At 45.6% G+C, this 144179-nt stretch overlaps 2 protein-coding genes and 2 pseudogenes across 2 annotated transcripts; 2 read left to right on the forward strand and 2 right to left on the reverse strand.

Moving 5' to 3' along the window:
* The first annotated feature begins 24796 nt into the window (after positions 1-24796).
* On the forward strand, positions 24797-35786 carry LOC132583357 (vomeronasal type-2 receptor 26-like). Its single transcript, XM_060255016.1, has 6 exons — positions 24797-24928; positions 26683-26867; positions 28749-29040; positions 32538-32765; positions 33814-33940; positions 34891-35786. The coding sequence occupies exons 1-6, from the start codon at positions 24797-24799 to the stop codon at positions 35784-35786; spliced, it is 1860 nt and encodes a 619-aa protein (XP_060110999.1).
* Positions 35787-59500: 23714 nt separating this feature from the next.
* Positions 59501-103213, reverse strand: LOC132583358 (vomeronasal type-2 receptor 26-like; annotated as a pseudogene).
* On the reverse strand, positions 61327-61614 carry LOC132583966 (small ribosomal subunit protein eS21-like; annotated as a pseudogene).
* Positions 103214-103320: 107 nt separating the features above from the next.
* On the forward strand, positions 103321-103914 carry LOC132583359 (protein Tob2-like). The gene has a single exon (XM_060255017.1). The coding sequence runs from the start codon at positions 103321-103323 to the stop codon at positions 103912-103914; it is 594 nt and encodes a 197-aa protein (XP_060111000.1).
* Positions 103915-144179: the final 40265 nt, after the last annotated feature.

Here is a 144179-nt window from a genome sequence, read left to right on the forward strand (position 1 = left end):
CTCCACCCCAGTTGGCCAGCCGCGGTCAACGGGCATCCTTACTTGCGGTCAAAAAATAACAACAAAGAAAAGGCATGCACCTGCCTCACAAAGTGTGCAAAGACTAAAGCTTGCATGTTGGAACATCAGAACCATGCTTGACACAGTAGACAGTGGTCGCCCTGAACGACGCTCTGCTCTAGTTGCCCACGAACTTCTCAGGTTGAATATCGACATAGCAGCTTTCAGTGAGGTCCGTTTCCCTGAGGAAGGTAGTCTTCAAGAACATGGTGCTGGCTATACCCTCTACTGGTTGGGTAAGTCAAAGGCTGAGAGCCGCCTTTCTGGCGTTGGCTTCATGGTCAGGAACTCCATTGCCTCCAAACTCGAAAACCTGCCAACAGGTCACTCAGATCGCATCATGTCCATGCGCCTCCCACTTCAAAACAAGCAGCATGCAACACTCTTCAGTGTGTATGCCCCAACCCTTCAAGCAGATCCTGCAGAAAAGAACAAGTTCTATGCTGATCTACGCAACCTCGTACGGAAGACCCCTACAGAGGACAAGGTGATCATCCTTGGCGACTTCAATGCCAGAGTAGGTAAAGACTCGGAAGCCTGGAAAGGAGTACTTGGCAAACATGGCATTGGCAACTGCAATGACAACGGGCGCCCCCTGCTAGAATTCTGCATGGAGCACCAGCTCACCATCACCAACACTATCTTCCAGCAGAAGAACAGTCTGAAGACAACCTGGATGCACCCACGGTCCAAGCACTGGCACCTTATCGACTACATTCTGGTGCGCCAGAGAGACCTTCGAGATGTCTTACACACCCGAGTAATGCCCAGTGCAGAATGTCATACGGATCATCGTCTTGTACGCTGCAATCTCCGTCTTCACTTTAAACCCACACCCAGGAGAGGAGATATCCCTCGGAGGAAGTTTCAGGTTGGCAGTCTCCAGTCAGCCGAAGTTAAAGCTGCCTTCCAGGCAAAACTCCAGTAAAGAATTGAGGACCCCAGTTGCCCCACAGACCCTTCTCCAGAAGCACTCTGGGAACACCTAAAAACTACTGTCCTGCAGATCTCTGAAGAAGTCCTCAGGTTCTCCACAAGGAAGAACAAGGACTGGTTTGATGAGAACAATCAAGAGATCCAAGATTTACTGGCGAAAAAGAGATCTGCCTACCAAGCACATCTTGCTCAGCCCTCCTGTCCTGGGAAAAAAGCAACCTTTCGCGCTGTATGTAGCAACCTCCAGGGCAAGCTTCGAGACATTAAGAACGAGTGGTGGACCAAGCTTGCTGAGAGAACCCAGCTGTGTGCAGACACTGGTGATTTAAGAGGGTTCTACGAAGCCCTGAGGGCAGTATATGGTCCATCATATCAGACTCAGAGTCCCTTGTGTAGTGCAGACGGCCAAGTGCTCCTCACAGACAAGGCATCCATATTGAACCGGTGGTCGGAGTATTTTCAGGTTCTCTTCAGTGCCAACCGCGTAGTTCAAGATTCAGCAATTCACCTCACCCCACTTCAACCAGTGAAAACAGAGTTGGATGAGATCCCCACTCTAGAAGAGACTGTTAAAGCCATCAAGCAACTGAAAAGTGGCAAGGCAGCAGGAGTTGATGGAATTCTACCAGAGATCTGGAAGCATGGGGGCACAGTATTACATAGCTCACTTCACAAAGTACTTGTCACCTGCTGGGAACAAGGCAAATTACCACAGGACTTTCGCGATGCAATCATCATCACCCTATACAAGAACAAAGGGGAAAAGTCAGACTGCTCCAACTACCGGGGGATAACCCTGCTCTCCATCGCAGGCAAAATCCTTGCCAGAATACTCCTGAACAGACTGGTGCCCACCATTGCAGAAGAACTCCTCCCAGAGAGCCAGTGCGGCTTCAGAGCTAACAGGAGCACCACTGACATGGTATTTGTTCTCAGGCAGCTCCAAGAGAAATGCAGGGAACAGAACAAGGCTCTGTATGTGACTTTTGTCGACCTTACCAAAGCTTTCGATACCGTTAGCAGGAAAGGCCTGTGGCAAATCTTGGAACGTTTAGGATGTCCCCCAAGGTTCCTCAGCATGATCATCCAGCTACACGAAGACCAACGAGGCCAAGTCAGACACTGCAACGACCTCTCGGAGCCCTTCCCAATAGGCACAGGTGTAAAGCAAGGCTGCGTTCTCGCGCCAACTCTCTTTACGATCTTCTTTAGCATGATGCTTCAAAGAGCCGCTGTAGATCTAGATGATGATGATGGTGTCTACATCCGCTATCGCACCGATGGCAGCCTGTTCAACCTGAGGCGACTAAAGGCCCACTCCAAGACAATGGAAAAACTCATCCGAGAGCTACTGTTTGCTGATGATGCTGCACTCGTCTCCCACTCGGTATCAGCTCTGCAGCATATGACGTCCTGCTTTGCAGAGGCTGCCAAGCTATTCGGTCTAGAAGTTAGTCTGAAGAAGACAGAAGTTCTCCACCAGCCTGCACCCCAGGAAGATTATCACCCTCCCTGCATCACCGTGGGTGAATCAGTTCTGAAGACAGTCCAGCAGTTCAGCTACCTGGGGTGCATCATCTCCTCAGATGCTAAGATCGACAAGGAGATCGACAACAGGCTGGCAAAGGCAAACCGTGCATTTGGCCGACTGCACAAAAGAGTGTGGAGCAACAAGCATCTGAAAAAAGCACAAAGATCAATGTTTACAAAGCGGTTGTGATGACAACCCTCATCTACGGCTCTGAATCGTGGGTTTTATACAGTCATCACCTGCGACTCCTTGAGCGCTTTCATCAGCGCTGCCTTCGCACCATCCTCAACATCCACTGGAGTGACTTTGTGACCAACACTGAAGTTCTCAAGCGGGCGGAGGCTACCAGCATCGAAGCACTGCTGTTGAAGACGCAGCTGCGCTGGGCAGGGCATATTTCTAGGATGGAAAACCACCGCCTTCCCAAGATGGCCCTGTACGGCGAACTCTCTACCGGCCATCGAAATAGAGGGGCACCAAAGAAGAGGTACAAGGACTCCTTGAAGAAATCCCTTGGCACCTGTCGCATCAACCATCACCAGTGGTCTGACCTAGCCTCAGATCGCAAAGCATGGAGGCACACCATCCACCAGGCTGTCTCTTCTTTTGAGAACGCACGCATAGCTGGTCTTGAGGACAAAAGGAGATTGAGGAAGAATCGCACTGCTGCAGCACCAACCCTAAATCAGACTTTTCCCTGCAGCCGCTGTGGCCGGACCTGCCTGTCCCGTATTGGTCTTGTCAGCCACCAGCGAGCCTGCAGCGGACGTGGACTATTGCACCCTTCTTGAATCTTCGTTCGCGAAGCCAAGCCGAGAGAGAGGCAAATTGCCTGAAGGTTTTGTTTAAGTGTTCCTTTGTGCACAGTTTGTTTGTTTTATTAGTTTTTATCATCCCATTTTGTGTCTCCCTTTCTCTCTCATCTTCTGAATAAAATTTACATATGTTTCTATAAGTTTTGTCTTTTACTTTGTAGACCTGGGACCTGGTAACACCCTGACCAAAAAGAACCTACGTTAACATTTTATTAAGTTTATTATTATAAGTTAGCAGCTGGGCATTTAGTAACAATAACAACAGCTGCTGTTAGAGGGTTCCACCCCCCTCTGAAAATCTTTTGATAACATGTTTGTAAATTCACAATACAATTTTTATTTTAAATTTCCTATATATATTTGTTGTTTTTACTCATATTGTGCATCTCCCCAAGCCTTCCAGTTATAGGGATGCATGATTCATAAATATAATAATTAATAAAAATGAACTTGGTCTTGACCCAAGAGGAAAGGAAGAGTGAAATACTTTAATGATAAAATTTAACTAAGATATACAATTACGAGGGACAGTTTAGTAAAGTGAACCGACCATGGACAATCCTGAATTAAGGAAAATTGAGAAAAGGGCCTGATAAAATATACCTTGTCAGAGTCAGTCCAGCACTAGGGAAGGCTAAGAGATTGCCTAGAAAGCCAGAGTAAGTGCCAGCATGTAGAGCACCAAAAATCTGTTGAGGGGAGGGATCCAAGTTATAACTTGCTTTGGGCACCAAAAAAAGTGGATCAAGCCCATACCTCCATCCCATATGGAAAAAAAGACCCCTTTTGAATAACCTTCTCCCAAGGTGACACTCTTTTTCATAGGAGCATGTGTGTTTGTTTTCTTTGCCCTGTGAATTTAGAGCAGCGGTCCTTAACCTTTTTGGCACCAATTTTGTGGAAGAAAATTTTTCCATAGACTGGGGATGGCCATGGTTTCAGGATGATAGAAATGTGCACTTTATTTCCATTAGATTGGTGTAGTGGTTAAGAATGCAGACTGTTATCTGTGAGAACCAGGTTTGATTCCCCATTCCTCCACAAGCAGCTGCTGGAATGGCCTTGGGTCAGCCATGGCTCTCGCAGAGTTGTCCTTGAAAGGGCAGCTGCTGTAAGAGCTGTCTCAGCCCCACCCACCTCACAGGGTGTTTGTTGTGGGGGAGGAAGATATAGGAGATTGTAAGCCGCTCTGAGACACTGAGATTTGGAGTGGAAAGCAGGATATAAATCCAGTGTCGTTATCTTATTATTATCATTACATTCTAATATAAAATGAAATAATTATACAACTCATGGCCCAGTTGCTAACAGGCCATGGCCCAGGACCAGTCCACGGCCCAGGGGTTGGGGACCCCTGATTTAGAGAACATATTGAATTGTTCAGCACACTAAAACTCAAAGAACAGTTGGGTCCAAATTACTTTCTTTCTTCAATAGGTTTGCAGTTGGTTCCAAGAAGATCCCAATATCATGGGAAAAGTTAATTACATGCAATCCCCTTCTCATTAATACAACCTGAAATTACCCTTCATTTCAGAGTTACCTGAGGATCACCAGAAGTTGATCATTTCAGAATAACTTACATGGGCTATAAACATGGTCTCCCCTGCACATGACCCTCCCTGTAAAATTCAGACCTGGACATAAGAAGACATGGCTCATTCATAACAGTTTCTAGTTCTCTCCTCTCTACATGGTTTTGGAGGGTTGAGGGCAAGATCTTCTTTGGATCTTTGTGTCAGTGTGATGAACAGCCATTCCTGATGGATTCCTGTGGCTAAAATATTTATAATGGCATGGCTTTTCATTCCAACTTTGAGAACCGCATCCAGAGGAGAAATAGAATCACAATGGTGGTGTTGCACGCTTTGCTCTTGTTGCTGCAGATACCTTGGGCTGAGTTTCAAGCACAGGCCAATAAGGCCTCATCAGGGACACAGGGACACAGGCCTGAGTTTCAAGCACAGGCCTCATCAAGGACCCTCTTGAAGGTTTTTGGAAATCATACAAGAGAGGAGACTTCATGATTGGTGCAAGTATGTCTCAAGTGATACTACTTTTGAATTATAAGCATTCCTTCCATGAATATCCTACTCTAGGTTCTGGATCTCCCATGTAAGGAATGACTTTATTGTTTTTTCACTGCTTTGGTATAGGACTATCAATTTCTGCAAGGCTTTTATTTACTTCAAAATTAAAATGGTAGTTTAAAGTGCACCTCACAATCCATTTTCCATTCATACTGGTTGAATCCAACTATCTTTTCTTCTGGTCAAAATGGGAAGATCATCGTTTTGTTTGGCCCAACAAGGAGCCTACAGGAACCTGTCTGGGCAAAAGACATGAAATATGGAGTATAGTGATCAGAAGAATGGTGTGGCATTGAGTGATAAGGTGCCTGGATCCTACCCTGTGGCTTTATTTATCACCCTCTGTTTTTCTGTCTTTTCTATGTCCCCAACCACTCATCTTCATCTAACACTGGTCTCTTTTTCAACTCACTCATTCTCTCTCTCACACACACACAAATTAAATTTTAATTGTCCTTTCTATTATGGTCATGACCTTATTTTTAATATTTCTCAATCACCACATCATTTTGTACTGCATTATATTAGTAATAATGTTTCTCTTCTTCTTCTTCTTCTTCTTCTTCTTCTTCTTCTTCTTCTTCTTCTTCTTCTTCAGTGGGGTGCAGAGGGGGAATCTTGTATTGTGTGTAAAGCAGAAGGCTTTGAATTGCCACAGTTGCCCATCCCTCTTTCTCGTATGGCATAGGCATTACTACTCAACTTATGTCCTTCCATTTTCTCCTCACAATATGAGTAACAAATAGGGTTGCTCTTTGTGTATGTGGTCCACATTATCTCCCACTGATCCATTTTTCTATAGCCCAGTCAGAAGTTTCTGGTCTATGTAGTTTGAATAATCAGGAAGCCTGGATAAAAACAATCTGAGTTCATTAAAAGTAAAATATTTGTATGTACTAAAACTACACCAAAGCACTACAGGCTGCTATAGCACTACAGGCTGCTATAGAAAACACACACACCATATTAGGCTACGTGATACAGTCACTGGTGTTACCTTGGCATTCTCTTCTTTGTTATGGAAACCCACTGGAACATTAGATACAGAAGCTGGTCAAGACACACCACACTCCATTCATCCCTGTGATCTTTAGTTCTGGTTTGCATACTTCTGACAGAGTGTCCAGATCTTTTACCCCTTCCTATCCCAGCTGAGAGGGTTTCAGTGTTCGGCAGTTTCTCTCCAATCAAATTAAGGTGCACATCCCATGGCACAGCTCAGGCTACTGAAACAACCATCTATGTAGTCTAGTCCTGACAACTGGGCAAATATTCATTTGCATCTGCATGTGACCTGAGCAGGGCTTTTCTTGTAGCAGGAACTCCTTTACATTTTAGGTCACACACTCCTGATGTAGCCAATCCTCCTGGGGCTTAGAGTAGGCCCTGTACTAACAGCCCTGTAAGCTTTTGGAGGATTGGCTACATCAGGAGTGTGTAGTCTAATATGCAAAGGAGTTCGTGCTACAAAAAAAGACCTTGATCTGAGCTATTTTGGATATTATTTTCAGATAAGTAATATGTTCTCTTACATTAAAGCTTCTCTGAGTCTTAATCAAAGTATTCTGCATTCTCCTATCACAACAATAGAAATCAAAGATGATAATATTTCTGTTATTTATCTTCAAACTTTTCTATTTTTAGTAGGTTAATCTTCAAAATATACTCTATATATCATTGCATTTGAAGAGTGTTTCATCCTGCAACTTTCTTTGTTCCATCTCGATATGCCATTGCGTTTAATCATAAAATTGAATATTGTCAAAACTAATAAGTTCACATTTCTTAGGCTGTCTTCATTGTCTTATGTACTTTCTGCTGGTTTTGAAGAACCTGCATCAAAAGGATTGCTTAATAGTATGTATATTATGTATAATGAATGATGTAATAATACCGTCACTAAACCATGACAAAAAAACTTTTTGGAGGATGACTTTTGAAGTTTATATTTTGATAGAGCATATTAAGGAAACAAAACAAAACAGGAATCATTGCAAGCCCACGAATGCTGGTATCATTTTGCACCATCCCCTTCTCGTAGTTTTCACATTCTATTCATGGTCTTCTAATTTCATACAGAAGTTAAAATGTATAGCCCTGATACTCTAATGTAACAGTTCTTTCAGAATGATAAAAAGGGGAAAGAACATTATCAAATATTGCCTAATCTTGTGAAATACCATTTGATTCCCCCCTCCCTTTCATTTCAGGATAGTGACAATGAATTAACAGCATATCCTGGCCTTGGCATTTGCTGTTAAAGAGATCAATGAAAATCCAAAGATCTTACCTAACATTTCCTTAGGGTTCTATATCTTGGAGAGGTATTTCAGTGCAAGAAGGATCTATTACACTGTAATAAAACTTCTCTCTGTAGTTCATAATTTTGTGCCCAACTATGAATGTGGAAGTTGTACCAATCTGATGGCAGTCATTGGAGGCTTAGGTGGTGAAGCATCTTTCCATTTGGCAACCCTGTTGGACATCTACAAAGTGCCACAGGTAAAATGTGAATGTAGAAGATGGAGATTCCAGGACTATCAAGGATATGTATTTACAGAAATAATTCAGGTATAGTATTCAGGATCCATGTGATTGGCAACATCTCTTTAATTTCAGTTTGCTTCTATCTGTTCTTTCCGTCTTTTAGTTTACCTATAGAGCTTTTGCCCCCGTGATGAATGATCAGACCAGTTCCCTTGTTTCATATCGGATAGTTTCAAATGAAGTCCATCAATACAATGGGATTGTCCACTTACTGCTACATTTCAGCTGGACATGGATAGGTTTAGTGACCATGAAAGGTGACAATGGAGAAGTTTTTCTGAAGAATCTGTTACCAGTACTTTTGCAGAGAGGTATATGTTCTGCCTTCATAGAAAGAGTTTCCACTTTTGGTTTGTTTACAGAATATTTCAATGTGCAAAACAGCTGGCAGGAAACATATATAGCTATCATTAGAAGCAAGGTCAGTGCTATTGTTGCCCATGGAGGAACCCAGGCCATTATGTGTTTGAGAGGGCTGTTGTACCAAGGTAAATCTTCTGAGAAGGCATTATATAATAAAGTGTGGATTATGACAGCTCAGATGGATTTATCAGCAGTGGACATACATAAGGGTTGGTCTCTTCAAAACTTCCATGGAGCTCTGGCTTTCACATTTCACTCCCAGGAGGTACCCGGATTTCGAAAATTTCTTCAGAACTTAAAGCCTCTTGATGTCAAGGGAGATGGCTTCATTCAAACATTCTGGGAGCAAGCCTTTGGTTGTTCATTTCCAAATGACAATAATGTGGAAGGAAACTGTACTGGAGAAGAGCGGCTTGAGAGCCTTCCTGGACCTTTCTTTGAAATGAGCATGACTGGTCATAGTTACAGCATCTACAATGCTGTCCATGCTATTGCAAATACTTTATATGCCATGCAGTCATCTAAAATTAAATTACACAGAGGGAGACTGGAACATCAGAATATACAGACATGGCAGGTATAAGCATGGAACATGGCAGGTAAGGAGCATGGAACAATATGGAAGCATGAGATCTTGCTGTATCTAGAATACATTTATTGATATATCTAGAATACATTTATTGATCATTTATTCTTTGAGGTCAACACTTGTTGTAGAATTAGCATGGGTAAATCGCCAAAAAGTAGAACTTCTCTTATGCCAAGAATAGCCACCTATCCTTCCTATGGAAGTAGAACATGCAGCAGGGTGTGATTTGTCTTCTGTCCATCCAAAAACACTTTTTAAAAAAGAATTCAAACAGTGTTGTTCTCAAATAACTGACTTTTTTAAAAAGCAATCATACTTCATTTAATATAGTTGTTCTTCAGTCATGGAATCATAGAATCATAGAGTTGGTAAGGACCTCCAGAGTCACCTGGTCCAACCCCCTGCACAATGCAGGAAATTTACAAATGTCTCCCCCTAAGTTTACAGAATAAGCATTGCTGTCAGATGGCCATCTAGCCTCTCTTTTAAAATCTCAAAAGGAGAGTTTACAGTCACCATGGAGTTGTTTCATTAGTATTTTCCTCTGTCCACATAGCTTCATACCTTTCTGAGAAACATGGGATTTAACAACAGTGCTGGTAAAACAGTTTTTGTAAATAAGAATGGAGAATTTTCAGTGGAGTTTGATATTACAAACATAGTGACATTCCCAAATATCTCCTTTGTGAGAATGAGGGTAGGGAAGATGAATCCTTGGGCTCTTCCAGGCAAGGAATTTGACATGGATGAGGATATCATTAAATGGCCTACTCATTTTAATCAGGTAGGCCATCACTACAGCCATTTGAGAAAAATAATTCTTCTAGTTTTTAATTCAGTGTTTTTTATAGATGTCTTTTGAGCTGTGCTTCTTTACATACATTTTTTCAAAATGTTGTTCTTATAAACCATTTATAATCTGTAACCTTAATGGTGAAAGTATGCAGCTTGATGTCTATATCTATGTTAGCAACAGAGATTCTGCCTCACCCCCCCATCTACAGAGAGACCAATAGATCTAGGGTCTTGGAATTCAGGAATCTCCAACATTTTTTGGTCCTCAGCTTCTAATGCCTTGTTGATGACGATGATTAATAACAATAATTTATTTATTAAACTTGATGAATGGCCCCATCTCAGCTAGTGCCAGGCTCTGGGCCATGTACAACATTAAAATAAAATACATATATTAATATCAATAAAAATCAGTTACAATAAAAAGAGTTTACAACCCCTGATGGCATCTCATTTAAAGTGCTATTAAAGTGCTATTAGGAAGAAGCATGGCACTACCTGCTAGATACAACTGAGAAGTAACTAAATCAGGTTGAGTTTCAGTAGAATAATGAATTGGATGTGAGGTCTTGCTATGCAAAGAATTTCCCACTTCAGCATAGTAAGATATAAGTCAAGTAGCCCTTTAGAGATGAACAAGGTTTTCAAGACACAAGGCTTTAACGTGCTGCTAGACTGGAATCTAGCTCTCCTCCTTCAGACCAACACAGCTACCCTTTGGAACCATTTCAGGATAACTCCTTTTGGTTTGGTTTCCTCCAAAACATACTCTGGTATCTGATAGAACAAACCCACTGGACCCAACACTGTGTGTTTTATTTATTACAGTTGTGTGTTCATGTAACATGCCAATGAGAATTTTAACCTAGCTGTGTAATGAAATTAGGTTGGCACCCAGTTTATATTCTTTGTTTGTATTTTAAAATCTTCTAAAACAAAATACTCAATAAATCTGTGTCCCAGATAAAAATGTCTGATGGTTTTGCTTGTTAATCTGTGAGTTTGTTTGCTCTATGTTTATGTATTCATCTCTCACTTGCTCAGTGCCCTCTGATTTGCCTCCCATTACAGATCCTGGCCATGCTAAATGCCCCAGAACCTGGTGGGTTCTGGGATTTGTCCTGGGGTTAAAGGCCATACTGCTCAAGCACAAAAAGCTCCTACGCTAATTTTGTATGTTGCTTCAGTTATCATGCTTTATGCAATACACTTAGTTTCAGTTAAAGGAAATATTCTTAATCAATATTTCCTATTTATAGGTGACACCTCTTTCTCTCAGCAATGACCACTGTTATCCATGTCATCAAAAGAAAAAGAAGGAAGGGGAGGCATTTTGCTGCTATGATTGTGTTCTATGCCCAGCAGGTAGAATATGTAATGGATTAGAGTAGCAGTCTATGAAGTGGAACAATATGCTGTGTCACATAGTCTCTCCTACCATGTCATGATCCCTTACAAATTTCTCTCTCTCTCCCACGCCCCTTCCTTTTGGAAATATCTGTGTAGACAGCAGGCCTTTTATTTGTAGCAAGGACTCCTTTGGACATTAGGCCACACATCCCTGATGTAGTCAATGCTCTAAGAGCTTACAGGGCTCTTAGTACAGGGCCTACTGTAAGCTCTTGGAGGATTGGCTACATTAGGGGGTTGTGGCCTAATATGCAAAGGTGTTCCTGCTACAAAAAAAAAGCCCTAATAATGAGATTATCATGTTTCAGCTTTCATTTGCATGCATGCCAAGAACTTGTCTCAGATCTCCTAACTTTGCTATCCCCCAAATCAAATCCTGAGTTCGGTTAAATATTTTGCTTCCCGATTCCCTAAATAATTGAATGTTTATAGTCTAGTATGATATATTTAGTTGATGCTCCTCCCCTCCCCCCACACATACACTGTTAACCATTGTATTTATTCTGACTATGGATCCATATTATTTGGATAAGCCATCCTAGTCAAGGTGTTTATAACACTGCGATAGGGAATGCATTTATCCTGTGTCAAATGTCATTCTTCAGATCCATATAAAAAGGAAAGCATAGCAGATTTGTGTGTGTGTGTGTTTATTGAGAACACAGATTCTAATCGGGGAAAACAGGTTTGATTCCCCACTCCTCCACTTGCAGCTGCTGCATGACTGTTGGTAAGCTGCAGTTTGCTCTGTCCTCTCAAGAGCAGTTCTTGAAGAACTTTCTCGGTCGCATCTACCTCATAGCTGTCTGTTATACAGAGAGGAAGGGAAGGAGATAATAGACTCCAAGTGAAGGATGGGGCCTAAATCCAATCTCCTCGTCTTCTTCTAAAAAAAATGAGATAGCTGTTAAGTGAAATAGAAAATAACTCATTCAGTGGTAAAAAGGGGCACTTGATTCAGTTCTAAAAGTGCACTTCTTCTTTTCTCAGACATGGATTCCTGTTCTTCGTGCCACCAAGATGGGTATCCAAACACAAAGCAAAATCAGTGTACTTCCAAGACAGTCACCTTTTTGTCTTATACAGAACCTTTGGGGATCAGCTCTATTGTTTTTGCTTTTTTCTTCTCTTTGATCACAGTTTGGGTGCTAGGGATCTTTGTCAAGCACCACAACACTCCCATCATCATTGCAAATAACCGGAACCTGAGCTAGGTGCTCCTCATCTCCCTCCTGCTCTGCTTCTTTTGTACTTTGATCTTCATTGGCCAACCTGAAAAAACGATGTGTCTCCTCAGACAAATGGCTTTTGGCAATGTCTTCTCAATGGCTATGTCTTGTGTGTTGGCAAAAACCATCACTGTAGTTCTTGCGTTTATGGCTACCAAACCTGGAAGCAGGATAAGGAAATGGGTCAAGAAAAGAGCGACCAACTCTATTGTTCTTGTGTGCTCCCTTATTCAAGTATGCATGTGTAGTGTGTGGCTGGCAACCTTTCCTCCATTTCCTGATGTTAATATGGTCTCCCAGATGAAAGAAATTGTCCTGGAATGTAACGAGGGGTCCGTGACTATGTTTTACTGTGTCTTGGGTTACATGGGCTTCCTGGCCCTTGTCAGCTTTACTGTGGCTTTCCTAGCTAGGAAATTATCTGGCAGTTTTAATGAAGCCAAATTCATCACTTTCAGCATGTTGGTGTTCTGCAGTGTTTGGTTATGCTTTGTTCCAACCTATCTGTGCACAAAGGGGAAATACACCATTGTCATAGAATTTTTTTCTATCCTAGCTTCTAGTGCAGGACTACTGGGTTGCATCTTCTTCCCTAAATGTTACATTATTATTCTGAAGCCTGAAGTTAACAAAAGAGATCTAATCATAAGAAGATAGGGAAACCTTAAATTTGAAAAGGCATTCCTAGGGCTCTTAAATTCTCATTTCGGTGTGAATTTTTTAGATAATGGAAGGGATTAAACATTAAATTAAGGGAATCCATTTCTTCTCCACTGTGGCTGAAATTACATAAGGGCAGTCAGGTGTCCAAGGTCTTCAGAAAAAGAGGTGTTCTTTGTGTTCCTTGCCTGGTCAGGGGTTTGACTTTATTTGAAAAGAACCTCTCTCTGAGTAGAGTAAACTAAAAATACATTACAGCAGGGCTTATTTTCTGGAAAAAGAGGTGCTGGGACTGTTAAGAGGGAAATGAAGGTGGAACATGCAGGATTCTTTGAAACAATGTTATTTTCATGTGCTATGTTCTGCTTTAAAGCCATTCCCAAACTTTGAATACGCTTCCTCAGTTCTTTTTCAGCTCTTGTTTTTAGTGCTTAGTGCTTGAAGCCACCATGCTTTAACATATTTTGTTGGATCAAAGACTGTCATGTTCTCCCACTTACCCTCATGAACTTTTAGACATTTTTCTCTTTTTTGAGAATCTTTCATTAAGAGGCCCCAGAACTACAGAAAAAAAGCTCTACATATGAGGATTCACATTGAAAAGGTTTGTTGAAACTAACTTCATATAACACAGAGATGGTGCTAGTGGGTAAGACAGGTTCTAGATGGAAATCTGCTGTCTCCTTTTGGTGGAGTGAGGTCCTCTTTCTCGGACTTGGAAAAGAGCTTAGGAGTTCTGCTGGTTTCTCCTATATGAACAAGTGAATATAGTAGTCAAAAGTGTGCCCCCCCCTTTACATGTGGAATACTAATTCTTTCCACTTTTGGACTCCTCTTACCAGACCAGTTTCATCCATATTTAATTTATTTATTTATTACATTAAGCTTATATTCCGCCCTCCGCAAGCGGACTCAGGGTGGCTCACAACATTACATTACTACCATTAAAACATATAAAACATAATTACATATTTAAATTATTTAAAACCATTTCATGGTGCTGTGTTAATACAGTACAATATAGGCGGTTCTGAAAATTCGGTGGTGACCATCAGTACTCTACTTGGTGCTCTATATGATGTCCAGTGGCAGCTCTCTCTCAGTTAGATATTGAAGGCCTGTCGAAACAATTCGGTCTTACAGGCCCTGCGGAATGTAGGCAGATCCCGCAGGGCCCTTATGGCCTCCGGGAGAGCGTTCTAGAGTTCTGGCACTGCCACCAAGAAAGCCCTGGTTCATGTCATACGCAACCTGGCTTCTTTTGGTCCTGGGATGGACAGTAGATTTTTCGTCCCTGAACGCAGTGCTCTCCGGGGAATATATGGAGAAAGGTGGTCCCGCAGATAGACAGGTCCCTGACCATAAAGGGCTTTAAAGGTCAGTACCAACACCTTGAAACGAATTTAAAACACAACAGGAAGCCAGTGCAGCTCTTTCAGCACCAGCTGAATGTGCTCCCATCGAGGGAGTCTCATTAACAGCTGTGCCGCAGCGTTCTGCACTGGCTGTAGTCTCCTGGTTAGCATCAAGGGTAGCCCCATGTAGAGAGCATTACAGTGATCTATTCTTGAGGTGACCGTGGCATGGATCACCATTGCTAAGTCGTTGTGCTCCAGGAATGGGGCCAGCTGCCGCACCTGCCGAAGGTGAAAAAAGGCAGATCTAACAGTGGCTGCTACTTGGGCCTCCATTGTGAGGGAGGACTCAAGGAGCATGACCAAGCTCTTGACCTTAGGGGCCAGTATTAATGGCACCTCGTCAAGAGCCGGCAGACAAACCTCCCTCCCCGGGTCATCCCGACTCAGATAGAGAACCTCCGTCTTCATCGGATTCAGCTTCAGCCGGCTCAGCCTGAGCCAGGAAGCCACGGCTTGAAGAGCCAGGTCTAGATTTTCCGGGGTACAGTCGGACTGGCCGCCCATCAATAGATAGAGCTAAGTGTCATCTGCATATTGATGACAACCCAGTCCATAGCTCCTGACAATCTGGGCAAGTGGGCACATATAGATGTTAAATAGCATCGGGGATAGGACCGCTCCCTGTGGCACCCCATAGCTGAGAGAGTGCCTTTGGGATACTTCCTCCCCTATCACCATTCTTTGTCCCCGATCTTGGAGAAAGGAGGTCAACCATTGTAAGGCGGACCCCTGAATCCCCACATCGGCAAGGTGGCTAGTCAGTAGCTGATGGTCAACCGTATCAAAAGCAGCTGACAGATCTAATAACAACAGCACCGCTGAGCCACCCCGGTCCAGATGTCACATGAGGTCATCTATGAGGGCGACCAGAACCGTCTCCGTCCCGTGACCTGGTCGAAAGCCAGACTGGAATGGATCCAGTGTGGAAGTGTCCTCCAGGAATCCCTGTAGCTGAGTTGCCACTGCCCGCTCTATAACCTTACCCAAAAAGGGAAGGTTTGATACCGGTCGATAGTTTGCCAATACGGCCGGATCTGCAGATGGTTTTTTTAAGAAGGGACGGACCACTGCCTCTTTAAGAGGTGTGGGAAAGATCCCTTCTACCAGGGATCTGTTGACAATACCTTGTAGTGGTTCATGTAGCCATGTCTGGCTAGCTTTTAAAAGCCAGGACAGGCACAGATCCAACCTACAAGTCGTGGGGCATACAGCCAAAAGGACCCTGTCGACTTCCTCCAGGCTGAGTGGACTGAAGGAATCCAGAATTGGGTCAGAAGACGCGCTCGGTGCCCCAAGTTCTTTCACTGTATCAACTATGACGGGAAGGTCGCGTCGGAGCGACGAGACCTTATCTGCGAAAAACTCACAAAAACCTCACAGCCTATTTCCAGTTCTCTAATATTTTGTTTACCCTGTGATAGAGTTGTTAGTGGCCAAATTATACTAAACAATTGTGCTGGGCGCGAGGTCGCAGATGCAATTCTTGATGCAAAATAAGTCTTTTTTGTAGCCTGAACTGCCATCTCATAGGTCCGCATAAATGACCGATAGGATGTTCTCATAGCTTCGTCGCAAGTATGTCGCCATCGTCTCTCTAGTTGTCTTAATCGCTGTTTCATTGATCACAACTCCATGGTATACCATGGAGCGGATCGTAAACGAGGATGAAGAGGATGTCGGGGAGTGATCTCGTAGATGGCCATGGAGAGTTGGCTATTCCAGATCTCCACTAGCTCATCCAGCGAGTCGCCAGAGGGCCAGGGATCCCATATGGCCATTTGAAGCTGCAGAGGGTCCATTTGGCTATGTGGGCGAGCTAAAACTTGCTCACCACCTAAACGGGAAAGGGGTGGCATGTCCACACGAGCCTTCAAGGCCTGGTGGTCAGACCATGGGCACTGCCTCAGCAGAAATCTGATCCACTACAATTCCCGCCGCAAAGATCAGGTCTAGTGTGTGCCCGGCCCGATGCGTGGGCGCTGTTATATATTGGGAGAGTCCTAGTGCTGTCATGGAAAGCACTAGGTCCGTTGCCCGAGTGGAAGCTGTGTCCTCGGCATGGACATTGAAGTCAATTTAATAACTTCAGGACAGTTACTCTAAGATGCTTTACACAGTGCTATCCTTGAAGATAACACAGAAACTTCAATTGGTCTAAGCTGCTGTAACTGCCTGATTATCAACCAGGGTCAAACACTTTGCATGTTTTATATCTGTTCTGAAGTTTTTACATTGGCTATTCTGAAGTTTTTTCATATACTTGAAAGATTGTCTCTTCTTATGACGGCAAGATCATTTTTAAATTCTCATCTGGAGATCTGTTAAAACTGCTACCAGTGGTCTTTGGATTTCACTTTTGTGTGAGAAGCAGTCTCCAAGAATCAATTAGAAAGACCCTTTTGGGGCTAAACTTGTTCAGGAGAACTTTTGAAGACATTGTTCTTTTTGTAAAATAAATTTCTGTTCTGTTTCTCCTTCTCAAGGAAATTATGCTTATTTGGCCTGTACACTGGGTCTTGTAAGAAAAGAACTCACAAACTCATGGAGCACAATTTGTCTGCTCCCTGGGGCAAGTTCAAATCAGGAAAACTAAGATGGCCAGGAGTCTCTATTTGGTCTTATGAAGAAAATTCAGTGTGAACCAAAGCCACACATGGGGCAGGTTCAGAGACAATGGGTAAATTATTTCTGGTAACATCAGAAAATATGAAGTGCTAGCTCATCACAACAACTGATAGATAGGTACTACCTTTTCTTCAAGTTTGTGTATTCATTGGTCTTGACCCAAGAAGAAAGGCAGGATAGAAATACTTTAATGACAAAAATTTACTATATACAATTAGATGGAAGAATTCAGGAAAGTGCACTGACCATTGGCAACCTGAATTAAGTTTCACCTCCCTGTCTGCCAGTTTCTTTGGCCACCCTTATTTTTGTGTTGCTAAGAGACTGCAGCTGGCTGTAGCTGCTTGCCTAGGGGCTCAGCAGGAGTGGCACTCATTCGTCTGATTAGATATGTATAGGCCAAGTAATCATTTGGAGAATGGAATACAAGGACAATTGCTTTTTTGCTTCCCAGACCATGCCTGTGGTCTGGCAGGGACTGAAAGAACATGCATGAAAGCAGATGGGGGAAAGAGCAGGAGAAGCAATTGGTTCTTTCCAGGGCTTTTTTTGTAGCAGGAACTTCTTTGCATATTAGGCTACACCCCCTGATGTAGCCAATCCTTCAAGACCTTTCAGTAGGCCCTGGAATAAAAGCCCTGTAAGCTCTTGGAGGGTTGGCTAAATCAGGGGGTGTAGCCTATTGCCCCCCCCCCCCCAGTCAGAATAATGAGGCAAACACAGATGTTGGGATATAAATCAGGGCCACTTTATTAATGTATTTAATGCAGTGGGGCAACCAACTACAGGACGGGCACAGGGAACCCCAGTTCCCTGCCTCGTCCTGCATTGGGCGAGCCACCCTGCCCCAGGCATGAGCCAATACTATGGCTACTGCCTGGCGGCTGGGTCTGGTTGCGCCCCCCAGACTAGGCCTCCCTTCTGAAGGGAGCCCATCCAGGTGAGTGGCCAGCCATTATGACAGAGAGTCATACAGCCCAGGCTGCTCAAACCCACCAGCTATGCCCCAACATGGGGAGGACCCAGGGTGCTCACCAACTCTGTAGTGTATGCCCCACCTAAACTCCTGCCAGTGACCAACTCAAAACTTTCAACCCCCTATTAAATTCCTTAACCTCAAGCATACAGTGCAAGGTAGGCAAAAAACACCTCAACCCAGGCCAATCAGTTGGGGTGAAAAAATTCCTACCCGGTCCTGTCAACTGGCCAAAACCTGCACTATTGCTGGGCGGGAGGGTGGGCCAAGAAAAGAAAGAGCACTGTGTGCTCTTGGGCGGGGCTGGGGCTTATAAAGCCCCCAGCGTCCCACCCTCTTCCAGTCCCTGGATGGGCGGGAAGGCTTGTTAGCCTCCCATCCATTCGGGGAGGCAAACACGGCCCCCCCACCCTCAGCCGCTATGCAATGCGGCCGGAAAGGGGCCGGAATATGCAAAGGATTTCCTGCTACAAAAAAAGCCCTGGTTCTTTCCTCTCTTTCTATACACCCTAGAATTACTGGAGTTACAAGCAGGTCTCAGATTCAGCGGGAGCTCACAGGAGTACAGCTCCAGAACCTTTATGAGAGTTCCACCTCCTCCTTCCCTCTTTGTCCATTGAATAGTAGGTGCAGCTGCATAACAACCCCTGGATGAGCTCCACCACCTATTTTTCTACAAAATGATCTCTGGTTACAAGTCAGAGTTGTAGATACATCTGGGGCTCCATCAATGTGTAGGTGTTCTTTCACTCCTTCCTTGCATAAGATCGGTGCAATGGGGAACCTTTGATTTTTGCATTGTTCATTTTGAATGCCTAGTGAATAAAAGTTCATTGTAGGTTTGTCACATTGCTCTCTGTTGGGGGAAGAGCTGCAAGTCATAGCTTTCTTTGGGCCCCAAATAAAGTGGGATAAACCCTGTACCTACCTCTCATAGAAAAATGTTACTTTTGAATAACATGTTTCCAAGGTGTCACTCTTTTTCATAGGTACATGCTTGTTTGGTTTCTTTGCCTTGTGAATCATTTTGAAAACATGTTGAGTTGTTCTGCACACTAAAACTCAGAGAATAGTTGGGGCCAAGTTATTTTCTAATTTCTAATTCCAATTTCCAATTTATTATGGTCAATTGACCAGCAATAACAATATACAAAATCTCATAGTCACAGAACACAATTTCTGACTAAATAAAAGCATTCTCATTCATATTCCTCTAATGTTAAGCCTTAAAAATGGCATTGTTAACCAACTCTACTTTTTTAAAAAACTTCCTTATTTATGGCTAAAAACAATATTTTTCTACTGCCTGAGTTACAGACTTTTTAGTATCTTCCAATAAGTATTTCAGTAGCACAACATCTGCAAATTTCAGATAATTATTCAGAGGTTTAAATTTAGAGAGTAATGGAAATATTAACTGATGTCTCTCTTTGGAATAGAGCTCACAATGTAAAAGAATGTGAGTGACAGTTTCAACCATGCCTCAGATTCAGCAGGAGCTCATAGTAGTGCAGCTCCTGAACGTTTCTGAGGGTTCCTTCTCTTCTTCCCCACCTACCTTGTCCATTGAATAGTAGGTGCAGCTGCATAACAATCCCTGGATTAGAAAAGTGGACAGCCAACCAGCCATCATGCCTCAAGCAGTCCTCATTAGCCCCTGGAGAAGCCTCTTTGCCCCCCCTCCCAGTTGGAATGAAGAGACTGACACAGTGTTGGATGAAAACCGGGCCGCTTTATTAAACATAACTTGAACGAGCTGGAATAGCAAGAGGTCTAGGTCTAATAGGACAAGCCCTGGGGTCAAACGCAGGACCCCGCCTTGTCCTGGAAGGGCGAGCCACCCTGCCCTCAGCACAAGCCGAATATCATCTGGCTGGTGCTGAGCAGCCAGGCCCAACTCCACCTCCACTTAGGCCGGCATTCAACCCACTGGAAGGATCCGCCCCAGTGAGGCTTTGTCGTGATCTGCACTCCCCGCATTGAGCCGTAAAGCCCATCTGCAGTTCGTACAGACCACTAGCACAGAGCCATAGGTGCTCCCCTAAAATACTGTAGCCAATACCTCATCCTGCCAAGTGACCAAACTAACAACTCCTCCCCAAAATTCTACACTAACCGGCAGTGCAAGGTAGGCAAAAAACAAATTTACTTATGCCAATCCAGTGAAAATGAAAAAAATTCCTACCTGGCCCCTAATAAGGCAACTGGTAAAAACCTGTACTGCATAGGGTGGGTGGGCCGAGAGCCAGAAAGAACTGCGCTGCTCGGGGCGGGGCCGGGGCCGGGGCATTGAGCCGTAAAGCCCATCTGCAGTTCGTACAGACCACCAGCACCAACTGGTGCAGAGCCATAGGTGCGCCCCTAAAATACTGTAGCCAATACCTCACCCTGCCACCGCCAATGCCAAGCCTCTACTTAGGCATTCGTGCCCACCAGGCTGCCCAGAGCCAACCGCAACCCCCTCCTTAGCTCGTCCAAAAAGGCCCGGTTTCCCAGTTCAGATAAATGAACCCCATCCGGCCTATACAGGTCAGCATTCTCGACCCGTATTGCCGGATGGGGAAGGAATATGCCCAAGCCCCCTTCCATGGCCTTTTGCAAGGCCTCGTTGACCTTGCGTCTGGCACGCTCAATTCCCCCAGGATACAGGGCAGACCGCCAGACCCTATGTGGCAATATTGCCGACCAAACCAAAAGGACCCCCGGCCACCTCCGCTTGATGGCCTGCAGATCCTCCTGCACCTGCAAGGAAAGGGCCTTCCCCTTCATAAAGCCAAGGTCGTCACCACCCAGGTGAATGACCAGGATGTCCGGAGGAGGAGCCATCCTCCCACAGAAAAGCGGCGGCATGATGCCCGGCCAACACAGGCCAAGGCGACCAAGCCACTCCACTGTCACCCACTCGAGACCCAGCTGTGTACCGACTGGGGATCTCCTAGCCTGGTGGGCTGCCCAAAATACCATACTGTGCCCGCAGATGACGATGCAACGCCTTGCACTACGAGCCACAGCACCTGCAAAACAGAAAAAAGGTCATATCCTGGAAATAACATGCCAATGGGCAATAACTGCTAATAAGTCCCCAAAACTTATTTAAACCAACGGGCACACATATGACTTATAGGCTGATGACCGCCACCGGCCCATCCGCTGTATAGCAGGGGGGGTGTAACCCATTGCCACCGCTGTAGATGCGGACCCGATTCGGAACGAATGGGTCCCAAATTTAACACCCCCCAAACCCAGCTCAGCCAAGGCTATCCCGGTCATCGCCCAAAATTGATACTTTGTGAGGGGAGGGCCCTCCAGATGCCGAAACAAAGGGCCATCACCCTCACCCCTGAGCGCAATATATTGCTCCAATGCTTTGACTGAGCATAGCTCCGCTGCAGCACATTGGCCGATCATAATGACCGTCCCTTTCTGATGCTGGTCGGTTTTCGACCGCCGTACTGTCAGCTGAACTTGCCTCCCTACAAACTTTACATCACCAGCATGCAGAGCCTGGCCTGTATGATCTGCCTTTGACTGCACCACCAACTTGCTGATCCGTAGCACCCCAAAAAAGGCAACTAAGGAGGTCGCATGGAAAAGAGAGGCCTCAAACGAAGAGGAACACATCTCCGGCCAAACCCTGTGAAGCCCCTGCAACACTGAAGGAGATATTGGCTGCCTTGCGTCCGCCCTGGGCCCTCACTCTCTTGACCAGCCCTCCAGCATCTTCCTAACCCTAAAATCACTGGTGCCCTCAGGAAAGCCCTGTGCTTTACTAACAAAAGCCCCTTGTTGGATTTCAGCCCTAGCCCTCTCTCCTGGTGGACACAAAATTGAATAATGTGAGCCACCGGTACCGGCCAGCTGTCTGGAAGCCCAGCAGCCCTCCTGAAAGTCCAGAACTGTAATTCTGCCCTCGCATAGGCTTTTCGGGTACTAGGTGCTAGCGCTAGTTGAATTGCCCTACCGGCTTCCGCCTCCCAAGCTCCGGTGGCATTCGTGCTGGTCGCTGGTCCGCTTCTGGAGCAAGCAGGCAGAAACGCTCCATCTGTTGGCGAGATAGAGCGTTCGCCACCCCATTACAAACTCACGGAACATGCCGGGCAAGAAATAGGATATTCAGCCGGAGGCAACACAAGATCGCACCAAATTCATTACCACAACTGATTTTGATGACAAGGAATTGATAACATGTATGACAGCACAGGACACTGAACAGCCCAGGACACTGAACAAAAGCAGCACAGGACACTGAACAGCTCATGGGCAGGGCCCTATCCATGTAGTACTTCCCCTCAAATGCATGTTATCACAGCAGAAATGCACTGTATGGTTGGCCAACTGCTCTTCCCAAAGCCAGACGGCTACCATGATGGGAAAAAACTCCAAAAAAGTTAAGTCCTGACATAACCCACTGTCCAACCACGCCGCGGGCCATTGCACCTCGCACCAATGCCCCCTGAAATATACTCCAAAACCAGTGGCCCTGGCCGCATCCGAGGATATTTGGAGCTCTGCACGCCAAAATGAAATTCCATTGAAGGAACTCAAAAATTCCTCCCATACTTCCAAGTCCATTCGCATACCGGTGGTCATTCACACTCTGTGGTGAGGGAGCCTCAAGGACCCCATTGCGTCACATAGGCGTAGCAAAAACGCCCTTCCCGGGGCTACAACTTTGCACGCAAAGTTGAGATGCCCCACCAGCAGCTGAAGCTCCAACAGTGTCACCTTGCGCCGCTGTTTAAGAGAAGCATCCTGACCCTAAGGTCACTTTGTCAGCCGGCAGCCTTGAGGTTTGCTGCATGGTGTCCAACTCAATGCCTAAAAAGGTAAGAACTGAACTGGGGCCCTCTGTCTTCTCATGTGCCAATGGCACCCCAAGTTCCTGGGCAAGGTCCTCGAATGAATGCAATAATCTGGCACATTGTCCAAACCCTGCGGGACGCACAAAAAGGTAGTCATCCAGGTAATGAATGGTGTCGTTCAACCCCGACCTTGCCCGCAATGCCCATTCCATAATGGAACTAAACCTTTCAAAAGCAGCACAGGACACTGAACAGCCCATGGGCAGGGCCCTATCCATGTAGTACTTTTCCTCAAATGCAAAACCCAACAAATCAAAGTCCTTTGGGTGTACTGGCAGAAGATGAAATGCAGACTTAATGTCGCATTTTGCCATTTCAGCCCCCACACCGCAACCCCAAACCACTTTGATCGCTTGATCAAAGGAGGTGTACCTGACGGAACAAAGAACTTCTGGGATGGCATCGTTCACTGATCCACCCCTGGGGTAAGACAAAAGATGTATCAGGCGGTATTCCCCCGGGGCTTTCTTAGGCACCACTCCTAAGGGGGATACCCATAATGTGGGTATTGGTGGGGTCTCAAATGGGCCAATGACCCTCCCCTCCAAATATTCCTTCGTTATTTTGGCCCTGACCATGTGTTCCATCCCTATCACCGAGTGCAGATTAGGGGCCGAACCAGGGACCCTAGGTCCCTGGTACGGAATCCTAAATCCATGAGTAAAACCATCCATCAGATGATTCTTATCAGCCGCCAAGGAGTAACTAGCCAACAGCCTTCTAAGTACCCTCAGAAGAATGGGACTGGGTCCCTTTTCCAGGCAGCTGTTGGCTACTGCTCCCCCCACCCCCGGGGCGCTTGGTGCCAGCCTTCGCTTTTGATTTACTGCAGGCTGAAAAGGCGTGAGGCCCCCAGCACATTGGGCACTCATATTTGAATTTGCAGGCCTTCCTGGAACACACGCCCTTGGATGTAAATTCCCAGCAGAGAAGTCGGGGTTGAACCGACTGGCCCGCCACACTGCGGGCCCCTGCGCTGTTTTGTTGTCTATGTACCAGGTGCCCGCTATCAGCCCTGTCCCCTGTATTAGGCTTCGCCGAGGACATCAACTGGAGCCAAAGCTGCTGGTTGATTTGATCCCAAGGGAGCCCCAGATTGACTGTAGCCCTCATCCTAAAGGCTTCATCGTATTGTAACCACACTGCACCAATGAAATCCGTATACACATGGTGCACTATGTCACAATACTGAAACAATGCCACAGCCCATAAAGGCTGCGCTCTTGCTATGACCTCCGTGTAAATCAGGAAACCCGGCAACCAGTTGGACCAGGTCCTGTCCACCTTACGACGTTTCAGCTTCTCTTTCTCTTTATCATCGAGTTCCTCCTTGTCTTTCTTTTCGAGCTCTCTAAAGAGAAGACTGAACACATCCACCTATTTGCCCCTCAAGATCTTATCCCAAGTTGCAACTGTCAAATGATCCCCCAATGGCAGAGCAGTGTCGCTGTATGGCAGGACATGGAAGGGGATGGACCCATACGGATTGGGCGGATAATGCCAGGTACCCCACTGATAACCCGGCAACCCACCTTGCTGAGACAACTGGTGCTGTCCCCCCCACAGCAGTACCCCCGGCGTCACCACAGAAACGGCAAAGCCTTGTGACGAAGTTGTAGCCATCCCTTGCCCAGAGGGTTGTAAAACAGGCCCAACAAAACCCTGGTATTGAGGCACTGGACAAGGCGGGCCCCAAGCCCAGGAGGGTCCGGCCTGCGCCTGTTACCCAAAAGGCCCCGACTGTCCTGATGATGCCACTACCGGACCTGCCAAGCCCTGTGGGGTGCTAGGCAGGACCGGGCCCCATGGCCAGCTTGGCAACTGGGTTTGTGCTGGGGACTTACCCATTATCCCCGAAGGGCAAACCGCCACTGCCACAACCAGAGCTCGATGTGCTACTTCCCCTTCCGTTCCATGGGTGCCATGCTCCCTGCTGCCTACCACCTCCATATCAGCCTTGTCCTCTCGGTCAGGCTCCTGCTGCACGTCCACACCAACCGTTGTGCCCTGCAAAGCAGAAAGGTGAGCCAGGACCTTTTTTTCAAAAGTCAATTTGGAAGACCGCCTGGATGCCCGGCGATGCCCCTCCCATGTAGGGGCCCCGGCTGCGCCCCTCTGCTGCTCCAGTGCATCCAGATGCCCAATAATGGCCTGCCTAAGTTGGGCCTCCTCGCCCAAGTCACAGGGGGAAGTAGGCTGCTGGGTTCACTTCTTTGCGGGCTGCTTCACCTTGGACGGGCCCTGACCCTTCTTGGGTGCCATATCACCACTACTTAGCCCGTCCTTGAAACACACACCCCCACCAGATGATTCCCTGGCACCTGGTCCCCCAGATAGGAGTGCACCTGCAGGTGTGGAGATGGGGGGGTGCACCTTGCCCCAATTGTATTCTTTGGATAGCCCCCAACAAAGGGGGAGGGGAGGGGATGGGCAGGCGAGGGGGGTGGGAAGGTGGGACAGAGAACAAAAAGGAGGGGGAGAAAACCCAATACCCCCAGGTTGCCTCTCACCACCCCTAATAATACAAGGGAGGGGGGCAAGGCCCAACTCCCTCACCCAAAGCCTCCCTGCCCTCATCCAGCTACCCCCCTGGAGAAAACTTCCTGCTGGCCTGAACACGGAGCTATACGCTCCGACGAGCCCTCGCGCTGCGCTGCTGCTCGCTCCACACTGCTCTAAATAGCTTTGGCCCCGCTCGCGCCACGCTACGGCCTGCACTCGCTCCCTCTCTCCGGCTTCGCTCGGCTCACAAGCAACGCAGCTCTCCTGAGCCGAGAGCCAGAAAGAACTGCATTGCTTGGGGCAGGGCCCGGGCTTTATAGCCCCGATGCCATGCCCCCCTCAGCTTCCCGCGCTGTCGGGGAGCCGACACCAGCCTTCCCTCCTTCCAGAAGGACAAACCCAGCCCCCAGCATGAAAGCGGCGCTGCCATTCAGCTGGGAGGGGGCCGACTTCTCCGCATGTTATGTGATTTTGCGTGGCAGGTGACTTGCTGGCCTATTGACTGGGTGGTGCAGCCAAGGTTAGCCCAAACAGGCCTTACTTGCCTGGGACTCTCCTTTCTTGCATTGGGTTGATTTTGGTGGTGGGGGGCAGCATATGCTAATGAGCTCTGCCACCTATTTTTCTACAAAATGACGCCTGGTTTCAACTTTTTTTTCTGAGCATATATAGAAACTTTGGTGGATAGGCCAGCGAAGAAACCTTTCCTGCAATACATTAGAAGGGAGGGCATCAAAACATGCCCTGGAAAAGGCCCATCTATACTTTTCATACATGATGTTAGATAAACATGAGGCTGCAGCAAATTATTTTCTTCAGTAAGTTTGCTAGATATGGTTCCTGGAAGGTCGCAATATCTTAGGGATGGTTAATTATATGCAATGTCCTTCGCACTGATATACCCTGAAATTACCTTTCACTCCAGGGTTCCCTGTGGATCACCAGAAGCTGATAGTTTCAAAATGACTTACATGAGCCATAATCATGGACTCCCTTGCGTATGCCCCTCCCTTTAAAATACAGGGATGAACTGAAGAAGAAAAGGCTCTGACATATACCTTTCTATTTCTTTCCCTTCTTCATGGTTTTGGAGGGTAAAGGACAAGGTCTTCTTTGGATCATTGTGTCAGTGTGCTCAACAGCCATTCCAGACTAATTCCTGCGGCTGAAACAATTATAATGGCATGGCTTTTCATGCCAATTTTGGGAACAGTATTCATAGGAGAAATAGGATCACAATGGCGGTATTGCTGGCTTTATTTTTGTTGTTGCAGATACCTTGGGTTGAGTTTCAAGCACAGGCCAGTAAGTGCCCCATCAGGGAACCTCTTCATACTTCTCAGAAGTATTACAGGAGAGGGGACTTCATGATTGGTGCAAGTATGTCTCAAGTGATACTACTTTTGAATAATGAATATTCCTTCCAGGAATATCCTACTCCAGATTCTGGATCTCCCATGTAAGGATTTCTTTTATTGTTCTTCATCCCTTTGGTATAGGACCACCAGTTTCTGCAAAGCTTTCATTTTCTTCAAAATGGTAGTTGAAAATGCACCTCAAAAGTCTTTTCCATTCTTATGTGTTGGATCCAACTGCCTTTTCTGCTGGTAGAAATTGGAAGATATGGTCCTGTTTGACCATACAAAAAGTCTGTAATAGGGTCCTGTCTTGGCAAAAGATATAGACTGTAGCGAGGAGGAGAATGGTGTGACATTGAATGGTGCCTGGATCCTACCCTGTAGCTGAATTAATTACCTCTCTATGCCATTTGCTTTTCGTTTTTTTCCAAAACCACTCACATTCCAAAACACACTCCTCTTCATCTCATACTGGTCACTTTCTCACCTCATTTTTTAAAAATCACTGTTGTTTCTGTTATGATTAATAATTTTGATACTTCTCAATCACCACATCATCTTGTACTGCATTGTATCAGTAATAATGTTTCCCTTTTTTTCTTATTTCCTCATTTTCTTTGCCTGGGATGCAGAGGGGAAATCTTGTGATGTTTGTGAAAGAGAACGCTTTGAATTGTCCCACTTGTCTCTGCCTCCTTATTGTAATAGATAATACAATATCTATTCCTCCTTCTAGTAATAGATACTATTCCTCTTTTTAGTAATGGGTACTATTACTCAACCTCATTTTGTACTCACAGCTTGAGTCACAAATAGGTGGTCTCTGTGTATATCTGTTGAACACTCTCTTCCACTGAGATAATTTTCTATAGCCCAGTCTGGAGTTTCTGGTCCTTGTAGATTGAATGGTCAGGAAACCTGGATAAAATATTTTACTACATTAGAAGTAAAATATTTACTAAAACTTAATCGATGGATTGCTCCCATTTAATTATATCTGTGTGGCTTAAATACATTTTGGACTTTTAAAATTAGCAAGTTTTTTTTTAATATATACACAATTTTCCATTTAAAAGAATCTCAGTTCTAGTTAGAACTACTGGTATCATTTACATTTTTAGGAGACAGTTTAAAAGCTGGATGGCTATTCTCTTTTTAATTTTGTAGGGGAAATTGCCTTTATATTGGAAAATTAGTAATGTAAACCTAGATGACTGCAAGATGAGATTACTGTGTACAACAATGCTATAATACTCTAAATAAAACACAATCACATTTTGCTCCAGTATAAATGCATCAGAAAACTATAACAAAATATTACAATTTGTTAGCAAATTAAGAACCCCCCCCCCCATTACATTAGGCTAAATGATATAGTAACTGGTGTTGTCTTGGCATTCTCTTCTCTGGAATGGAAGTCCACTGGAACACTGGATACAGAAGCTAGTAAAGAAGACAGACTTTACTCCATTTAACCCTGTGAACCTTAGTCCTGGCTTGCATACTTCTGACAGAGTGTCCAAACCTACTAACCCTTCCTTTCCCATCTGAGAGTGTTTCACAATTTGGCAATTTTCTCTCCAGTCAAATTAAGGTGTACATCTCATGGTCCAACTCAGACTACCCAAACAGCCATTTATCTGGTCTCTTCCTGGAATTGGGCAAATATTCATATGCATCTGACATAATTGTTTCAGCAAGCAATCTGAGCTATTTTTGGTCTTAGACTCAGAGAAGGAATGTGTTTTCTTAGATTAAAGTCTCTCTGAGTCTTAATCAAAGTATTCAGCATTCTTCTGTCACAGCAATACAAACCAAAGATGCTATCCCTTATGATAATATTTCTGTTATCTTCAAACTTTTGTGATTTTTAGATCTGATGAAGCAGATCTTTCAGAATGATAAAACAGGGGAAAGAACATCATAAAATATTTCCTAACCTTGTGAAACATCATTTGATTTTTTTCCCCTTTTAATTTCAGCATAGTGACAAAGAATTACCAGCATATCCTGGCCTTGGCATTTGCTGTTAATGAAATCAATGAAAATCCAAAGATCTTACCTAATGTTTCCTTAGGCTTGCATATCTTAGAGAGCTATTTCACTGCAAAAAGGACCTATTACAATGCAATACAGCTTCTCTCCACATTTCATCATTTTGTCCCCAACTATGAATGTGGAAGTTATAGCCATCTGATAGCAGTCATTGGGGGATTAGGTGCTGAAGCATCCTTCCATTTGACAGCCCTGCTGGACATCTACAAACTTCCACAGGTAACATGTGAACATAGAAAATAGAGATTCTAGTACCTTAAGGGTTATGTACTTACAGAAATAGTTCAGGCATAGTCTTCAGTATTCATGTAACGGCAACATATATATCTGCTTAATTTCAGTTCACTTTTCTGTTCTTTCTGTCTTTTAGTTTAGCTATGGTGATTTTGCCCCCATGACGAGTCATCAGAGCAGTTCTCTTGTTTCATATCAGATGGTTCCAGATGAAGTCCGTCAATACAATGGGATTGTCCACTTACTGCTACATTTCAGATGGACATGGATAGGTTTAGTAGCCAGGAAAGATGACAACGGAGAAGTTTTTCTGAAGAATCTGTTACCAATACTTTTGCAGAGAGGTATATGTTCTGCCTTCATAGAAATAATTTCAGATTTTGGATCTTTAACAGAATACTTTAGTTCACAAATCAGCTGGGAGGAAACATATATAGCTATTATAAAAAGCAAAGCCATTGCTATTGTTGCCCATGGAGGAACCCAGGCCATTATGTGTTTGAGAGGCCTATTGTACCAAGGTGAATCTTCTGAGAAGGCATCATACAGTAAAGTGTGGATTATGACAGCTCAAATGGATTTATCAGCAGTGGAGACACATAAAGGTTGGTCTCTACAAAACTTTCATGGAGCTCTGACCTTCACATTTCACTCCCAGGAGTTACCTGAATTTCGAAAATTTCTTCAGAACTTAAAGCCTCTTGATGTCAAGGGAGATGGCTTCATCCAAACATTCTGGGAGCAAGCCTTTGGTTGTTCATTTTTAAATGATGAGGATGTGGAAGGAATCTGTACTGGAGAAGAGCGGCTTGAGAGCCTTCCTGGACCTTTCTTTGAAATGAGCATGACTGGTCATAGTTACAGCATCTACAATGCTGTCCATGCTATTGGAAATACTTTACATGCCATACAGTCATCTAAAGTTAAGTTACACAGAGGGAGACTGGAACATCACAATATACAGGCTTGGCAGGTACCTAAGATCAGGCCTCAGATTCAGTGGGAGCTCACAGGAGTGCAGCTCCTGAACTTTTCTGAGAGTTCCACCTCCTCTTTTTGAGAGTTCCACCTACTTGTCCATTGAATAGTATGTGCAGCTGCATAACAATCCCTGGATGAGCTCCGCCACGTATTTTTCTACAAAATGACCCCTGCCTAAGACTAATTGTGAGGAGCACAGAACAATCTTGATGTAGGGTTTGTAGAATCTTTCGGGCTCAAGTGCCGTGTTCTACTGGAGAAAGTTTTCCTTCCAGACATTTCGTTCTCAGCTGCGGAGAACATCCTCAGTGGCGTTGCAGCCGGAGCAGGCGCTCTGACCTTCTTGGCTGCTGTGCATTGAGTGAGAAGACGGTCAGAGTGCCTGCTCCGGCTGCAACACCACTGAGGATGTTCTCTGCAGCTGAGAACGAAACGTCTGGAAGGAAAACTTCCTTCATTAGAACACGGCACTTGAGCCCGAAAGATTCTACAAACCCTAATGATGTTACCAGCCATGAAAACCTGAAATCTTTGATAATCTCGATGTAGCTAGAATGAATTTCTTGATGTAACTAGAATACATTTTTTATCATTTGTTCTAACACTTTGAGATCAACTTTTGTTGTAGAATTTGAATGTGTAGCTTACCATGGGTACTTTGCCAAAAAGTGGAACTTCTCTTATGCCAAATAGCCACCTCTCTTTCATATGGAAGCTAAACATGCATCGGTGTGTGATTCACAATTTCCCTTCTGTCATCCAACATGTCCATCCTTTCCTTTTGTACCCTCAAAAGCCCGCTGATTCACCAATTTTGAGCAGCAGAAGACGCTTATTTCCTTTTTAAAAAAAAACTACAAGGGCTTAAAGGACTGGGACAAACTTCACAATTGCTAGAGTATTATTAGAATCCTTATCACTAAGCCAGAGTTTCCAGCATATCAGGGGGTGAGGGGGATGATTGTTTGATTATAGGCTTAATATAGGCCCTTTTCACACTTACCAGTGAAAAATGGAAGGGAATTGGTATTGTGCCGCCCTGGAGTAATCTGGGACAGGGATGGGAGTTTTCAGACACATTTCCCGCCCCCCCCCCCCCAGTAGGGTTCTGTGACTGAAGCAAGCCATTTCACACTATTCTGCTTTTATCTCGCTTCCGTGAGAACCAGCCGTTTTTGCGCCCTTTTATGCCTGCTGGCGCGTGATCTCCGACTCTTTTTTTTAACATCGGGCTAAGATCGCTATAATGCTATAGTGATGTTTCAAAACAGCAACACCATTGGGATGCTTGGGCTCCATTGAGATGCTTGAGATCACTGCTGCTGACACTTGGTAACAATAGAACAATAGAACTAATAGAACAGTAGCCTTTCACACAAACCACTCACCAACTACAACCCACAGAAATCTGTGGTTTCCCCCCCTGACATTTATACCTGCTGCAGCTTGGCACAAGTCACTTTCCAGCCAATAGCCTGTGGGCATGTATGGGTGCACATCAGGCTGGGTTAGTAACTTCTGTCTCACTAATCACTGTTGGTCTGTTCTCCCGCCAAAACCTGCTGCCCTATGGGCAACTCTTCTCCAGGTGGCAACAGCCGCCCCCCCCCCCCAAAATGTGCCTCAGAGTCACCTACAAACTAATCACATTCCCCTGACTCCAGTGTGGGCATGCAAATGATAGCAATAGGTGACAGACCAATGCCTGGTGCCCTGATCTCCTGCTTGAACTCCAATGGGGCGCTTGTTATCAAGTGTCAGCGGCCGCAATCTCAGGCATCTCAATGGAGCCCAGGCATCCCAATGGTGGTGCTGTTTTGAGACATCACTATAGTGCTATAGCAATCTTAACCTGACATTCCAAAAAAAAAAAGCCAGAGATTGTGCACCTGCTGGCAAAAATGGCACAAAAACAGTGCTCCCGAAATCACTATGGGACATTTCATACAGCGTCCCATAGCGATTTCAACCTGGAAGGCGGGGTTGAAAACTGGAGGAAGCTACTCTTTGTTAATAATGATGCAGGCACTCCTCACTGCCGGGACAGCTGCAGGACTGTGTGAAAAGGTAATAGTATTCTCAGTATTTACTGAGTCAGGTCTGTCTGAAATGACAGCAGAAACCCGTTGCTGTTCAGTGACTGACCAGCTGCCATACTGGAACACTTAGGCTGTGTGAAAAAAATCATAGTAATCTGTCATAACCTCAAAAAATCTCCATTCCAACAGAGCATTCAAGGATATATCAATCCTGTCAAGGCCGCAAAGGCGGATTCTATTAGTATAAGGTCTTTTCAAAAATTTCCTTGCAAACTCATTGCAGGTATAATGTTCAGTCTTGCAAACAAAAAAGGTCTGCAATAATGTTGGGATCCTATGACAATATATATGGGGTAAAGATTTTGGGTAATGTCCATTCACAAACACTTTAAAAAAGAATTCAAATACAATTTACAGCTGCCCTGAAGTTCTTGCTTTATTTTTTTCCCTCTGTCCACATAGATCCATCCCTTTCTGAGAAACATGAGATTTAACAACAGTGCTGGTGAAACAGTGCTTGTAAATAAGAATGGGGAATTTTCAGTGGAGTTCGATATTACCAACATTGTGACATTCCCAAATACCTCCTTTGTGAGAATGAAAGTTGGGAAGATGGATCCTTGGGCTCTTCCAGGCAAAGAATTTTACATTAATGAAGATGCCATTATATGGCCCACTCATTTTAATCAGGTAGACCATCACTACAGCCATTTGATAAAAATAATTCTTGTTCTTAATTCAGTGTTTTTATAGAGTGTTTCTGAACTCTGGCTCCACCTGCTAGATACTACTGAGAAGTAACTAAATCAGCTGTACTTTCAGTAGAATAATGAATTGGATTTGAAGTCTTGCTAAGCAAACAATTTTCCATTTCAGTATATTAGTCATGAAGACCTTTAGAGATGACCAAAAATTTTTTGGGTATAAGCTTTCAAAGCTGCCTTTATCTGAGTGACAGCTCATACCCGAACTTGTTTGACTTTACCCAAATCTTGTTCAACTTTAAGGTGGTATTAAACTGGAATCTAGCTCTTCTCCTACAGACCAACACAGCTACCACAGTAAAAGCAGTTCCTCAGCATAACAGGCTTCCTCAGGAGGTAGTGGGCTCTCTTTCCTTGGACATTTTTAAACAGAGGCTGGATGGCCATCTGACAGCAATGCAGATCCTGTGAATTTAGGGGGAGGTATTTGTGAATTTCCTGCATTGTGCAGGAGGTTGGACTAGATGACCCAGGAGTTCCCTTTGAACTCTATGATTCTACCCTCTGAAATCATTTCAGTGGAACTCCTTCTGGTTTGTTTGTTTTCCTCCAAAACCACAATCAGCAGATATCCTCCATTCATATATTAAAATATTGTAAAACAAAAGTTAGGAATACTCAACAGATCTCTCCATCCAAGATTAAACAAGTTTGAAGTACTTGATAGTTTTGTTTTGCTTGTTAATTTGTGTTTATGTTTACTGTATGTTTATATACTCATCTCTCACTAGCTCAGTGCCCTCTGATTTGCCTCCCATTCTAGAGTCCATTACAGATTTTGGTCACTTGATATCAATGCTAAGTGCCCCAGAACATGGTGGGTTCTTAGATTTGTCCTGGGGATGAAGACCATATTGCTCAAGACAGAAAAGCTCCTACACTAATTTTGTACATTGCTTCAGTTATCATGCTTTATGCAATACATTTAGTTTCAGTTAAAGGAAACATTCTTAAACTATGTTTTCTGTTGCTAGGGGACACCACTTTCTCTCTGCAATGACCACTGTTATTCAGGTTATCAAAAGGAGAAGAAGGAAGGGGAGCCATTTTGCTGCTATGATTGTGTTCCATGCCCAGAAGGGAAAATTTCTAACCAGAGAGGTAGAATATGTAATGGATTAGAACAACAATCTATGGGGTGGACCACTATGCCGTGTCACAGAGTGCCCCCTACTAGGTCATGGTTCCTTGCAAAGTCTTAACTTTCCACCCTTCCTTTTGCATGCATGTCAAGAACAGCAGAACTGTAAAAAAAGTTTTCTTAGAGATTAAGATGACTACACCATGTCTCTAACCCTGAGTTCATGCATTATTATGACGTGTCCTCCTATTTGATTGGGTTTCCTGTCCTTAGCTCTTTTGGTCTACTCTCCATGGTCTTTGACTTGACATTAGTGACTCTGAAGACAAGTTTCTCTCCTGAGGGATGAGTTTGCTGCTCAGATACACTGTAGGATGTTTGTATCCCTCCCACTCTTGCATCAGAATAGCCCTAGTTTTGTAGTCTGAGGCATAGATTGCAACAAAGTACCACTTTCCAAAGTCAGGAGCTTTAAGGATGGGCAGGGAAAACAAAGCCCACTTTAACTGCTCAACATCAGCCTGGAGTCCAAGCTTCCTTGACTGGCAGGGATTTCTTGGTGAGTGAGGAGAGGGGGTCTTTTATCACCCCAAAGTTTGAGACGAACTGTCTTCTAGTAGTTACCCAAGACCAAGCAAAGCCTAACCTGACTTTTGGTTTTGGGGGGGCTCCCAAGTTTGATTGACACCATGTTCACTTTTAAAACTTCCTGGTGAAGCCTTTGCTTGAGACAAACCTCTAAGGGAAAAGAAATGAATTACTTCACATTCCTCCCCCCCCCCCCCGCCACACACTGCTTTCCATTGAATCTTCCTGTGGATCCATACAATATGGCTGAGCCTTTGTTGTCAAGGTTATTATGGCACAATTATAGGATATGTATTCATCCTGTGTCTAAAGATATTTTGCAGATCCATATCAAAAAGGGGCACCTGAATCAGCTGTAAAAATATACTTCTTCTTTCCTCAGACATGGATTCCTGTTCTTCATGCCACCAATATCAGTATCCAAACACAAAGCAAAATCAGTGTACTTCCAAGACAGTCACCTTTTTGTCTTATACAGAACCTTTGGGGATCAGCTCAGTGGTTTTTTCTCTTTTCTTCACTTTGATCACAGTTTGGGTGCTAGGGATCTTTGTCAAGCACCACTGCACTCCCATCATCATTGCAAATAACCGGAACCTGAGCTACGTGCTCCTCATCTCCCTCTTGCTCTGCTTTCTTTGTACTTTGATCTTCATTGGCCAACCTGAGAAAACGATGTGTCTTCTCAGACAAATGATTTTTGGCAATGTTTTCTCACTGGCCATGTCTTGCGTGTTGGCAAAGACCATCACTGTGGTTCTTGCATTCATGGCTACCAAACCAAGAAGCAGGATAAGGAAATGGGTCAGGAAAAGAGTGACCAATAACATTGTTCTGTTGTGTTCCCTTATTCAAGTATGTATATGTAGTGTGTGGCTGGCAACCTCTCCTCCATTTCCTGATGTTGATATGGTCTCCCAGATGAAAGAAATTGTTCTGGAATTTAACGAGGGGTCCGTGACTATGTTTTACTGTGTCTTGGGTTACATGGGCTTCCTGGCCCTCATCAGTTTAACTGTGGCTTTTCTAGCCAGGAATTTACCTGGCAGTTTCAACGAAGCCAAATTCATCACTTTCAGCATGTTGGTGTTCTGCAGTGTTTGGTTATCCTTTGTTCCAACCTATCTGAGTACAAGGGGGAAATACATGGTCCTTGTAGAAATTTTTTCTATCCTTGCTTCTAGCGCAGGACTGCTGGGTTGCATCTTCTTCCCTAAATGTTATATTATTATTCTGAGGCCTGAAGTTAACAAAAGAAATCTGATAATAAGACAATAGAAAAGCTTTAAATTTGAAAAGTCATTCCTAGGGTTCTTAAATTTCTACATGGATTTCTACACGGATTTTATAGATAATGGACTCCCTTAATTTAATGCTGTTATCATTTAATCCATCCATTTCTTCTCCACTGTTGCTGAAATTACATTAGGGCAGTAAGGTCTGTAAGGGCTGCAGTAAAGGAGGTGCTCTCTTTGTTCCTTGCCTGGTCAGGGGTTTGGCTTTATGTGTAAAGAACCTCTATGAGAAGAGTAAATCAATTATTTATATGAGGATTCACACTGAAAAGTTGTGCTGAAGCTAATTACAGATAAGACAGAGGTGGTGCTGTTGAGCAAGGCTGATGTTCTAGAGCAGAGGCGTTAAACTCATTTGTTATGAGGGCCAGATCTGACATAAATGTTAGTTTGTTGAGCCAGGCCATGTGTGCCATAAAATGTGAGATGAGGTACTAGAGATATAAACTTTTAAAGCTGATTTAGCTACAGCTAGTGCAAAATGCTGCTGCAAGGAATCTCCTCGAAGTTCCCATGAGAGAACACATAACACCAACATTGCAACAACTGCACTGGCTACCTATAGCATACTGGGTTCCTTCAAGGTACTAGTTCTTACTTTCAAAGCCCTACATGGCCAGGGGCCAGCATATGTACAGGACTGCCTTTCCCTGTACATTCCCCAGAGAGTACTACAGTCAAGTTCACAACACCGTTTATCTATCCCCAGCCCGAAAGAAGTCAGGCTGGGTTTGACTTTTCAGCTCTGGCTCCTATGCTATGGAATGAACTGTCAGAGTAGACTAGGGCCCTGCAGGACTTATTTCAACTCTGCAGGGCCTGTAAGTCCAAGCTTTTCCAGATGGCCTTCAGCTAATATCTCCATGCCTCTGGCAAGAGTGATCCCTGTGGGATTCCTGTGAGATCTTTGCAATAAGAATACTTTTGTTTAACATAAGATCATATGGCCGTTATCATTATTTTTGACTGTAGGCTACTGTATACGATGCCTGTTTTATAGTATGATATGATTTTATTGATATGTAATTATTTTATTGTATTTATTGTACTGATTTTAATATTGTTGGAAGCCACTCCAAGTTGTTTTCAGAGGAGGGGATAGAAATATTTGTAAATAAATAAATAAATTTCAGATGCTGAATGGCAATAGCAGGTGAATGACAATAGCAAGTTTAATTAGGTGTGATATGCAGGGGTGTAGTAGGCATGGATATACCAGCATTGGTAATGAGGCAGGAAACCTGGGTCTCAATTCCATCCATGAGGATTCAGTCTAGACTGATGAAAAGAATAAAGGGACCTAAGTCTATCATAGAAATCACAACATTCAGTTGCTGATCTAAGAGTAGCAGTGCTCTTACAATGAAATTTCAAAAGGAGATTAGAAAGAAAGACTATTGAACTGCAGCTGCTAATGAAACTCGACAATGCATCCTCCTGGACTGAATCAAGACCTGGTTTTCTTATCTCATTCCCAGTGTATATACTGTTATCATTTGGCATCTAAAATCACAGAGAGCCAGTTTGGTGTAGTGGTTAAGTGTGCGGACTCTTATCTGGGAGAACCGGGTTTGATTCCCCACTCCTCCACTTGCACCTGCTGGAATGGCCTTGGGTCAGCCATAGCTCTGGCAGAAGTTGTCCTTGAAAGGGCAGCTGCTGTGAGAGCCCTCTCCAGCCCCACCCACCTCACAGGGTGTCTGTTGTGGGAGAGGAAGGTAAAGGAGATTGTGAGCCGCTCTGAGACTCTTCGGAGTGGAGGGCGGGATATAAATCCAATATCTTCTTCTATCTTCTTCTTCTTCTTCTACTTTCCAAAATACAAGGATTAATCCAAGAGTTCTAATTCCAAATCAGGATCTTTTTGAAGAAGATAAAATTCAGGTTGGAACAGAAAAATCCAATATTAGAAAAAGCTTTTCAAAATAAACCAAAAATTTCCTCAATGTAAATTGTGCTTATCAGAAGAATCCATCCATCTTTCCTCCCTCCTAAAAAGTATGCTTGTACACAAAAGCTTATACCTGGAATAAAACATTGTTGATCTTTAAGATGCCATGGGACTCCAACTTTGTTTTCTCTCTCCCTCCCCTTCCTCCCCCTCCCTTCCTCTGCATTACTTTTCTGTGTGAGAGACAGAGAATGGGGGGGGGGCTTGTATTTGTATGTGTCCTTTGTATGTGCAGGAAGCAACCATTGAGGGAGGGTGTGTGTTTGAGGGGGGATAGGGAGGCAAGAGCAAGGAAACAGGAAGCAAAGAACCATTCAGGGAGGTAGTGTCAAGCAAGTGATTTCAAAATTAACCAGTCCTTGAAATTATGAAACAAAGTTTGGTTTTATTGATAATCCATGTGGCTCAGCAGAGCTAGGTATTGGAACTGATACATAATAGCAGTGAAATGCATACTTAAAGACAGCACATCAAAGGTTCTATAAACAACTCTACATTCTCAAAACAGTCCTGCATTCATGTGTGAAACTTCACACAGGGACTTCCTTATCTCTCTGGTGGTTAGGGCATCCGGGGCGGCCTTGCTGGTCTGGGAATCTGTCCCTGGAGGTTCTGACTTCAAAGAGCACATTCCTGCATTTGTTAGTAAAAGCGAGGGAAGGGAGGGGGAGTTCTACTACTTTGATGTGCATAGCTTAATTCAGAGTTAATAACATTTCTATATTCTGATAACTATATTAAAAGGAAATAAACAATCAGCAGACAATGAACAATGCTTGACATACTGCCCCCCCCCCCAAGCTCTTGCTCGGGGTTTATCTGGGTGCAGTAGGTAAAATCTTTTGAGAAGTAAAGGAGCCCTGAGGTCTGTTGACTTGACCCATTCATCACAATTAGGGGAAAAGTACTTCCATCGGACCAAGTAGTATAGTACTCCCCTTTTTAATTTGGCATCTAATATTTCCCGCACCTCATGGTGACTCTGACCCTTCATCTGAATAGGTTTGGGCTCTGGAGGGCGGGGGTGCCAGCTCGTAGCCCCCGGATCTCATCGAAGAAGGCTGCAATGGAAAACAGGATGAATTTTACTAAACATTTTAGGCAGTTCCAGTTCCACTGTCACTTTATTTATGACTCTCTTTATTTTGAAAAGCCCCAGGTATTTGTAAGCCAGTTTTCTAGAGGTTTGTGGCAAGGGTAAGTTCTTAGTAGATAGGAACACAGTTTCTCCCACTTTGAATTCCCACTCTGGAGAATGTTTTTTGTCACAGTGAGCCTTATAGTCCCTTTTTGCCATTTCCAAATTGTCTTGGATTACAGCCCACCCCTTCCCCAGAGTTTTCCACCATTGCTGACAGGAAGTGGGAGATTTGTCCTCATTGTCGCCAGGCAGTAGGGGGAACGGTTTCCCTTCATAACCGTTTACAATTTTGAAGGGGATTGTTTTGGTTGAGCTATGGAGGCTGTTGAGCATACTCTGCGAACAGTAGTAGTTCCACCCAATTAAATTGTTGATAGTTCACATAACATCGCAAATACTGCTCAAGAAGGGCGTTCACACGCTCCGTCTGTCCGTCCGTCTGCGGGTGGTAGGCAGAACTGAAACCCTGTTCCATTCTGGTTAGCTTTCAAAACTCCCACCAGAAGTTGGCAATGCTAATGACCTTATCAGGGAATGAGTGGACTTTAACCACATGCTGAAAAAACAAGTAAGCAAGCTTCTTCGTAGTAGGTAATTTCTTGCAAGGAATGAAATAGGCTTGCTTTGAAAACGTGTCCACCACCACTAGTATTACAGTCCTGCCCTGTGAGGCTGGTAGTTCCACTATGAAGTCCATAGAGACCACCGACCAAGGGCACTCCGCTGTCGGAGTAGGTTGGAGGAGACCAGGGGCTTTCCCCCCTTGTTTCTTTGCCATTATACACACTGGGCAGGAGATTACAAATTCTGAGATGTCTTTTTTCATATGCGGCCACCAGAACTGTCTGTTGACCAGATGCAATGTCTTTACATATCCAAAGTGCCCAGACAGCTTATTACAGTGACAGTGTTGCAAATCATCCTGCCTTAATGTTTTTGGAACATACAGCTTCCCATCATGATACCAAAACCCTTCTGTCCCTTTCACCAGACCCTCTGGTCTCTCCTTGCCCTTGCGCTCTATTTCTTCGATCAGCCTATTACCCCCTCAAGGTTCTGGTGCTTTAGGCTTCCTTCCTGATCTGGTTGTCATGGCGCCTACCACAGCGCTAGGAGGAATGATAGAGTCTACCACTTCCTCTCTCTGACTCTCATGATGAGGCAGTCTAGAGAGCGCATCGTCCAAGAAATTTTTTGAACCTGGGATGTACTTGGCAATCTTGAGTCCACGCCAGTTTCGCCCAGGGTTTTTTCACCTCGGGCCCCTTCCCCTTGGTTTTTAGTAAGCCTGTTAGTGGCAGCATCACCTGGGTGAACCCCTGAATGAAGGTTCTGTAGAAATTTGTGAACACGAGGAATGATTGTAGCTGTCTACATGTCCTCGGGGGTTCCCAGTCTAACACTGTCTGAATTTTGGCGGGGTCCATAGCTAGTCCCTTCCCCGATACTCGGAATCCCAAATAGTCAAGTTACGTTTGATGGAATTCACATTTAGACAACTTAGCATACAGTTTGTGTTCATATAAGGTGGTGAGCACCTTTCTTACTAGTTGGACATGGGAGGCCATGTCCTTTGAGTAAATAATGATGTCATCCAGGTACACCCCCCCCCTTGTACAGGTATTCTCTCAGAACTTCATTGATAAAGTTCATAAACACTCCCGGTGCCCCTTGTAATCCAAAGGGCATCACCAGATATTCGAATTGCCCCATCCGAGTGTTAAACGCCGTCTTCCACTCGTCCCCCTCTTTGATCCGTACTCTAAAGTAGGCATCCCTCAGGTCTAACTTTGTGAAAATGGACCCTTCAGACACTGTGCTCAGTAGATCTTTGATCAGGGGGTTGGGGTAGGCATTTGACATTGAAATCCCATTTATCTCGCAAAAGTCAGTGCAAAGCCTAAGACTCCCGTTCTTCTTGTCAAGTAGACGGATTCAATGATGAGTCAGAGGTAATACAAAGACTTCATTTATTGATAGACGGTTACTTTGGCTCAAGCCGATAGCTTGAGAAGAATGAAACCAATACATTGATACAGGAGTTATAAGATACACTTCAGAAGGATTCCTACGGGGAGGGACACAAGGGAGCTTTCACATATAACTACAAAGATACATTCCCAGGGTGGTTATCAAGCCTTTTGGCCTTGTGTCTCAGAGATGGCTCTTCCTCCCTCACACCATTTTCTGGGAAGGCATAGATTACTTTGGTCACAACAGTTACCAGTCATAAAGGAGGAGAGGGGTTACTACAGGGTAATAAACTAGCAGCATTTGGTTCAACATGATTTTAAACAGGCCTGCTCTTGACAGGCTGAACCCATCAGTCTTTGGACAGAATCAGTCTATCTTGACAAAATTCCCCCCTTAAGCTGAACCCCTCGGTCTCTGAGGGTGTTTTCTGTGAAACTTGTTAATTAAATCAGAAGCTAATACATCTTTCTCTGCAACCCATTCATTTTCACTAGCAGGGAAATGTTTCCACTTGATTAGGTAGTACAACTTTCCATGCCTAATTTTAGAGTCCAGGATTTCCTGAACTTCATGATGACTCTGATTTCCAATCTGGATGGGTTGCGGCGCTGTTGGTCGAGGATACCAAGGAGAAGGACCGGGGTCTCATCGGAGAAGACTGCAATGAAAGACAGGGTGCACTTTACTAAACATTTTACGCAGTTCTAGCTCCACCGTGACCTTGTTGATCACTCTCTTGATCCTAAATGGACCCAAGTACCGGTATGCCAGTTTTTTAGATGGTTGATTAATAGGTAGGTTCTTTTTTGACACAAATACTGAGTCCCCCAACTTGAAGTCCCAGGTTGGTATGTGGGACTTGTCATACTGTTTTTGTATGTCTCTTTGGCAGCTTCCAAGTTCCCCTGAAAATCCTTCCAGCTCTTACTCAGAGTATCCCACCATTGTTCAAAAGAGCTAGTCTGTTTCGTGGGATCCCCTCCCGGCAGTTTGGGGACCGGCTTGCCCTCATATCCACTCATAGTTTGGAATGGAGAGGTTTTGGTGGAGTTGTGCACACTGTTATTATACCCATATTCAGCAAATGGAAGTAAGTCGACCCAATTGGATTGTTGGTGGTTTATATAGCACCTCATGTATTGTTCCAATAAGGCGTTCACGCGTTCCATCTGACCGTCGGTCTGCGGGTGGTACGTGGAACTCAACCCCTGTTCCATTTCCATTAGTTTGCAAAACTCCCGCCAGAAGTTGGCAACGAATTGCGGCCCCCGGTCGCTAATTACTTTGTCCGGGAATGAGTGTAGTTTGACCACGTGGTTAAAGTAGGCTAACTTCTTTGCGGTGAGGAGTTGAACACATGGGATGAAATGGGCTTGCTTAGAGAACGTATCTACCACCACCAATATTACTGTTTTGCCACGAGATGGCAGTAGCTCCACAATGAAGTCCATAGAAACTACCAACCATGGCCGGGTGGCCGTTTCTATTGGTTTGAGCAGCTCTGGAGGTTTTCCCCCTCTCCGTTTTGCCATTATACAAATGGGGCAGGAGGAGACAAATTCCGACACGTCCTTTTTTAGGGATGGCCACCAGAATTGTCGGCTGATTAGGTGGAGTGTCTTTATGTATCCAAAATGCCCCGCCAGTTTATTCGAATGGCAAAACTGCAGCACTTCTGCTCTCATGCTCTTTGGAACGTATAATTTTTTCCCTTTATACCACAGCCCATCCTCCCTCGTCTGAATTTCTTCTGGCCGGTCCTCCCCTTCCTTTTCAGTTTCCACTGCCATCTTTTCTGTCCCCCACCCTTCTAGTCTGCATTTCTTTTGGGACCTGGTGGTTACGACTGCGGCCACCTGGGAGGGGGGAACCAGAGAATTTATCACCTCTTCCCTTTGACTATTGTGCTGAGGCAAGTGGGAGAGAGCGTCAGCCAAGAAATTTTTTGTGCCGGGGATGTGTTTCAGCACGAAGTCAAATTTAGAGAAAAACCCTGCCCATCTGATCTGTTTCTCGCTCAATTTTCTCCTCTCCATGAGGGCTTCGAGGTTCTTGTGGTCGGTCCAAATCTCAAAAGGCACCTTTGCCCCCTCCAACCATGACCTCCAGGTTTTTAGTGCGAAAGTCACTGCAAAAGCCTCTTTGTCCCACACCGACCAATCCCACTGTTCAGCGGAGAACTTTTTAGAGATGTAGGCACATGACCTTAGACGCCCTTCCTCATCTTCTGCATAAGAATAATTCATTGGGGTGGGTCAGGACCGGCTCACTATTGAACAGTCGCTTCAGTTTGTCAAACGCCGCCTGGCATTTCGGCGCCCAATTTAGGCGAGACCCTGGCCGTTTGGCCTCTGGCCCCTTCCCTTTTGTCTTTAACAACTCTGTCAAAGGGAGCATTATTTGGGCGAACCCCGGTATAGAGGTTCTGTAGAAATTGGCGAACCCGAGGAATGATTGGAGCTGTCTATGTGTCCTCGGGGGAGCCCAATTTAATACGGCTTGCACTTTGGCCAGGTCCATCGCCAACCCCTTTGTGGACACCCAAAACCCCAAGTAGTCCAGTTTCATCTTGTGGAACTTGCATTTGGACAGTTTAGCATACAATTTGTGTTTCAGCAGGGTGCTCAACATGTCCCTCACTAATTTCACATGGGTTTTCTCATCCTGCGAATAAATAATGATGTCATCTAGGTACACCACCACCCCCTTGAACAAAAATTTCCTTAACACATCATTTATAAAGTTCATGAACACTCCCGGAGCCCCCTGTAGTCCAAACGGCATCACCAAATATTCAAATTGTCCCATCGGAGTGTTGAAAGCTGTCTTCCACTCATCCTCCTCTTTTATGCGCACTCTGAAGTATGCATCTCTTAAGTCCAGTTTGGTAAAAAATTTCCCCTCAGACACCGTGCTTAGTAGGTCTTTGATGAGGGGGATGGGATAGGCGTTAGAGGTGGAAATCGTGTTTATCTCGCGAAAGTCAATGCAAAGCCTAAGCGAGCCATCCTTCTTCCTGAACAGGTATGGGGCGGCATGCGGAGCCATCACCGGTCAAATAAAGCCCTGCTTCAAGTTTTGGTCCAGAAACTTGCGGAGTTCTGTTTTCTCTTGTTGTTGGTCACAACAATTACCAGTCATAAAGGAGGAGAGGGGTTACTACAGGGTAATAAACTAGCAGCATTTGGTTCAACATGGGTTCAGCTCTTGACAGGCTGAACCCATCAGTCTTTGGATAGAATCAGTCTATCTTGACACTTCTTTTTCCAGAATAACACTGGGGCGGCATGCGGAGTGGTGGCTGGCCTAATTAAGCCTCTTTTGAGGATTTTGTCTATAAACTTCCTCAGCTCCGCTTTCTTGGCCCACCCCATGGAGTACAGTTTGGCTTTGGGTAGCGACTGTCTGGGAATTAGTTCGATCGCACAATCAGTGTCCCGATGGGGGGGAAGTTCATTCACCTCCTCCTCACTGAACACTCTGTGCAAGTCTCGATACTCTCGGGGAATGGATTGAACTTCTTCCACTGACACACACATCTTTTCGTTCCTAGGGGGGGATTCGGTCCCCAGCCTCCCAGCCAGTGGTGATGCTTGCAGTTTCTATCGGTGAAGTCTATGGTTTGGTCCCCCCCACTGTATGTCCGGTTGGTACTTGGCCAACCATCCAACTCTCAACACTATGTCGAATGAGGAGGAGGGAGCAATCACAAACACTTCTATGTCCCAGTGGTCTTCTATCCTTACAGGTATGCCCTGTGCTTCTTCCACACATGGCTCCCCCCTCATCACGGACCTGTCCATTTGTTCGAATTGGATCAGGTGGGGCAGGGGCTTCCATACCAACCCCAAAGCATCCACCAATTTTGAGGTGATAATTTCCCTCGTACAACCCAAGTCAATTAGGGCCCGGGCATGGACAAAGAGTTTGAGCTTCTGATTTAACATAAGAACATAAGAGAAGCCATGTTAGATCAGGCCAATGGCCCATCCAGTCTAACACTCTGTGTCACAAAGTGGCAAAAAAATTTATACACACACACACACACACACACACACACTGCGGCTAATAGCCACTGATGGACCTCTGCTCCATATTTTTTATCTAAACCCCTCTTGAAGGTGTTGTTTACCTTGACTTCCAGAAAGCTTTTGATAAAGTTCCTCATCAAAAACTCCTTAGAAAGCTTGAGAGTCATGGAGTAAAAGGACAGGTCCTCTTGTGGGGTACCTCAGGGCTTGGTACTGGGTCCCATGCTCTTTAACTTGTTCATAAAGGATTTAGAGTTGGGCGTGAGCAGTGAAGTGGCCAAGTTTGCAGATGACACTAAATTGTTCAGGGTGGTGAGAACCAGAGAGGATTGTGAGGAACTCCAAAGGGATCTGTTGAGGCTGGGTGAGTGGGCGTCAACGTGGCAGATGCGGTTCAATGTGGCCAAGTGCAAAGTAATGCACATTGGGGCCAAGAATCCCAGCTACAAATACAAGTTGATGGGGTGTGAACTGGCAGAGACTGACCAAGAGAGAGATCTTGAGGTCGTGGTAGATAACTCACTGAAAATGTGCATTTGCAATAAGAAAGGCCAATGCCATGCTGGGAATTATTAGGAAGGGAATTGAAAACAAATCAGCCAGTATCATAATGCCCCTGTATAAATCGATGTTGCGGTCTCATTTGGAGTACTGCTTGCAGTTCTGGTCGCCGCACATCAAAAAGTTATTATAGCATTGGAGAAAGTCCAGAAAAGGGCAACTAGAATGATTAAAGGGCTGGAACACTATCCCTATGAAGAAAGGTTGAAACGCTTGGGACTCTTTAGCTTGGAGAAACGTCGACTGCGGGGTGACATGATCTCACAGAGGTCTGAGAGGAGCAGAACAGAGCAGAGTGTCAGCGTAGGGTTCATGGACGCTCCAACAATGGACAGACTCTTTTCATTTGAAAATAAGTTTCATTTATTGGATACATACATGTTACTGCTACGAGAGTTCTTTGAAAGTGATAAGGTATAAACAAACTAACTGGCCTTTATGGCCGAGGATCAAAGCTGGGGGGTTTAAATCATTCCCACAATACAATCACATTCTACTTCTGAGAGGTGCGAGGTTCACACACTGATATCTTGCATAGCTAACTACGTCCGTTCCCTCTCCCCCACAGGCGGCCTTGCTGCGGCTGAGAGCTGGCCGCATAGTTTGCACTTCAAACACCTTTACAGCTCTTGGCGCCAAGCTCCTCTTCTCCCCCTCCCACTCCTCTTGCTCTCACAGCTAAATTACGGTTACAGGTCACAGGGTTAGTAAACTATACAACAGTTTAGGCATTCTGGTTAGCATTAGTTTGAACACAAGCTGACATACTGCCCCCCCTAAGCTCGCGCTCGGGGTTTGTCTGGGTGCAGTAGGTAAAATTGCTTAAGGAGTAGCGGGGCGTTCAGATCCAAGGCTTTCACCCATTCATCACAACTAGGGGGGAAGTAGCGCCACCTCACTAAATACTGCAGAGCACCCTGGTGCAATCTGGCAACGAGAATCTCCTTCACTTCGTGGTGTTGTTGGCCCTGCACCTTGAGGGGGTAGGCTCGGGGCCCCGAGGATGCCATTTCGACCCCCCCGGATCTTGACGAATCAGACTGCAATGAAAAACAGGGTGCACCTTACTAAATAGCTTAGGCAAGTCTAGTTCCACGGTCACCTTGTTAATCACCCGTTTTATTTGAAACGGCCCCAGGAACTTATATGCCAACTTCCGGGAGGTTTGGGGGAGTGGTAAGTTCTTCGTAGACAGGAAGACCGTCTCCCCCACCTTAAAGTCCCACCCCGGGCTGTGTTTTTTTGTCAAATTGGGCTTTGTAGTCTCTCTTTGCCTCTTCTAAACTCTCCTGTATACCCTTCCAAGAGTTTTCCAATGTTTTCCACCATTGATGGCACTCGGGGGAGAGTGAGGGTTCACTGCCCCCCCGGTAGGGTAGGTATGGGCTTCCCTCATACCCGTGGACCGCTTGAATAGGAGAAACCTTGATGGAGGGATGGAGGCTGTTGTTATAACTGTACTCTGCAAAAGAAAGCAAGTCCACCCAGTTGCTTTGTTGGAAGTTCACATAGCACCTTAAATATTGTTCCAGGAGCCCATTAACCCTCTCGCTCTGGCCGTCCGTCTGGGGGTGATAAGCTGAGCTCAAGCCCTGCTCCATGCCCATTAGTTTACAGAACTCCCACCAGAAGTTGGCAATGAACTGTGGCCCGCGGTCACTAATGACTTTGTCGGGGATCGAGTGTAAGCGGGCCACGTGGACAAAAAATAGGTGGGCTAGCTCTTTTGCGGTGGGGAGCTTTCGACAGGGGATGAAGTGGGCTTGTTTGGAGAATGTGTCAACCACCACCCAAATCACTGTCCTCCCCCTTGATGGGGGTAGCTCCACTATAAAGTCCATGGAGATGACCGACCACGGCCGTGCCGTGGTGGGGAGGGGTTGTAGTAATCCCGGAACTCCCCCCCCTTCTCTTTGCCATGAGGCAGGTTGGGCATGTTTGCACAAAATTGGAAATGTCTTTTTTCATTTGTGGCCACCAGAACTGTCTGTGGGCCATGTGCAACGTTTTTACGTAGCCAAAGTGTCCAGCCAGTCTACTCGTGTGGCAGTGGTGTAGTGCTTCTGCCCGGAGGGATTCGGGGACGTAGAGTTTCCCCTCATGGTACCAGAACCCCCCTTCCCCCTTGATCAATCCCTCCGGTCGCCCTCCCCCCTCCGCTTCAGTCTCGGCAATCAGCCTGCTTCCCCCCCACGGGCCCGCAGTTGGGGTTTTGGATTTCGATCGAGTTTGCACCGCCCCCGCCACTGCCCGCGGGGAGATCAGTGAGTCTACCACTTCCTCCTTCTCGCTTTCATGTTGGGGCTGCCGGGACAGAGCGTCAGCTAAAAAGTTTTTGGCTCCGGGGATATGGCGGAGTGTGAAATCAAATTTGGCGAAGAACCTGGCCCACCGGATCTGCTTCCCGGTCAGTTTCCGCCGCCCGGTTAGGGCTTCTAGCTTCTTGTGGTCTGTCCAGATCTCGAAGGGGACCCGGGCTCCCTCTAACCAGGAGCGCCAGGTTTTTAGTGCAAACATGACTGCATAGGCTTCCTTGTCCCAGACCAACCAATTTCACTGCTCGCCGGAGAATTTCCGCGAGATGTAGGCGCACGGTCTTAGGTGCCCCTCCTCGTCTCTCTGCATGAGAATGGCTCCGACGGCCGTGTCGGAAGCGTCACATTGCACCATGAAGGGTTTGAGTTCGTTAGGGTGCACTAGCACGGGTTCGCTCGTGAAGAGGCGCTTTAGTTTGTCAAATGCCTCCTGACACTGGCTGGTCCATTTAAGTTTAGCGTTTGGTTTTTTCGCCTCTGGTCCCTTCCCTTTTGTCTGCAGTAGGTCTGTGAGGGGGAGGGCCACCTTGGCAAAACCGTGTATGAAGGATCTATAAAAATTGGAGAATCCGATGAAAGATTGGAGCTGTCTACGTGTCCTCGGGGGTTCCCACTCTAACACCGCCTGGACCTTAGCCGAGTGTCATGAACACTCCTGGGGCCCCCTGAAGGCCAAACGGCATGACTAAGTACTCAAACTGCCCCAGAGGAGTGTTGAACGCCGTTTTCCATTCGTCCCCTTCTTTTATCCTGACTCGGAAATAGGCGTCGCGCAGGTCCAGTTTGGTAAAAATGGACCCTTCCGATACTGCGCTTTGTAAGTCTTTGATCAGGGGGATGGGGTAGGCGTTTGACATGGAAATCCTGTTTATCCTGCGAAAATCTGTGCAAAGTCTCAGACTTCCATCCTTCTTCTTTCGAAATAATACCGGGGCGGCATGGGGGCCCGTCGCGGGTCGGATAAAACCCCGTTGGAGGTTTTTGTCCAGAAACTTTCTCAATTCAGCCTTTTCCGCCCACCCCATCGAGTATAATTTGGCTTTTGGCAGCAGCTGATCGGGCAAAAGCTCTATAACACAGTCAGTGGCCCGATGGGGGGGCAACTTGTCCGCTTCCCGTTCACTGAACACCCCTTTCAGGTCTCGGTACGCCCTAGGGACAGGTTTCACTTCCTCTATTGACACACAAAGTTCTTGGGTGGAAGTCGGGGGCCCCAGATCTCCTTCCAGAGGTGAGTGACGCACCTCCGATCTGTAAAGTCTATGGTGTGCTCGCCCCACTGGATATCGGGTTGGTGTCGAGCCAGCCAGCCCACCCCCAACACTATGTCGAAGGAGCAGGAGGGGACTATTACAAAAACCTCCATGTCCCAGTGATCCTCCACCCCCATTAGTATCTCCCGGGACTGCTCCGTACAAGGTTCTCCCCTCATCCTGGTTCCGTCCATCTGTTCGAACTCAAGGGGCCGGGGTAGTTTCTCTCGCCCTATCCCCATTAGGTCCACCAGCCGCGGGGTGATTAGTTCCCGCGTGCACCCTGAGTCTATTAAGCCCCGGGCATGGATAAACCTCTTCCCCCCAACATTTAGCAAAGTCAATGGGATATACATTAGTTCTCCTGCTATTCTCACCCTCAGTGGTGCCGGTTTCTTTCGGACCTGCCGTGGGGCACCGTCTAGCGCAGGTCGGTCTCGTTTCCCGCCGGCTCCAGGTCCCAAGCCTCCTTTCCGAGCTCCTCCAGTATTGTATTATCCTCGTCTAGCACTGCCGATAGCGTGGTGCTGTTTCGACCCGACTCTTTCGGTTTCCCCGCCCACTGGGTTTTGGGCGAGGGACCCTTTCCTGTGGGCGCGGGGGTCCGGGCTCTCTCCGGACAGGTGGAAGCCAGGTGGTTGGGGTCCCCGCATTGGTAGCACCTCCGCGTCTCGGAGGGGGGTTTTGGGGTTGCTCCCCCCGTCTTCTTCGACTCCGGCTTGGCTGCGCTCTTGGTCTCTCGACTGGGTTTCCCCTGTAGTTCTTGATGCTGGATAGCTACCTCTTTCATGTTGGTTTCGATCTCTCCTGCCAGTTGGATCCACTCGACCAGGGTGTCTGGACAGACCTGCTGCAAGGCCCGGTCGAGGATCCCGGGGTTCAGTCCCTTCCGATACGCCCTGATCTTCATCGCCTCGCTCCAGCCTTTGATTTTGCGGCTGTGGTTCCTGAACTCCAGGGAGTACTCTCGGATGGATTTGCTCCCCTGGCGGAGCCCTTCGATCGCGGCGATGGCCAGGGTCTCTCGCAGGGGGTCTTCGAACTGGGATAGCAGTGCCTGTAGGAATCCGGCCACCGTCGTTACCTCTGGCCCCCGGGTCTTGAATAGGGTCACGTACCACATCTGCGCCTCGCCCTCCAGCCGGGAACCGAGATACGCCACTCGGCTGTGCTCGTCGGGGAAAGACGTTCCCCAGTAGCGCATGTAGCTGTTGGCTTGAATCACGAAGTATTCCACCTTATCTGCGCTGCCGTCAAAGGTGGCGTGTAGTTCCCTGGTTTTGACTTTTGATCCCGGGGTTGGGGCCCCCGGGGGTCCGGATGGCGCCCCCATCGGCCCCGCCGGCCCTGGGCCCCGCTGGCCCTGGGCCCGGCGATGGTTGGGTGGGGAGCGGCGGGGTCGGGCTCCTCGGCAGCGGCCCCGCAGGGTGTGCGGCCAGTTTTTTTTCCATCGTCGCCAGGACCCGCTCCACTTGCTTCGCCACCTCGTTCAGGGTCAGATTCAGGTTGCTGTGCATCTCTCGGCGGAAATCACACCCTAGAATCTCCATCTGCCGCCTGATCTCCAGGGGGTCGGTTTTCGGGGAGGACGCTCGTGAATCGTTCTCGCCCTGGGAGTCTTCCCCATTGTCGCCGCCTCCGCCGGCTCCGGTGTCGTCAGGAACCCCCCTCTCGCCTTTCTCCGGCTCGCCCGGGTTGCCGGCGCCTTCCGGGTCCTCCGGGGTTGCGGAGGATATTCGCATGCCTTTGCACCGTCTCGCCCATCAGCTTGGTGGAGGCTCAGGGCTTGCCCAGTGCCTTTGGGGTGAAGAAGAGAGTTTGGCTGCTCACTCTCTGCGGTCTCCTCTTTTCGGTGATGTACCATGCCGGTGACCCAGGCAGGCCGGGTATGCAGGGCTCTCGGTCGTCCGGTGCTTCGGCCATCCGCCAGAAGTAACCCTCGCCGATGAGTCCCGTTAAATAGGGATCACTTTCAAAATGTCAGCGTAGGGTTCATGGACGCTCCAACAATGGACAGACTCTTTTCATTTGAAAATAAGTTTCATTTATTGGATACATACATGTTACTGCTACGAGAGTTCTTTGAAAGTGATAAGGTATACACAAACTAACTGGCCTTTATGGCCGAGGATCAAAGCTGGGGGGTTTAAATCATTCCCACAATACAATCACATTCTACTTCTGAGAGGTGCGAGGTTCACACACTGATATCTTGCATAGCTAACTACGTCCGTTTCCTCTCCCCCACAGGCGGCCTTGCTGCGGCTGAGAGCTGGCCACATAGTTTGCACTTCAAACACCTTTACAGCTCTTGGCGCCAAGCTCCTCTTCTCCCCCTCCCACTCCTCTTGCTCTCACAGCTAAATTACGGTTACAGGTCACAAGGTTAGTAAACTATACAACAGTTTAGGCATTCTGGTTAGCATTAGTTTGAACACAAGCTGACACAGAGCAGCTCTCATAGGTGAGACAGCTGGAGAAGTTGCTGGGAATTTCTGAGTTTGGAAGACTCCATTCTGAGCTTTGTGGGGCTGCCTAAAATTCTGAGGTGTGATAGCTGGGGAACTGCTGTTTGTTTGGTCTTTGTTTGCTCTTTGTTTGGTTGAGTGGGTTAAAGGAGAAAGAGACTGAGAGTGATTGAGAGTGATTGCTGCTGATTGCTGAGGAGTGCCTCTGCTCCACCCTCTTTGCATTTTAAGCTGCGCCTTGCCAAAGAGCTAAAGGGGGCTCCCTAAGGACCAGGAACCCAGATCCCTGATTTCCTTGTTCTCCCAATAAGGTAAGTTGACCCTCCAGAAGGGGAGCCACTTAAACAAACAGCATTTAAAGAGGACTGTATATTTAAAGTCTTGGGTGAGTGCTCGATGCAAGGAGCTCCTGGTCCTCAGGGAATGAGTTCGTACCCTTGAGGCCGAGGTGACTGCCCTGGAGAAGCAGAGACGGTCAGTTAGGCATTTGGGGAAGACTTTCAGGGGTGTATTAGATGAGCCCCGCTCTGAACGTAGCAGCACCGTTGCTGCCAGAGAGCGTGAAGGTCGAGAGGGAACAGGGCACCATGCTGAGGATAAGGGGAACGCGCCCTCAGAAGAGACCTCTTCTTCGGTTGGTGAGCGGGAATCCTTTCGCGCCAAGGAACCATCCCTGGGCAGGGGAAGAGGGGCGGGGGTTGGTAGTTGGTGATTCGATCCTTAGGCAAGTAGATAGCTGGATGGCAAAACTGCGTACTGACCGTATGGTGACTTGCCTGCCTGGTGCAAAGGTAGCAGACATTACGCGTGTAGTAGATAGGCTGATAGACAGTGCTGGGGAGGAGCCTGTGGTCGTGGTGCATGTTGGCACCAACGGTGTGGGGAAATGCAGTCGTGAGGTCCTGGAGGAAAAATTTAGGCTGCTAGGTGGGAGACTTAAGGCCAGGACCTCCAAGGTAGCCTTCTCGGAAGTGCTACCTGTTCCACGTGCAGGGCAGGAGAGACAGGCACAAATTAGAAGTCTCAATGTGTGGATGAGACGATGGTGTAAGGAGGAAGGGTTTAAGTTTGTTAGGCACTGGGATGCTTTCTGGAACAAGCGGGAGCTGTACAAAAGAGACGGTCTCCACTTGTCTCCGGATGGAAACAGGCTGCTGGCGCTTAAAATCAGCAAGGTGGCAGAGCAATTTTTAAACTAAATCTTGGGGGAAAGCCGACAGGAGATGAAATGTCTCTGGTTCGGGAGGACTCGTCTCAAAGAGATGAAGGGTTGGCTGCTATTTTTCTGGAAGCATGGGGGCACAGTACTACATAGCACACTTCACAAAGTATTTGTCACCTGCTGGGAACAAGGCAAACTACCACAGGACTTTCGCGATGCAATCATCATCAAAGGAGAAAACAAGAACAAAGGAGAAAAGTCAGACTGCTCCAACTACCGGGGGATAACCTTGCTCTCCATCGCAGGCAAAATCCTTGCCAAAATACTCCTGAACAGACTGGTGCCCACCATTGCAGAAGAACTCCTCCCAGAGAGCCAGTGCGGCTTCAGAGCTAACAGGAGCACCACCGACATGGTATTTGTTCTCAGGCAGCTCCAAGAGAAATTCAGGGAACAGAACAAGGGTCTATATGTGACTTTTGTCGACCTTACCAAAGCTTTCGATACCGTTAGCAGGAAAGGCCTGTGGCAAATCTTGGAACGTTTAGGATGTCCCCCAAGGTTCCTCAGCATAATCATCCAGCTACATGAAGACCAGCGAGCCGAAGTCAGACACTGCAACGACCTCTCGGAGCCCTTTCCAATAGGCACAGGTGTAAAGCAAGGCTGCGTTCTCGCGCCAACTCTCTTTACGATCTTCTTTAGCATGATGCTTCAAAGAGCCGCAGTAGATCTAGATGATGACGATGGTGTCTACATCCGCTATTGCACTGATGGCAGCCTGTTCAACCTGAGGCGACTAAAGGCTCACTCCAAGATAATGGAAAAACTCATCCGAGAGCTACTATTTGCTGATGATGCTGCACTCGTCTCCCACTCGGTATCAGCTCTGCAGCATATGACGTCCTGCTTTGCAGAGGCTACCAAGCTATTCGGCCTAGAAGTTAGTCTGAAGAAGACAGAAGTTCTCCACCAGCCTGCACCCCAGGAAGATTATCACCCTCCCTGCATCACTGTGGGTGAATCAGTTCTGAAGACAGTCCAGCAGTTCAGCTACCTGCGGTGCATCATCTCCTCAGATGCCAAGATCGACAAGGAAATGGACAACAGGCTGGCAAAGGCAAATCGTGCATTTGGCCGACTGCACAAAAGAGTGTGGAGCAACAAGCATCTGAAAAAAGGCACAAAGATCAATGTTTACAAAGCGCTTGTGATGACAACCCTCATCTACGGCTCCGAATCGTGGGTTTTATACCGTCATCACCTGCGACTCCTTGAGCGCTTTCATCAGCGCTGCCTTCGCACCGTCCTCAACATCCACTGGAGTGACTTTGTGACCAACACTGAAGTCCTCAAGAGGGCGGAGGTTACAAGCATCGAAGCACTGCTGTTGAAGATGCAGCTGCGCTGGGCAGGGCATATTTCTAGGATGGAAAACCACCGCCTTCCCAAGATTGCTCTGTATGGCGAACATTCCACCGGCCATCAAAATAGAGGGGCACCAAAGAAGAGGTACAAGGACTCCTTGAAGAAATCCCTTGGCACCTGTCGCATCAACCATCACCAGTGGTCTGACCTAGCCTCAGATCGCAAAGCATGTAGGCACACCATCCACCAGGCTGTCTCTTCCTTTGAGAACGCACGCATAGCTGGTCTTGAGGACAAAAGGAGATTGAGGAAGAATCGCACTGCTACAGCACCAACCCCAAATCAGACTTTTCCCTGCAGCCACTGTGGCCGGATCTGCCTGTCCCACATTGGTCTTGTAAGCCACCAGCGAGCCTGCAGCAGACGTGGACTACTGCACCCTTCTTAAATCTTCGTTCGCGAAGTCAAGCCGAGAGAGAGACATCTGCGACGCAAAATGTCCGGCACTTCCTGGTTATGCGGAGCAGTTGGTGGGAAATCCGCGTAGACACTGCACGGTGAAGAGGGACGTCGCTCCGAGGTAAGCTATGTGGGAAAATGCCCTAACAGTAAAATGCATACTTAAAGATGGCACATCAAAGGTTCTATAAAAAATACTATGTTCTCAAAACATTCTTGTATTCACGTGTGAAACTTCACACAACGCCTTCCTTATCTCTCTAGGGCGTCCAGGATGGCCTTGCTGGCCTGGGAGCCTGTCCCCGGAGGTGCTGACTTCAAAGAGCACATTCCTGTATTTGTTAGTAGAAGCGAGGGAAGGGAGGGGGAGTTCTACTACTTTGATTTGCATAGCTTTATTCAGAGTTAGTAACTTTTCTATATTGCTATAACTATATTAATAAAGGATAAACAATCAGCTTGCAATGAACAGTGCTTGACATACTGCCCCCCCTAAGCTCCTGCTCGGGGTTTGTCTTGGTGCAGTAGGTAAAATCTTTTGAGAAGTAACGGAGCCCTGAGGTCTGTTGACTTGACCCGTTCATCACAGCTAGGGGGAAAGTATTTCCAGCGGACCAGGTAGTACAGTACTCCCCATTTCAATTTGGCATCTAATACCTCTCGCACCTCATGATGACTCTGACCCTTCACCTGAATAGGTTTGGGCTCTTGAAAGTGGGGGTGCCAGCTTGTAGCCCCCAGATCTCGCCGAAGAAGGCTGCAATGGAAAACAGGATTAATTTTACTAAACATTTTAGGCAGTTCCAGCTCCACTGTCACTTTATTTATGACTCTCTTGATTGTAAATGGCCCCAGGTATTTGTAAGCTAGTTTTCTGGGGCAGAGGTAAGTTCTTAGGAGACAGAAATACAGTTTCCCCCACTTTGAATTCCCACTCCGGAGAATGCTTTTTATCGTACTGAGCCTTATAGTCCCTCTTTGCCATTTTGAAATTGTCTTGAATCACGGCCCACCCTTTTCCCAGAGTTTTCCACCATTGCAGTAAGGGGAACGGTTTTCCTTCATAACCATTTACGATTTTGAAGGGGGTTGCTTTGCTTGAGCTATGGAGGCTGTTGTTATTCCCATACTCTGCGAACGGTAAAAGTTCCACCCAGTTAGATTGTTGATAATTCACATAACATCACAAATACTGCCCAAGAAGGGCATTCACACGCTTTGTCTGTCCGTCCGTCTGCGGGTGATAGGCAGAGCTCAAACCCTGTTCCATTCCAGTTAGTTTGCAAAACTCCCGCCAGAAGTTGGCAACGAACTGCGACCCGCGGTCGCTAATGAACTTATCGGGGAACGAGTGGAATTTGTCCACGTGCTGGAAAAATAAGTAAGCAAGTTTCTTTGCAGTAGGTGGTTTTTTACAAGGGATAAAATGGGCTTGCTTTGAAAACATGTCCACTACCACCAATATCACCGTTCTGCCCTGTGAGGCCGGTAACTCCACTATAAAGTCCATGGAGACTACTGACCAAGGGCACTCCGCTGTCGGAGTGGGTTGGAGGAGGCCGGGGACTTTCCCTCCCCGTTTCTTCGCCATTATATACACTGGGCAGGAGTTTACAAATTCTGAAATGTCTTTTTTCTTATACAGCCACCAGAACTGTTTGTTGACTAAATGCAATGTCTTTACATACCCAAAGTGCCCAGACAGTTTATTGCAGTGACAATGCTGTAAAACTTTCTGCCTTAAGATTTTTGGAACATACAGCTTCCCATCGTGATAACAGAACCCTCCTGTCCCTTTTATTAGCCCATCAGGCCTCTCCTCCCCCTCATGCTCCGTTTCTTTGATCAGTCGGTGGCCCCCCCCACGGTTCTGGCACTTTGGGCTTTTTTCCCGATCTGGTTGTTACTGTGCCTGCCACCGTGCTAGGAGAAATGATAGAGTCTACCACCTCCTCTCTTTGACTTTTGTGCTGAGGCAGTCTAGATAGCGCATTGGCTAAGAAATTCTTTGAACCAGGGATGTGCTTGAGCGTGAAGTCAAATTTTGCAAAAAACCCCCGGCCCACCGTATTTGCTTTTCGGTTAGTTTTCTACGGCCCGTGAGTGCCTCCAAGTTCTTATGATCAGTCCAGATTTCAAAAGGCACTCTTGCCCCCTCTAGCCAGGAATGCCAGGTTTTCAGTGCAAAAGTCACTGCAAATGCCTCCTTGTCCCACACCGACCAATTGCGCTGTTCCTGTGAGAACTTTTTAGAAATATAGGCACATAGTCTCAGTCTCCCCTCTGCATCCCTTTGCATCAATATGGCTCCCACGGCCACGTCGGAAGCATCACATTGCACCACAAAAGGTTTAAGTTCATCGGGGTGGGTCAACACTGGTTCACTCGTGAACAACCGTTTAAGCTTTTCAAATGCCCTCTGACTGTCACGGCTGGGGCCGGGTCAGGCAAAGTCCAGAGGCAGTCCGAAGTCTGTAGCCAGTAAGCAGAAGGGTCCGAGGCGCCAAATCCGAATCAGTGTGCCAGTATCGCAGGTCCGAGGTCCAGAAGCCGAGGTCAGGGAGTCCAGAAGTCAAAAGCCAAAGTCAGGGAGTCAGGAACCAAAGTCAAGCCGGAGTGGATGCTAGGATGTCAGAGAGATGACTAGTTGCTTCCACAAAGCCTCCTCCCAAAGCCCACAGCTATATAGCCCTCTGCTGCCTGTTGCTCATTTGGGCTAATTGCTGTCTCAGAGCAGCAGCCAGGATCCTGCCGAAACTTAAGCATCCTCACACTTAGAAGGGCCAGAATCCTTTCACCACTCAGGGCTCAGGGAGCGTCTTGCTTGTGAGCGTGCCGCCCTCCTCCGATCCCTGAGGTCCTGACGAAGGCGGTCACGCACACGAACCACCCGAGAGGGCGAGGCAGGGGGGCTTGGATCTTCTTCAGCAGGAGGCAGGGGCACTGGTGCAGGTGGCAGGGGCACAGTTCCTTCTGCAGGCTCTGCAGGCTCGGTTTCTTCTGCAGGGTCCCCAGCACCCATGACACTGACAGTCTGTAGTCCAAGCTAGTTTCGCCCCAGGTTTTTTCACCTCGGGTCCCTTCCCCTTGGTTTTCAGTAAGTCTGTTAGTGGCAGCATCACCTGGGTGAACCCCTGAGTGAAGGTTCTGTAAAAATTAGTGAACCCAAGGAATGATTGTAGCTGTCTACGTGTCCTCGGGGGTTCCCAGTCTAACACTGCCTGAATTTTGGCGGGGTCCATCGCCAAACCTTTCCCCAACACCCGGAATCCCAAATAGTCAAGTTCCGTCTGATGGAATTCACATTTAGACAGCTTCTCATACAGTTTGTTTTCATACAGGGTGGTGAGCACCTTTCTTACTAGCTGGATGTGGGATGCCATGTCCTTTGAGTAAATAATGATGTCATCCAGGTACACCACCACCCCCTTGTACAGGTACTCTCTCAGCACTTCATTGATAAAGTTCATAAACACTCCCAGCACCCCTAGTAGTCCATGGGTTTCTGCTGCCATTTCAGACAGACCCGATTCAGTAACTGGCTGCTACCAGAATACTGTTACCTTTTCTCACAGTCCCGCAGCTGTCCCGGCACCGAGGCATGCCTGAGTTGTTATTAACAAAGAGCAGCTTCCTTCAGTTTTCAACCCCTCCTTCCAGGTTGAAATTGCCATGATGTGCTGTGTGAAATGCCCATAGCAATTCTGGGAGGACTGGCGGTTTTCATTCCTTTTCTTGCCGGCTGGCGCACCATCTCTTTACATTTTTTTTAATGTCAGGCTAAGAGCACTATAATGCAATAATGACATATCAAAACAGTGCAACAGAACCACCGTTGGGATGCCTGGGCTCCATTAAGATGTCTGAAGTCTCTGCCATTAACACTTGGTAACAAATACTCCATTGGATACACAGTTCAAGCAGGAGTGCAGGGCACCAGGCATTGGTCAGTCATCTGTTGCTAACCCTTCCATGCCCTCATGGGAGTCAAGAGAATGTGATGGGTTTCTAGGTGTGTCTGAGGCAAATATGGGGGGCGGCTGTTGCCACCTGACATTTATACCTGCTGCAGCTTGGCACAAGTCACTTTCCACCCAATAGCCTGTGGGAATGGATGGGTGCACATCAGGCTGAGTTAGCAGCATCTGTCTCATCAATCACTGATGGTCTGAACTGCCCAAACCTGCTCCCCTATGGGCAACTTATCTCCAGGTGTATCCAATGGGGTACTTGTTACCAAGTGTCAACAGCAGCGATTTCAGGCATCTCAATGGAGTCCAGGCATCCCAATGTACTGTTTTGATACATCATTATAGTGCTCTTAGCCTGATGTTCCAAAAAAAAATAAAATTGTGGAGATAACGTGCCAGCCTGCAAAAAAAGGCACAAAAACAACTGGTGCTCTCAGAAGTGAAATAAAACCAGAACAGTGTGAAACGGTTCACTTCAGACACAGAACCCTACCAGAAAGAAAATCATGTGTTTGAAATTCCCATCCCTGTCCACTATTTTATTTACCAATGAGATAAGTTGCTGAATATTCTGAAACCAACAAACTTCTTGTACAAATAAAAATTTTATTTGATTTATGTAAACCCAGAGTCATATGCTATTAAAATACAACATCCTCAGGACCACATAATCCAGTGTGGTCAGCCCTTAGAGCTTGGGCACAATACAATGGGAAATGTTAAATAATAAAATTAGAATTAAATTCCTGGTGGCAGCATTACCCAGACAGAGAATGAGAAAGAGAGGTGACAAGAAAGACATAACATAGCTTTATAGAAAAAGTGTAACATATCTAACTTTAAAGAAAAAGTGTGACACCTGCCTTGGAGGATATGATGCAGAAGAGCTCCACAGCTGCCATATAACATAAATAGTTTCAAAACAGTATAACTGTGATCACTTTCCACAAAGAACCTCAACAACTGATGCTCTGAGGTGACTAACTGACCCAAATTCACAGGCAGATAAACACAAGAAGAAACACACGCACATATATATTTTTTCATTGTACTATCTTTATTAGATGCTCCTTCTTGTTAAGGTGGGGTTTCAACACAATGATATCACATTTTGGGGAAAAAAAGCAACCCAATAAACCAGCACTGGAGGCCAAAATGGAGAAAATCTCTACAGCCACCATATATTTTCCCTTTGCACTCAGGTAAGTTGGAACAAATGATAGCCATACACTGCAAAAGAGTAACATGCTGAAAGTGATAAATTTGGCTTCATTGAAAATGTCAGGGAGCTTCCTGGCAAAGAAAGCCACAGTGAAGTTGACAATGGCCAGAAGGCCTATATACCCCAGCACACAGTAAAACATGATAATTGAACCCTCATTACATTGCAACACAATTTCTTCTTTCACTGAATTCATATCAGCATCTGGGAATGGGGAATTGGTTACCAGCCACACAGTGCAGATGCCTGTTTGGATAAGGGAGCAGGAAAGCACAATGGAGATAACAATTCTTTTCCCCACCCACTTTTTCATCCTGCTTCCTGGAGTGGTGGCCATGAAAGCCAGAACAACAGTGAGTGTCTTTGCCAATATGCAAGATACAGCAATGGAGAAGATAATGCCAAAAACAGTTTGCTGGAGGAGGCAGGTCATCTTCTCAGGTTGCCCGATAAATAGCAAAGCAGAAAGGAAACAGAGCAGGAGGGAGATAAGGAGGGTGTAAGTGAGATTCTGATTGTTGGCTTTGACTATGGGTGTGTCACTGTGCTTCAGAAATGTCCCTAGAACCACAGCAGTGACCACAAAAAAAGAAGATAGCCAAAATGGCTAAAGAGATCCCCAAAGGTTCTTCTTAAGACAGGAAGGTTTCATGTTTGAAGATGCATGAATCCTGGTCCTTGTTTGGGTATTGATCAACTGGGCATTTGTAACAGTTATCTGCATCTAAAAAAAGTTTTAGCTTTAACTTTCTCAAAACATTCCACAATTATTCTGCTTGCAAAAATGGTCTTCTGCACAATGAAATAAGAAGATTGTGTTGATGGATACAAGGGTAGATTTCCTTTTATAATATAGTGACTATCAGCAGGGCTTCAAAAAACCAATTCTTTCCAATATCATTCTGTCTGCTAGATTCACCAAAACAAATTGTGAAGCCATACAAAGCAGTTAGAGCTCATGATGAAAATCTAAAGAGATTACTTGGCTTACCTGTTCAAGACCTGATGTTCTGCCCTTCGTCTATTCAGCACACAAATGGATGCCATATGAAATGGCTACTATGGGGTCAGAGGGAGCAATTGCAAAATGACTGCTGTAAGGTGATGAGGGGCAATCACAAAATGTTTAGACATCACAAGTGATCAATGAAGGTATCTATTTCTTAGCAGGTGCTCCTGTATTCACAAAGGTGAAGCCTCCTGTTTTCTTCTTAAGCACCTTCTGCTTCAGTGAGGTAATTGAAATCCAGGAGGAAGAGATACTTTATGGGAAAACCAAATGAGTGCTAGAAAAAGATATTGGATCAGAAACCAATTAGTAGCTGTCACAGTGCCTGGATGAGCCACGTTGGGGAACACTGCTTTATAACATGAGCTATCCATGCATTTGGTTTGTCAGAATTATCCAGCCTGCTGCATTTCTTACCTTTCTGACTTGAAATCTTCCCTCCTGGACACAAAACACAATCATAGCAGCAAAATGGCTTCCCTTCCTGCTTTCTCTTCCTATAGCCAGGGGGACAACTGTCAGTGCACACAGATCTGGGCAATGCCTGGTCCCAAATTGGAAAGAAAAGTAACGTGAAACTGGTATTACATTATGCCTGAGGAATAATTATATTCTCGGCATTTTTAAAATTAACAGGTTTATTTTATAAGGAATTCTGCATCATGGTGGTTTTTCAGTTAGTTCTTGGAAACAATACCATCATTCTTTACCAGGCACAGAATAGAGTCATCAGATGCCCTCATCCTACAGATTGCTCCATAAATTGCATATGTTTTGAACTGGCCATTGGATCTGTCTGTGGCCTTATCAGCCTCTGAAATAATTGTTTGGATGGAAGCATGGTCCTGAGCTTAAATTATCCGCTTTCTAGCAAAGCATTTTTGAGGTACGTACAGATCCACAAATTCCCCAGCATCATTCTGCATGGTGCTACTAGTTACGTGCAAGAAGAAATTCTCTCTCACGCCACAAATAGGGATGTGCAAAAAAAAAAAAAAAAATTCGGAATTACACGGATTCGGAAGTACACGGGGAAAAAAAATTCGGATTCCCCATGCACTACTGAATACCGTATTCGGAATAGCCGCATATACCGTAGATGCACGGCTATTACCGAATATACGGCCCTATTATACCCTATGGGCCATTGAAATCAATGGCAAATAGGGTATATTTGAAGCCGCCTGGAGGGGGGGGTTGAGGGAGAGCCCCCAAATTTGCAGGGAACTCTCCCCTCCAACCCCCCCCCCAAGTCCCAAAAAGATTGGGCCAGGGGACCCCATTCCAGGGGCAGCCAAAGAGGGTGCCCCTATTCCATCATTATACCCTATGGGCCATTGAAATCAATGGCAAATAGGGTATAATTGAAGCCGCCTGGAGGAAAGGGGGTTTGAGGGAGAGCCCCCAAATTTGCAGGGGACCTGCAGGGGACTCTCCCCTCCAACCCCCCCAAGTCCCAAAAAGATTGGGCCAGGGGATCCCATTCCAGGGGCACCCAAAGAGGGTGCCCCTATTCCATCATTATACCTTATGGGCCATTGAAATCAATGGCAAATAGGGTATAATTGAAGCCGCCTGGAGGGGAGGGGGTTTGAGGGAGAGCCTCCAAATTTGCAGGGGACCTGCAGGGGACTCTCCCCTCCAACCCCCCCCCCCAAGTCCCAAAAAGATTGGGCCAGGGGGTCCCTGTCTTTGGGCTCCCCAAAAGGCCCATTGCCAACAATGACGGGGAAAGCCCAATTAGCCACTTCCTCCACTACAATTGCTGTGGGGAAAGTGGCTCTGGCCAGAGGGGGGTTTGAGGGAGAGGCCCCAAAACTGCAGGGCAGCTTCAGGGGACTCCCCAGCATGCAACCCCCCTGGCCCCAAAAGACAGCACCCATCTGTGGGCACCCCAAAAGGAACACTGCTCCCAATGGTGAGAAAAAACCAATTAGAGCCACTTCCTCACTGCAATTGTCATAGGAAAAGTGGCTCTGGGGAGCAGGAGGTTTTGAGGAGAGCCCCCCAAACTGCTGTGCAGCTTCAGGGCACTGTCCCACACAAAACCCACAAGGCCAAAAAAAAATTGGACCAGGGGGTCCAATTCCTGGGGCACCCAAAGCCAAACCGAACTTCACACCAGAGAATCTCTGTAGGCCCCAAATGCACTACATCCCTCTATCTAATCTATGAACCCTGCAGGCCTGGCACCAATATAAACCCAATTGCCAACATCACTGCCACACAAAACACAATCTGCTCAAGGTCTGCTCTGCAGACCTGGCTGCAGCAAACCCAGATGCCAGCTCACACCCTCACCAACCCCCACACCAACCAGAGGCAATTTAAAAAACCAAAACAAAACCAGCAGAATCACAAAAGGCCAAGTGTTAAAAAAGTGGCCTTTTCACCAACAAGAAAAGGGGGACAAAAGTGGCCTTTTAAACAATGAATATTAGGCCAAACAGCACCCCCCCCCAAGAACCCAAAGAAAAGAGTAACAGCAGCAGCACAACACAGCACAGCAGCAACAAATCAAACACTGAATACTTTTAAAACAGTAAAAAATTAACTTTTAACAATACAGGAACTTTGCCACCCCCTCCCCCCAAAAAAAACCCTTCACCCTAACCCCAAGAAATCCAAGCCACCCAAATCAGGAGAAGTAAAAGGACACTGCACTTTTAAAAGTCCTCTCACTAAATTAAGATATGGGCAAATTGGCAAACCCCCCCACCCCAGGCCCCCTCCCCAAGCAGAAACCCCCAAATAAGCTACCCCACCACCACCCAAATCTGGATAAGTAAAGGGACTCTAAGTCTTTAAAAAAAGTCCTTTTACCAACAATAAATAAAAACAAGAACCTAAAGAGTGTCTTACCTTGTCTTCTCTAGTCCAGGGAAGTCTGAGTGAGAGAGCTGCAGCTTAAGCGAAGGGCCAGCCAGCCACTGCCAGCCCTTTGCACAATCTCTCACACACAGCATGGAGGAGTCAGCCAGGAAGGGAAGACTCCTTAGAAAGCCCTTCAAAGCATGCATTTGCAATGCATTTTGCAAATGCATGCTTTGGATTGGCTGCTGGGGCTCCTCTTCCCCCTCCCCCCCCCTGATCCCAGGGAGGTTAAGGCAGAGGCGGGAAGAGGCCACTGAAGGCGCCAAAGCAGCTCCTTTGAAGCTCCAGAAGCTAATTGCCACCTTTTGAATTGACAGCTGTGTGCTTACGAATAGCTATTCGTAACTACACAGTGAGCCTATTCGGCTGCCGTATAATGGGTGCTTATGGAAGTCGGCTGCAGGCTATTCCGTATGCGGCCGAATCAGCACTGATTCGGCTGTAAATACGGCTCGGCCGAACCGAATGCACATCCCTAGCCACAAACTCAGGCAGGAAAGGGCATCCTCAGCATTACTGACATTCTAGCGGCGACAGGATAGGACTGATTTCAGAATTTTGAGGCCAGATGTTTTGATCTGGATATCACTGCTTTGACTATCCTTCCTATTTGTTGAATCAGATTTCTGAGATTCTTTATTTTCATGCTCCTTCCTGTACCCTTACAATGATTTCCCCATCAAATATCTATTTAAAAATATGCAATGGTGTTTGTGACTTTGAAACAACATACAAACATTACACACACGTGTGCTAACATAATACTACACAGGTATGTAATACAAATAGTCATGTAATTCCAAATGATAAACAGATAACTGAAGACTTTTTGAAAATGTTAGATGGCACATTTCCAAAGTAGCTTACTTTCTTTTTTCACCTCCATTTTATCTTCACACCAACCATGTAAGGCAGGCTGAGAGTGTGTGACTGGTCCAAGGTCACCCAGCAAGCTTCAATAAGAGCATGGGGATTTGAACCTTGGTTACCCAGATCCTAACCTGAAACTCTGACTGCTATAGCATACATACAATGCACATAAGAACATAAGAACATAAGAGAAGCCATGTTGGATCAGGCCAACGGCCCATCCAGTCCAACACTCTGTGTCACACAGTGGCAAAATTTTTTTATATATACACACACACTGCGGCTAATAGCCACTGATGGACCTGTGCTCCATATTTTTATCTAAACCCCTCTTGAAGGTAGCTATGCTTGTGGCCGCCACCACCTCCTGTGGCAGTGAATTCCACATGTTAATCACCCTTTGGGTGAAGAAGTACTTCCTTTTATCCGTTTTAACCTGTCTGCTCAGCAATTTCATCGAATGCCCACGAGTTCTTGTATTGTGAGAAAGGGAGAAAAGTACTTCTTTCTCTACTTTCTCCATCCCATGCATTATCTTGTAAACCTCTATCATGTCACCCCGCAGTCGACGTTTCTCCAAGCTAAAGAGTCCCAAGCGTTTCAACCTTTCTTCATAGGGAAAGTGCTCCAGCCCTTTAATCCAGCCCTTTTATCCCTTTAAAGAGGATAGATTTATGACTAGGCCTGGGTAGGCCTATGCTCTGATTCATTATATGGCAGCTTTATGTATGTTCATATAGAATATAAATATATAAATGTGATATAAATGTGATAAACAAGATAAAATAGAATAACCATGAATGCAAGCATTTACAGTTTAGATGTTTAACAGTTTAATGTTAATTTAAATTAACATTACTGTAGAACTGATTTATTTAAGATCAGGACATAATGAAAAAGGAGGGAATACTTACACTGTCTCACTAATCCAGGAGTCATAGGGTTGCTTGAAGTTATTCAGGTCTCCAGGAACTGAGATCAAAGACACAATGCCACCAATGATCAAATCACCTGGATTAAAATATCTATAAAGAACAGGGAGGGAATCACCAACAGAGCTTTTCATTGTATGAGATGTCCATGCTATGTGAAAAAACAGTAAAAACAGTAATGTCTTTATCTTCTAACATGCAGATCTTCCATCAACTTGTTGGCTGCCTTGTTTCACCTCTTTTCATTGCATCCTTCCTTTTTTCTTGTTTCTGCTAATTGCTCTATATTTTATGTGTTACAGATATGTGATTTAAATACACTTCTGATAAATAGTAAATAACTGTAGTTTTTTCTCCTGTTAATAATTCTGCCTAGATGTTATATCATATTTGAAGATGTTTAGACTCTTGTCTTTTATAGACAATTATAAGACCTTTCTGCAATAGGACTGTAACAGAAACAATTCTGAAGACAATATCTTAATGGTATCTCAAGTAGCTGGTAGATTGTCAATTGCAATACCTTGCTAATAGTTAAAACTCACTATATCATGTATTACTTTTTTAAATATTTGAATGGTTATCTTGTATTATGCATTGTATACAGGGCCTGGTTTCACTAATCACACTGTATATACTAATATTTGGTTGAATGTAAATTAGTTTGTCAGCCTTTTCTTTTGTGTGGTACTCAGTACCCACTTTGTTTTCACACTAATCCCATTCTACTGAGTAGACCAGTCCAATTTCTATGCCTGTGACTCAACTCATAAGCCTACAGAATACAGCCTGAAGGAACAGATATCATACTGAACGAATCTTGTCTGCTCTTAGTCCCTGAGCCTTGATTTGAGTTGCACAGAGACTATTTATTCAGTACTCAGTGGTGCTCCCAGTGTCTGAACATGGGCTTCAAAAAAATGGAGGATTAATCACTATTATTTGTATAATTATATGAAAAGGAGAAAATGACTTGCTTGGAATAATGCTTTTGACCAATGCTTAATCCCAGAGGAGGTGCGGGCCCTGCGGAACTTAGACCGCCCTCTTCAAACAGGCGTTCACCAATAACTGAATTTAATGTTTACCGCCAGATTAATAACGTTTACCGCCAGTGTTAATTTAGGAATGTTTTAATTAATTATTGACTATTGACTGGTTTTAATGTGAATTTTAATGTGAATTTAATGTTCTTATTATTGTATTGTTTACTTGAAATGCTGTTAGCCGCCCTGAGCCTGCTTCGGCGGGGGAGGGCGGGATATAAATAAAATTTTACATTACATTACATTACATAATCAAGAGTTGCCAAGAGTTAGCCTCTGGTGAGGAATAGTTTTTTGTGTGTGAAGCATGCACGTGGGGTGCAATGATGTCACCCATGAGTGATGTCATCATGCTGGTGATATTACGTGCTGGCCGCTCTAGGCATTTCCAGGAAATTTCTATGGTTTTCTCAGACACTCTATTAAAATCAGTTTCCTTACATGCCCTCGATCAAGCACCCAAAATGTTTTTTTCAATGTGCATATATGTGAGAAATTTTTAAGGAGGCCATAGAATTCATTGCCAGAGGATGGCCACAAGTAAATATGGCATAAAAGAGATTAGACAAATTACTGAAAGATATTATTAGTTGTGGAAGCCACCACATTCAGGGGGAAGTAAACCTCTGAATATCAGTGACAGCAGGTAACATCAGGAAAAAGCCTCAGCCTCTATGCCCTAGGTTGCCCTCAAGAGTAAATTAGTTGCCCAGTCTGTGAGAAATGATGCTGGACTTGATGGCTCAATGGTCTGATCCAGGAGGGTGTTTCTTATATTCCTAGTAAGTAAGTAATTCCTATTAGTAAGATTGCAGTCACATATCTACATCATTTCAACAGTCAGAAGACAACGTTGCATATTTTAAAAATGTGGTTAGATCCAACCAGCTGTTCTGCTGATGACAAAGGAAGGCTGGGTTCCCTTTAAAATGTAAAGATAGTCCCCTGTGCAAGCACCAGTCATTTCCAACTCTAGGATGATGTTGCATTATGTTTCAATGTTTTCACGGCAGACTTTTTATGGGGTGGTTTGTCATTGCCTTTGCCAGTTATCTACACTTTACCCCCAGCAAGCTTGGTACTCATTTAAGCACCCAAAAAAGGCTATGCTGGGATCATGGGACTGGCACAGACAAAAGCAATGGAAGATAGGGCTTGTAATAAAGAAAGGAATTGAGTAATATTGGGCAAAAAAGTTGGAGGGATCCAGCCCATAGTTATCAAGCAGCTGTGCAAGAATATGTTTGCCATATGCACTGAATAATCAAAGAAAGAAAATGACTATTTGGCACTTATTCAGAGGGACATGTGCAGGCCATGCAAAATGTTCTGGGAGTTTCATCCTCTATAGTTGTTGCATAGTCTCCCACTAACAGGAAATGGGTATCCTGGGCAGATCAATCAGGTCGCCTTACTGATTTAGAATCCTCAGATGGAAGGAGACGCAATACAGCTTGGGTAAGAAGGAGGAGGATGGTAAAAGATCATACCCTTATAGGAATACTCAAAGTAGATCTAGGGATTTTTTCCGGGGCCCCAGACGAGGGAGATGCCAGACCTAGTCATAAATCTATCCTCTTTAAAGGGATAAAAGGGCTGGATTAAAGGGCTGGAGCACTTTCCCTATGAAGAAAGGTTGAAACGCTTGGGACTCGTTAGCTTGGAGAAACGTCGACTGCGGGGTGACATGATAGAGGTTTACAAGATAATGCATGGGATGGAGAAAGTAGAGAAAGAAGTACTTGTCTCCCTTTCTCACAATACAAGAACTTGTGGGCATTCGATGAAATTGCTGAGCAGACAGGTTAAAACGGATAAAAGGAAGTACTTCTTCACCCAAAGGGTGATTAACATGTGGAATTCACTGCCACAGGAGGTGGTGGCGGCCACAAGTATAGCCACCTTCAAGAGGGGTTTAGATAAAAATATGGAGCGCAGGTCCATCAGTGGCTATTAGCCACAGTGTGTGTATATATAATTTTTTTTTTGCCACTGTGTGACACAGAGTGTTGGACTGGATGGGCCGTTGGCCTGATCACATCTTCCTGGCTGGACTCCTTCATTGCTGCTGTGTGTATGTTGGTTGGTGTGAGAGATTGTGCTGCTGCTGGCTGGCCCTTGTCTTCAGCTGCTGCCTGCTGCTCTCTCACTCAGTGAGTGTCTTTGCCAATATGCAAGATACAGCAATGGAGAAGATAATGCCAAAAGCAGTTTGCCAGAGGAGGCAGGTCATCTTCTCAGGTTGCCCGATAAATAGCAAAGCAGAAAGGAAACAGAGCAGGAGGGAGATAAGGAGGGTGTAAGTGAGATTTCGATTGTTGGCTTTGACTATGGGTGTGTCACTGTGCTTCAGAAATGTCCCTAAAACCAAAGCAGTGAGCACAAAAAAAGAAGATTGCCAAAACGGCTAAAGAGATCCCCAAGGGTTCTTCATAAGACAGGAAGGTCTCATGTTTGAAGATGCATGAATCCTGGTCCTTGTTTGGGTATTGATCATCTGGGCATTTGTAACAGTCATTTGCATCTTTAAAAAAAAGTTTTAACTTTTTTTTTAACATCCCACAGTTATTCTGCTTGCAAAAATGATTCCTTGTGCAGTGGAATAAGAGGATTGTTGTGTTGATGGATAACAGGGTGGATTTTTTTCATAATACAGTGTATCAGCAGGGATTCTAAAAACAATTCCTTCGAATAACCTTCTCAGACTGCTAGATTCACCAAAACAAATTGTGAAGCCCTACGAACCAGTTAGAGCTCATGGTGAAAATTTAATGAGGTTACCTCTAGCCTGTTCAAAATATGATGTTGTACCCTTTGACAACTGAGGAACAGGAGTGGGTGCCATTATAAAATGGCTACCATGGGGCCAGGGGTAGCAATTATAAAATGGCTACCATGGGGTCAGGGGGAGCAATTGCAAAATGAATGCTGGAGGGTGCTGGAGGGTCATTCACAAAATGTTTAGGCATCACAAGCTATCAAGTCTGCAGATTCAATGATGAGTCGATGTAGATACAAAGAAACTATTTTATTGATACTGAATACTTGTGGCCTAAGCCAAGGCTTGAAAAGACTAAAGGACATACAGTAGATACATTGCATATAAGGTATACTTCAAAGGGATTCCTACGGGTAGGGGAATTGTGCAGAGGACATTCACACATAGATGTTACAAATACATTCTCATGTTGATTAGAGGCCCAGTTGGCCTTGATGCTCTCAGGCTCCTTCCTCTCCCCCGAGCCTGGGCTGAGAAGGCTCAGATAAGACTTTTCACACATCACCATTTCAAAGCAAGAATATTCTCTAGGAGGGGGGGGAGTTAAGAGGATTTGCTAGCAGCATTTGGTTACACTTTGGTTTTACCCAGCATGCTCTATATTTGAGCCAGAGTTATAGCCACTCTTGACAGTAGCTATTTCTGAACAGGTTCTCCTGTATTCACAAAGGTAAAGCCTCCAGCCTCTTTCACTTTAGACACAATTCCAACTGACCATGCGGCATTATAGGGATCAGTCACTCTTTAAATAAGTAGGATACCAGGCTTAGCTCTAAAGTACACTTTTGAGACAGAATTTGGAAGTTATAATCCATGCCTTTGCTTTAATTAAAGACTGACCCATTTCTGAACAAAGTATAAATATGACATTTTCTTGGCAGACTTTTTACAGGGTGGTTTGCCATTGCCTTCCCCAGTCATCTACATGTCAAGTCTGCTCATAACTCTGGTCAAACCTGCACCTAATCACTGGTTCAGGAGAAAGGCGTCCTGGGTAAAGCCATACTGTATTCCATTGCTGCTAGCTTGAACTCTCCTCACCCCCCTTCTTTTCTTTGTTATGTAGTATTGCTTTGAAATGGGAATATGTGAATACTTTATATGTGCCTTCTCAGGCTTGGCACCGGGGGAGGTTGGAGCCAAGAGACGCTCAAGGCCAAACCAGGCCTGAGAAAGAAATTGTAACATCAATGTGTGAATGTGCCCTGCATAGTATCCCTCCCTCAAGAATCCCTTTGAAGTATACCTTATATGATTGCATTCTACTGTATGATCTTTAGTCTTTCAATCTTACTGTAGTCGAGAGCCATGATATCAATAAACTAGATACTTTGTTTCAACGAAGACTCGTTATTGAATCTGCCGACTTGACATTTTGAAAGACTCCCCTTCGAAGCTCAACCGTTCCGGCCAAAAAGATTCCGGACAACGGGGAGTTTCCCAGCGAAGACGGGGAGGCCGAGATGCCGTGGCAAGTCCTCGACTCCAGGAGAGCAGCGGCGTCTCCTCCCCAGTTCCAGCTCGTGATCACCCCCTGGCAGTATCAACCGAGGATGTCAACCACTACCATGGACGAGGCACTGATCCGCCGGGAGGCCATCATGACCCGACACATGCGGAGGGTCCGGATGGCCGAACCAGAGACTACCAACCCGGGCACCATCGAGCCGGGGGAGGTGGACAGCATCATCGTTGTCCAGGTGCTGGAGGACGAGTCCGAGTGCGCGGAGTGCGCCAAGGGTGGCGGGGGAGAGCCGCTGCCAAAGGACATGCACAAGGAAGATGCCCGTATGTTCCGCACAATGGTGCGCCGCAAGGTCGATGGAGCAGTGCAAGGCCTGAAGGACAAAATGCGAACCCTGACGGCTCAACTGGGGAGAGCGCTGGGGGTGGCCAGGTCCAGAAGGCCACCCCTGGTCCAGCAGGCCGCCCAAGCTCGCCCGGCTCCGCCAGCGCCGGCGGCACCCCCCGCGAGAGGCCCGGCTCCTGTGATCCCACCGGCCCCGCGCGATGGGGGGAGAGGGCGAAAACTGGATGCCACCTTCGACGGGGACCCGGAGGAGGTGAACTACTTTGCCATCCAGGCGAACAGCTACATGTATTATTGGGGAACACCTTCCCTGATGAATTCAGCAGGGTGGACTACTTGGGGTCAAAGCTGCGGGGAGCCACCAAGAGGTGGTACGTGAGCCTATGCGAGGCCATGAGCCCCGACCTGGACTATGTGCCCACCTTCCTGCAATCCCTGCTGACCCAGTACGAGGACCCCCTGCAGGAGACCCGCACACTGGCGGTGCTCCGCGACATGCAACAAGGGGCCCGATCCATCCGCGAGTATGCTGCCGAGTTCAGGGCGAACGCGGCTAAAGTCCGGGGGTGGAGCGAGCTGATGAAGATTGAACACTTCACCCTGGGACTCAACACCAGCATCCTGGATCAGGCCCTTATGAAAGCGCGCCCAGACACCCTGGTGGGATGGATCCAATTGGCGGGGGAAGTGGAAACCAATCTGAAGAGGGTGGCGATGCAATGCCAGCACCAGTTGGGCAAGGGCCAGCACAAGGCGACCCCCATAAAGGCGGAAGCCCAAAAGTCCAAGAAACCCATGGGGGGGGTGCCCGTGGGGCCCCGCAAGTGCTTCAGGTGCGGGGACCCAAGTCACCTAGCTTCCAACTGCTCACAACCTCCGATCACCCGAGTGGCAGCCATGGTCACCACCTGCTCGCAAAAGAAATGGGAGCTGGAAGGACTCAGCAGGGATAGAATGGCTGTAGAGACAGAAAGAGAAGGGGAAGTACGGCCAGAGGGGGTGCTAAAGGGAATGAACGGGCTTTGGTACAAGGGAGAGAAACTGTACGTCCCCGAGATGCTGAGAAGGGAAGTCCTGCAACTCTGTCACTCCTCCAAACTAGCAGGACACTTTGGATATGTCAAAACCCTGCACCTAACCAACAGACAGTTCTGGTGGCCTTCCCTAAAGAAGGAAGTGTCAGAGTATGTGGCCAGCTTCCCTGTTTGTGTCATGGCCAAACGGAGGGGGGGGGGGGGGAAGCTGCCAGGGCTCCTACAGCCGCTGGAAACTGCCATGTGACCCTGGTCGGTGGTGTCTATGGACTTTATAGTGGAATTGCCCCCTTCCCAAGGGAAAACAGTAATCCTAGTGGTGGTCGACACTTTCTTGAAACAAGCCCACTTCATCCTGTGTACACAGCTGCCCACGGCCAAGAAATTGGCCGCCCTATTCTTTGATCACGTGGTAAAACTCCACTCGCTCCCCGACAAGGTCATTAGTGACCGCGGGCCGCAGTTCGTTGCCACCTTCTAGCGGGAGTTTTGTAAGCTGGTGGGGCTAGAGCAAGGCTTGAGCTCAGCCTATCACCCCCAGACGGACGGCCAGACGGAGAGGATGAACAGGGTTCTGGAGCAGTACTTAAGGTGCTTCATCAACCAACGCCAGTCAGACTGGGTTGATCTCCTCCTGTTTGCTGAATACGGTTACAACAATAGTGTGCACAGTTCTACAAAAGCCTCCCCCTTCTCCACAGTGTTTGGGTACGAGGGAAAGCCTATCCCGTTGCTAACAGGCGGGGAGCCCTCCGGGGCACTGTCTGCGTTTGAACAGTGGTGGCAGGGGCCGAGCAAAAGCTGGCCAACCATCCGGGAAAACCTGGAGGCTGCAAAAGAAACCTACAAAAAGTACTATGATAAGTCACATGTCCCCGCTTGGGATTTCAAAGTGGGAGACTCTGTATTCCTGTCAACCAAGAACCTACCTCTCTCCCAACCCTCCAGGAAATTAGCTTACAAATTCCTGGGACCCTTCAAGATCAAAAGGGTCATTAACCCGATGACAGTAGAGTTGGATCTGCCACCCGCTCTTGGTAAAATAACCCTGTATTAAATTGCAGCCTACTCCGTCGAGACCCTGGCTCTTCGATTTGGCATCCTCACACGCCAGGGTCCCTCCCAACAGCGAGGGGGAACCAAAGCCACGAGATCCACGAAGTCCGGGACTCTAAGACCAACCAGCCTCACCAGCTGCCGCAGGGGGTGGAGGGGGCCTAGGGGGGGCAGTATGTCAATTCTGCTCATAACTCTGACCAAGCCTGCACCTAATCACTGGTTCAGGAGAAAGGCATCCTGGGTAAAGCCATACTGTATTCCATTGCTGCTAGCTTGAACTCTCCTTACCCCCTCCTTTTCTTTGTTATCCGTTTTAACCTGTCTGCTCAGCAATTTCATCGAATGCCCACGAGTTCTTGTATTGTGAGAAAGGGAGAAAAGTACTTCTTTCTCTACTTTCTCCATCCCATGCATTATCTTGTAAACCTCTATCATGTCACCCCGCAGTCGACGTTTCTCCAAGCTAAAGAGTCCCAAGCGTTTCAACCTTTCTTCATAGGGAAAGTGCTCCAGCCCTTTAATCATTCTAGTTGCCCTTTTCTGGACGTTCTCCAATGCTATAATATCTTTTTTGAGGTGTGGCGACCAGAACTGCACACAGTACTCCAAATGAGACCGCACCATCGATTTATACAGGGGCATTATGATACTGGCTGATTTGTTTTCAATTCCCTTCCTAATAATTCCCAGCATGGCGTTGGCCTTTTTTATTGCAAACGCACACTGTCTTGACATTTTCAGTGAGTTATCTACCACGACCCCAAGATCTCTCTCTGCCAGTTCACACCCCATCAACTTGTATTTGTAGCTGGGATTCTTGGCCCCAATGTGCATTACTTTGCACTTGGCCACATTGAACCGCATCTGCCACGTTGACGCCCACTCACCCAGCCTCAACAGATCCCTTTGGAGTTCCTCACAATCCTCTCTGGTTCTCACCACCCTGAACAATTTAGTGTCATCCGCAAACTTGGCCACTTCACTGCTCACTCCCAACTCTAAATCATTTATGAACAAGTTAAAGAGCATGGGACCCAGTACCGAGCCCTGCGGCACCCCACTGCTTACCGTCCTCCACTGCGAAGACTGCCCATTTATACTCACTCTCTGCTTCCTGTCAGAACTGGCAGAACGTCAAACAAGACCCAAAACTTGTTGCAAAGTATAGGCATTTATTCGAGAACTACAGTGCTGGAGCTTCAAGATAACACTGGGAACTGAAGATCACCTTCGACGGAGACGGGGACGAGGTGGAGTACTTCACCATCCAGTGCAACAACTTTTTTACGCACTGGGGAGCAAGCTATCCCACAGAGGCGAGCCGCGTGGATCACATCGCCTCAAAACTGAAGGGGGCCGCGAGGAACTGGTACGTGGGGCTGTACACCGGGCTGGAGCTTCAAGATAACACTGATGCCTGAGCCTGGCATCTAGTTACATTTTATGCGGTTAAGACAGCAACAATAAAGCAATCTTTCACATGGTTTACAGACAAGTGTCTCGTTCTCAGGAGTTGTTATCAGAAGGGAGGATGCAGTCCCGCTGAGAGGGCCTGCTCCGCCTGGCTTCAAAGGGCCACCTGCAGATGTTGACCAGGGGTTATCTGTCACCCTCCAGTGATCACAGGGTGTTTGAAATGCAGAGCATTTTGTGTTAGTTACAGAGGCAAAGCATTATGTGTTAGTATTGGGTTACAATATGGAGTCAGTATGGCTAACATCATATAAGAAAGTTACAAGTTCTGACACTTCCTATTACTCAGCCAGTTTTTAATCCACAAGAGGACCTGTCCTTTTACTCCATGACTCTCAAGCTTTCTAAGGAGCCTTTGATGAGGAACTTTATCAAAAGCTTTCTGGAAGTCAAGGTAAACAACATCTATTGGGTCTCCTTTGTCCACATATTTGTTCACCCCCTCAAAGAAATGTAACAGGTTAGTGAGGCAAGATCTTCCCTTGCAGAACCCTTTGAAGCAGGGGAGTGCTGGCCGAGTGCTGGTGAGCATGCAGTTTGCCCCACCCCTGCTTCAAAGGGAGTCACCTGACTCCCTTCTAAATAGGGAAAGACCGGGTGAGTGCTGGCACTTGCGCATGCAGCCCTTCCTGCCTCTGCTTCAAAGAGAGCCACCTGGCTCCCTTTGAAGCAGCGGAAGGCCGGGAAGGCTCGCAGCCTGCCCCGTTCCTGCTTTTAAAGGAGCTAGCCGACTCCCTTCGAAGCAGGCACTCCCACACACAGCTTGCCCCGCCCCTGCTTGGAAGGGAGCCAGCCAGGGCTGGGTCAAGCGTTGGCGTTTGCAGTCCAATGACATTACTTCCGGTGATGAAAACTGCAGGGGGAGGGGAGAGACAGGAGCCCCTTTCGCCCTTGTATTTTTATTTTAGTAGGACTGGGAAAGGAAAGGTCCCCTGTGCAAGCACCAGTCATTTTCGACTCTGGGGTGATGTTGCTTTGACAACATTTTCACGGCAGACTTTTTATGGGGTGGTTTGCCATTGCCTTCCCCGGTCATCTACACTCCCCCCCGCCCCCCAGCAAGCTGGGTACTCATTTTACCGACCTCGGAAGGATGGAATGCTGAGTCAACCTCGAGCCGGTTACCTGAAAACCAAGCTTCCTCCAGGAATTGAACTCAGGTTGTGAGCAGAGTTTAGGACTGCAGTACTGCAGCTTTAACACTCTGTGCCACGGGACCCCACAGCATATTTAAAGTAAAATCAAACAAACAAACAAAAATGATTTTAAAATGTTATTGTGTAGCTAACTTGGGATTGAGTATACTGGTGTGTAAATTTATGTAAATATGACCTTATTTTTGTAATTTCTGCACCACATAATGTGGCAGAATACTTATGCTATGTTTTAGTTCTTTTTGGTTGTAACAAACTTCTAAATTTTAATGCCTTGATTATCCAGTGTCCCATTTTTTATGATTGAAGTAGCTTGCTATGTGTACACCCCCCCCTCTAGGTCCCTGTGAGAAAGGTGGAATATAAATAATATGAATTCATTTATTAAAATTGTCTAGCTTGCCCATGGGTTTATTTGATTGAAGCAATTCCTAATTGATTTTACACACTCTTCATATGAGTTTACACACCAGGTATACGTGTACACACACACACATATAAAATTCATAATGCAGCTGAGAATGAGTGTGTTTGTGTGTGTGTGAGACACTTCTAAGGTTAATTCAGAATCTTTATTAACCACAGTCTTCATTTATGTTACAAAGGCTTCAACTTTTTATAAAAGCTTTTATTTAAAAATTCCCTGTGACCAAATAAGTTATGGTAGTGGACCTGAAACATCATGTATAATTTTTTAAAAAGCAAATTAGTGTAAATGACAGCAGAAGAAGTTAGTCTAAACAAGGGGGAAAGTGTGATTTTTTTCTTGCAGTGTTCATTTGAGTAGAATTTCTCTATGTCTGCCCTAATGTCACCAGCTGTGACATTTGAATGCTGATATGATTAAAACAGTATGTGGGAGAAGAAGCAGCTGCTTCCAGGAGACAGAAAAGTTGTTTCTCTGCCTGCAGTACTATCCTAATTAATAATTAGTTGCTCGTCAAAGTTCATTTCCAAGTTAGTTTGGCAGGCACACCTGATGCCTGCTTGGATTACACTTGTTGCTGGTACAATTAGATGTAATTGCAGGGGAAAGCCTGCACTTGCCCCTGAGGGAATTGCCTGAGTATTAGTTCTCTAAGGTAACTTCAGGTAACCATAGGTTACAACAAAAGCCATTCACTAAGCCTGAGTAGAGTTTTGTGTTGCTGACACAACTGAGATCAGAAAGTTTCATCAAGTTCTTCTAACTTATTTGCTGTCTCTTTGGGTCTCAGTAGGCCACTGCTGCGCTAAGCACAAATTGTACTACAAGCACCCACACACCATGCTAATGGAAATTGAACTTTGTGTCCTGAATAAACTAGGCAAGCAATATAAAAGTACACAAATTCAACTAGTTGAATAATCTGTGCAGTTTGCTGTTTTGCTTGCCCCCCTCCCCAATAGTCCATTATTGGAAAGAAGTGTTCCTAGGGAAAGTCTATGTGATACAACAACATGAATTACTTTCATGTGATATGCCGGAATGACAGAGTGTGCTGGAGTTTGGAAGGCCCCACTATGACAAGCTCAGCTGTGTTTTTTCATGTACATTTCAAAGTACACAAAGGCCTACATCTCATACATAAGTGATTACTCTTCGCACAAACACATGAGCCTGGTGCCAGTATTTCAGACGTGTTTAGTCCATGGATGTAGAGGAGGACCAAGTACAAGTATAACAGCCTGCCCCCTACTTCCACCTGACCATCACTTAGTGAGAAGTGTACACATTTTTCGTGACTGGGATCATTTGAAAAATAATGCTCTGATTGTGGGAATGGTGCCTATGAAAGTATAAGTAGTAGATAGGACGCCCCTATCATCATCAAGCTGCATTCCAAAGTGACAGCTGCCCTGCCCACTCATGCGCGCAGACACACAAAAAATGAACACCATACGTTTCCTTATGTGGGAGTGATGCAACAGTCCCCGATGGGGGGGCTAGGGATCCGCCCACCCCAAGGAATGCCGGATGTTTCCTAAGGGGGAAAGGAGGGTCAGCCACAGTTGTAGCAGGCTTACTATTGTTTGGGGAAAGCGTGTTTTGCAACACAGACGTTATTTAGAGAATTGTGGAGATGCAACGGTTCTAAGCAGACATAGTTTGGAGAGGAGACATACCCAACGGATAAAATGATGGCTTTAAAACTGAACACGGCTAACCTTATACGTGTAACATGTCCCTTTAACATCAGGTTGTTCATTAATAATCCGGAGTCAGGAGTAAGCAGCAAAGTGGCCAAGTTTGCAGATGACATTAAATTGTTCAGGGTGGTGAGAACCAGAGAGGATTGCAAGGCACTCCAAAGGGGTCTGTTGAGACGGGGTGAGTGGGCAACAACGTGGCAGATGAGGTTCAATGTGGCCAAGTGCAAAGTAATGCACATTGGGGCCAAGAATCCCGGCTACAAATACAATGATGGGGTGTGAACAAATACAAATCCCGGCTACAAATACAATGATGGGGTGTGAACCGGTAGAGACTGACCAAGAGAGAGATCTTGGGGGTCGTGGTAGATAACTCACTGAAAAAATGTCAAGACAGTGTGCGATTGCAATAAAAAAGGCCAACGCCTCGCTGGGAATTATTAGGAAGGGGATTGAAAACAAAGCAGTCGGTATCATAATGCCCCCCTGTATAAATCGAAGGTGCGGGCTCATTTGGAATACTGTGTACAGTTCTGGACACCGCACCGCAAAAAGGGTATTATTGCATTGGAAAAAAGTGTAGAAAAGGGCAACTAGAATGATTAAAGGTTTGGAACACTTTCCCTATGAAGAAAGGTTAAAACGCTTGGGGCTCTTTAGCTCGGAGAAATGTCGACTGCGGGGTGACATGATAGAGGTTTACAAGATTATGCATGGGATGGAGAAAGCAGAGAAAGAAGTATTTTTCTCCCTTTCTCACAATACAAGAACTCATGGGCATTCAATGAAATTGCTGATCAGTCAGGTTAAAACAAATAAAAGGAAGTACTTCTTCACCCAAAGGGTGATTAACATGTGGAATTCACCACCACAGGAGGTGGTGGAGGGTACAAGCATAGCCAGCTTCAAGGGGGGGTGGGGTTAGATGAAAATATGGAGCAGAGGCTATTAGCCACAATGTGTGTGTGTGTGTATATATATTGGCCACTGTGTGACACAGAGTGTTGGCCTGATCCAACACGGCTTTTCTTATGTTCTCATCATGATCTGCAACTTGTGTTTCACAACTTGGTGCACGCTTAAAGTCACTGTTACTTACTTGAGCCCTTTTTAATATTGGCAATGTGTGGTGATTAACATGTGGAATTCACCTCACCGCAGGAGGTGGTGGAGGCTACAAGCATAGCCAGCTTCAAGAGGGGATTGGATAAAAATATAGAGCAGAGATCCATCAGTGGCTATTAGCCACAGCATTTTATTGGAACAGTCTGGGGCAGTGATGCTCTGTATTCTTGGTGCTTGTGGGGGGGGGCAAAGTGGAAGGGCTTCTAACACCACTTGTGAACTTTCCGATGGAACATGGGTTTTGTTTTTGTTTTTTTTTGCCACTGTGTGATACAGAGTGTTGGCCTGATCCAACATGGCTTCTTTCATGTTCTTATTATGATCTGGAACTTGTGTTTCACAACTTGGTGCACGCTTAAAGTCACTGTTACTTACTTGATCCCTTTTTAAGATTGGCAATGTGTGGTGATTAACATGTGGAATTCACCGCCACAGGAGGTGGTGGCAGCTACAAGCATAGCCTGCTTTAAGAGGGGATCGGATAAAAATATGGAGCAGAGGTCCAACAGTGGCTATTAGCCACAGTTAATGTGTGTGTGTGTACATACACACATATATATTGGGCACTGTGTGACACAGAGTGTTGGATTGGATGGGCCATAGGCCTGATCCAACACGGCTTCTCTTACATTCTTATGTTCTCAGTGTGTTTTAAAGTAATTAGTTTCCCTCATATGTCAAAGCAATGGACGTTTTTTAAAAAATTTAGTTCTGTGGTCTAAGAGTGCCTGCCACAATATGGATCACCCAATAAAGAAATTTTATTTTTTACACAATGTATAGTACTTACTAAGCAGTTAGGCATTCACAACACTACCTTAGTAATATTTGCTTATAACATTGCAAATTATTGTGACTACCTTATATTATAAATGGTATTATTGCATCAATTTTTAAATTTTGTATTAATGTTGATATCTCACCCCTTGAAATGAAAAATAATCATTGCGTCTGATCACAGCTATATAGCTTAAAACCCATCCCTGTCTTCATTGTTGGGGATAAAGACTGCCTCTTCTCCATGTTTGGTGTAGTGGTTAAGTGCGTGGACTCTTATCTGGGAGAACCGGGTTTGATTCCCCACTCCTCCACTTGCACCTGCTGGAATGGCATTGGGTTAGCCATAGCTATCACAGGAGATGTCCTTGAAAGGGCAGCTGCTGTAAGAGCCCTCTCTGCCCCACCCACCTCACAGGGTGTCTGTTGTGGGGGGGGGGGAGAAGATATGGGAGATTGCAAGCTGCTCTGAGTCTCTGATTCAGAGAGAAGGGCGGGTTATAAATCCGCAATTCTTCTTCTTCTTCTTCTTCTTCTTCTTCTTCTTCTTCATGTAGGGGGAATGAAAACTGTCTCTCATCCTCTGCAAGCACAGGGAGGTTACCAGTCTCCAGGCTGGAGAATCTAGCTCTGGCTGTCAAAACAAGAGTTCTCACAGAACCGTGTCTGGGAAACTTGTCTCTCCCAAGGTATCGTTTCCCACCTTCTAATTTGATCGGTCTTATATATTGCTAATTGTGAGACAAAAGTATTTAACCCCGCAAACTGTCCTAAAAGGTCAACTGCTCAAGGCCAGTGATTTTATGGCGAGAAGTGCAGAAATGTATACCTCTCAGATGTAGGAGAGTACACACCTTCAGTTCAACAAGAATGTTGACAAAATATGGATATTATTAAAGCTGACACAGCTTAGACCGGACAAGATAAACAGAGAGAAGCGAGGAAATTAGGTTCTCAGCAATATATTTTCAGAGTCAAGTTGCCATATATTTTCTGAATCCCCCACCCAAACAGATATAAACAGAAGCCAAAGCTAGGAACAGGCTCAACAATACACCCAAAAGAATTTTGGCAAATTACAAAAAGATTTCTGTACATTGCCCTACACAGGAAAGCCTTATAATTCTTATTAAGGATCTCCAAATATATCCTGCTCAGAGAAATCCACTGGCAGAATTTCTAGAGTCAGCGTGTCATAACGGTTAAAGTGTTAAACTGGAATCTGGGAGACCCAAATTTGAAACCCCCACTCTGCTAAGAAACCCTGCTAGGTGGTAATTTTGGTTTTTATTTATTAACTTACTTTGGCTTTATATCCCACCCTCTTCACAAACGGACTCAGGGCATAACCTGGGGCTAATCACTCTCTTTCAGCCTAACCTTACAGGGTTGTTATGAGGAGAAAATAGAGGAGGGAAAGTTTTTATAAGTGCTGTTGGCAGCCCCGGTTTGTATTGGCTGTGTCTGTTTGTTATATGTTTTAAAGTAATTAGTTTCCCTCACACTTCAAAGCAATGGACATTTAAAATTTTTTTTAGTTCTGTGGTCTGAGAGTGCCTGCCACAATATGAATCACCCAATAAAGAAATTTTTATTTTTTACACAATGTATAGTACTTATTAACCAGTTAGGCATTCACAACACTACCTTAGTAATATTTGCTTATAACATTGCAAATTATTGTGACTATCTGCATATCATAAATGGTATTACAGCTTCAATTTTTAATTTTGTATTAATGTTGGCTTCTCCCCCTTTAAATGAAAAATGAATAGTGTGTCTGGTCAAAACTATACAGCTATACAGTTTTGAACTGTATCATTATTTATCAAAATTATTGTTTAAAACAACAATAACGTGTATTTTAAAAAAGAATGATAAGAATAAAGAAAGAAAAACAGAGAACAGAGAGAGAGAGGTCATTCTATAAAAAGTTTACACTTTAATAAGCAGATTCTCAGCATTATTGTAAGGTACAATTGTCATAAACTGTAGAGCTGAGATAAAAGTTAAGATTAAAAGTGAGAATTTCACAGATGATTATTGACAGGATGACTGTTCCCCCAGCCTGGACTCTTCCTCTGTAGCTTCAAATAGTTAAGCAAACTCGGTTTGGTCGAAAGATTAGATTTTGCCACTTTTTGCAGCATTTATCAGAGGCATCAGATGCATAATTAGTTTCTGAGGAGACTGTAGGTTTGGCATTCAGATGCATCTTTTACTGGGGCATCACAGTTATGGGGGCAAATGCGCTGATCGGGGATTGACATCCCCCCCCCAATTACATTTTTAATTGATTTTTGTCAGAAGCCACACTCGCAACTTTTCCTTCAACTTTTTTTTAACGTTTTCAAAGAGGCTTTTAATCGTTCTAGTGGTAAGTTCAAGAAGTACAAGCCCGGTAGGACACACTTATCAGAACACGGGGAGAAGTAGAACAACATATAAACTGTTTACAAGGCTTTAATTCCGGGGGGGGGGGGACTAGACACCCCAGCCCTGCACACTGTTGTGTTGCGGCAAAAGTACAACCGCGCCTTATGCAGGAACAGGTTTTGCCATTCTTAGGGTTCAGCTGGGCCTTCCTAAGCAGACTTAGTATCCCCCAGGCTAGAAGAGAATTTGTGTGGGAACACTTTACCCCCAGGCCTTTCTGAAAAAAGAGATAGTTCAGACCGGATCTTTACTAATAAATTTCCATATGAATGACGCTGTACTCAACAACGATGTTCGGTATAGGCTCATCGCTTTTCACAGGACATACGTCCACTGCTGTTTTTGCTCATGTGTGTGTGTGTGTGTAAGTTGCGCAGATGTTAAGTTCTGTGAGGCTGTCCTCTTTCCTTCTGAACGTGTGTACACAGATCCTGCCTCCTGTGTCCTGTCCAGGCCTCTCTAACACAGATTTGTAAACATTTTTTTTTAACTCATCACAGAGCACAAACATCCGCCGTCTGAAACAAAAGAATAATCCTAACAATTTGTGAGAAATGGGAGAGATTATGAGCGGCGCATATAACACCAGGAACAAACTTTGCTGATTCAAAAATATAACGGATCATAACCAAATAGTGTTGAAATAAATAGTTTTTTAAGGCAGCTGCGAGATTTTATTTCCTTTGTTTATGGCTGTACCTATATTCTAGAACATAATAGCTTTGTTATACATTATAACACATACCGTGAACACACAAAAGATGATCTAGAAGATGTGTTTCAGTTTTAATACAAAGGCACACAAATTGGGGCTTTGCTGTAGTTTCTAAAGCATCCGTGCAATTCGGTGTTTTGATTACACTTATCTTAGCGGGTCATGGTATATAACTGAATAAAATATAATACGTGATCACAATGTATAACATTAGTGTCAGACGTGTAACTTAGTGGTAGTATTATGATATAGGTAATGCATTGCTTGACATGACTAACGCCATATTGTACTCTGCTGTGACCCTGCTTTTACTAACCGTGAGAACAGCAACCTGTAGTCTTCCCCAGAGCAATTCCAGACCACAAAGAGAGGAATTTCACACTCGGCCTAGAAACCATCTGGGCCTTTGAAGTTAGCATGCCCAAGGCAACTAGTGGGTAGCTTCCTGGGAGAGAGATAAGGGAGTATGGGAAGCACCGACTGTCTCTGAGGGTGTGAAAATGCTGTATTGTTTCCTTTCTCTGAAATGCACAAAAAGGCCAGGCACAGCCTTGGGAGTTATCAAACTCAACTTGCTTCTATACTAGACTGATTGTTCTCAAATAAATGGATTAATTTTGCAACACTATGATCCGTCTCTGTTTGAAGTTCCTCGTCCGACAATTAGACAACCTTGTTACTCTGTAATACACTCGTCGCTAGCGATACCGCAATCCCGAGATAGGCCCCCCTCTGTGAATTCAGCTCTGCAACTCGTCACCAATAGGAGAGTTGCCGTTGTTCAAACGCACTAACGGGTACAGGTGGGGGGTGGGGGTGGGATCAGTGCAGGATTCTCTTTAAATACGGGAAAGCCAGGCACCGTAGCACCATGGAGAAATTTTCTAACATGGAAGGACCCCTAGGCATTAATCCCCACAAACATTCAAGAAAAGGCAACGATGATGAGATAGAAGCGGAGAACACCGGCCCCAAGAAGACCCCTCTAGAATCTATACCCGAAAACATGGAAGAGGAGAGCTTGAAGAACCAGGAAGCAGAAACAGATGCACAGGTAAGTTGTGAGAAAAGAGAAAAGCCGGGAGGATTGCAAAGACAGGTCATGTAGCGTTATGCCCTTTCTTTTTAAAAAACAGGCAGCAGAGGGATCAGAGACTGAATTCGCTGATTTAGAGGATTTGGTCATGTGTGGGATGCTAACCCTGTTGTTGCTCAAATCTTTAAGAAAGTGTGGTTCTAATCTCAAGAACTCAACAGAGGTGGAAAATAACAAATCCCCTTTGAGGGAAAGTTTCTCAAAGAAGGCTTGGGAAAAGACAGAGCTCTCTGAGAATGGCATCTCTATCAAGGAGTCAGAACATGGAGGGAAGGCGAGATTGTGGAGGAAACGCTCTATTTGAAAGCACTCTATCCAGATGTAAGGCCTAAAAATGAGGTGTGTGGAATTGGGGGGCACGCTCATGATGCAGGATACTAATTTTTTTTTTTTTGCTTCTTCAAACTTCTAGGTAGAGAATGTGGCAGCAGTCAACTCAGGGAGGCCGGACTCCTGTCACTGCCCATACTGTGGGGGTCTAGCCCACTTTCAAGTTTCAGGCGATGAAAGGGATGATGAGGAAGATTCCCTAGCAGATGCTGAGCATGGTACCACCGGTGTTTCTGGAGTGGACATGGAGGATACCTCTGGGATTCTGGAGCAGACACGAAGCACGAAGCCATGGAAAAGGCGAGGGAATCCCCTGTTTATGAAGCGCAAACACCTGAGCCACCAATGGAGGACGATTCCATCAAGGGAGGAGAAGAAGAGGTGTTGGAAGAACCAGTGTGTGCCGAATATCACCTAGAGATGGTAAGTAGCAGGGGATGTGAGAAAGATCACGGTGATATGAGGGAGCAGAAAACACAAAGCTGTTTTATCTCTTGCAACTAGATTGTGATTTGGATTGGAGGGTATTTTCAAAAGCGGTGCAGTTGGCGCATCAGAGGGTTATTTCCAGCTGCTGTTCATATTGTGAAGAAATAGCTTGGTATCAGGAGGACAGTCTGGTGAGAACGGACGTGAAACTTCAGCATCCCCCCTGCGTGTGAGATTTATATCCGGGTGTAAGGTTTTTTTTATTTTAAAGGGAGGGATGCGGATGTCTAGAAGGGAAATAGAAAGACTTAGACACTTTTTCCCCTGACAAGGTAGGGAAAACTCGTTCGTATTCGGAGGTGGCGGATGTCTTTCCTGTGAAGGTGGAACCAAGTTGCTGCTGGGGATGCAGGACCGTATATAACGTTCAAAATGAAAAAGAGGATCGTGAGAAAGAAGGAGGAGTAAAGGAGCCATCATCTTCAGAAGCGCAAACACCAGAGTCTCCAAAGCAGGTTGATTCTCTCATGGGGGAAGAAGAGGTTGCAAAGAAGGAAAAACATGCAGATTAGAATCGAGAATGTCCCAACCACCTGTAGATGAAAAAACACATACGTCTGTTTGTATATATAAGACACGTATCCTGAAATAGATAGTAAGAACTGTATTTTTTCAGTAGGGTGGGGGAAATAGCACACTTGTTTTTGTTTTCTCACATTGATAAATAGGATGTATAGGTGTGATATTGATCAAATGGCAAATGCCATCTGTGGGAAGGAAACAGATTATTTCTGCTACACATTCTGTACATACATACATGTCTAATCCTTGTGAATCACAATACGACAAAGATGTATGCTGTGTATTTCTTACACTGCTCCAGCAGGATTTCCCGGCAATCCCCCTTCCCGCCTATTCGACACCAAAGTGGAAGGCGCCTCATTCGCGGGTCGGGATGCAAATTGTTGCTAATTTAAAAAGCGACGCTTTGTATATTCTTGCTTTAATAAAATACTTTTCTATTCGATATTACGGTGTATAGAACCATTTTTTGGATCCGTTATGACACATGTGGCGTGCTCGATTGAAATAAGATTGGAATTCCCTCCATAAAAATCCAAACACACATCATTACACGGGTTGCATCGCACGGTCATCTAACGTATTTAGCATAACGTCTCAGTTCTCTAGAATGGAACTAACAAAACATACAAACCTAGGATCTGAACAATCTTTGTTCCAATTTGTTTGCTTTTTTTGACATTGCCAAGGTGGGTTGTGCTTCGTTTTAAACATTCTGGCATAGACACTGGTTTAAACAACATTTTTAAAATTGTAAAAATATAGAATGGACTCATCATGGGTACTTGTTCATAGTTTCATCAAACTGGTTCATAGTTTCATGTTTACAATGTACTTTTATCACACAGCCAAGAGGAAAGCTAATCCTGCTAGGACAAATACGGCAGTCACTATGATAGTGTTGCTTTTGGTATCGTACCGGTTGATTGAATCAGAACTGTGTTTGTTGAAGTAGCAGTAAAACCCGTCCTAGCCACCGTGTGCCTCCAGCCACTCACGCTTCTCCACAGAGGCCTCTGTTAGGCTGCCAATCTCCTCGTGGGCCCCCCACTCAGCCAGCACTGTTGCCAAGGTGCTGGTGAACAAAAACAGCGCCACTACTCAGCCCCAGTTAAGCCCACCATCAGATTCCATCTGTGCCGCCACACGGCTCACGGCCTGCCCTACCAGGCTCTGGCAAGATTGCTGTGCAGCAAATCGAGTGAAAGAACGTCTTCTCATGGCTCTCCAGCTTGTCAGCCACTCTCCACAGGGTCTTGGTCATGTGGCTGTGAGACAGCGCCGAACCACTCAGGTAGTGCTGCAAGTAGTCATCCACCAGCCGCCTTGTCTTGGCTGTCAGATCGCTCAGCATAGTGACTCTTCGATGACTGCCAATGAATACATCGGCCCACTCCAACCATGCCCCGTACTGCTGGTTCTATACAGATATGGTTTTACAGCCTACTTTCCCTCAATCAGTAGGTTTCTTACAAACGAGAGGCTGACAAATTAAGCATCTATAATAGATACGGTCATAGAAATGTAGAGGAAGTACTGTCCGAAAAGACATAGGGTAAAAGAACGATGGGATTACCTACGTCTATAGACACGGAACATACTCCCCCCTCCCTTTCCCTAGCATGATCCAGCAGCGGGCTATAATGCCGTTGCTTGTGCGTTAGTTTGTAATATGTTTATTGTACCCCAACCTGATGCTGGCCTCCCCCATTCCCACCTTTTACCATAATGCTCACCCTCGGTGCCTTTGATTTTTAGCCAACTTTATACAATATTACACCCCTCTTTCTTATATTAAAACAAATAGACTCCTGCTGTTTCTCTCCCTGTCTGCCCCAACTAATTTTAATCCACCCAAGCAAACGTTGAAGCAAACAGCCAACTATCTCCGAAGAATGAAAGCTTATGGCTTGGCTATTAAGTGCTTGCACAGCAACTGCTGTAATGCTAAGCAATTTCAACACACGCTCACATATCTCGCTGAAAGGGGCATCTGTAGTGATATTAATGCGGGGCTGACAACCTCTAACCCTGCTTGCACCCCTTTTTCTGCTTTTACACACTGAATCAGTTTGTAAAATATTTCCAGAACTTTTCCAGAAACCCATAAGGTTGCCTTTAAAAGCAGCATTTGCATGCACTCACACGTGTCCCTAAAAGATGCATCCACATTAGAATTGTCAATTTTCTGTTTCTTAGAGGTTGGTTCAAAAGCACAGTCTGTTTGGGGTGTGTGTTTCCTTTGCACTTTACCACATTCTTTTGGTGGGGGCAGGGTGGATGATCCTTTCATGGAAGTCTGCAGCTTGGCTTGCTGTGATAAGACTTTGTGGCCGCGTCCAGACCTCAATGGGGTGGAGCTCCTTGTGCTCTAAGGAAATCTCTGGTTTGTGACATCTTTTTTTTTAATGGTTTTATTTATATTCCAATCCTATAACATATATATATTTACAGAGAAAAGATTTCGATACACAAAGTAAAACAAAGGATTAAGATCGTCCTATACCACTCAATTGCTTACATGAAGAGGTGAATTGTGGTTTAATACCCGCTACCGAAATATTAAGGCCCATCATTTGCCTAAATCAATGTAATCAAGACTGTAAATCACAATAAAGTTCATTTTTTATCCAACCAATTATATACTTTCTCCCATTTTTGTTTTGCTTCACTTTTCGGTGTTCCTTTAACCATATTAGCTAAGATATCCATTTCCGCTACCTGAAGGATTTTCTGAATTACCTCTTCCTTTTGTGGGACTACTTTTAATCTCCAAACTTTAGCATATAAAATTCTTGCCACGGTCAGAATGTATACAGTGATATTTTCATCTTCACGGGGAACAATCCCTCTAACTAACGAAAGTAACATAGTTTCTGGCTTAAAAACAAAATTTACCATGTATTTCTTTTAAGATTGAGTGAATTATTATCCAGTATCTCTTTGCTATATGGCACGTCCACCATAAATGATAGAAGGATCCTATCATCCTATCGCATTTCCAACATTTGGGGGATATAGACTGCCTGATCTTATTTAACTGCACCGGAGTAATGTACCATCTGTGGAATAACTTAAAAAAATTCTCTCTAAAATTAACAGGCTTTATAATCTTATAATTATTTTTCCGCAGTAATTCCCAGTGTTCCAGCGTTATATTTCTTTTCAGATTTTTGGACCATTTTAACATAGTTTCTTTCACCACTTCCTCCTCGAGCTCAATTTGCATTATATAATTATAAACCTTCTTAATAACTTTTTCCTGTCTTGTGGCTATAATTAAGTCAAAATCAAAATTTTCTTTAGTGAAGCCAGATACTCTATCTTTATTGTATTTTGATAACACTTATGTCATCACCCACCAGTCCATTGTAATTCCCCTCGCTTCCAAATCCTCCTTCTTTCTAATTTTGTTATTTTCATCCAATAAATCTGCATACCTGATCACTCTTCTGAAAGACCATAATTGAGGTAAAGTTGATGCTTCTACAGGGGAAAGCCATCTAGGTGTTTTATAATACATTTTTCTCTTAATTTTGATCCAAACTTGTTGGAGAGATTTACGTATTAGATGGTTTTTAAAATAATTTTGTGGTTTTTCAGTATACCATAAGTTTGAATGCCACCCGGCCTGTAAATCATATCCTTCTAAGGCCAGTAAACGGTTGTCTTCCAGTATAATCCATTCTTTTAACCATGCAGATGAGCATGCTAGATAATAATTCTCATAATTAGGAAGGCCCAGACCTCCATTTTCTTTTTTGTCTGTTAGGATCTTTCATCTTACCCTGGGTTTCTTTCCCTGCCATATAAAAGTTCTTGTCAGCTGGTTTAGTTTAATAAAAAACGGCTTCACGACTGCGAAATTCACCATTTGAAATAAAAATAAAACTTTAGGCAGTATATTCATTTTAAGTAATGCAGCTCTGCCCATAAATGAGAGCTTCATATTACTCCATTTTTTTGAATAGTAGTTCTATTTGTTTTAATAAAGGTGTATAATTGTCCTGATATATTGTACTACATTTATCAGAGACTACTATACCTAAATATCTCACTTTTCTATCTCTTTTAAATCCTGTTTTCCTCTCAAGAACATCCTCTGCTTGTGAAGTCATGTTTTTAGTCAGAATTTTAGATTTATTTTTATTTATTTTTAACCCCACAATTTCACCATAGTCGCTTAGATGTTTTAGAACCACCTCTACCGAGTCCAAAGGATTTTGGAGGATAAGAGCCATATCATCAGCATAAGCTAATAATTTATACTCTTCTCCTTTAACCTTTAAACCCTTCACTTTACTGTCTTTCCTTATTACCTCATTTAAAACTTCCAAAGATAGAATAAATAATAGCGGAGATAAAGGGCAGCCTTGCCTTGTACCCTTAGTGAGAATTATTTCTTCAGTAAGATCTCCATTCACTATTATCTTAGCAAATTGTTTATCATAGATTGCTCGAATGTTGTTTATGAATATATCTCCAAAATTCATTTTCTTTAAAAGTTCCAACATAAAATTCCAGTCCAAATTGTCAAACGCTTTTTCTGCATCAAGAAATAAAAGCGCTAATTGTTTATCCCTATTAAACTCAAAATACTCCAAAACATTTAGAAGCATCCGAATATTTGTTGTCATATATCTTTTTGGTATAAACCCAGTTTGGTCAGGATGAATGACTACCCTCAGGATCTTTTTTAATCTATTAGCTAATATCGCTGTGAATAATTTGTAATCCACATTGAGTAAAGATATTTGGCGATAGTTCTTAATATTGTCCGTTTCTTTTTCGGGTTTGGGGATCAGAGCAACATTGCTGTACCTCCAGGATTCTGGTATTTTAGCCAAAGACCACACCTCCTCCGTTAAGTTTTTAAAGACATTTATAAGGTTTTCTTTAAAAGTTAAATAATATTCTGGAGGAATACCATCTGGGCCTGCAGCCTTATTTCTTTTTAATTTACTCCATACTTCTTCTATTTCGCAGGTCGTTATCGGGCCATTTAAAGAGCTCTTCTGATCTTCCGTTAATTTTATCTCTACTTTATCTGCTAAATATTCTTGTTGTTTTGCCTTATTTTTCTGAGTCTCACTATACAAATTCTGATAATAGTCTCAAGCTATATTTTTCATTTCTTCCAAAACCGATCTATGTTTTCCATTTTCATCTTTCAATACTTTTATCACTTTTCTTTCTCTTTCCTTCCTGACTCTATAAGCAAGCCATTTACCTGGTTTATTTGCGTTCTCAAAAAATTGTGATCTAGAATAGGTTATCTTTCTTTCCATCTCTTCTAGTAAAATTAAATGAATCTTATGTTGAAGTTCTAATTTCAGTCTTAAGTTCTTGCAGTGACGGATTTATCTTTAATTGTTTTTCTTTTATTTTGACTAAATCCGTCCAATTCGTAAGTGTTTTATTTTATGTCTTTTATGTGCACTATAGCTAATAACTAGTCCCCTGAAAAAGGCTTTACTCGCTTCCCAAATCGTTGAGTAGGAAGTATCCTTATGAATGTTTGTTTTAAAAAAAAATTCAACTCTTCTCCTATATAGTGGACAAATTTTTTATCTTTCATCAAGCTTGGGTTCATTCTCCAGCCTGTTTTCCTCCTGGCTGTCCTCCTCAATAACATAATAGGAGAGTGATCAGCTATTGTAGAGGGCAAAATCTCAACTTCATCGACTATTTTAATTAGGCCTGTTGAGATCCAAACCATGTCTATCCTTGACCAAGAACAATGTCTATTTGAAAAAAAGGTATAATCTCTTCTATTCAAATTAAATGTGCGCCAAACATCAACTAAAGTAAATTCTTCCACCATTCTGCAGAAACTTTCTGGGAGAGTGTTACTACCCAGCCCCCTACGTTTCTTGTTATCAGTTCTAGGGCTCCTATCTAAATCTGGATCGTAAACCGCATTAAAATCACCAATAATGCAAAAGTTATCATACTCAGATTCAGCCACTTTACGATATAAATTTCTGTAAAAAAGACCCTGTTTATCATTAGGAGCATAAACATTCACAAGAAGAAATTTTTTAGACTCTTTTATTATTTCAATTCCTTGCAATCTAGCATCCTTACTCTCAAAAATTAACTCTGCTTGCAGATCTCTGATATATGTCACCAATCCTCTCTTTTTCTTGTCGACCTCAGAAGTTATGACTGCCTTCCCCAGCCTCTTATTATATAAAAGAAATTCATCTTTTTTCCTAACATGTGTTTCTTGTAGGCAGATGATGTCTGCGTTTAATTTTTTAAGTTGTAAAAAGACTCTCTTTCTTTTTTGCGGAGAATTTAAGCCATTAACATTTAAAGATATAATTTTTAAATTACTTGCCATGTTTCAATCTGGAGCTTTCTATTGGATTCTCTTCTTTTTCTGCAACCTCATCTCCCTTTGTAACAATTCTTCTGCTTGGGGAACCTCTCCCTCTTCTCATTCATCTAAGAGCAGTAAATCCGCCAATTTTGTTGTGTCCTTTTGTTCTAATTGATCGTCTAGATCCCTTGAATTTTTCCCTTTTGACTTTTTTTGCCAGTTACTAGTATAATTTTTGATAAATTCATCCAGTTTATGCGTTGAATCAATCTTAAATCTATTATTTGCGAAAGTAAACAGCATACCTTCCGGAACTAACCACCTATACATGATTCCTTTCTCTTGTAACATTAAAGCCAGTTTTATGTATTCTTTCCTTCTAATCCTTACTGACCACGGGATCTCTTTCATGATTTTTATCTTTGTCCCTCTAATCATTAACTGCTGCTCTCTAGCTTCTCTCCATACCCTTTCTTTAATAATTTTACGGAGAAATTTCACATGGACCTCCCTGTTTAGACCATTCTTTTTAGCATACATAGTATTTACTCTATATACAGCATCGATCTCTCTCTCCACCTCACCTCTTCCCATTTCCAAGATGTCCGCCAGAGCTTTCCCCAATAATTTAATTAGATTTTCATTCTTTTCCTCCGGTATGTTTAAAAATCTCAACACATAATCCGCCTGAACCATCTCTAATTGAGCCATTTTAGAGTCATATTTCAACTGTTTTAATTCTAATTCCTCTAACTTATTTTCAGTTATTTTAAGCTTGTCTTCTATAGATGTAGTTATTTTAACCACTTCAGATATATCTTTCTTTGTCTCTCCAATTTTCTCATCAAGGTTTCCTATTTTATTCGATAATCCTTCCATCTGTTTGACCAGTGAATCTTTCATTTGATTTAAGGCATCTAAGAAGTTCTGTTGGATATCTTTGAAGGAGTCTTGTGAGACCGATGCTCCTACAGCTTTAGGTTGCCCAGAGGAGAATTTGGATTTACCAGATCGTGACATTATTTTGAAACTTTTTAAGGGTCTTAATTTCCACTGAATTTAAATCAAGCTGTTTCCTACGTTCTTCAGTTCTTAAATTCTCATTCATAAGCTACTATCAACCCTTAGATAGTAGGTAATTTTATATAACAGTCAAAAACAGTAATAAACAGAAATTAATAGCAAGAGCAGCAAAGCATACAAACAAAGAAAGGAAGGAGTTTATCCCAATGAGCTCCCACCATCCAGGGATTGGCTGCAACCAACAACAGCCAACAGCAGCCAGTAGTCAGCAACCCGCAGTTCCTTAATACCAGTCCAGTATCATTTAATTTAATTTAAGTTCTCACTCAGCCTTCCAGTTTACCCAGCCAGCCAAGTTAGAACCTCACTTAGTTCTGAATGTTACTGTCCCGTGCACCACTCAGGCCGGTCAGAGTCAGCCTTACCCAAACTTGCAATAAGCTTCTTTTCTTCCTATCTTCTTCTCTTCTTCTTCTCTTCCTTCTTCTGTCTTCCGACCCTGTTCTTCACCGCCTCTTCGTCCTCCTTACGTCAACACACAGCGACTGTTTTAATCCTACACCTTAACTCCTTACACACCAGCACCCGACCGGTCTTCAATTCGCCTTCCCTCCAATCAGATTACTTCACCAGCTCTCCTTCTCTCAGCCTCCAAGAGAGTAGTCTCCTCCTCCGTAGACCATACAAAAAAAAATATAAACAAAACCTCCAGCCTAGGCGCAGACACAGGAGGATAAACAAACAAGGAGGAGCTGCCAGCTCTCTCCGCAATGAGCCGGCCAGGAATCCAACCTCCGAAGAAAAAAAAAAAGAAAAAAAGAAAGTCTTTAGTACTCTCCGCAGCCGCAACACTTAGGTATTCTCTGTAGCCAGTTGAAAAAAGGCGCCGCTCAGGCAAGCCTCGCCAGAACAAAAAGAAAACTTGCGCGATCACTCCAAGCACTCAGGAACAAAAGAAGAGAACCAAACCAGAGGAGAAAGTAAACATGATAGAGAAAAACAACACCGCTCAGTCCTCTCCTCCAACGCCCACCGCCAATCACCTCAGTGATCCGGTGGCTGGGGCTGATTCGCCTGACGACGTCCTCAATCCCAGGGTAAAGGTAAGAGGGTAAACACTTCCCTTTGCTTCCCTTGCCCTTTCTACACACTATGCCTCCTCTACCAGAGGCTGTGCGGACCTTAGTCCCCCAAAAAGTATTGAGAAATTCGGGGTCATCTCGAAGAGCAAACTCCGAGCAACACCACCCCGCCCCGCCGGAAACCGGACGGAAGTGGTTTGTGACATCTTTAGGAGAAAAAGATTGAATGAATATATATATATATATATAAACACACCTTGCAGGGTTCATTTGTGTTTCATAGCCCCCCCCTAGCGTTTGCTGGTCTGGTCTCATTCGCTTAGAGCCTAAATGTGCTTCATCAGATTTGCACCTTTTTTCATCTACAGTGGAGAGTTATTACATAGGCACAAAGTTAAAAATCATTTCCCAACCATATAAAAATTAAACATTAAGCTTGCTTTTAAAAATGATAATCCAGAACAGTGAATCAAAAATTTCCGGACTTCCGGGGGCTGGAAAATGGAGAGCTAAACTGCTTCTCATAAGGGGGGCAGCTGGAACCTCTGTGTGGGGGTAGAGAAGGCAATTCAATGCCTACTACTTACCCTTTTCATCTAGAAAATAGTCCAAGACACGCTTGGGAAACTTGGCGGAAAGGAAGCTCCGGAGGGGGATCCTTTGAAGCTTTGAAGGATCTCCAGCGATGAGTGCATTACATCGTCCTCAGAGGGTCTCCAGAGTCATTAAATTGACTTAAACTCACCAGGATCCAGCACCTCTATACTACAATTAACATCTGGATTATAACTAGGACGGTGTCCACTTGGATAGCTGCTGCTGAAGGTATTTTTATGTATTTATTTATTTATTTATTTATTTATTTATTTATTTATTTATTTATTTATTCATTATTTGTATCCCGCCCTTCCCACAAGTGGCTCAGGGTGGTATTGATTTTTATCTTTCACTCCAGGACTAAAATAAGGATTTACAAAAATAACTAGAAGGTGGCAAATAGACTGTATTATGCTTATATAAAGAAGAGGAGGAGGGGTGAATTTGGGACTATTTAAAATTAAAGAACAGAGCTTAAAAGTGAAAAAAACAAGAATGTTTTGAATACTTGTGGTTTCTGAAAAACACCCCCATTGTCTCAGCATTGCTGGTCAGTATAATTCCACAGGAAGTGATGTTTTGTATCATCATGTGATTTGAATATCAGTGAGAACAGGATTTGGAGGCAAGTAAAGCAGGAAGTAACCATTGGAAGAAGGTCAAATTACAAGTCAGCCAGCCTACTCTAGGACTGAAAAAACATAGAAAAACATTGGCAGCCATTAAAGGAAGGGTAAAATAAAATATTATTTTAAAGTGTTTGGGACTTTGAAAATTGGTGGAATTGGCATATTTGGATATTATAAAGTTAACACTACTGGACAGTATTGTTGAAAGCAACTATAAAGGCCTGAAAAGGAAATTTTTTTTAAAAAAAGGGGTAAGAAAAGTCACGACTGCCATTTTGGATTTTTTATAAAATTGAAATATTAATATCTCTGCTTGGGGTGCCCCAGGAGCAGTGATTTTAGGCTCATTGGAAAGAGCAAGTCTTGCTCTTTTAAACCTGATATATAGTTTTCAATTTGCTGAGACCAAGTTTTTGAGTATTTTTTAATGTCAGATCACAAGCCAATATGTACAAAGGCCATGTCAATGAAAAGATTCAGGAGCAGTTAGAGGCTATGGAAGCAAGGCTGATGAAAGGAATGAAGGAACTCAAGAATGAAATTAAAAAGGACATTGAAGCTAGTACAGTAGTTTTAGAGAAAAAAAATTGAAGATCTTAAAAATGAAACTGGTAACATCAAAAAAAGTGGATGATGTGGAGAAAAAAGTAAAAGAATATGATTCCACCTTAAAAAGTGTGCAAGAGAAAGCTGTATTGCAGGACTGTAAGCTGATGGAAAACATGGTACGTCTGAGAGGAGTACCTGAGAATGAACAAGATCTGAAGGATTATATAATAAAAATTATTGTGGATTTTTTGGAAGATGACTTAGAAACATCAAAATACCAATATGACTATGTGTATAGAGTCAATTCTCTCTATGCTAAGAAAAATAAATTACCAAGAGATGTGGTAGTAAAATTTGTGACACAGGATATGGTAGGAAGAATTATAGCTAAAAGCTTTGAAAAGAACTTCGTAGTGGAAGGCAACCTAGTGAGGATTATGAGAGAGCTGCCAAGGAAAGTACTGACTGATAGAAAAGTCTATAAAAAATTAACAGGAAAGTTATGGGACAATGATATAAGGTACAGATGGATTCTACCTGAAGGTTTGAGTTTTGAACTCCAAGGCAGAAGGATTACAATTACAAGTGTACAAGAACTGAGAAGATTTTTGGAAGAACATAAAGAATTTGGCAACACAGCTTAAAGAAGAAAACACAATGGATTACAAATTATTATCTTGGAATGTAAATGAATGTCAAGCATTCGATTTCAAAACAACCAGTCCTTGGATTTGAAACAAAGTATGGTTTATTGATAATCCATGTTGCTCAGAAGAGTGAGGTATTGAGACTGATACTCTCTATCAGTAAACTACACATTTTAAAATGGCACATTTTAAAATGGTCAACAATCAAAGGATTCCTAAACAATTCTACATTCACGTGTGAAATTCACACGTTGAATTCCTTATCTCTAATGTGGCCAGCGCTTCCTGGGCTCCAGGCTTGGCAGTGTCAGATGATGGAACCTCAAATCAACCAGACTCCATTAGATACAAAGTTTCAGGCTTTATTTGATAGTTCATAGTTTCTGAGCATGGCAAGATTGGAACTGATACATTTTTCCTGGTGAGGAGTTACTTTAAATAATTGTACATCAAAGGCTTTCTAAACAAAACTAGGTTCCCAAGCATTCTTAACATGAAGTGTTACTTTTCACACAGCGACTTTTTGCTTATCTCTCTGCAGTCCTTGAACTCACAGGCATGGCCATGATGCCATCCCTGGAGGCATTTTATCTTCAAAGAGGGAATTGGCTTTGTTAGTTCCCGGGACAGGAATTCACGCCAGTGTTAGTAAATACTATGCTCCTACTTTGATATGCAAGGTCTCCTCTCATGGTTAGTAACATAGGCTAGAAAATGGAGTCAGTTGAGCTAAGCATTTCATTACATTCAGTTAGTCTAAGCATTTCATTACAGTAATTTTCCAGAGTCTGACAGGCAGGGCCTGGGAATTGGTCCCAGGAGGTTTTATCTTCAAAAGAGGACATTCCTGCATTTGTTAGTCAAAGTGAAAGAGAAAAGGTGGGGGCTGCTACCTTGATGTGCCAGGGCATACTTCATGGTTAGTAACAGTTCTATATTCTATACAGTATGTATAGAAAGCAAGACCAAACGATCCAATGTTGCAAGACCTCTTGTCTAAGGGCTTTTGGGACATACAGTTTCCCATCATGATACCAAAAGCCTCCTGCTCCTTTGATTAACCCTTCAGGTCTTTGATCCCCCTCCCGTTCTGTCTCTTCAATCAGTTTATGGCCCCCCCATGGCTCTGCCGCCTACCTTTTCTTTCCCGACCGAGTGGTCACAGCTCCGGCTACTGTGCTAGGGGGGATAATGGAGTCCACCACCTCCTCCCTCTGACTCTCGTGTTGGGGAAGTCAGGACAGAGCGTCGGCTAAAAAGTCACCCTGGGAATATGCTTTAAGGTGAAGTCGAATTCAGCAAAGAACCCCGCCCACCGGATCTGTTTTTCGGTCAATTTTCGGTGCCCCGTCAATGCCTCTTAATTTTTATGGTCTGTCCAAATCTCAAATGGCACTCCCATCCCCTCCAGCCAGGATTGCCAGGTCTTTAGGGCAAATTGTCAAGCATGCAGGTTCAATGACGAGTCAAAGTTGCTACAAAGACTATGTTTATTGATAGACTGATACTTTGGCAGAAGCCATTTCTTGAGAAGAATGAAACTAATACATTGATACAGTAATTTTAAGGCTTACTTCAAAAGAATTCCAAAGGAGGGGGTTGCGGGGTAGCATTCACACATAAACTATCCAACTGTCCTCGTTCCCAGGGCATTATCAGAAATTCGTCCTTGCTTTGCCCAGATGGCTCATCCTCCCTTAGGAGGATATATGGGAAGGTACTGATTACTTGGTTCCCTTTTTACTACTCTTAATTAACAGCCATAAAGCAAGATGGGAAAGAAAAGAAAGAAAGAATAACAACTTGACCATTCTGGTTTCTTCATGACAATTCACAGATCAGGGTCTACACAGAATCATAAAACAATCAATTACCAATAGCAGTTAATCATGCTTGACATACTGCCCCCCCTAAACTCAACCCTGGGGCTTATGAGGATATGGAGCCAATACATCTTTTTTGGCTACCCATTCATTTTCACTGGAGGGAAAATGTTTCCACTTGATCAGATAAAATAATGTCCCGTGTCTCAGCTTCGAATCTAATATCTCCTGCACCTCATGATGACTCTGATTCCCAATCTGGATAGGGTGCGGAGCTGGCAATCGAGGGTGCCAAGAAGAGGCACCGGGGTCTCTTTGCAAAAGACTGCAATGAAAGACAGGATGCACTTTACTAAACAGTTTGGGTAATTCCAGTTCTATAGTTACTTTGTTTATTACCCGTTTAATCTTGAATGGGCCCAAAAATCTGTAAGCCAATTTCCTGGAGGGCTGGTTTAGCGGGAGGTTTTTGGTAGACACAAATACAGAATCCCTCACTTTGAAATCCCAAACTGGCACATGGGACTTATCATATTGCTTCTTGTACGCCTCCTTGGCAATTTCCAAGTTTTCCTGAATTCCTTTCCAATCACTCCCCAGTTTTCCCCACCATTGTTTGAACAAAATGGGGTCACGGGTTTGCTCCCCTCCCGGCAGTAGTGGAACAGGCTTCCCTTCATACCCATTGACAATCTGAAATGGGGAAGCTTTTGTTGAACTGTGTACACTGTTGTTGTAGCCATACTCGGCGAACAGTAGCAAATCCACCCAATTCGATTGTTGGTGGTTCACATAACAACGTAGATATTGCTCCAACAAGGCGTTCACACGTTCTGCCTGCCCACCTGTTTGGAGATGGTAGGCAGAACTCAAACCCTGCTCCATGCCAGCTAGTTTGCAAAACTCCCACCAGAAGTTGGCAACGAACTGAGGCCCCCTGTCACTGATTATCTAATTGGGGAATGAGTGGAGTTTTACAATATGATGGAAAAATAGATAGGCCAGTCTTTTAGCAGTTGGCACTTGCGCGCAGGAATTAAATGTGCCTGCTTGGAAAAAGTGTCCACTACCACCAAAATCACTGTTTTTCCCTGTGAGGGTGGTAGTTCTACTATAAAATCCATTGACACTACTGACCACGGGCGGCTGGCCGTTTCCAGCGGTTTTAGCAACCCAGGGGGCTTTCCACCCCTTCTCTTTGCCATCAAACAAATGGGGCACATAGCAACAAACTCTGACACGTCCTTTTTCAGAGATGGCCACCAGAACTGTCTGCTTATTAAATGGAGAGTTTTTACATACCTCCACTCTCAAGCTCTTGGGGACATACAGTTTTTCGCCTTTATACCACAATCCATTCTCTTTCTTCTGTACTTCCCCTGGCCTGTCTTCTCCTTCTGTTTCAGTCTCTATGGCCATGCGCTCTCCCCCCCATTTGTTCTGGTCGCGTTTTGATTGAGACTGGGTGGTCACTCCGGCGGCCACTTGAGAGGGGGAAATCAGGGAATCTATTACTTCCTCCTTTTGACTATTGTGCTGCAGTAGGCGGGGAAGGGCATCCGCCAAAAAGTTTTTGGTTCCAGGAATGTGTCGCAACACAAAGTCAAATTTTGAAAAGAAGCCCGCCCATCTAATCTGTTCTTCGCTCAACTTCCGCCTCCCAGTGAGCGCTTCCAAATTTTTGTGATCAGTCCAAATTTCAAAAGGGACCTTAGCTCCTTCCATCCAGGACCTCCAAGTTTTTAGAGCATAAATGTCAGACTTGGAACTTCAAATAAGAATGAATCATTTTATTTCAAAATTAATCCATTTATTTGAGAACTAGTGGTCTGGGGTAGAAGCAGATTGAGTTTGATACATTCCAAGGTTACCCTTGGGTTTTTGTAGACGATAGTATAGCGGAACCCCAGAATAAATGATTTAATAATATATAATCAATATAGAAAGCAGTAACGCAAGCTTTGATAAGGCAAACATAAGAGCTTTATTAAGAGGCAGAGCTTCAGCAGAGCGAAAAGAGGAACTAACCTAGCAAGCTATACACTGATTGCTAAAATGATTGCTACATAGGATACATAGCTAAACCACAGACCACAGGTGTTTACTGCAAAGGAAACAGGCCCGTGAAGAGCTCGTGCTCGGCCCATGGAAAGTCCCAGCTAATGGGAAGTCCCTATATGGCCTGAGCTACTTGTTAGTAACTCTAAATGCTTTATGCAATACTGTCTCATGATAGTAATTCTAAATACTATTTCATTTGATGCTACAATTGAAGTACATGGGAAGAAACCGGTTAAAACCAGACAGGTTCATATACCCAACCACGAAGTGACCCCAAGTAATACCGAGTGACACCAAATGACAATAGTGGCTTCAGTTCCTCTAACTAAATATGGGCAAGGCATATAGAAAGTCAGGGGAGAGTGTCTCAAGAAAGTCCCTACTCGTACTAATGGATACGACTGATGTATAGTTCTAAGGGGGGTCATGTGATGTACTGTGTAGTGAAGATGTATACTGTATAGTAAGGATGTAAAGGGGTCATGTGAGAGGAAATGTGTCACTAGTATAAAAGGCATCACTACTGGTAAAGTGCTATAAAAGCTGTGAGTTTTCTATGCTGGGTGCTCAGTCTCTCCTGAGAGCCTGTAGCCCATGTACAGGGCCCATGCACGTTAAATAAAGAAGCTGTGTTTCCTGACTTTGCCTCACACTGCCTCTGTGATTGATCCAACTGAAATTGGTAACGTATAGCTCTCCCGCTGCATAATTTGGTGCCGAAACCCGGAACCGGGGCCCTTTTGGCCCCTGCCCATTAGCCCGGCCAACTAAGGCTGGTGGCTGGTAAGACTAGAGCAACGGTAGTGGCACCACCGGCCCCCCATTGGGCTGACCGTCCTCTGTCTACCCCGTCATCAGCTGGCATCGACCAGGCCTAATCGGACCAGAGGAAAAGGCAACAGGAACCAGCTTTACACCTTGGGCATAAAGTAGCGGCCAGTGTAGGCCCTTGTGCTCAACGTGATAGATTTCCTCTACATGAAATAGTTTGAGATTTGTGATGAAACCCTCCATATGAGATTGCCCGGCTAAGTTTCGGAGGAAGACGTGCATGATCACCACGCAGCAGCACCCGAGGACCTGTGAAACAGGGAAGGGCGGTGTCCCTTCTGACTGCAGTTTTCCAACCGTGACTGCTTGTCTAAATGGGTACCCAGAGGAAGGGGTCTTCAGGATAAATGGCCGCCTCTGGAGGGAGCGCCGCCTCTGGGAAGTTTGAGGAGAAGAAAAAGGGAAAATTTAGGGACAATAAGTGAAGAAGAAAAATAAAACGGCTGAGTCACCCGCCAGGGAGAGGCCGCCTCTTCTTCCATTAGGAAAATTTTGTGTTTAATGTTTAGGGAAATTTTGTGTTTTAACGTGTTCAAAACTGTTTTGTCTGTCTGGTTAACCATAAGAGAATTACAGTCTGGGGGACGCCCCTGATTTTATGATTGCCATCCTGACATAGGTTTTAGTGAAAGAGCGGTTTATAATTTGTGCCTCCAGGTTTAGTCTAAATGACCGAGAGTCCTGGAAGCCTTTTGGAAGGTTTCGGGAGGCTGGTTAGTCCCTGGATTGATGCTCCTGGCACCTTAATCCGCTGCTGGCAGCATACTTTGTGCCCGCACTACAGAATCCAGCTGTGGACTGGGACCTGTCAGACCACTACGGCCTGGCTGATTAAGCGTAACACCAAGACACCCAGAAGTAGTTGGGACCCCTGGTGGGCACGGTCCCAACTCAGGCAAAAAGCAGGAGATTGTATTCACGCCTGGGAGGTCACAAAGTGAACCGCCCGCCCCGAGACTACATGCAGAGCAGAAGACTGGGCCCGTTTGATTGCCCAGGACCCATTAGCTCTGGAAGCGTTTCACGTACGAAATTGCCAACACTGCTTTGACAAAGACAGTCCACCCAACCCCTCGTCCAACCCCCTCCCAGAACTTGCCTGGTGGATTGACGCTTTGGATCGAGGGTGGGACCCCTTTGATGCAAAAACGGTAATTGAAAGATACCTTAGCGATATAACAGCATGAATCCCTCCCCAGACTTCCAGTTAGAAGATCGGCCCTATTGGAACCCCAGGCAGAGGTTTCAGAAGTTGGTTGGTCCCTGGGTTCACACCCTGGGTGCGCTGGCCCTCTGCTGGCGCACTCCAAGGCACCAGAGGCACAGGCACAGTATTTGCTTGTGGAAAGGGGAACAGGGGGAGACGACTGCTTGGTTGCTGAGAGGTCAAATTAGGGGGCCAACTGGAGGCTTGGGACACGCACGATGGTGCTTCCTGAGGAAAACAGGGGAGGGCCCCCTACTTGCTTGGAAGATTAAAGGTCAAAGTGCTACCCCTGGAAGATTAGAGGTTAAACTGCCTCCCCGGCTTGGGCCGCCACTGAGGATCTGACAAAGACAGTAGGCACTGGTGGGCACTGGGACCACCAGGCCGTCCCTGGTCGACCCTCTTTGGAGGCCTTCCAATTGACAAAGAGTTAAAATCAGAGCCACGTTTCAGATTGCTTAAAGCAGCTTGCATTGTCTTGCTGGTTTGAAAGATGTGAAATATATCTACAATGTGGCGCAACCTTGGCCTCGCTCAGAGAAACAGGAAGTGCAAGTGTGGTTACGCTTGAGCTAGCTAGAAAACAGAAGTGAGAAATGTATGTGTTTTCCCCGGGAGAGATTCCTGGAAACCAACCCAAAGATGCTATTTCATTAAGGCAGAAGAGCTGTGGGTTGGCTTGTGCTGTAACTGCAATGATGATACCGTGTATGAAGAGTACCTAGAAGAACTGATCATGTCCCATTGTGGTTTGAATTCTGTTAATGTGTAATTTTGAGTGATGTATGGTTACAAGATACCCTGTTCTTGAATAAGCATCTCAGTCTCAGGACAAGGCAAAGATTAGTTAAGGTTCCCCCCCCCCGGGAATTAAATATTAGGACATAGGGCAGTGTTTCTGCTGCCCCTTGCAGGGAGCTGATTTTTAAGCCCAACGCAAAGCTCCCAGTCTCCCTTTTGCCACTTTGGCTTCACCCTTGCCCCCTTTATTGATTAAGAACTGAAGAATTCCAGATCTATAGGCTCCCCAGAGAGAAGTTCTCCAGAAGCAAGTCCCCTGCCTCTGGTCAGCTTACCTTCTCAGGAGAACTCCCCATCAGCCATGTGGAAACCCCCTCAGCCATTTGATGCCCTTTCCCAACTTCCAAGCCATGACCGAGCTCATAAGAGGAGTGATTTGAGCATGTTTGATTGAGAGGGAAGTATGCATCTTGAAATCAAGGCTGCTCTGAGTTTCATCACCTTCCACCTGTATAACAAGCTCCCCCGAAGACGGGTTGACCAGTTTGGGGAAGAGCTAGAACAGCTGCTACAGAAGAAATATGAAGGCCACTGGCACCCAGAGAATCCTCTGCAGGGGTCAGGCTATCGCTGTGTTCACCTGGGAGAGATAGTGGATCCTATAGTGGAACTGGAGGCCAGGAGAAGTGGACTGACTGTAGAGGATGTGCAGGCCAGTATCCCTGCAGAATTGAACGTTTGGATTGACCCATTTGAAGTTTCCTACCAACTTGGGGAAGAAGGGCCAGTCGAGGCAGTGTACCTGAAGGACAGTAAGGGTTGCAGCATAGCAGAGATGCAGAATAAGAGCAGGAGCCGGCTCAGCCCTGAGGCCCAGGCGTTTGTCCCTACTAGAAGTCAGAATATCTTCTTGTTCAGCCCCCCACCTCCATCTTCTGACCAGTCTTTTAGTCCAACCTTCACCGCCACTACTTTTGCAGCTACCAAGTTTGGCTCCACTAAAGTGAAGAAAAGCAGCAGAAAGTTGAGTTGGGGCATTGTTCACCCAGCAAAATAAGAGGTTGGGAAGCGAGAGCTCGCCTAAGTGAGGCAAACTGCGAAGAAACTTATGTGGACAGGCTTTCACCTTTTTACCTTTTTCTAAGGCACCAACGGCCCGAAGAATGGCAGAGAGAATGTTACCAGTCCCTCCACCGGGAGCCATGCAAGAACCCCAGGTTGACGCCTGCCCTGATGGAAGCCAAAAACCAGAAGAAGATGGTCCCCAGAAAGCCACTCATAGGGAACAATCTAAGAAGGCAAAGGCTCCAGCCAAGAACGGGTCCAAGAAGAAGCCCACTGTATGGACCTTCAGCAATCATGAAGGTACTTACAACCTTGAGATCAAGGGGAGGGACCGGTTTATGATGTTCAAGAAGCTGAACGATGCCCTGGAATTCCAAGATGCCCAGGAAAACCTCGCAACGGGGAAGGAGGCCCGTCGAGGTGGGCAAGAAGGAGTGGGGCCCCGACCCCAGGGTCCACCAAGGAGCAGGCGACCACCCCTGTTACGCGACGAGTGTGCCTGGTGCCATGAAATTGGCCACTACGTGAATCCCTGCCCCAATAAGCACCCAGCCGCCCCTCCCCAGGTTTGGGGGAGAGGGAGAGGAAGAGGCCGAAGAGAAGTGCTCGACCCCCACTGGCAGATGATGAGTGCACCTAGGGCTATGAGAGTAGCTACGGGATGGTATCTCGCCCCCTACAAGTGGGGTCCTGCAGCTTGGAATGAGGTCTCAGACCTAAGGATTGCAGCTGAGATTGCACCAGAAAGAGATGACCACGAAAACACCAAAGGCCCGGAAGAAGCAGCTGGCTTGGTCCCAGAACAGGATGTGAGCCTACAAGAGCCTCTCCAGAAAGAAGAGAGCCCGGAAGAAAGCCTGGGAGAAGGTCCCACTTGCTAAATCTTGTGTGAAGTCACAAAGGGGGGGGGGATCCTGTGAAGTGACTTTGATTTATTTGAATTTCTGGTGTTTGAAACAATTCTTTTCTTTGCTGAAGCAGTAGCTCTGTGCAGAAGATTTGTTCGTCCATGAATCAAGTTATTCAAATAGCCCCAGAAGAAGGTAGGATAATCCCTGGGAAAGTTGAGGGATCAAAATGTGTCACAAGCTAGTTTTAGCCTGACACATTGCCTAGGGCCTTGTTCATACTGAAATGCTTAGCAGAAGTAAGATAGGCTTAAAAGATTAAGTTCTCCAAGATTTTTATTTATGAGAGGCCTTTAGTGAAAAGTGAATAAGAAAACCCAGCCCTAGAAGGAAATGATACATGTTATAATGGGAAATAGGCTTGTTTTGAGCTTTATATTGTTTTTGGTTGTTTTTGGCTATGCAGTCTAATCAGAGTTTTTCTAGATAGGCTTTTCAGGTGCAGTTTGCTCTCGGATCTGGTTGCTTAAAAACCAACCTCTGGGTCCTGCTTACCGGAAACGGTGGGACTCACAGGCAACTTGGGAAGAGGGTCAACTGAAGATTCCATTAACCCCGACCTCTGGACCCTAGCCTACCGGCATGGCTGGGTTCACAGAAAACTAAATTACCCCTAAAGGAGCCACCAGCTGATCAAGTTAAAAGCCTATAGTTAGCCTAGATAATGTGATGTTAGAAATCAGGCTGAGTCTTTTTGTTGTACAGCTTGTAATATGTATGATTGTTTATGGTTGTATTAGATGCATGCCCCAAGGCTTGAAGGCTCTAAAGGAGCTCATAGGGAACGACCCATATACTGGTCTCCAAAGCAGATAGACCCAGTATATGAAGAGATGAAATCAATCAGACAGCGGTATGTTTAGGGTCAGGCAAAAACCATGATAAGTCAGGTTTTGCCTGAAAGGGGGGAGATATAGCGGAACCCTAGAATAAATGATTTAATAATATATAATCAATATAGAAAGCAGTAACACAAGCTTTGATAAGGCAAACATAAGAGCTTTATTAAGAGGCAGAGCTTCAGCAGAGCGAAAAGAGGAACTAACCTAGCAAGCTATACACTGATTGCTAAAATGATTGCTACATAGGATACATAGCTAAACCACAGACCACAGGTGTTTACTGCAAAGGAAACAGGCCCGTGAAGAGCTCGTGCTCGGCCCATGGAAAGTCCCAGCTAACGGGAAGTCCCTATATGGCCTGAGCTACTTGTTAGTAACTCTAAATGCTTTATGCAATACTGTCTCATGATAGTAATTCTAAATACTATTTCATTTGATGCTACAATTGAAGTACATGGGAAGAAACCGGTTAAAACCAGACAGGTTCATATACCCAACCACGAAGTGACCCCAAGTAACACCGAGTGACACCAAATGACAATAGTGGCTTCAGTTCCTCTAACTAAATATGGGCAAGGCATATAGAAAGTCAGGGGAGAGTGTCTCAGGAAAGTCCCTACTCGTACTAATGGATACGACTGATGTATAGTTCTAAGGGGGGCCATGTGATGTTCTAAGGGGGGTCATGTGATGTACTGTGTAGTGAAGATGTATACTGTATAGTAAGGATGTAAAGGGGTCATGTGAGAGGAAATGTGTCACTAGTATAAAAGGCATCACTACTGGTAAAGTGCTATAAAAGCTGTGAGTTTTCTATGCTGGGTGCTCAGTCTCTCCTGAGAGCCTGTAGCCCGTGTACAGGGCCCGTGCACATTAAATAAAGAAGCTGTGTTTCCTGACTTTGCCTCACGCTGCCTCTGTGATTGATCCAACTGAAATTGGTAATGTATAGCTCTCCCGCTACAATAGCAGCATAACAATAAAACCATTCTCACACTCTGAGAGACAGTTGTCTGTTCCCATACTCCCCTTATCTCATTCCCAGGAAGGCTCCCTGCTGGTCACCTTGAAGCATACCATCTTCAAAGGTTTAGGGCGCCTGTGGATACCAAGTGAGAAATTCCTCCCATGGGATTTACAACTGTCTCTCTGCTTTTGAAATGCACAGCTTTTATGCTCAGGGTTAGTAATAGCAAACAAGATGGCGTTAGTCAGGTCAAGAGAACTCATTTAAACAAGATACTGGTTTGAAGCAGTTACAATGTCTGACAATAAGTTACAGCAAAAGCTTCCTTGTCCCACACTGACCAGTTCCTTTGCTCTTGGGAGAATTTCTTGGAAATGTAGGCGCAAGGTCTTAGCCTCCCTTCCTCATCCTTCTTCATGAGGATGGCTCCGACGGCTACATTGGAGGCGTCCCATTGCACAATGAAGGTTCTCAACTCGTTGGGGTGGCCCAGGACCGGTTCGCTAGTAAAGAGTCGTTTGAGTTTGTCAAATGCCTCTTGGCATTTTAGTGTCCAACTTAGACACGCCCCTGGCTTTTTGGCGTCTGGACTCTCCCCCTTCGTTTTTAACATCTCAGTCAGGGGCAACATAATTTGTGCGAACCCGGGTATAAAATTACGATAAAAATTTGCGAATCCAAGGAAAGATTGTAGCTGTCTACGTGTCCTCGGGGGAGCCCAATCTAATACGGCTTGAATCTTGCCTAGGTCCATTGCCAGCCCCTGAGCAGAGACTCTAAACCTAGGTAATCCAATTCGGTTTTGTGAAATTCACATGTTTGTGAAATTCACGCTTCGCATATAACTTGTGCTTCAACAGGGCACTGAGTGTCAAGTCGACGGATTCAAGAATGAGTCAAAGTTGATACTAAGACTACATTTATTGATAACCGGTACTCCGGCGCAAGCCTCTAGCTTGCTAAGAATGAAACCAATACATTGATACATGGGTTTTAAGATACACTTCAAAAACATTCCTACGGGAGGGGGCTTTCCAAGAGGGAACATTCACACGTAACTACAAGATACTTTCTCATGCGATAGCTAGCCGTTTGTCCTTGTATTAACATGCAAGGCTTTCTCCCACCTCAGGCCCTGAGAAGGTGCCGACTATTTCCTTCACACCAGTTGCAAATCAAAATAAGAAAAGGGGGGAAGGGAAGTAACTAAGGGTAAAACATTAGCAGCAGTGGATCCATTATGATTTTAACCAAGTCTGATATAACAGGCCAAGATCCTACTAGTCTTTAGTCAGAATCAGTCGATCTTGACATACTGCCCCCCTTAAGCTGACCCTCTCGGTCTCTGAGGGTGCTTAGTTAGAAACTTCTTAATCAGATCAGGGGCTGACACATCCTTTTCTGCTACCCACTCATTTTCACTCGGAGAGAAATGTTTCCATTTAATTAGATAGTACAGCTTCCCATGTTTAATCTTTGAGTCCAGGATTTCCTGGATCTCATGGTGACTCTGGCTCCCAATCTGGATAGGTTGAGATGCTTCAGGCCGAGGATGCCAAGGGGAACAACCAGGGTCCTTCAGAAGAAGACTGCAATGAAAGACAGGGTGTACTTTACTAAACATCTTTGGTAACTCCAGCTGTCCTGTAACTTTATTTATCACCCTTTTGATCTTAAAAGTACCCAGGTACTTATATGCCAATTTCTTGGGTGGTTGGGTTAGTGGGAGGTTCTTAGTTGACACGAATACCGAGTCCCCTACTTTGAAATCCCAAGCGGGGACATGGCTTTTGTCATATTGTTTTTTGTAAGCCTCTTCGGCTGCTTCCAGGTTCTCTTGTATTTCCTTCCAGCTTTTAGTCAGTGTGCCCCACCACTGGTCGAACAGGCTTGGCTCCTTCTTTGTGACCCCCCCAGGAGTAAGGGGAGGGGTTTTCCCTCATACCCACTCACCGTTTGAAATGGTGAGGCTTTAGTGGAGCTGTGCACGCTATTATTATAGCAGTATTCAGTGAAGGGGAGTAGATCTACCCAATTTGATTGTTGATGATTGATATAGCACCTCAAATACTGCTCTAATAACCTGTTCACCCGTTCTGTCTGTTCGTCCGTCTGAGGGTGGTAGGCGGAACTCAACCCCTTCTCCATGCCTATTAGCTTGCAAAACTCCCGCCAGAAATTGGCAATGAATTGTGGGCCGTGGTCGCTAATTAATTTGTCTGGGATTGAGTGCAGTTTGGCTACATGGTTAAAAAATAAGGAAGCCAGTTTCTTGGCGGTGGGAAGCTGGGCACAGGGAATAAAATGGGCTTGTTTAGAAAAAGTGTCCACTACCACCAATATTACTGTTTTGCCATGAGAGGGCAGTAGTTCCATAATGAAATCCATCGAGACTATCAACCATGGTCTAGAGGCGGTCTCCAGCGGTTTGAGTAGCCCGGGGGGCTTTCCCCCCCTTCTTTTGGCTATTATGCAAATGGGGCATGTAGACACAAACTCAGATATATCCTTTTTCATAGATGGCCACCAAAATTGTCTGTTAACCAAATGCAGGGTCTTGATGCACCCAAAGTGCCCAGCCAGTTTGTTGGAGTGACAGAACTGTAACACTTCTGACCTCATGGTCTTGGGAATGTATAGTTTTTCCCCTTTGTACCATAGCCCATCCTCTCGTTTCTGAATTCCCCCTGGCCGCTCTTCCCCCTCCTTCTCGGTTTCCGCTGCCATCCTTTCTGTTCCCCACCCCTGTAATTGGCATTTCTTCTGTGACCGGGTGGTTACAACCATGGCCACCTGGGTGGGTGGAATTAAAGAATCCACTATGTCAAGTCTGCTCTTAACTTTGGTCAGGCCTGCACTCAATCTTTGGTTCAGGAGAAAAGCATCCTGGGTAATCATGATATCAATAAACTAGCTACTTTGTTATCAACAAGGACTCGTTATTGAATCTGCCAACTTGGCATTTTGAAAGACTCCCCTTCGAAGCTCAACCGTTCCGGCAACTTTAAAACCTGATGGCCGAAAAGATTCCGGACAACGGGGAGTTTCCCAACGAAGATGGGAAGACCGAGACACCGTGGCACATCCTTGACTCCAGGAGAACCATGGCGTCCCCTCCCCAGTTCCAGCTGGTGATCACCCCTCGGCAGTACCTCAACCACCACAATGGATGCGGCACCGATATGCCGGCAGGCCATCATGACCCGACACACGCGGAGGGTCCGAATGGCCAAACAAGAGGCAACGGACCTGGGCACCATCGAGCCGGGGGAGGTGGACAGCATCATCGTCATCCAAGTGCCGGAAGATGAGAGCGAGGGAGCGGAGTTCATCGAGGGCAGCGGAGGCGAGCCACGACCGAAAGACATGCACAATAAGGACTACCAGATGTTCCACTCGATGGTGCACCAGGAGGTCGACGGGGCAATGCGGGGCCTGAAGGACGAAATGCAGACCCTAACAGCCCAACTGGGGAGAGTGCTGGGGGTGACCGGGTCCCGAAGACCACCACCGGTCCAACCAACGACCCAAGGCTGCCTCAACCAGCCGGTGCAGGCGGCAGCCCCCGCAAGAGGCGCGGCTCCCACGATTCCACTGGTACCTCGAGGAAGAGGGCGAGAACTGGATGCCATCCAGGCGAACAGCTACATGTATTATTGGGGGAACTCCTTCCCTGTTGAGTTTAGCAGAGTCGATTACCTGGGGTCGAAGCTGCGGGGGGCGGCTAAGAGGTGGTACGTGAGGCTGTGCGAGGCTATGAGCCCGGATCTGGACTATGTGCACACTTTTCTGCAGTCCTTGCTGACCCAGTATGAAGACCCCCTTCAGGAGACCCGCACGCTGGCGGCCCTCCATGACATGCAACAGGGGGCCCGATCCATTCGCTAGTACACGGCTGAGTTCAGGGCGAATGCGGCCAAGGTCCGGGGTTGGAGCGAGCTGGTGAAGATTGAGCATTTCACCCGAGGGCTCAACACTAGCATCCTGGACCGGGCCTTCACTCAAGCCCGCCCGGACACCCTGGTGGGATGGATCCAGGTGGCGGGGGAAGTAGAGACCAACCTGAAGAGGGTGGCGATGCAGTGCCAACACCAGTCGTGCAAGGGCCAGCCCAAAGCAACCCCGGTGAAAGCAGAAAGCCGGAAGTCGAAGAAGCCCGCAGGGGGGGTGCTGGTGGGACCCCGCAGGTGCTTCAGGTGGGGGGACCCAAACCACCTCGCCTCCAATTGTCCACAACCCCCAGTTGCCCGAGCCCCCCAAGCAGGACCCAAGCCCGGCACCTCGGGACCCAAGAAGGCGACCAGCCGCCCTAAGGATGCAGCGAAGAGCAGCGCGGTGATGGCCGAGGAGCCGCTGGATGAAGAGGTGCTGCTGTCAGCAGAGCTAGCCGACCTAGCCTGGGCAGACGAACCAGCGGGAAACAAGACCGGCCTGCTCTGAACGGTGCCAACCAGCAGGTCGAGTGGGAAGAGGCACCGGTGACGGTGAGAGTAACGGGACGCTTATATTTTGTTACGGTGAAGTTGCTAAGCCCCAAGCTGAAAAGGTTCCTGCAGATCCGGGCCCTAGTGGGGTGCAACCGAGAGCTAATTTTCCCCAAGGTAGTGGAAGCGTTGGGGCTTGAGAGCTTGCAGCTACCGCACCCGATGCTGTTTGAGCAGATGGGTGGGTCCGTAATGTGCGGGGAACCATGCACTTTAGAAACCCAGCCCTGCCCCTTGGGGATCGAGGAACATTGGGACCAAGAGGTCTTTGTTATTGCCCCCTCATGCTCCTATCCCGTAGTCCTGGGTGTAGGTTGGTTGGAAAAGCATGAGCCTAGCATCCGGTGGAGGGCCCAAACCATCCGGTTCCTAGACACCCTGTGCAAAGGCCACCTATGGGACCTGGTGTGGGGGCCTTGCGCTCCCGTGGCCAAGGAAAGGGCTTGTGTTTCGGTGGAGGAGGCGCACCCCGTCCCGAGCATCTACTGCGACCTGATGGGGGTGTTTAGTGAGTGCGAGGCCAACCAACTACCCCCCCCCCATCGGAGCATGGACTGCGCCATAGAACTGATCCCGGGAGAGAGCTTGCCGAAGGCTAAACTGTACCAGATGGGGTGGGCAGAGAAAAAGGAACTGCGCAAATTTTTAGATCAAAATCTGGAGCGGGGTTTCATTAGACCGGCAACGGCCCCCCACGCCGCCCCAGTACTGTTCTGAAAGAAGAAGGACGGCTCGCTTAGACTTTGCAAGGATTTTCGTGGGATAAACGTGATTTCCATGTCCAACGCCTACCCCATCCCCCTCATCTGAGACCTACTGAACACGGTTTCAGGGGGGGAAATTTTCACTAAGCTGGACTTGAGAGACGCGTACTTCCGAGTGTGCATCAAGGAGGGAGATGAGTGGAAAACGGCTTTCAACACCCCCATGGGACAGTTTGAATATTTGGTCATGCCTTTCGGGTTGCAGGGGGCTCCGGGAGTGTTCATGAACTTTATAAATGATGTGCTGAGAAAATTTTTGTACAAGGGGGTGGTGGTGTACCTGGATGACATCATTATTTACTCCCAGGATGAGCAATCACATGTAAAGTTGGTGAGAGAGGTTCTCAGCACCCTGCTGGAGCACCAGTTGTATGCCAAACTGTCTAAATGTGAATTTCACCGAACGGAGTTAGACTATCTGGGGTTCTGGGTATCGGAGCACGGGTTGGCAATGGACCAAGCCAAAGTACAGGCAGTGTTAGAATGGGCCCCCCCGAGGACACGTAGACAGCTCCAATCATTCCACGGCTTCGCAAATTTCTACAGGGCCTTCATTGAGGGGTTCGCCCAGATTGCCCTGCCCTTGACCGAGCTCTTAAAGACCAAAGGGAAGGGGCTGGAAGCCAAGTGGCCGGGAGCCCGGCTGCATTGGACCCCGAAGTGCCAGGAGGCTTTTGACCACCTAAAGTGACCATTGTTCTGTGGTAATTGGTCACATTCAACAATTCACATTGTACTGTGTTGAATGGTCACATTCAACAGCCAGTTTCCTTATCACTACCCTTCCAGGAAGCCCCACCAAACAATGGGCACAACCACAAACCTATTGCCCTTTCATCACACCCCCTCCAGCCTACAAATAGCAGCTCTCCAGCAGCCCTGGCCCCACTCAATGCACAGCAGCCAAGAAGGTCTGAGCGCCTGCTCTGGCTGCAACGCCACTGAGGATGTTCTCCGCAGCTGAGAACGAAACGTCTGAAACGAAAACTTTCTCCAGTAGAACACGGCACTTGATCCCGAAAGAGTCTACAAACCCTAATGATGTTACCAGCCGTGAAAACCTGAAATCTTTGATGAGTTTATATTGGTTCCAGGTCTGCAGGGTTCATAGAGTAGATAGAGGGATGTAGTGCATTTGGGTCCTATAGAGATTCTCTGGTGTGAAGTTAGGTTTGGCTTTGGGTGCCCCAGGAATTGGACCCCCTGGTCCAATTTTTTTTGGGCCTTCTGGGTTTTGTGTGGGACAGTGCCCTGAAGCTGCACAGCAGTTTGGGGGGCTCTCCTCAAAACCCCTGCTCCCCAGAGCCACTTTTCCCACGACAATTACAGTGAGGAAGTTGCTAATTGGGCTTTCCCCATCATTGTTGGCAATGGGCCTTTTGGGGAGCCCAAATACAAAGACCCCCTGGCCCAATCTTTTTGGGACTTGGAGGTTTTGTAGGGGAGAGTCCCCTGCGGGTTCCCTGCAGTTTTTGGGGCTCTCCCTCAACCCCCTGCCCCCAGTAGCCTCTAATTATGCCCTATGTTGCCATTGATTTCAATGGCCCATAGGGTATAATGATGGAATAGGGGCACCTTCTTTGGGTGCCCCTGGAATGGGATCCCCTGGCCCAATCTTTTTGGGACTTGGGGGGGTTGGAGGGGAGAGTCCCCTGGAGGTCCCCTGCAAATTTGGGGGCTCTCCCTCAAACCCCCTCCACTCCAGGCAGCTTCAAATATACCCTATTTGCCATTGATTTCAATGGCCCATAGGGTATAATAGAGTCGTATATTCGGAAATAGCCGCGCATCTACCGTATATGCGGCTATTCCGAATGCGGTATTCAGCAGTATACGGGGATTCCGAATTTCCCCCCTCTGTATACTTCTGAATCCGTGTAATACCGAATTTTTTTTTTTGCACATCCCTACACAGAACCATAAAACAATCAATTACCAATAGCAGTTAATCATGCTTGACACAAATGTTACTGCAAATGCCTCTTTGTCCCACACCGACCAATTGCGCTGCTCTGATGAAAACTTCTTAGAGATGTAAGTACATGGCCACAACCTCCCCTCATTGTCCTTTTGCATTAATATGGCTCCCACGGCAACATTGGAAGCGTCACATTGAACCACGAAGTGCTTAAGTTCATCAGGGTAGCTCAACACTGGTTCACTAGTGAACAACCATTTAAGTTTTTCGAATGCCTTTTGGTAGGCGGGGGTCCACGCTAATTTTGCTCTGGGTTTTTTTGCTTTGGGCCCTTTCCCCTTGGTTTTAAGTAAGTTCGTCAGGGGCAGCATCATGTGCATGAACCCCTGAATGAACTTCCTGTAAAAATTTCCGAATCTGAGGAAGGATTGGAGCTGTCTACATGTCCTCGAGGGTTCCCAATCTAACACTGCTTGTATTTTAGCCGGGTCAATGGCTAGTCCCTTCCCAGAAACTCTAAACCCCAAGTAGTCAAGCTCCGTTTGGTGAAATTCACACTTGGATAATTTGGGATACAACTTGTGCTTGTACAGGGTGGTGAGCACCTACCTCACCAGTTGCACATGGGAGGCCATGTCTTTAGAGTAGATAATGATGTCATCCAGGTACACCACCACCCCCTTGTACAAATATTCTCTCAAGACTTCATTGATAAAGATCATAAAGACTCCTGAGGCCCCCTGCAGCCCAAATGGAATCACGAGGTACTCGAACTGCCCCATCGGAGTGTTGAATGCTGTCTTCAACTCGTCCCCCTTTTTGATCCGCATCCTGAAGTACGCATCCCTCAAGTCCAATTTTGTGAAGATGGACCCCTCGGATACCATACTCAATAGGTCTTTGATCAGGGGGATGGGGTAGGCATTAGACATCGTAATTCCATTTATCCTGTGAAAGTCAGTGCAAAGCCTAAGGCTCCCATCCTTCTTTTTCCGGAACAGTACTGGCACGGCATGTGGGGCGGTGGCTGGCCTGATGAAACCCCTCTTAAGGTTCTTGTCAATAAATTTTCTCAGTTTGACTTTTTTGGCCCACCCCATGGAGTATAGTTTAGCTTTGGGCAGCTCCTGTCCTGGAATCAGTTCAATTGCACAGTCAGTGCTACTGTGGGGAGGGCGTTCATTGGCTTCCTCCTCGCTGAACACTCTGCGCAAGTCTCTGTATTCTCGGGGGATCGTTCAAACTTCCTCCACTGACACACACATCTTTTCATTTCTGGGAGGAGGATTAAGCCCCCAAGCCTCCAGCCAGTGATGGTGTTTGCATCTTCTATTAGTAAAGTCTGATCCCCCCCCACTGTATGTCTGGTTGGTGCTTGGCCAGCCACCCCACTCCCAGCACCATGTCGATGGAGGAGGAAGGGGCGATCACAAACATCTCTACGTTCCAGTAATCCTCTATTCCCACCGGTACACCCTGGGTTTCTTCTACACAGGATTCCCCCCTCATTATGGACCCATCCATCTGCTCGAATTGGATCGGGTGGGGGAGTGGCTTTCGTATCAGCCCTAAGGCGTCCACTAGTTTTGGAGTGATAATTTCTCATGTGCACCCTGAGTCAATGAGGGCCGGGCATGGATGAAGTGTTTAAGCTTCTGATTCAGTAATGTCAGGGGTACAAAAAACAAAGCTCCGGTTATTCTCACCTGCAATGGTGCCATTAGATCCACGACCTGCCTCCTGCCACCTCTCAGTGCAGGTCGCTCTCATTTTCTTCCGGCTCGGTTCCTCACGATTCCTCACTCAAGTCGTCCAAAATTATAGTATCCTCGTCTAGCACTATCAAGGTGGTGAGACTCCCTCGACTCTACTCCTTGGACCTGGCGGAGGTCTTCTTGGGTCCCGCTGCACTTGGCTTTGGAGTCGGGGGGGGGGGCTCGAGGTTTCGCGGGGCAATTGGCGGTGAGGTGATTTGGGTCACCACAACGGAAACATTTGCGCACCAGTGGGGTTTTTGGTGTTCCCTCTTGGGCAGCGCCCTTCTTCCCGTTGGTTTTGACCCCTGACCGAGCCTCACGTCCCCCCTTTTCCCCTTGCTGCATTTGGTGTTGGAGGGCCACTTTCTTCATATTGGTCTCCACTTCGCCCGCCAGCTGCACCCATCCCACCAGCGTGACGGGGCGGGCAAGCTGTAGGGCCAGATCCAGCAAGCTCGTGTTCAGCCCTCTCTGGAACCCCTCTATATTCATCATCTCGCTCCAACCCCGTACTTTGGCTGAGTGGGCCCAGAAGTCGGCTGCATGCTCACACACTGATCTTGCTCCTTGTTGTATGTCACGCAGGGAGGTGATGGCCTGGGTTTCTTGGAGAGGGACCTCGTATTGCATTAGCAGTGCTTGCAGGAACCCTCCCATGGTTTCGAGCTCAGGACCCGGCTCACGTACAGGCTCACGTACCATCTCCTCGTGGCCCCCTTCAACTTAGAGCTGAGGTAATCCACTTGGCTGAATTCATCTGAAAAGGTGTTTCCCCAATAGTGCATGTAACTATTGGCTTGGATAGTGAAGTACTCTACTTTTTTGGTGTCGCTGTCGAAGGTGGCATCCAGTTTGCGACCCCTTCCATAGTCACACGGGGCTGGTGGAGCAGGTGGCGGGGTGGGTGCTCTTGGTTGCCCCGGCACTACCGGGGGCAATTGGGGTACCGGCACTACTGGTGGTGCCTGTGGCGCGGGCGCTGGAATAACCGGTGGAACCCCCGGGGCCCTTCCCAGGTCCCGCCTGATCAGCCGATTGATCTGCATCTGCATTTCTTGTGCCATGAAGGTGGTGTTGGCTTGGATCTGCTCTCGTAGTTCCCTCGCCATGGTGGTCATCTCCCCTCTCACGGTTGCCAGGACATTGGGTTCCTCCAGGTTGCCCCCATCCTCCTCCTCCAATTCAGATCCAGCTGGTTGGTCATCATCTGGCCGGGGTTCGCCTCGCTCTTTCTCATCCTCAAGGGGGCAATCCTCCCGCTTCTCGCCTGGGTTCCTGCCGCCTTTCCCTCCTCACACTAGTCTCATCAGAAACGTCTTGTGGCATGCTGGTGCCTCGCCCATCAGGGCCGTGGAAGTGCACGATGCCCACTTTCGAGGGATGATGAACAGTTGTTGCACGTGCAGAGGGGATCCATGCCCCCCAATTCTCCGAGCCCCAACAATGTGCTAGGGAGGGGTCTGGACTTCTACTCCCTCGAACGGATCAGTAGGATCAGTTGTCTGGTGCTTTTTCATCCATCTGGCTTAAAAGTTACCAGTTCAGAAAAACAACAAAGGGATCAGTCTCAAAATGTCAAGCATGCGATTTCAAAACAACCAGTCCTTGGATTTGAAACAAAGTATGGTTTATTGATAATCCATGTTGCTCAGAGGAGTGAGGTATTGAGACTGATACTCTCTATCAGTAAACTACACATTTTAAAATGGCACATCAAAGGTTCTATCAACAATCAAAGGTTTCCTAAACAATTCTACAATCACGTGTGAAATTCACACGTTGAGTCCACTATCTCTAATGTGGCCAGCGCTTCCTGGGCTCCAGGCGTGGCAGGGCCTGGGAATCGGTCCCAGGAGGTTTTATCTTCAAAAGAGGACATTCCTGCATTTGTTAGTCAAAGCAAAAGGGAAAAGGTGGGGGCTGTCACGGGCTGGGGCCGGGTCAGGCAAAGTCCAGGGGCAGTCCAAGGTCTGTAGCTGGTGAGCAAAGAGGGTCCAAGGTGCCAAAACCGAATCACAGTTTAGGTATCGCAGGTCAGAGGTTCAGAAGCCGAAGTCAGGGGGTCCAGAAGTCAAAGCCAAAGTCAGGGGGTCCAGAAGCCAAAGTCAAAAGCCGAAGTGGATGCTAGAACATCAGGTAAGTGAGTAGTTGCTTCCACAAAGCCTCCTCCCAAAGCCCACAGCTATATAGCCCTCTGCTGTCTGTTGCCCATTTGGGCTAATTGCTGGCTCAGAGAGGCAGCCAGGATCCTGCTGAGACTCAAGCATCCTCACTCCTAGAAGGGCCAGAATCCTTTCAAAACTCAGGGCTCAGGGAGCGTCTTGCTCGTGAGCATGCCACCCTCCTCCGATCCCTGAGGTCCTGATGAAGGCGGTCACGCACACGAGCCACCCGAGAGGGCGAGGCAGGGGGGCTTGGCTCTTCTCCAGCAGGAGGCAGGGGCACTGGTGCAATGGCAGGGGCACAGTTTCTTCTGCAGGCTCAGCTTCCTCTGCAGGGTCCCCAGCCCCCATGACACTATCCCCCCCCAGGGCCCCCCTCCATCGAGGGGCCTGAGAGGTCGGGATGGTCGTTGTGGAACCGTTGCACCAAGTCCGGGGCATGAAGATTATCCAGGGGCTCCCAAGACCGGTCTTCTGGGCCGTATCCCTCCCAGTCCACAAGGTACTGGGGGCCTCCATGATGATACCGGGAGTCAAGGATCTGGCGCACCTCATATTCTTCTTCGTCATCCACCAGCACCGGTGGTGGCGGCAGTGGGGAAGGAGGCCGAGCTGGGCAGGGGGTGCAGCCAGAACAAGGAGGGAGCGATGAAACACGGTGAATGCGGAGGTGGGGTGGCAACTGGAGCCTAAAGGCGACGGGGTTTATTTGTTCCATGACGGGGTAGGGTCCAATGAACCGTGCATCCAGCTTGTGAGACCGACCAGGCCGGCGCAGGTAGCAAGTCGAGAGCCACACATGATCCCCCGGCTGCACTGGAGGGCCTTCTTTCCTCTTCCGGTCTGCAGCCAGTTTATATGCCTTCTTGGCCCGCTGTAGCTGCTCTCAGAGCAAGTCTTGGCTGGCATGGAGTTCTTGCAGGTAGGCATCGATGGCGGGGACATTCGTGAGTGGCAGGATCACCGGGAAGAACCGAGGGTGGTACCCGTAGGTTGCAGCAAATGGGGTCATTTGGGTGGATGAATGGACCGCGTTGTTGTATGCAAACTCCGCTAGGGGCAACAGAGTGGTCCAGTCATCCTGCTGGTAACAGGTGTAACAGCGGAGATATTGCTCTAGCGTGGCATTGGTGCGCTCTGTCTGACCATCTGTCTGTGGGTGGTAAGCTGAGGACAGGTGCACTCGAGTACCCAGGCTGGAATGGAGGGCTTGCCAGAACCGGGAGGAGAACTGGGGGCCCCGATCTGAGATCAGGTGGGCTGGGAGTCCGTGCAGATGAAAGATGTGTTGCAGGTAGAGCTGGGCCGTCTCCTGAGCTGTGGGAAGTTTCAGGCACGGAATGAAGTGGGCCATCTTGGTAAATAGGTCGACGACCACCAAGATACAAGTCTGACCCTTGGATCGCGGAAGTTCTGTGATGAAGTCCATCGAGATAGTATCCCAGGGTCCTGAGGGTGTGGGCAGGGGCTGTAACAACCCTGAGGGTTTGGCTGGGATGTCTTTGGCCCGTCGGCAGACGTCACAGGAGCTGACGTAACGGGCAACATCGGAGCGAACTCGTGGCCACCAGAATTCCCGTGTCAGCAAGTGGGTGGTCTTATGCTGTCCAAAGTGCCCGGTGGGTAACGAGTCGTGGGTCAGGCATAGCACTTCTGCCCGCAAGAGCCCGGGCGGCACATAGAGGCATTCGTGGTGTAGCAAGAGGCCGCCTCGAGTCGTGAACTCGCCTGTTGAGTCATCTTGGAGTGCCTGGAGGTGTTGCTGGACCCAGGGATCATTGGCCTGGCTAGCACGAATGTCCTCCACGAGTGCTGGTGAAGTGGAGGTGGCTGCAAACACTGAGGGCGGCAGGATGGGAGCAGCGGGCGCGGTCTCAGTTGAAGCAGGGGCGTATTCCGGTTTTTGGGAGAGCGCGCCTGCTTTCCGGTTCTGGGTATGGGGGATGTAGGAGACCTTGAAGTCGAAGAGGGAGAAGAATAGGGACCACCGGATCTGGCGCTGGTTGAGACGGCGGGTGGTCTGGAGGTGCTCCAAGTTCCGGTGGTCGGTGAGCATTTGGACAGGGTGGTGAGCCCCTTCGAGGTAATGTCTCCAAACCTCAAAAGCCGCCTTGATTGCGAGGAACTCCCTCTCCCAGATGGTATAGTTCCTCTCTGCAGCAGTGAGCTGGTGCGAGTAAAAGGCACAGGGCTGGAGTGGCTGGGACGGCTCCTTGCGCTGGGACAGCACTGCTCCCAGGGCCACGTTGGAGGCATCAGCTTCCACCGTAAAGGGAAGGTGGGGGTCAGGGTATTTCAGGAGTGGCCCGGTGGCAAATCGGGTCTTCAGGGTGGAGAAGGCATTATCGGCCTCTGGGGACCAGCGGAAGGGTTCTTTGGGGCGGAGTAGTTGAGTCAGGGGTGTGGTCAGGAATGCATAGGCCGGGATGAATTGCCGATAGTAGTTGGCAAAACCAAGGAACCGCTGCAGGTCTTTGCGATTCTGAGGAGCCTGCCAGGTCAGGACTGCTTCCACTTTTTTCAGGTCCATGAGGATTACCTGCGGTGACACAATGTGACCAAGGAACTCGACGGAGCGCAGGTCAAAGTCACACTTCTCCAGCTTGGCGTAGAGGCCATGGGCTCGTAGGCGCTGCAGGACCTGGCAGACATGCTCGGCTTGCTGGGCAGGATTGCGGGAGTAAATTAGGATGTCATCCAGGTATATGATCACGAAGCGGTCGAGCAGGTCCCGGAAGATGTCATTCATGAACCTCTGGAAGACAGCGGGGGTGTTGGTCAATCTGAAGGGCATCACCAGGTGCTCATACTGCCCGTATCGCGTCCCAAACGCGGTCTTCCATTCGTCTCCGGGCCGTATGCGCACCAAATTGTATGCTCCATGGAGGTCCAGCTTGGTGTAGATTTGGGCCCCTTTTAAGCGATCCAAGAGTTCAGGGATCAGTGGTAGAGGGTACCGGTCGTGGATGGTGATCTTGTTCAGGGCCCGGTAGTCATTGCAGAGCCGGAGCTCCCCACTTTTCTTCTTCACGAAGAGGACTGGAGCAGACAGGGGAGAGGTTGAGGGTCGGATGAATCCGCATTTAAGGTTCTTGTCCAGGAAGTCTCGCAGAGCTGCCAACCCAGGCTCCAACATTGGGTACAGACGCCCCACCGGGAGTGGTGCCCCAGGTACCAAATCAATGGCACAGTCATAGGGCCGGTGAGGGGGAAGCTGATCCGCTTCTGTCTCTTCAAAGACATCGGCGAAATCCGCATACTTTTGAGGGAGCTGAGGACCACCACTTGGGATGCCAGCTGCTAGAGTGATGGGAAGAGTCAGATGGGGGCATGGGTCTCGGAAACGTAGTTTCTGCTGGGCCCAGTCCACGATGGGGTTGTGCAGCTTCAGCCAGGAAAGGCCTAGAATCAGCGGGAAGCGAGGCATGCGAGCGACATCAAACTGCAGCTGTTCTTGGTGCTGCTGGACGTGGAAGGTGATGGGACAGGTCTCCTGGGTGACGGTGCCAGAACGAAGGAGGTGCCCGTCAATAGCCTCCACCAGCGTCGGAATCTCTTTTGTCTGCACTGGGATCTGGTGCTGCTTTACAAACGTGGCATCTACAAAACAGTGGGCTGCTCCCGAGTCCAGCATGGCATACACGAACAGCCAGCATCCATCGGGCAGACGGAGTTTGACTGGTAGCAGGAACGGGCCCGGGGTATCAGCCTGCTGTTCGGAGGACCCAGCTAGTCGCCCCAGGCTGGAGGGTCCACTTACGCCTGGGGCTGCCCTTTTGGCGGTGGTGGCAATGAAGGTCCGGGTAACCGACGCTTAGCAGGGCAGCCAGAGGCATAGTGGCCTGCCGTGCCGCAGTAGAGGCACGGATTCTGCGTGCAGCGTCTGGCCTTTTCTTCTGGAGTCAGGCAGGGTCGAACAGCTCCAAGCTGCGTAGGTTGACCCTTGTCTCTGGTACTAGCTGGGGATGGGAGAGAAGCCAAGTGGCACGGCGCAGGGAGCTGGCGCCCTCTGGTCTGGTCCAGGCGGCCATCGATGCGGAGGCAGAGGGTGATAAGTTCTTGGAGCGTGGGTGGCTGCTCCACCCTGGCCAGTTCATCCAGGACTTCCTCTGCCAACCCCTCGGTAAACTGGCCCATCTGGGCAGCCTCATTCCACGCCAAGTCTTGGGCCAGGAGCTTGAATTCGGTGGCATACTGAGCCACCGAGGATTTGCCTTGTTTCAGGGCCCTGATTTTCCGGTTGGCTGTGGCTGCTTGGACTGGGTTTGAGAAGGCAGCAGACAGGTGGGCCTCAAACCCCTGGTAATCAGTCAGTAGGGGAGAGGACGCAACCAGCAAGGGTGTGGCCCATTTGGCCGCATGCCCCTTTAACAGACTGATGATGAAAGACACCTTTGTTTTGTCATTGGGGAAGTCCCCTGCTCTTAGTTCGAAGTACAGCCGACACTGCGCTAGGAAAGCAGGAAATTCTTCCACGGCACCCCCAAATCTGTCAGGTGGGGGAACTGGGCACTTGGCTGGAGCACTGGCCGCAGGTTGTTGCTGCAAGTGCACTACTGCCTGTGTCAGCTGCTGTACCTGGGCTTGGAGCGCAGCCAGTAGTCCTGTGGTTCCACTTGCTTCAGCATCCATCCTGTGGAATGGGTGTTTGTGTTGGTGGAAGCAATCTGTCACGGGCTGGGGCCAGGTCAGGCAAAGTCCAGGGGCAGTCCAAGGTCTGTAGCTTGTGAGCAAAGAGGGTCCAAGGCGCCAAAACCGAATCACAGTCCAGGTATCGCAGGTCAGAGGTTCAGAAGCCGGTCAGGGGGTCCAGAAGTCAAAGCCAAAGTCAGGGGGTCCAGAAGCCAAAGTCAAAAGCCGAAGTGGATGCTAGAACATCAGGTAAGTGAGTAGTTGCTTCCACAAAGCCTCCTCCCAAAGCCCACAGCTATATAGCCCTCTGCTGTCTGTTGCCCATTTGGGCTAATTGCTGGCTCAGAGAGGCAGCCAGGATCCTGCTGAGACTCAAGCATCCTCACTCCTAGAAGGGCCAGAATCCTTTCAAAACTCAGGACTCAGGGAGTGTCTTGCTCATGAGCGTGCCGCCCTCCTCCAATCCCTGAGGTCCTGACGAAGGCGGTCACGCACATGAGCCACCCGAGAGGGCGAGGCAGGGGGGCTTGGCTCTTCTCCAGCAGGAGGCAGGGGCACTGGTGCAGGTGGCCGGGGCACAGTTTCTTCTGCAGGCTCAGCTTCTTCTGCAGGGTCCCCAGCACCCATGACAGGGGCTGCTACTTTGATGTGCCATACTTCATGTGCCATAGGGCATACTTCATGGTTAGTAACAGTTCTATATTCTATACAGTATGAATACAAAGCAAGACCAAAAGATACAATGCTTGACAATGGACTAAATTCACCTCAAAAAAGAAAAGCAACATTTCAGTGGATTACAAAACAAAAATGCAACATAATTTGTTTACAAGAAGTTCATATTAAACAAATGGATTATAAATTTTTATGGAATAAGCAATTGGGTGTGGCATTTTATTGAACATATATGAACATATATGAAGCTGCCTTATACTGAATCAGACCCTCGGTCCATCAAAGTCAGTATTGTCTTCTCAGACTGGCAGCAGCTCTCCAGGGTCTCAAGCTGAGGTTTTTCACACCTATTTGCCTGGACCCTTTTTTGGAGATGCCAGGGATTGAACCTGGGACCTTCTGCTTCCCAAGCAGATGCTCTACCACTGAGCCACTGTCCCATCCCCATTCATTGGCTAAACAAAAAAAGAGAGGTGTACTTTTTTATATTAAACAGGAATTGGAGTCAAAAGAAATTTTTAAAGATAATGATGGAAGATATTTGGCAATGAAAGTAATATTAAATACAGAAAACCCACTGCTGCTGGGACTATATGCACCAAATGGTGCAAAAGACCCTTTTTTAAAAGAAATAATGCAGCAGCTTGATCAAGTATCATATGATCAAATTATGATAATGGGAGAATTTAATGGTACAATTAAAAATACATTGGATAGATCGGGGAGAAAAAAAAATAATAAGGAAGGGAAACTGCCAAAATCTTTTTTGAATTAGTTAAACAAGAAAACTTGGAGGATTTATGGAGGAAGTTCAACTCTGAGGTATGAGACTATATCTTTTTCTCAGCAAGACATAACACTTTTTCAAGAATTGATATGATATGGTGTACAAAAGACTTAGGACTTATAACTAAAAGCATAGAAATTCTTCCTAAAGTAAGAGCAGACCACCACCCATTATTGTGGTCAACTAAGTCTATTAAAACCCCCCGAAGGTGGAGGTTAAATGAAGATTTACTACAAAACAAAGAAATTGGGATATCTCTAGAAAAAGAAACTAAAGCTTTCCCCCCCAAATAAATGAAACTGAGGACATGGAATTTCAAACTGTATAGGATGCATATAAAGCAGTGATGAGACGTATTTTAATTACATTGAATAATAAAGACAAAAAAACAAAAGAAAAACAAATGCTAGACATTCAAAATGAAATAATGAAAAAGGAAATGAAATTAAGGAAAAGACCTGGGAAGAAGAAAATTATTAGAGTGATTACAATGTTGCAGACACAATTGGGACATTTGTTGAATAAAGAAGTAGAGTGGAACCTGAAAAGACTGCATCAGAAATCTTTTGAAGGAGCAAATAAACCTGGTAAATATTTGGCTTGGCAATTGAAAAAAAAAGAGAAGCTAAAATTATAAGTAAAATAAAGGTTGGTGGAAAAGAAATTGTAGATCAGGAAAGAATAAAAAGGGATTTTTTAAAAATATTACGCCAAATTGTTTAAAAAATCGAAAATAAGCAAAGAAAAGTTGGAGGTATATTTGCAAAGAATTAATGATTATATCAATGGCCAGTGGGAGCAACTGATTCAAGCAGCAACCCTGAATAATTCAAAGCAATTTTGGTCCATAGTTTCCGGTGCATTCCATAGGGAAGCTCCTCTCACGTCCCTTATTCCCCCTCATGTCTGGTTTCAACATTTCCTAACAGTATTCTATGAGGAAGGCAGAAGTGTATTAGAACCATCTGATCTCTGTCTGAGTGATTTACCTGATTGGCCTCCTGTAGATTCTGATGAGATAAGGGAACTAATTGCTCAACTAAAGGCTGGGAAAGCTCCTGGCTCAGATGTGATAATCCCTGAAATCCTAAAAACAGACCCAGACTGGTGGGCTCCTTTACTAGCTGCCCTTTTCACAATGGTTGATAAAACTGGTTTAATGCCCAAGGCCTGGACAAATGCAGTAATAGTGCCAATTTACAAGAAGGGTGATTGTTCATCCCCCTCAAATTTTAGACCCATTAGCCTTCTCTCCATAATTGGCAAGTTGTATGCTAAGCACCTGTTAGTCAAACTTACTGCATGGATGACACAACAACAAATCCTTGGGCCGGAACAAGCGGGCTTTCGCCATGAGAAATCCACACTGGATCACTGTATTATCTTGTCCCATTTAGTAAATAAATACACTAGGAAGGCCAAGCTGAAGTTATATACTGCCTTCCTAGATCTTAAAGGAGCGTTTGATTCCATAGATAGAGACTTACTTTGGGACAAATTTAATAAATTGAACATTGATAAGCGATTACTTTTCCTTATCAGAAAATTGCATACCTCAACTACCTGCCAGGTCAAATGCTCTCTAGCCGGGAAGTTAACGGCAAAAATCCCATCGAATAAGGGTGTTAAACAGGGCTGTATTTTAGCCCCCTCCTTATTTAACCTTTTCCTTAATGATCTAGCACAGACGTTGTCTGGCGCCGACGGTCATAGCCCTAAACTTGGTTCCACTCACGTGCCATTGTTACTGTATGCAGATGACGCTTTATTAATGTCCTGCATGCGAGTGGGTTTGAAACGTCTTTTTAGCCGCTGTCTTGAGTATTTTGAAACTAATAAGCTCCATCTTAATTTTGAAAAAACCAAAATTCTTGTTTTTTCAAGAACTTGGAAATTACTCAAATGGGATTTTAATGGAAATAAAATAGAGCAGGTTAGACATTTTAAGTATTTAGGTATTCATTTTCAATACAATGCATCATGGACTGTACAGTGAAGATCTGCAATTAAAATGGCCAAGGCCAGTGCTCAGGCTATCTGTCGTTTCTTCTACAATAAGGGCAACCAATTTGTGCCGGCTGCTCTGAAAGTTTTTAAGGCCAAAACATGTGCACAATTACTATATGGTATGCCACTATGGATTGGTGCGTTTGATTATTCCTTGGAACGCATCCAAGCCAAATTTCTTCGTAAAATTATGGGAATGCCATGTTGTGTGCCTTATGCAGCCCTATGCCTAGAATTGGGGCAGGTTCCTCTTGAAACTAGGGCTTGGCTTCTAACTGTTAAATATTGGTTGAGAATACATTATAATTTTGATCCTCCCAGTCTTATCACTCAAATGCTCTCAGAAGCCAGTTACTCTATTTGGTTAGACTACATTGAGAAAAAGATCAGCTCTGTTGGTTTATCCTTAGAGTCATTATTCATGCTCTCACAATCAGAGGCATTTCGTATGATCAAAGCCAGAATTCTGGATATTGAATTACAAAATCTTCACAGTGCCGCTAATAAAATTTGTTCGCCTGTGAGTCTAGGGTTCTCGTTTGATGTTGGCCATAGGGCCTCCAATCTCTACTCTTTGCAAAACCCTCAACAGTGTAGGGCCTTCTCATTGACACGATTCGATGTTATGCCATCAGCAGTTTTATATGGTAGATATCACAACATATCCTATGCGGCCAGACTGTGTCCGTGTAAGTCTGGATCTATTGAAACTATTTCACATATTCTTCTGTACTGTCCCTTTTATGTAAGTATTCGTTGTCGATTTCTGGATCCTATTCTTCTAAATAAGATGGGTCTGGCTGATCCAGAGAAGGTGCAGTTTCTTTTGAAGGATGTTACTCCTGACATAACCGTGAATACTGCCTTATTCCTGTACTGGGCCAAAAAGACTTGTCAAGACAAGGAACAGTCGTGTTGTTTCATTTAACTGTGATCTTATGTAATTGTGCTCTAATCCTGAGGTTCAGTATTTTAACCTATTCTCTGTTTCTCAACCCATTGTTCTCCTTAACCTGTTTTTATATGCCATTAAAGGTTAAAAAAAAGAATTAATGTGGCTTAATTGACAGAAAATATGGAAAAAGTCCTAAGTGATCCGAAAGAAAAAATGGAAATTGAGGCAATAATAAATGTAATGAAAATCGGAAAAGCACCTGGTCCAGATGGATTTACAGTAACATTTTATAAAGTCCTCAGAGAAGGGTTAATACCCAAGCTGCACAAATTGATTAACATTGTAAGAATGGAGAAGAAAGTGCCGAATACATGGAAAGAAGCAGTGATTTCTTTGATTCCAAAAGAAGATAGAGATGTCACAGATGTAAAAAATTATAGACCAATTTCATTGTTAAACGTGGATTATAAAATATATACGAGAATGCTAGCAGAAAGACTTAAACAATTTTTGATGAAATTTATTAAAGAAGAGCAAGCAGGATTTCTTCCAAGGAGACAAATAAGGGACAATATTAGAACTGTTGTAAATATTGTAGAATATTATGAAAGACATCCTGAAAAAGAAGTGGCACTATTCTTTGCGGATGCAGAGAAAGCTTTTGATAATTTAAATTGGGACTTTATGTTTGCGGTGATGGAGAAATTAAGATTGGGAGAGAATTTTATCAGAATGGTAAGAGCTGTATACACTGAACAATGAGCAAGACTTTGTGTTAATACAGATTTAATGGAGTATATGATGATCAGCAAAGGAACAAGACAAGGTTGTCCTCTATCTCCATTGTTGTTTATAATGACTTTAGAAATTTTGCTGATGCAAATACAAGAGGATGGCGAGATAGAGGGACTGAAATTGAAGGGATTTTCCTATAAATATAGAGCATCTGCTGACGATGTTATGTTCATAAATGAAAACCCATTGAAAGTAATTCCACTGCTCTTGAGTAAACTACAAGAATGTGGAGAACTGGCTGGATTTTATATAAATAAAGAGAAATAAAAATTTTTGTGTTAAAATATGAGAATTGAAAAACAGAAAGAATTACGGAGCTTGACTGAGTGTGAAGTTACGACTAAAGTAAAATATCTAGGTGTGGAAATTACCATGAAAAATATTGACTTATATAAAAATAATTATGAAAAGTTATGGCATAAAATGAAAGAAGATATGCTAAAATGGGATAGACTTAATTTGTCGTTATTGGGAAAAATAACTGCAATAAAAATGAATATTCTATTGAGAATAATGTATTTGTTTCAAACAATCCCGATTGTGAAGGATAATAAACAATTTATTAAATGGCAAAGGAAAATTTTGGAATTTGTGTGGGCTGGGAAGAAACCAAGAATTAAAATGAAGGTGTTAACAGATGCTAAAGAAATAGGTGGATTTCAACTACCAGACTTAAAACTATACCATGAGGAGAAATCTGTTAAATACATGGGTAAAGTATAAAAAATATGGAAAGCCACTGTGGATAGTGCCAATGGAAGTAATAAAAATATATGCTGAAGGTGAAGGAAAGTGGCTATCATATGGTCAAATACTGAAAATTCAAGGTGGTAAAATCGAACTAAAGATGGAAGAATTAACTAATAAATATGATTGGTTTCAAATGCAACAAATTAAAAATCTGGTGGAAAGCGACATTAAAAGTGAAGGAATAAGAAAAGAGCAAATCAAATTGGAAAAAGTTCTGCTTGGAGATAATGAAAAGTTGATTTCAAAAATATATAAACTATTACTGAAATGGTCTACTGAAGATGAAGTAGTGAAATCTCAAATGATAAAATGGGCAATCAATGTTAATAAAGAAATACAGATGGAAACATGGGAATACTTGTGGAAAAACTCTATGAAAATTTCGACATGTTATAATATCAAAGAAAACAATTATAAAATGATGTACAGGTGGTATATGACACCTAAAAAGTTAGCAAAAATGAATAATAAGATGCCAGATAGATGTTGGAAATGTAAAAAGCATGAAGGTTCTTTCTACCATATGTGGTGGACTTGCGAAAGAGCGAAACAGTTTTGGCAAATGATTCAACAAGAAATTTCTAGAATCTTGGGATATGAATTTAAGAGAACTCCAGAGACTTTCCTATTGGGATTACAAATGGAGAAATTTTCAAAAGAAGATAGAACTGTAATTTGGTACGTGCTTTCAGCTGCTAGGACATTATATGCGCAGTTATGGAAACAAGATAAAATACCAGAAAAATAGGACTGGATTGTAAAAGTTGTCATAGAGTGAAATGGATAAATTTACAAGAATCTTGAAAGACTATGATTTAAAAATAGATTGGGATAAATTCAGAAGATGTATAGAAAAAGAATGGAAAGTAAAAGGACATTGGGTGATTTTTGAGAATACCACTTAGGTTTTTAGAAGGAGAAAGAAGATGAACTATAATAACTGGGTGGGACTTTATAAAGTATAAGAAATGGGTGTTCTTTTTATTTCTTTGTAAAATATATTCTTTTTTTTCTTTTTCTTATTATTAAGAATTTTTTTAAAGTTAAAGATACCTTTTGTTATTAGAATTTTAGTCAATTGGCACCGGCGGAAGTCAAGATTTGGGGGGAGGGGAGAAAGGGAAAGTGTAATGTATGGGGAAGGCAGTAAGTGTTTATGAATATTTTATTAATATTGGATATAATTACCATATATTACCAAATAAAATTGTTTAACACAGGAAGAAAAATTTAAAATTTATCAGACAGTGATTTCAGGCGTCTCTTGGTTTCCAACAGGGATAAGGGAGGAGATAGATTTTCCTCTGTGGCTTCAGCCAATTTTAAATCTGGAATTTGTGGCTCAATGCAGGCAGAATACTAGAAAATTAAAAGCAGGTTTTTTTTCAGTTAAAAGCAGTATGCAAAGCCTGCTTCCAATAACCTTTTCTACTCCCCCACACCCCACCCCTTTCCCCCCTCCCTCCCTCCCTTTCCCAAATTACCTGTGCCATAGAGTTCTCGCTTGGAATCAACTTTTGGGAATCAGGAATCTCTTGGAAAACCTGGGTGCTGTCGGGAATAAATTCCTAAGTGTCTGGGAAATCTTCCAGGAGGCCTTGCAAAATTTGGGAAATGCCATTTTTAGCTAGTATGTTAGCTGTTGTCTCCCCACTGTCCATACTAACGTGTGTCTCTTCGTCAAAAACAGGCCCCGGGAAATGGAGCTTTGCGGGAACAAATTCTTCACCCTCAGAACTGCTCACATATCTCCTTTTAAAATTTTGACTCACCGATGGCAGTGGGCTGGAAAGTACCAAGGGTCTTGCCGGAGTTTCCATGTTCTCAGCAAGAGCCTGCGCACGTGTGTTCAAGCACAAATGGCTTCTTTCCTAAAATAACCTGGTGGGAGTGGGCTGGGTGGGGGTGGGCCCCAGCCCCCCAGCCCTATTTGCAATTGGCCAGGGGTGACTGGGCATGTTGTTAGAGGGGTCACACGGACCTACTCAGGCCTTCTTAGTGGCGGCCCCCAATTTCTGGGGTGGGGTGCCACAGGCGGAAGTTCAATGACGCTGAAGTGGGTGGCGCTGGAGAAGGGGGCAGGGGAGGAGGCTACACATGTGATTTTCAGCCTGCTCAATTAATATGTAGGGTTACTAGGTCACAGCGGGGTGGACGTAGATGCTGATTGGCCTAGCTATGCCACGTGGTGTGAGTCAGTAAGGTCATTTCCTGGAGGAGATGCTTAATTTAAATATGCGGGGTAGCTGCGTCATGGTGGGGCATAGATGATGACTGGCGGGGGTTGGGTCACGTGGGGGTGGGGTCGTGACCTGGGTGACATCATTGGGGTCATGACCCTGATGACGCAGTTTCCGGTGTTGTCAGCGGAAGTGGCCACGCCCCTTCTTTAATTATGCAAGGGTTGACAGAGTTTCCAGTGATATCACTGGAAGTGATATCACTGGCCACGCCCCTTTCATTAAAAATGCATGGGGGGCTATTTACTACTCATGTGAAGCATGGTAAAATTCCCTTGGTAATTGATTGTTTTAGGGTCCTGTTTAAGCCTGGTCTGGGAAGTGTCATGAAGGATCCAACTATGTTAGCCTGTTATTCTTTCCCTTCCCTCCATTTTGCTTTATAGCTAGTAATTAGAAGTAGTGAGAACTGAGACTAAGTAATCAGTGCCTTCCCACAACAGCCCACTAAGGGAGTGTGGGACATCTGGAGAAAGCAAGGACGAGGTCCTGATAACACTCTGGGAATGTAGACATTTATGATAGTTTATGTGTGAATGCTACCCCGCAACCCCATCCCTTGGAATCCTTTTGAAGTAAGCCTTAAAAGTATTGTATCAATGTATCAGTTTCATTACTCTCAAGAACCTGCTGTACCAAAGTATCGGTCTATCAATAAATGTAGTCTTTGTAGCAACTTCGACTCGTCATTGAACCCACATGCTTGACAATGTGTCTACATTCTGCTCTTATACCTGCTTCCTCAGTAATGCCAGAGCACTTGAATCACTAAGATTTCTTGTGGGAATCTGGAATATCTGAGAGTCTCAGGCTTTTTTTTTTTTTAAGAATATGCAGAAATGTCTAAGACTGATCCATCTCTTCTCAGAAGCTGCATGTGGCAAGTTGCAAGAGGTCTCAAAATATATTGGCATTAGGATGTGCTATACTTGCATGGATTTGCATGGATTCATACTGGCATATGTTCATTATAGATAGCTGTCCCACTTGATGCTGGTAACCAGGTACACATGAGAGAGTTGGTTCTTCACCATCCAGTAGACACCAAAACCTTTTCTGAAAGGAGGTTTTATTTCAAAGACCATAGGGAATTTTAGTCTTCTAAGTCTTATGATTTCTTAATTCTCCCCCTCCATGAACATGAGGACATGAAAGGAAAATGGGTGTGTGTTTGTTTATAGCCAATGGTCCTGGATGGACCTGGGGCTGTGTTTACAGCCATGGGTCCAGAAGCAAAGGGTAACTCTAGGAAGTTCTATGATGAGTTTCCCAGGCCTTGAATTCAGCAGGAGCATACAGGAGCACAGCTCCCAAAATTTTCTGATGGCCCTCCTCCCTACCTACCTGCCTTATCCACTGAATAGTAGGTGCGGCTGCATAACTGTCAGAACTTGTAACTTTCCTATGTGCTGTTAGCATATGTGACTCCATATTGTAACCAAACACTAACCCATGCAACCTTGCTTCAGCAACTAACCAGCATTCTTGTGCATTTCAAACAAACTGTGATCACTGAAGGGTGGCAGATAGCCTCTGGTCAACATCTGCAGGTGGCCTTTGAAGCCGGGCCGGTCGAGCTTTCTCAGCTTTCTCCATCCTCCCTTACTGATAACAGACCCTGAGAAACAGACAGTTGTCTCTAGTCGTGTGAAAGATCGTTTTATTGTTGTCACCATAACCGCATAAAATGTAACCAATGCTAACTTTCGGTATCAGTGTTATCCTGTACCTTCAGCTCTGTAGTTCTCAATAAACGCCTATACTTTGTAACAAAGTCCTGGGCCTCGTTTGGAGTTCTTCCAGTTCTGACATTATAACACTGATCCTTTTATTCTGGGACTTATCCGAACTGGCAACCTGGCTGGATGGCAGCAAAGGCTCCAGACAACAGAGAGCCCACTACCCCAGTAGAAGACCAACCGTTGGAGCCCGGGGTGAACGCGGTGAGATGCAAAATCCGAGACCCGGCGCACTTCTCTACGGACGTCTTCCCCTCACGGAGCTGGAGCCCGTGAAAGTCCACCACGCTAATAGATGCGGCGGACGAGAGATACCGGGTGCTCGCCACCGGCGCGGGCGGAGATGACTGGGACACCGACAGACGAGGGCCGAGCCCCTGGGACCGGGGACCCCGCGCAAGTACTCTGCAATGAACTGTTCCAGTGGGTGAGAGAGATACACGACCAGGTCCACGAGACCCGAATCCAGATGGCGGAAGAGATGTAACTGCAGCTGGGCGCGATCCGCGACCAGATCCGCGCCCTGCAAGGGGCCGTGCCAATAGGGCCAGCCGGGCCCCCCGGTGGAGGACCCGTCCCGCCCGGGCTGCCCATTGGGGGGCCCCTGCAGCGCCAGTGGACGGGGCGCCAGGACAACCCGCGGCACCCCCCGACGGAGGAGGAGGTGGCCCGGTTGGGCCACGCGTGCCCCAGGCCCCAGTCGCCCCGGCGGCCCCGATCGCGCTGGCGGCCCAAGCCACGCCAGCGGTCCCAGTTGCCCCCGCGGCCCCGATCCTACCTCAACTGCCGCCGCCGGGGAAGCCGCCAGCACCCCCCGCCGCCTCAGGAGGGGGGGACGGCGGGAGGCCGCATGAGTTACAGATCACGTTCGATGGGGACGGAGACGAAGTGGAATACTTCACCATCCAGTGCAACAGCTTTTTTACACACTGGGGAGCTGGTTACCTGACAGAAGCCAGCCGGGTAGACCACATCGCGTCCCGGCTCAAGGGGGCCGTGAGAAAATGGTACGTGGGGCTGTACACCGGGCGAAGCCCAAATTAGCCACGGTGGCGGAATTCCTCCAGGTGATGCTGCGGCAGTACGGGGATCCCCTGCAGGAGGAAAAAGCCATCGAAGCCCTCCAACGAATCGAGCAGGGGAACCGCACAACTCGAGAGTACGCCACCGAGTTCATGACCCGTTGCACGGCGGTGAGAGGTTGGAGCGAGCTAATGAAGTACACGGCGTTCAAGAATGGGCTGAACGCGAACATACTAGACCGGTGTTACCACCAGGGGAGACCCGATACCCTGGTGGGGTGGATCCAGCTAGCAGGAGAGGTAGAGACGAACCTGCAACATGTCGGGATGCGTCGGCAGCAACAATTGGGGAAGAGAGGAGGGAAAACAACCCCCACAGCACCCAAGCCCGAGGGGAAGAAACCACTGGCGACCTCCACCCCAACTGGGGGCGGCCGGAGGTGCTTCAGGTGCGGAGATCCGGGGCACCTCGCCGCCAATTGCCCCACGAAGGCACCGCCGGCCACCCCACCGCCCAAGCCGTTCGCGGGCACCCCGAAGAAGGGGGGAGGCCGTGCCAAAGAGCCCAGCTGGGGCGCCGTCGCCGCATCCATGGCGATTGACGAGGAAACTATAACCATCGAGGAGTCGAGCGAGGAGTCGTGGGACCCCGAGTCGGCGGGAAACGACAGCGACCTGCTTTAATAGGTGCCGCAAAGCAGGTCCGAGAAACGCCGGCACCAATGACAGTGAGAATTACCGGGGAACTTTTGTTTATGGCAGTAACTTTGTTGAACCCCAGGCCGAAACGCTTCATGCACACCCGAGCCCTAATTGACTCACGGTGTACTAGAGACATCATGTCCCCCCGCCTGGTAGAGGCGCTCGGACTAACCAAGTCCCCCCTGCCCCGCCCGATCCAATTCGAACAGATGGACGGGTCAGTAATGAAAGGGGAGCCATGCACCGAGGAAACCCAAGCGGTGCCGGTAGGGACCCAGGACCATTGGGGGATAGAAGTATTTGTAGTGGCACCTTCCTCCTCGTTTGACTTGGTAGTGGGGGCGGGCTGGCTAGCGAGGCACCAACCAGACATACAGTGGGAAGCCCAAATAGTGCGCTTCCCGGACTGGAGGTGCGAGCATCACCACTGGCGAGAGGAATGGGGGCCCAAAGCCCCGCCGCAAAACGAAGACTATGCCTGACCATAGTGGAGGTGCGATCGATCCCGCCAGAGTACCGGGATCTAAAAAAGGCATTTAGTGAGCAGGAAGCGGACGAACTACCTCCGCACCGCCCGACCGACTGTGCCATCGAACTAATACCGGGGCAGGAGCTACGGAAGGCTAAGCTCTACTCGATGGGCTGGGCGGAGAAAGCAGAGCTAAAAAAGTTCATAGACAAAAACTTGAAACGGGGTTTCATCCGGCCGGCTACTGCCCCCCATGCCACCCCCGTGCTATTCCGAAAGAAGAAGGATGGTAGTTTGAGACTTTGCACAGATTTTCGCGGGATAAACGGGATTTCCATGTCAAACGCCTACCCGATCCCACTGATAAAAGACCTGCTGAGCACGTTGGCAGAGGGCAAAGTATTCACAAAACTCGACCTCCGTGATGCGTACTTCCGGGTCCGGATCAAGGAGGAGGATGAGTGGAAAACGGCGTTCAACACGCCGATGGGACAGTTCGAGTACCTGGTGATGCCGTTTGGGCTGCAAGGGGCGCCGGGAGTGTTTATGAACTTTATCAATGAAGTACTGAGGGAATATTTGTACAAGGGGGTGGTGGTTTACCTGGATGACATCATAATTTATTCCAAAGATCTTGAATCGCATGTGCCGTTGGTCAGAAAAGTGCTGACTACCTTGTACCAAAACAAATTATATGCTAAATTGACTAAGTGTGAGTTCCACAAGTCGGAACTGGACTACCTGGGTTTCAGAGTGTCAGGGGAGGGACTAGCGATGGACCCCGCAAAAATACAAGCCGTACTAGACTGGGAACTGCCCCAAACCCGACGGCAGCTACAATCCTTCCTCGGGTTCGCAAATTTCTACCGCGGGTTCATCAAAGGGTTCGCCCAAGTCATGTTACCCCTCACTGAGCTCCTCAAAACCAAAGGGAAAGGGGAGGAGGCGAAAAAACCGGGAGCGCGCCTCGCCTGGTCCTCCGAGTGCCAGCGCGCCTTTGAGGAGCTGAAACGACTGTTCACTAGTGAACCAGTGCTGGCCCACCCCAGTGAGCTAAAGCTGTTCGTGGTGCAATGGACGCTTCCGACGTCGCAGTGGGGGCAATATTAATGCAATGGGACGACGAGGGGTGGCTCCGACCTTGTGCATACATCTCCCACAAGTTTTCAAACGAGCAGAGAAACTGGTCAGTGTGGAACAAAGAGGCGTTTGCAGTCACGTTCGCACTTAAGACCTGGCGGTCGTGGCTGGAGGGGGTCCGGGTTCCGTTCGAAATCTGGACGGACCACAAAAACCTAGAGGCACTAACGGGCCGACGTAAATTAACCGCCAAACAGATAAGATGGGCGGGGTTCTTTGCCAAGTTTTATTTTGTACTAAAACACATCCCAGGCACCAAGAATTTTCTGGCTGACACGCTCTCATGCATGCCCCAGCACGACAGCCAAAGGGAAGAAGTAATAGATTCCCTTGTTCCACCCACCCAAGTTGCAGGCGGGGTCACCACCAGATCAGGGAAAAAGACAGAAGTCCCAGAGCCGAGAGAAAAAGAACGCTTCGTGGCCGAAACAGAGGCGGAGGGAGGGGAACGGCCCGAAGGAGTGGAGGAGGGAGAAGGGGGGCTCTGGTACCACAACGGGAAGATCTATGTATCCAAAAACCTGCGGAGGGAAGTGCTAGAACAGTGCCACTCGAGCCGCCTAGCGGGGCACTTCGGCTACGTAAAAACGCTGAACTTGATCACCCGGCAGTTCTGGTGGCCACAACTGAAGAGAGACGTGTCGGAGTTTGTAAGCTCCTGCTCAACATGTATCATGGCCAAGCGGAGGGGGGGGAAGCCACCGGGCCACCTGGTCCCTTTACTAACTGCGACCCAGTCGTGGGCGGTGGTTTCAATGGACTTCATAGTCGAACTACCCCCCTCTCAAGGGAAAACAGTAATACTGGTGGTGGTGGACACTTTTTCCAAACAAGCGCACTTCATTCCGTGCAAACAGCTCCCCACCGCCAAGAAATTAGCCCACCTATTCTTTAATCACGTGGTCCACCTCCACTCATTCCCAGACAAGGTCATGAGTGACCGCGGGCCACAATTCGTTGCCAACTTCTGGCGAGAGTTCTGCAAGATCACGGGGATAGAGCAGGGGCTCAGCTCAGCCTACCACCCACAGACGGACGGACAGATGGAGAGGGTGAATGGGCTTCTTGAGCAATACATCCGATGCTACGTCAACTACCAGCAGTCCAACTGGGTGGAACTGCTAGCCTTTGCCGAATATGGATACAACAACAGGCTGCATAGCTCCACAAAAACTTCCCCATTCCAGATTGTAAACGGCTATGAGGGCAAGCCCTTTCCCCACCTCCCCTTACCCGCAGGGGAGCCCAAACAAACTTCGTGCCAACAATGGTGGGAGGGGGTTCGGCAGGGGTGTGCGGTGATCCAGGACAACCTGGAAAGGGCCAAGGAAGAATATAAGCGGCAGTTTGACAGAAAGCACTCCCCGCAATGGGAAATCAAGGAGGGGGAGAAAGTCTTCCTGTCAACCAAAAACCTCCCCTTGCCGCAGGCTTGCCAGAAGCTGGCCTACAAGTATTTGGGCCCGTTCAAAATAAAGAGAGTAATTAACAGTGTGACGGTGGAGTTAGAGTTACCAAAATTGTTGAGTAAGATCCACCCTGTTTTTCATTGCAGCCTTCTTCGCAAAGATCCTGGGGCTACATCCTGGCACCCTCGCCCTCCCGAGCCACCTCCTACGCGAGTGAAGGGCCAGAGCCACCATGAGGTCCAGGAGATTCTGGACTCCAGGGTCCAGCGGGGGGTGCTGTATTACTTAATCCGCTGGAAGTACTTTCCCCCGAGCTGTGACAAGTGGGTCAAAGCTAGCGATGTATCAGCGCCACAGCTGCTTAAGAAATTCCACCTACTGTACCCACACAAGCCCAGGGCGAGAGCTTAGGGGGGCAGTATGTCAGAACTTGTAACTTTCCTATGTGCTGTTAGCATATGTGACTCCATATTGTAACCAAACACTAACCCATGCAACCTTGCTTCAGCAACTAACCAGCATTCTTGTGCATTTCAAACAAACTGTGATCACTGAAGGGTGGCAGATAGCCTCTGGTCAACATCTGCAGGTGGCCTTTGAAGCCGGGCCGGTCGAGCTTTCTCAGCTTTCTCCATCCTCCCTTACTGATAACAGACCCTGAGAAACAGACAGTTGTCTCTAGCCGTGTGAAAGATCGTTTTATTGTTGTCACCATAACCGCATAAAATGTAACCAATGCTAACTTTCGGTATCAGTGTTATCCTGTACCTTCAGCTCTGTAGTTCTCAATAAACGCCTATACTTTGTAACAAAGTCCTGGGCCTCGTTTGGAGTACTTCGAGTTCTGACAATAACAATCCCTGGATGAACTCACTTCCTGTTTGGCTGGAAGACAGGCTGCAGCTCCCTAGTAAAGGGGGATTTTATTTTCACTGTTCAGAGTATTAAAGACCTCTTTCGGGGTGGTCTATGCCCATTAACCCTAGTTAAGGGTTAATCCAAGACGACGTTTCTTTCATTTAGCTGTTGATATTGATCCTGGGGGGACAGGGAGCTGCCTCCTCCAGGTCTTGATGTTCGGCGTATAGAGGACTTGTCAGCCATTCTCTGCAGTGATTCTAAAGTCATTAATTTGACTCAAGCCTGTCGGAATCCATACACTTTAAGACGGACTGGCTTTAATTGCAAGATAACAAGAGCCGTGGTGTTGAGAACATCTGCAAGGTACATTAATCTATTCTTATCTTCACTCTGAAAGACTTTGAATACTGTTTAAACATTGAGTTGATTATAAACGGACGAACTCAAAGCATAACTGAATAAAAAATATTACCTTGTCAAGCTTGAACTCTGAAACTTTGAAAATAAACAGTTGTAACAGAATCTGAAAACAAGAGAGGGAGTTGGCAATTAGCGGTTGGAGACGCACAAGGAAGAATTGAGTTTTGTTTTGTTTTGTATTCACTCCCATAAACTGTTGAACTTTAAACAGACTGAACTGAATGAAGACATAATTGGAAGAGAATTCAGCCTGTGCAAATTGGATTCTGTAAAAATAATAGCCTTGAAAGATATTTGAAGAAAAGACACATTGTTTGGATGTTTGTGGTTGCGGTTTTTTTATGAATCTCAAAGGCTGCGAGACTTAGACACGAGATCAGAGCAAGCTGTACCAGGAAGGAAAAGGGACTGGCCAATAATACAGAGTCTGTAAGGATTACAAAAGCTGTGACATCCAACCTTTGAACCAGGAAGGAATTGAGATAAAGACCAAGAAAGGCCTCTCTGGATCTGAACTTTACCATAGAGAAAGAACGATTGCCATTTTAAAAGGGAGAAAAACTGTCAATTTTGTTAAAAATCAATATCTTTGCCTAGGAAGGTGGAAGGAAAACGAAACTAGCTGCATTTAAAAGAACTTGCTCTAAGCTATTGGACTGGGTGTTAAATTTCAATTGGTGATTTTTTAAAGGTTTGGTGACTTTTTATATGTCAGAAGGTCGAACAACTCGAGCAAGAGCCCACTCATTTGACAAGATGCAATCTCAGTTTGATGCTCTGGAGGCAAAAATGTTAAAAGCTATGTACAAATTGCAAATGGCAATGAAAAAAGACTTTAAAAAAGAAGTTGGAGATCTTAGAAAAGAGATAGAGGGTTTCAAGGAAGAGACACAAAATAGAGTGAAGGAGGTAGAGGTGAAAGTGGATACACAGGCCTCTGCATTGTTAAAACTTCAAGAGAAGGTCACAATACATGACTGTAAGCTGATGGAAACACAAGTTCGTCTGAGAGGGGTACCTGAAAAGGAAGAGGCAGATTTAAAGGGATATATGGTGAACATCATTACTGAATACTTAGAAGAAGACCCTGATAAATTTAAGAGTATGCTGGAGGGCGCCTATAGAGTCAACTCAGTATACGCGAAGAATAAAGGACTGCCAAGAGACATTGTTATAAGATTAAGATCAAAAGAGATGGCAGAGAGGATTTTGAGTAAAGGCTACCAAAAAGCCTGGACCATAGAAGGGAGCAAAGTTAAAATAATGAAAGAGTTACCAAGACAAGTGATCAGTGATAGGAAGAAATACAAGAAGTTAACTGACCAGGTGCGAGCAGAGGCCACAAGATATAGATGGACAATACCAGAAGGTCTTGGATTTGAACAACATGGGAAAAGGATTACAATAAGGAGTGAACAAGAGATGCATAGCTTTTTTGAAGAAAACAAAGAATCAACATCATAATGGAGTACAAATTACTATCTTGGAATATAAATGGACTAAATTCACCACAGAAAAGAAGGAGAACATTTCATTGGATTAAAAAACAAAAATGTAATATAATTTGTCTGCAGGAAGTTCATATACAACGCAAAGACAGTAAATTTTTGTGGAATAGAAATTTGGGGTTGGAATTTTTTTCATTAGCAGAGCAAAAGAAAAGAGGGGTGGTCTTCTACATCAAAGAATAACTTGAGCTAAAATTAATTTTTAAAGATAAAGAAGGAAGATATATTGCTGTCGAGGTGATGAGAGAGGCAAAAAAAAACATTATTAGGACTATATGCGCCCAATGGAGCCAAAGATAATTTTTTTAAAGACATAAATCGACAAATGGATGAAAAGACATATGATCAATGATGGGCAATTTTAATGGGACAATACAAAATAATCTTGACAGATCAAGTCAAAAGAAGAATGATAAAGAAGGGAAGCTACCCAATTCTTTCTTTGAGTTGATTAAACAGGAAAATTTAGAAGACATTTGGAGAAAGTTCAACCCTGAAGTAAGAGACTATACATTTTTCTCAGTAAGACATAATTCTTTCTCTAGAATAGACATGTTATGGGGTTCCCAAAGCTTGGGCCTCATAACAAAAAATATTGAGATTCTGCCAAAGGTTTGGGCGGACCATAATCCAATATGTTGGTCTACAAAATTGCAAAGGAAAATAAGAAGATGGAGAATTAATGAGGATTTACTACAAGATAAAGACATTGTGTCATGCTTAGAAACGGAGACTGCAGCATTCTTCCAAATAAATGAAATGGAGGATATGGAATTTCAAACAGTATGGGACACCTACAAAGCAGTAATGAGGGGACTATTAATTACATTGAATAATAAAGACAAAAGAGCAAAAGAAGAAAGGTTGTTAGCATTGCAAAATGAAATAAATAAAAAAGAAAGAGACTTGAAAAAAAGACCAGGGAAAAAGAAATTAATAAAAGAAATTACGATATTACAATCCCAAGTTAAGCACTTGCTGAACAAAGAACTAGAATGGAATTTAAAAAATTTGAAACAGAAATCGTCTGAAAGTGCAAACAAACCTGGTAAATATTTGGCCTGGCAATTAAGAAAAAAGAAAGAAAATAAGACTATAAATAAAATTATGGCAAATGGGAAAATAATAGTGGATCAAGAAGGAATTAAAAGAAAATTCTTTAAATATTATGCAAATTTATTCAAAGGTGTGAACATAAGCAAAGAAAAAGTGGAAGAGTATTTACAAAACATCCAGGTGGCACCTTTGACGGAGTACATGAAAAAGACATTAAATGACCCAATAGAGAAAATTGAAGTAGAAGCAGCAATAAAAGCAATGAAAGAGGGTAAAGCCCCTGGGCCAGATGGATTTACATCAAAATTTTACAAATCTCTTAAGGATGAATTAACACCCAAACTGTTGAAGTTGTTAAATACGATAAGAGAAGAAGGGAAAATTCCAAAGACTTGGAGGGAAGCTGTAATTTCTTTGATTCCTCAGGAAGATAAAGATACCACAAATGTAAAGAATTATAGCCCAATTTCATTGTTGAATAATGACTATAAGATCTATACAAGAATCTTAGCAGAGCGATTGAAACAATATTTGATCAACTTTATAAACAAAGACCAAGCCGGATTTCTTCCCAAAAGACAAATAAGAGACAATGTAAGTTCTGTTATTAATGTCGTGGAATACTATGAGAAGCATCCAGAAAAGGAAGCGGCCTTATTTTTTGTTGACGCATAGAAAGCCTTTGACAACTTGAACTGGGACTTTATGTTTGCGGTAATGGAAAAAATTAATTTAGGGGAACAATTTATAAAAATGACAAGAGCAATATATATGGATCAGCATGCAAAACTGTGTATAAATGCAGATCTTACCAAAGAATTGAAAGTGAGTAAAGGAACAAGGCAAGGATGTCCGTTATCACCATTGTTGTTTATAATGACCCTTGAAATTCTGCTACAACAAATTCAAAAAGATGAAGAAATAGAAGGTTTAAAAATCAGAATATTCTCTTATAAATACAAAGCTTTTGCAGATGATATAGTGTTCATACTGGAGAATCCGATTCAAGTGTCACCATTCTTGCTAGCTAAGATAAAAGAGTACGGAGAATTAGCAGGATTATATATAAACAAGGAGAAATCGAAATTCTTATGTAAAAACATGCAACCAAATAAAATAAAAGAACTACAAAAGGTGACGGGTTGTGAAGTCACAACCAAAGTTAAATACCTTGGAATAGAGATAACAATGAAGAACATAGATCTATTTAAAAACAATTATGAAAAACTGTGGTGTAAGATGGACAAAGATTTGATGAAATGGAATAGGCCTAACTTGTCCTTACTGGGCAGGATAGCTGCAATTAAAATGAATATTTTGCCAAGGATAATGTATTTGTTTCAAACCATCCTGATTGTAAAAGATGCAAAACAATTTAACAAATGGCAAAGGAAAATTTCTGATTTTATTTGGGCCGGAAAGAAACCAAGGATAAAGATGAAGATCTTAACGGATGCCAAAGAGAGAGGAGGTTTTCAACTTCCTGATCTAAGATTGTATCATGATGCAGTTTGTTTGACATGGATTAAAGATTGGATAATGCTGTTAGATAAAAAACCTTTATGGTTAGAAGCTCACGGAAATAAATTCGGCTGGCACGCGTACATGTACTATGGGAAGAACAAAATGGATCGTTTTTTCCTCTCACCACTATGTTAGAAATACTTTACTAAGTACTTGGATAAAATATAAGAAATACGGGGACGAGAGAAAACCGCTGTGGATAGTGCCAGCAGAAGTAATAAAAATAACACCTGAATCCGATGAAGAAAGAGAAATGTCATATAATCAACTGCTCAATATTCAAGGAGACAAAATTGAATTAAAATCCTCGGAAGAGCTAAATAATAAGTATGATTGGTTTCAAATGCAACAAATTAAAAGCTTGATGGAAAATGATATAAAATCGGAGGGAATTAGATGAGAACAAACAGAACTGGAAAGGGTCCTGCTTGGTGATAATGAAAAACTGATATCAAAAGTATATAAGTTATTACTGAAATGGTCTACAGAAGAAGAAGTAGTAAAGTCTCAAATGGTCAAATGGGCAATCAATGTGAATAGAGAAATACAAATGGATGCATGGGAACACCTTTGGAAGAACTCAATGAAGATATCAACTTGTCAGAGTATAAAAGAGAACTGTTTTAAGATGATGTATAGGTGGTATATGACTCCGAAAAAACTGGCTAAGATGAGCAAGAAAATGTCGGATAGATGTTGGAAATGTAAAAAACATGAAGGTTCTTTCTTCCATATGTGGTGGACATGTGAAAAAGCGAAAGAATACTGGAAGATGATACAACAAGAAATCTCCAAAATTTTGGGCTATGATTTTAAGAAAACTGCAGAGACGTTTTTGCTTGGATTACAATTAGAAAAATTTCCAAAGGAAGACAGGACTCTAATTTGGTACTTGCTATCAGCTGCTAGGACATTGTACGCGCAGCTTTGGAAGCAAGAAAAAATACCGCAGAAATGGGACTGGACCATGAAAGTTTTATCGTGGAGTAAAATGGACAAACTAACTAGAACACTAAGAGACTATGATTTGGAGATATTCAAAAAGGAGTGGAGGAAATTTAAAGGATATATGGAGAAAGAGTGGAAAGTAAAAAGACATTGGACATTTTTTTAGTAGCATTAAGGGAAAAAGAAAATAAGGGAGAGAAAAAAAAGAGAACATATATATTGAATTTTGATCAGTTTGTAGTACCTTTAGTATTGAATTTGAATTTATAACCTTGGGGAAGTCAACATTGGAGGGAGGGGAGATTGAAATGTCATCTGGGATAGTATTGAAATAATAATTAAGAAATAATTAAGTTTTGTAACCATATGCTATCAATAAATTGTTTTAAATCAAAACAATCCCTGGATGAACTCCACCACCAATTTTTCTACAAAATGACCCCTGGAGTTTCCAGCTATACATAGAGCTACCCTTTGTCACTTTAGGAATCACCAGGAGTTGTATGATAAGAACTTCCTGTAAGAAGAAGAAGAAGATATTGGATTTATATCCCGCCCTCCACTCCGAAGAGTCTCAGAGCGGCTCACAATCTCCTTTACCTTCTTCCCCCACAACAAACACCCTGTGAGATGGGTGGGGCTGGAGGGGGCTCTCACAGCAGCTGCCCTTTCAAGGACAACCTCTGCCAGAGCTATGGCTGACCCAAGGCCATGCTAGCAGGTGCAAATGGAGGAGTGGGGAATCAAACCTGGTTCTCCCCGATAAGAGTCCGCACACTTAACCACTACACCTAACTGGCCAGGCCTTGGTTTTCTCTTTATTTTTCTTCTCTCAGGACATTGTCCCCTCCCCCCTCAGGAACCCTCCCACAAATT

Source organism: Heteronotia binoei, chromosome 15 (assembly GCF_032191835.1).
Source record: "Heteronotia binoei isolate CCM8104 ecotype False Entrance Well chromosome 15, APGP_CSIRO_Hbin_v1, whole genome shotgun sequence".
In the NCBI taxonomy this organism is placed as follows: domain Eukaryota; kingdom Metazoa; phylum Chordata; class Lepidosauria; order Squamata; family Gekkonidae; genus Heteronotia; species Heteronotia binoei.

Coding starts and splice junctions, on each gene's coding strand:
- LOC132583359 (XM_060255017.1), top strand. CDS start 103,321: ATGCATCTTGAAATCAAGGCTGCTCTGAGTTTCATCACCTTCCACCTG.
- LOC132583357 (XM_060255016.1), top strand. CDS start 24,797: ATGTGCTACTTCCCCTTCCGTTCCATGGGTGCCATGCTCCCTGCTGCC. Junction 26,868..28,748: donor CCAGATTCTGGATCTCCCAT/GTAAGGATTTCT, acceptor TTTTAATTTCAG/CATAGTGACAAAGAATTACC. Junction 32,766..33,813: donor GGCCCACTCATTTTAATCAG/GTAGACCATCAC, acceptor TTCTGTTGCTAG/GGGACACCACTTTCTCTCTG.